Source organism: Theropithecus gelada, chromosome 15 (genome assembly GCF_003255815.1).
Source record: "Theropithecus gelada isolate Dixy chromosome 15, Tgel_1.0, whole genome shotgun sequence".
NCBI lineage: Eukaryota > Metazoa > Chordata > Mammalia > Primates > Cercopithecidae > Theropithecus > Theropithecus gelada.
The window spans coordinates 109,055,033-109,167,985 of NC_037683.1; the positions used below are offsets into that span (position 1 = coordinate 109,055,033).

The following is a 112,953-nucleotide window of genomic DNA, read 5'->3' on the forward strand; positions in this document are numbered from 1 at the left end:
AAAAAAAAAAAAAAAAAAAAAAAAAAAAAGACTTTTCAATGACACTGGTTCGAGGATGGTAAGGCTGACTTTTTCAAGATCATCAGAATAGATAGAGGGACCACCGCAATAGCATTTTACAGTGAGGGAGAGATACTGGGCTCAACTCTGAATGCAGCTTGGTAAGTGGGAACTCATTGCCAAGGAGTAGGGTGGGGGTCAGTGGATTGAAAATTACTAAGAGGAAACTTCAAGGGTAAGGAAAGATTCTGGCTTAACTGACCTAACAGGATTCTTGCTGAAAACAGACTGGGGTGTTGAGACACCACCTGTGCACAACGTGCAGGTTTGTTACATAGGTATACATGTGCCATGTTGGTGTGCTGCACCCATTAACTCATCATTTACATTAAGTATATCTCCTAATGCTATCCCTCACCCATCCCCCCACCCCACGACAGGCCCCAGTGTGTGATGTTCCCTGCCCTGTGTCCAAGTGTTCTCATTGTTCAGTTTCCACCTGTGAGTGAGAACATGTGGTGTTTGGTTTTCTGTCCTTGCAATAGTTTGCTCAGAATGATGGTTTCCAGCTTCATCCATGTCCCTACAAAGGACATGAACTCATCCTTTTTTAATGGCTGCATAGTGTTCCATGGTGTATATGTGCCACAGTTTCTTAACCCAGTCTGTCACTGATGGACATTTGGGTTGGTTCCAAGTCTTTATTATTGTGAATAGTGCCACAATAAACATACGTGTGCATGTGTCTTTATAGCAGCATGATTTATAATCCTTTGGGTATATACCCAGTAATGGGATCGCTGGGTCAAATAGTATTTCTAGTTCTAGATACTTGAGGAATCACCACACTGTCTTCCACAATGGTTGAGCTAGTTTACAGTCCCACCAACAGTGTAAAAGTGTTCCTATTTCTCCACATCCTCTCCAGCACCTGTTGTTTCCTGACTTTTTAATGATCGCCATTCTAACTGGTGTGAGATGGTACCTCATTGCGGTTTTGATTTGCATTTCTCTGATGGCCAGTGATGATGAGCATTTTTTCATGTGTCTGTTGGCTGCATAAATGTCTTCTTTTGAGAAATGTTTGTTCATATCCTTTGCCCACTTTTTGATGGAATTGTTTGATTTTTTTCTTGTAAATTTGTTTAAGTTCTTTGTAGATTCTAGATATTAGCCCTTTGTCAGATGGGTAGATTGCAAAAATTTTCTCCCATTCTCTAGGTTGCCTGTTCACTCTGATGGTAGTTTCTTTTGCTGTGCAGAAGCTCTTTAGTTTAATTAGATCCCATTTGTCAATTTTGCCTTTTGTTGCCATTGCTTTTGGTATTTTAGTCATGAAGTCCTTGCCCAAGAGCATAGGGATTCTTTCTAAACTGACTTAGCAGGGTTCTTTTCTTTTCTTTCTTTTTTTTTTTTTTTTTTTTTTTTGGAGAAGGAGTTTTGCTCTTGTCACCCAGGCTGGAGTGCAATGGCGCAATCTCAGCTCTCTGCAACCTCCACCTCCTGGGTTCAAGCGATTCTCCTGCCTCAGCCTCCTGAGTAGCTGGGATTACAGGCATACACCACCATGACTGGCTAATTTTTGTATTTTTAGTAGAGATGGGGTTTCACCATGTTGGCCAGGCTGGTCTCAAACTCTTGACCTCAGATGATCCACCTGCCTCGGCTTCCCAAAGTGCTGGGATTACATGCATGAGCCACTGTGCCCAGCCCAGCAGGGTTCTTTTCTAAAACTGAATTTTCCAAGGAAGTGTACAGATGGTCCTAGGTGAAGTTTCAGAAGCCTGACTAAAGTTTGGTCGAGCAGAGGATCTTTGTTCCCTGTACCCTCATTGGGTGAGTGAGCAAGTCTTACCTTATAAATTCACTCTCACATATCAATCTCCCAAAGCCTTTGGATACCTTCTATGGTATACCAAAGGCAGTTCCAGCATCTCAGCTAATTTAGTGTAGGCCACTTTTGGGTCTGTGGTTCAACCTACTAACCAAATTGCCAGAGCCCTTTCTAATTCCTCAAGCTACAATACTGAATAAATAATCTCTGCTTAATGAGCCCATAGCAATAAATTTAGTCAGATCCAACATTGTCTTCCTTCCACCATCTCACACCTTAATATCCATTTTTATTCTTATTCCTCATATTTATGATGTGTAAGTTAGAAAAATTTTGCAGTTCTTTTGGCATCTGGTTCACGTCTTCATGGGGCACACTTCCTACTTCGCCTTTAAGAACATGCTGGGATTTTAATCTAGTAATGAGTCTGGAAACAAAGAGGGGTCTGGAAGGCACTGAAGAGAATCAGCAGTGTCTTGCAGGGCAGCTCAAAAGGAGGCCATTACAGATTCTCATTAAAAGCAGGTTAACCTCCTCAGACAGAAGTGGAAAGGCTACTTCTGGAAAAGAAGATGCAGGAGAGTTTAGGGATTCAATGTCCCCAGCTTCATCGGAATATGCCCATAAATCCCCATTCCAAATTCCAGCATGCCACTGCTTCCCAAACACCTTAACAACCCACACCCTGTGAGATTAGGGATTCAGTTTGTGTTGTAATTCATCCACTCACAGGACAAGACTTTGGGTTTGGTTTTCAGAAATCTTGGCTCTGTGGCTACAAGTGTTAATGATTTTTTCAGAGCATATGTAGAAATGTTCAGGTCATTCTGTATGGCACTTGAGCCAAGTCCTGAGCTGATTCTTTTCTTTCCCTACTTTGTCCACTGCAGTTACAAGCAACCAGCTACTCTCATACTGGTTAGTTTAACAAAAGTGTTCTAAGGTATCAAATACTGGTCACCCTGAAATGTGCCTCTCCTAAGTATTTGATTAGGAATATCCAATGGTAATATTTGGCATCACATCACACCATGAACTATCTGTGCTCCCTTTACCACTGGAAATAGAGTCATTGTTGCCTTTAGATTTAATCAGATTAGATAATCCATTTCAGAAACTCCAGAACCAATTCAGAAAACTCAGTCTTCAGTTTCTTTTCCTCTAGAACCACTGTCAGTAGGAAAATCTGTGTTTTAAAACATTGGCTCATAGGATTGCGGGTGCTGACAAATCCAAAATTTGTAGGGCAGACCAACACTCTAGCAACTCTAGGTTGTAGTCTTGAAGCAGTTTCCTTCTTCTCCAGGAAACCTCAGTTTTCACTCTATACCTTCAACTGATTGGTGAGGCCCACATACATTATGGCATGAAATCTGCTTTATCCAAAGTCAACTGATTGTAGATGCTAATCACATCTACATAATACTTCACGGTGACATATGGACTGGTGTTTGACCAAATCACTGAGGACCACGGCCTAGTGAAGTTTGACACATAAAATGTAATCATCTTAGGAGCATTCTCCTTGATGTATCCCCTCCCCAGTGGTCCCTTCCCCACCTTCCCACTTGTTCCTTCTCTTGCTGTCATTCCCACCTTATGTCCCTCAACACACATACACACTCTGAAAACAGTTTTTGTTCTTTTTATTTTCTATCCTTTTTAGATAGCTCAGGTAGGCACTTTAGATAGCTCGAGTCTAATTAATACAGTCTGGGGGAAGGTGTTCTTTTCCTCAATGCCTTTTATGGAATACCTTTTATAGAGTGTAGTTCTCCTCACCCTGCGATTTTTAACAAGAAGTGTCTTCAGGGTTTCAAGTCTCAGGTTTAAGGCCTCTTCGTCACCAAGCCTTCCATAATCTAGGGTTTATTTCCCCAATCTAAGACGGCTTCCCAAAATAATAATTAAAGCAATAATACAATACCTAGCATTCATGGAGGATGACAAAGCACTTTATGTTAATAATTTTATTTGATAACAGACTCCAGAAAAAGTCAGGATTAGGGCCTCCTATTTTTTTTTTTTTCTTTGAGACAGAGTTTTGCTCTTGTCGCCCAGGCTGGAGCGCAATGGCATGATCTCAGCTCACTGCAACCTCCGCCTCCTGGGTTCAAGCGATCCTCCTGCCTCAGCCTCCCAAGTAGCTGGGATTACAGGCATACGCCACTACGCCTGGCTAATTTTTTATTGTTTTCGTTAATGGCCTCCTATTTTTTAACTATGAGTTGGAATTTGCTGCTTCTGATATGATAAGAAAGTTCAAAGTTTCTCTTCTTTGCTTTGTTGTGTGTTCTAATTCTTTTTTGCCCATCCCTCAGTAAAGAAAAGGCTCGGTATGATTTCTTGAATAGATTGTTTAAGCGATTTTCAAAACAGGACTTGCTCAGCAGCAGCGAGTCTGCTTAAAAATGTTCAAAAGTCACTGGGTGGAAAATTGTGAGCACATAAGTGTTTTTCTTGGTCAACCATGTCATTTTATGACCAAAGTTTGACTTGACATGCTGGAATTAATCCACACGACTTTGAAAAGAATAAACTCTTTAAAAAGAGAGAACTCCGCGGGTGTTATGAGAGTCATTGTCTCAAACCCAATTGATCGTATTGTGGCAGAAGAAACAGAGTCCTGCCATGAATTATAATTTTCAGGTTAAAACAAAAACAATTTATAGGGAAGTCTGAATAATTTAGTACAATTTTTAAAAATACAGACATGCACAATTCCTATATGTGCATTTTAAAATGTTCACGAATGATATAAACTAGATGTATTTCTTAGAGGTGTTTGAAAAAAGGTATTTCTTTTTGTGCTGTATTATCTCGATTTAAAAAAATAATTAAGATGCATAATTCTCATGAGAGAACAGATTCAGAAGAATATAGTTCAAGAAAAAAATTTAAAGAACTGGTAAAGGAGAAGGAGGAGGAGGAAGAGAGTGTGAAACATGGTAAAGGCGTGTCTCCCATTTGGGAACTGGTATTCCTAAGATCCACACTGACACTGCTCATCCGGTCCATCACACAGCACATGCGTGACGAAGGGCCACTGCCCAGCTGGACTCCAGCGTGGTCCACACATGACAGTCACAACAAACCTTCATGAGGATGTGAACTATTGGCTCCAACTTACCATTCCCAGGCAAAGAAATAGGAAGACGGTTTTGCTAAGAACTAAAAAAGGGATGGACAGCAAGGGCATATACCCAGGGGCAATGTTCTACCATGACTGCTTTACTGAGAGCACAGAGTGCTTCTGCTAGGAATCCGAACACTTGTTCCCTATAGCTCCCCTGATTGCCCCACAACCACCACCACATACTCCCCTTATCCCAGTCATGGGCAGCAGATTGAGCTATTAACAGAAGTGTCCTTTCGCTGGATTTCTCAACCCTTTCCTCATCCTCCACACTGAGAAACAGTAACAGATTGCTGCTCACGCAATACCCAGGGGAAGTCCATTGCAGGTAGGGGTAACAGCAAATCCTTCAATTTCTTGATTCTGTTCTTAAAAATCTTAGCAGAGGCCACTGCAGTGGTTCATGCCTATAATCCCAGCACTTTGGGAGGCTGAGGCAGGTGGATCACCAAGACCAGGCTGGCCAAGATGGTGAAACCCCGTCTCTACTAAAAATACAAAAATTAGCCAGGTGTGGTGGCGGGCACCTGTAATCCCAGGTGCTCAGGAGGCTGAGGCAGAGAATTTTTTGAACCCAGGAGGCAGAGATTGCAGTAAGCTGAGATCGTGCCACTGCACTCCAGCCCGGGTGACACAGCAAGACTCCATCTCAAAAAAAAAAAAAAAAAAAAAGCTTAACAGAGCATTTCACGGGGAAAGGCCATGAGGGAACATCACCTGGGTGATGGTAACATTCTGTATCTTGATAAGGACTTGAGTTATACAGGTACATGCATCTGTCAAAATTCAAAGCATGTACACTCAAGATGTGTGCGTTTCATTATATGTAAATTTTACATAAAAATAAAAATGTAAACAAATTTTGAGCAAATATATGCATGCTAAAGTATTTAAGAGGAAGTACTAGTGTCTGCAAAACGAAAGAATTTTTTTTTCATTTTCTGTGGTAAAATATACATAATATAAATGTATTATTTTAAGTGTACAATTCAGTGGCATTAAATACACTCAGAATGTTGTGCAACCATCACATTTATTCATATCTACAGATTTTTTTATTCTCATTCCAAATAGAAGCTCTGTACCCAAAGAGCAATAACTCCGCATCCTCCTCTCCCCCACCCTCTGGTAACTTCTACTCGACTTTCTCCCTCCATGAATTTGCCTATTCTAGGTACCTCATATAAGTGGAATATACACTATTTATCCTCTTGTGTCTAGCTTCTTTCACTTAGCATAATATTTTCAAGGTTCATTCATGTTTTACATGTATCAGAATTTGATTTTTTCTGGTGCAGTAATGTTCCATTGTGTGCGTAGGCCACATTTTGTTGATCCACTCATCTGTTGATGAGCATTTCGGTTGTTCCCACCTTTGGGCTATTATTAATAACCCTGCTGTGAACACTGATACACAAATACCTGAGTGGAATTGCTGGATCATATGGTAAGTCTGCATTTAACTTTTTAAGGAACTGCAAACTGTTTTCCACAGAGCTGTAACATTTTACATCCAAACAAGCAGTAGGACCTGGATAAAAGGTGGCTAAGACCCAGTTAAATAAAATACTGTTAGTTACTGCCCAGTTGCATCTGGTTTCTAGTGGCAAATAATCTAGCCATGTCCTTGACTGGCTCTCCCAATGATTCTTCTCAGTCATTTGAACGAGTATGATGGTGGTGACACTGGCAGGAGGCTGGAGGACACTTTAACACATGAACACACACAAATCCAGTGCACCCCACTAAGCCACCCAAACACACATGAAACACAAAAACTATCCTTGCTAGGAAACAGCCCTGGAACAAACCCCCTGGACCCCTTGTCACCACCAGCCCATCCTGTAAGATGACAGTCGAAGCCGCAGTGACAGAATTGGAGAGATGCTGTTAGACAAGTCTGTCAGCTGAAAGGGGCAGAAACCACTGTTGAACTGCGTATACGAGAGGAGGACCTGGGTGGCGCAGGCCTGGCTGGATTCTGGGCTCACAGAGCATCATCAGCACTCTGTCTCTTTCCCCTGCGGGACCTGCTGTCCTCTGCCTTGCACACCCCCCCAGCCAGGCTCATCCCTATCCTCCTTGGAGGAAAGTAGCAGGCTGGTGCTGCTTGGCCCTGCCTGGGTCACACACCTGCCTCAGGATGTGGAGGACGGTCAGCCCAGCCACAGCACATGGATTGCTACGTGAAGGATGATGTTCCACAAGAAAACCAGGATGGCTTCACCAGAGAGGCGAGAGCAGCAGATGCCCATGACAGAGGGTGTGTACTCTGAATAAAAGAATTTGGATTTTTAAAAAGAGACAGGAAGAAAAGGACTTCCAAACTCTAGAAAGTTTAAAACTAATAGAATGAAACGTATTGTGTATAAATGTAAAGCTCTTTGTTGAGATTAAATATATGTATCAGTTAAATTTTATTTAAACATATATATTTATTTATACACACACACATACATATATATGACACAAGTACAGGATGAAGAAGAAATTAATAGTACTCTTTAAAAATCTTAGTTTTGGGGCTGGGCACGGTGGCTCACGCCTATAATCCCAGCACTTTGGGAGGCCGAGGCGGGTGGATCACCTGAGGTCGATAGTTTGAGACAGGCCTGTCCAACGTGGAGAAACCCCATCTCTACTAAAAATCCAAAACATCAGCCAGACATGGTGGCTCATGCCTGGAATTCCAGCTACTCGGGAGGCTGAGGCAGGAGAATCTCTTGAACCCAGGAGGCAGAGGTGGCAGTGAGCCAAGATCGTGCCATGTCACTCCAGCCTGGGCAGCAAGAGCAAAACTCTGTCTCAAAAAAAAAAAAAAAATGAGTTTTGGGATACCAATAATTTCAGTATTATTAACAACCTGACTTGGGCACCCCAAAAGTTGGCAATAATGGCATTAAATGGCTGGATAGAGAAAGAGATAGTGGCGTGAATGCAGCTTCCTGGTATCATGCCTGGAATTTCTTGTCCAGGCCTGAAAGCTGCATTTCAGGAAGGGTGCTACTGAGCATCCGGAGAAGACAGCATTTCGCTTGGTGAAGGGAGTGAGCTTACCGGTGCATGGCAGGAGGAGTAACCTAGAAAGAAGTAAGCTTGGCCGGGCGCGGTGGCTCAAGCCTGTAATCCCAGCACTTTGGGAGGCCGAGACGGGCGGATCACGAGGTCAGGAGATCGAGACCATGCTGGCTAACACGGTGAAACCCCGTTTCTACTAAAAAATACAAAAAAATTAGCCGGGCGAGGTGGCGGACGCCTGTAGTCCCAGTTACTCGGGAGGCTGAGGCAGGAGAATGGCGTGAACCCAGGAGGCGGAGCTTGCAGTGAGCTGAGATCCGGCCACTGCACTCCAGCCTGGGCGACAGAGTGAGACTCCGTCTCAAAAAAAAAAAAAAAAAAAAAAAAAAGAAGTAAGCTTTGCGGTGCACAGTGTAGAGAAATTCCTGCTTTGCATCAAACAGACTGACCGGGCAGGCCTCACAGTTGTGCAAAGCCCTGAAAGCACAGGCTTGGCTGCAGATGTTGGATGACTTCCCAGACCAGTTTTGGAAAAAGCTCTTGAGGATCAGAAGCTCCTGGGATTTCTGGTATCACCTGATTTCATGGAGAGAGACAGTCCAGGGCTGGGAATTATGTGGCATCTATGTGTTCCCCAGTTGCGGGATCCATCTGGCCGATGGTTACGGTGGTCAGTGACTTTCAGAGGCCTGGAATTCATGACAGATGCTGTCGCTAATGTGCTTGGTGCCCCACTGAGGCTGCTGAGCAGTGCTTCCCATGCGCCCGATGGCTCTTCTGTGTGCCTCTGAGAGCACAAGTGGCCTCGGAGTCTGAAGGAGGGTAAAGTGGCCACAGCTGCAGACACAAAGTCCAGACTTTAGCTCCGGACCACATCCAAGCGCATCCTGCATTAAGTTCAGGCACATCACACTGCCCAGTCAAGGTCTGCCAAAGGAAGGAGTCTGCAAATGACACAATCAAACACACTCTTAATTTGTGTTTATATTATTCACTCCATTTTTGATAAATTACTACAATTTTTAAAATTACGTCTAGTAGTTTTATCAGTTGCTGAGAAGAGTGTTAAAGTCCAAACTTACAATTGTGGATTTGTTGATTCTCCTTTCAACTTTGTTGGTTTTCACTTTATGCATTTTAAGGCTCTGTTCTTGGTGTGAACACATGTAAGACCATTTTGTCTTCATGGTAAATTAATTTTTAAAAATCATTATGTAATGTCCCTCTTTGTCTCTAGTAATTCTTTGCTCTGAGTTCTACTATATTAGTATTAATGTAGTGACTTCCAGTTTTAAGTTAATGTTTGCATGGTACACTTATTTTAGTGCTTTTCATTTTCAATCTACCTATGTCATTGTATTTCAAGTGAGTTTTTTGTAGATCCAGCATAATGTTGAATCATGTTTGGTTTTTTGTTTTTTAATCCACTCTGCCAATCTCTGTCTTTTAATTACTGTATGTAGACCACTTCAAGAATTGCCTTGTAGCAATTCTGATACATGAGGGCTGAAGTCTGCCATTTTGTTATTTGCTTTCTGTTTGTTTCCTATCTTCCTTCCTTCCTTCCTCCCTGCCTCCCCCCCTCCCTCCCTCCCTCCCTCCCTCTCTTTCTTTCTTTCTCTCTCTGTCTCTATTTTCTTTCGGCGATGGAGTCTTGCTCTTGTTGCCCAGGCTGGAGCACAGTGGCGCAATCTTGGCTCACTGCAACCTCCACCTCTTGGGTTCAAGCAGTTCTCCTGCCTCAGCCTCCTGAGTAGCTGGGATTACAGGCATGCACCACCACACCCAGCTAATTTTTGTATTTTTAGTAGAGATAGGGTTTCACCATGTTATCCAAGGCTGATCTCCAACTCCTGACCTCAGGTGATCCGCCCGCCTCGGCCCCCCAAAGTGCTGGGATTATAGGTGTGAGCCACTGCATCCAACCAGTTTCCTATGTTTCTTGTTCCTGTTTCTCATTTCTTGCCTCTCTGTGGGTTATTTGAATACTTATTAGGATTCCATTTTGATTTATTTATAGTTTTTTGGTTTTAAGAGGGAGTTTTGCTCTTGTTGCCCAGGCTGGAGTGCAGTAGCGCATCTTGGCTCACTGCAACCTCCACCTCCCAGGTTCAAGTGATTCTCCTGCCTCAGCCTCCTGAATAGCTGGGACTACAGGCACATGTCACCACACCCAGCTAATTTTTGTATTTTTAATAGAGACGAGGTTTCACCATGTTGGCCAAGCTAGTCTCGAACTCCTGACCTCAGGTGATCCACCTGCCTCGGCCCCCCAAAGTCCTGGGATTACAGGCATGCACCACCACACCCAGGCTTATAGTGTTTTTGATCATACAGCTTTGGATAGTTTTCTTAGTGGTTGCTCTAGGTATAACAATATACATATGTAACTAATCACAGTCTACTAATATTGATGTTTAACCAATTCTAGTGTGGTTTAACAACCTTTCCTACATTTACACCCCTTTACTCTCTCCACTTTTAAAATAAAATTTCTGTCGTGTTTCCTCCTTATACATTGAACACCACATTAGGTGTAGAGTTTTTGCTTTAACAGTCAAATATTATTTAAGAAACTCATAAGAGATTGGATAGTCTTTCATATTTGCCCTTATTTTTACTCATTTTGATGCTCTTTCCTGTCTTAAGCTTCAAGCTGTGAGCTATTGTGTCCGGCCTCACTCTTAAAGGATATTTTCAGTGGATGTAGAATTTTGGGGTGACAGTTGTTTTTTGTTTTTTGGTGTTTTTTTTTTTCTGTACTCGAAAATTGCTTTCTACTTTCTTCCAGTTCCAGGATTTTAGATTGAAAATGTTGGGCCAGACATGATAGCTGATGCCTATAATCCCAGCACTTTGGGAGGCTGAAGCAAGAGGATCACTTGAGCCCAGGAGTTCAAGACCAGCCTGGGCAACATAGGGAGATCCTGTCCCTACAAAAAATACAAAAATTAGTTGGACATGGTGGCGTGTACCTGTGGTCCCAGCTGCTTGGGAGGCTGAGGCTAGAAGATCACTTGAGCCTGGGAGGTTGAGGCTGAAGTGAGCCATGATTGCACCACTGCTCTCCAGACTAGGCCACAGAGTGAGACTCTATCTCTCTCTAAGGAAAAAAAAAAAGAAAAAGAAAGAAAGAGAGAGAGAGAGAGAGAGAGAGAGAGAAAGAAAGAAAGAAAGAGAAAGAAAGAAAGAAAGAAAGAAAGAAAGAAAGAAAGAAAGAAAGAAAGAAAGAAAGAAAGAAAGAAAGAAAGAAAAAGAGAGAGAAAGAAAGAAAGGAAGAAAGAAAGAGGAGAAAGAAAGTTATTTAAATTGGGGCTCTGCAAGTAATGTGTTGTTTCTCTCTGATGCTTTCAAGATTTTTTTCTTTGTTTTTGTTTGTTTGTTTTCAGAAACTTAATTATGATGTGTCTTGGCATCACTTTATTTGGGCTTATTATGTTTGGGAATCACTCAGATTCTTCAGTCTGTAGACTTATGTCTTTTCCCAAATTTGAGACATTTCAGCCTTTATTTTTTCAAACACTTTTTCAGTCCCCCCACCCCCGCTGGATCTCTGTTAACACAAATGTTAGCACTGTAGTTATTGTCTTATAGATCCCTGATATGCTGTAATTGTTCTCTTTTCTTAACCTCCTTTTTTCTGCTGCTCACATTGGGTTAATTTTATTGATCTGTCTTCAGGTTCATTGATTCTATCCTCTTTTATGTCCACTCTACTATTGAGCATATCCAGCAAGCTTTTTATTGTGGTTGTCATATTTTTCAGTTCTCTAACTTCCATTTGGTTTCTTTTTGTAATTTTTGTTTCTTTGGTGAAATTTTCTAATTTTTTACTCCAAAAAATTGCAATTGCTTTTTGAGGCATTTGATAGTCACCTGAAAATGCTTGTTAGATAACACTCTATCTGATTTATCTTGGTGTTAGTGTCTGTTATTTTTTTTTCTCATTTCTGTAGGATTTTTCTGATTCTTGGCATGTCAAGCATTTTTAAAATCGTATTCCAGATATTTTCTATATTACGAGTCCGTGAATCCTATTTAATTTTTCTTTAAATGTAATCCTATTTAATCTTTTTTAAAATTGCAATTGCTTGTTGAGGCATTTGATAGTTGCCTGAAAGCCCTTGTTAGATAACACTCTATCTGATTTATCTTGGTGTTAGTGTCTGCTTTTTTTTTTTTTTTTTTCTCATTCTGTGAGCTTTTTCTGATTCTTGGTACGTCAAGCATTTTTTTAAATTGTATCCCAGATATTTTGTATATTGTGAGACCATGAATCCTATTTAACCTTCTTTTAAGTGGGTATAGTGCCAGGGCCAGGTGGGTGTGTTTGGTCAGCTTCCTAATAGACTCCTCCAAACCCTCCTGGTAAAAATGGGGCACTGACTCACACTGCATTGTTGCAGATGGGTGGGATGAAAGTTCAAGTCCTTCCTCATCCCACATTCATCTTCCTGGTCAAAGTGGGACGCTGACTCACACCACCTTGTTGCCTCTGAGTGTGATTGTGTGACCAGCTCCCTGACTGGCTCCACTGCCTTCAAGGTTGTGGGGTGGGAGGGAAGGGAGGAAAGGTAGAAGGCTGACTCACACCACCTTGTTGCTACAAGTAGGGGTGGAGGGTCAGCTCCCCTCTGCATATTATTCATATCAGGAAAGGGGGGAAGCAGAGCATCAGCTACCCTTCCTTATGACACCCTATTCTGCCTTGTTGATGCCAAGTGGAGGTGAAGGGTCAGCACCCAAAGGAGCTTGATGACAGGGCCTGGAGGGGTGAAGCCTCGTTGTAACCAGCTCTGCCTTTTACTCCATCATCAAATGTCATTGCTGCTGGGTGGGAGTGAAGGCTCCGCTCACTGTTTGACCCCACTGACACCACCCCTGTGCGGGAATCAGAGCACTGTCTGCTTCCAGGCAGAGGATGGAATCTCAGCTCCTCCTGCCACCCACTTCTGCCAGGCAGGGGATGCAAGATTATCTCTGTGCTCAGCCCCGCCAATACCACCAGACTGGGAAATCAGAGTTCCCCTGCTTGCTTCTACAGGGCAGAGGGTAGTACAGTTTTTCTGTTGATGTTTGGCTGGTATAGGGCTGATATTGCTAAAAGGTTTTCTATTCGTAGTCCATCCATTCCAAGACCTTTGGCTAAAAGAGAACAGACTTTTGTTAAAGTTTTTGTTTCATTGTCTGTGCCTGTTGGTAGTTCTGGGATGGAGGTTTCTGTGGTGCCCTGTCTATGGCATACGAGAAGCAGAAGAAAACAGAGAACTCATCACCCCGCAGTTCATCAACCCTTGATGTCTCTGGACAGCCCATCTTCTTCCACGTATCTTTTCAGAGTTTTGCTCTGCTTGTTTATTGTTTTGTTTCCAAAGATTTCTTTGTGTAGAAGGAAGGACTTTTATTTTTTATGTCGTTAGTTTCTCTGAACTTTCAGAAAGAGATGTGGTTTCTGACTTTTCTGAAAGAGATGTGAAAAGCCTTTCAAACTTCACAGAGCTCCCTTCTATTGGTTGTGTCTAGGACTCAAAAATATGGCAACTTGGCTTTCTGAGATGTTCTGCCTTTATTCTCCTCCCTCCCTTTAGTCTAAACCTTCTCTCTCTGTCATCTTTGTTGTCCCTATCCTGCTTGATTTTCATTCCACTAGGAGTCTCTCTTCAGTGTAGGGCCTGCCCTAAAAGGGATCCCTAGCAGGTGATTTCGGAGGAGCTACACTGCTCCTTCCCTTTCAGCTCCCCTTGAGCCCTACTGGTATTGGAGAAAGCAAACCCCTCCTTTTAGAGCTGCTGTTCTGGAATCATCCCACCCCAATGCTTTCCTTGCTTCCTCCTACACAAGATGTCACTTGTAGTCAGGTGGCTTTTATCAACACCCCATATTTTGGGATTCATGAGAACATCCTGTCACCATGTTTTTAAAAATACATTGTCCCTGGTGTTTGGTGTTTTGTTTCGATATCTAGCTGCTTTGTCTTTCTTTTTTTTAATGTGGCAATGCAAAGAAACTAAACAACTTCACGGCCACTGTTGTCTTCCAGAATTCCGTCTTTTCATTCTTCGTCTCCTGTTGTCCGTTCTTCTCACGACAGCCAGAGTGGTGTCTTCTCTGCATTGTTCCTTCACGGATAAAGTAACATCACTGGTGTTCACAGGTTATCCAAATCAAGGAGAGAATTCTCGTTTTAAGTCCCTGACAGATTTAAACCACCCCTCCTACAAGTTCAGCAATGATAATTAAGGTCAAGGAAAACTTCAGCTAGTCTTTTGAGGCCACAGTGTCCAAGGACGAGATGTACTTTTAAATTTAAAATTTCTATAATGGCATTGACATTTTACAATGAGACATAACTAAAATATATAAGCATGCAGTTAAAACAATCATAGAATGCTCTTGCTACATGACTGAGACCAAGAGATTGATTCTTTCCCACTGATGCTTTTGGGAATTTTTTTCAATTAGAGGCTTGATGTTTCCATAGTTTACAGTGAGTAGAGATTAAAATGTGTAATACTATCACCTTTTTAAATAAAATGGGAGTACATTTATAAGAAATTAATATAATGTCAGTAATTTACTAAGTTACGGTGGAAAAGAGAATCAAAAGATAATTCAAAATCCCTGATTAAAGGAAGCCTACTATTTTTTAAAAGAAATGCCTAATTTTTTTATTGGTGCTCAAACTTAAAATGAATTTTTCATATTAAATATGCAAAAGGAAATAATGTGAAATGTACTGGCTGATGGCTGCTAATACGATTTTATTGTGAATCACACTAGACATGTATGCCCGACCTCCAAATAAATAAGGCTGCTTCTCTCCAATATCTCAGAAAGTCATTTTTATTTTAAAAATGCAGATCTAGTAACTGTTCTTATAACCTTTAACACCCCTTTTTCACAGAGACTATCTTAATGAATTTAGGCCTTTTTTGGTGAACACATTCTTTAGTCACCTCAATCTATATAAATATTAAATAGTTAACTATTGAAAGCCTGAACACTTTTATTTAAAATATGATTTTCTAATATTATTTTTTAGATTTCTGATAATATGTTGTTACAATGAGTACACACACACACACACACACACACTCATACTTCCAAAATAGTTCATTTTATACAATACAAGCTCTTTTGTATAAATTAACAAGGAAGCCTTAACATTTATGTGGAAATGCAAAAGACCTAAATGACCAAAACAACTTTATGAAATAAAACAAAGCTAGAGAAGTTACATTTTATTCAAATAATTAATATAAAACGACAGTATTTACAATAGTGTGATATTGGCATAAGAATGGACATGTAAATAAATGGAGGAGAATATGAAGTCCAGAAACAGAAAATGAACATTTATGGTCTGAACAATTGATTTTCTATAGAGGTGCCAAGATACCTCAACAAGGGAAGGAGAGTCTTTTCCATAAATAGTGATGGAACAATTAGATATTTGTAGAGGGAAAAAAAAGCTCAAGCCTTACTACATGTTCCATATCATACACAAAAATTAACACAAAATGGATTATGGTCTAATTTTTTTCCATTGGTTTATGCAACTTTATTGAAGAAAAGTAAATCAATTACCAGCAGAGCTATTGGTTGATCACTCATCCATTCACAATTTGCATCATTTATAACATAGTATCTATTGGATACACCGAAAGCTGTGCTTATAAGAAATTTAGAACATTAAATGTTTATGTTAGAAAAGTCTCAAATTAACAATGTAAGTTTGTACCACAAGACAGAAAAAGGGAAGCAAAATAAACTAAAAGCTAGAAGAAGAAAGGAAATGACAAAGATATGAGGAATCAAGAAAATTGAAAACATTAAAACAAAAGAGAAAATCAACCCAAAAGTTGTGGGAGGTTTTGGAAGAGATAAATAAAATTGATAAACACCTAGCAAGATTGACAAAGATGAAGAGAAGATGTAAATGACCAACATTAGGCAGAAAAGAGGGGTTCTAACTATAGAACCTACAGACATTAAAAGCTTAATAAGGGAATAATATGAACAAGTCTATCCAAAATTCAATAACTTAAATGTTCTAATTCCTTGAAAAACACAAAGAAGACTCGCCCACTATAAAATAGATGATTTAAGTAGTTTTATATTAAAGAAATGGAATTCATAGTTTAAAACATGCTGAAAAGGAAATCTCCAGGCATAGATGTCTTCCTTGGGTAATTATACCAAACTTTTAAAGATGAAATAACGTGAACTATTTTACATAAACTATTCCAGAAGACAAAAGTGGAGAGAACACGTCCCAGCTCATTTTACAAAGCCAGCATTATGCTGATATCAAAGCCAAAGACAGTACAAAGAAGGAAAACTACAAACCAATTCTCCTTCTGAAGACAAAGTTTACAACAAATATCAGTAAATCATAGCTATTAACACATAAAAAGAAAGATACATTACAACTAGGTGTGGTTTATTCAGCAAATGCAAGCCTGGTTCAATATTTGAAAATCAACCAATGTTATCTGGAATTTTGACAGACTGAAGAAAAAATAAAAACACCACAGGATCATACCAGTTGATGCAGCAAAAGCATTTGACCAGATCAAACATCCATTTGTAATCATAACTCTCAGAAAACTGGAGCTAGAAGAAAACTTTCTCAACCTAAAAAACGAGGGACTACAAATTAAAGCTAACATCACACTTAATGACTAAAGTCTCAATGCTTTTTCCCTAAAATCAAGACCAAGGTAAGGGTGTCTGATCTTCCCACTGCTATTCAACGTAGTACTGGGAATCCTGGCCATTACAATAATGTAAGAAAAGAAAAGCCATGCAAATTAGAAAGGAAAAAATAAGTCTATCCTTATTTGCAGATTGCATGGTTGTCTACATAGAAAATCCCAAGGAATCTAAAAAAAAAACAAAAAAATCCTAAAACTAGTAAGTGAGTAAAGCAAGATCACTGAATGCAAAGTCAACACATAAATATCAACCATATTACGTATTAGCCAAAAACAGTTGGAAACTGAAATAAAAAACATAAGCTTATTTACAACAGCTCCAAAAAAGCGAAACAAATCTAACAATGTTCCTCTTTTTAAGGCCATAGCTCCTGTTGGGGTGGTCTTTTTTGCCAGGTTCTGGTAACATTTCCTTCCCCTGACATCAACCCCGGCAGTGATAATGACTCCACTGTCACCAGTCACAGGGCGCCTCACCAACTCTGCCCAGGCTTTGTAAAAGTCCCTTTTATTAGATGTCTTTAAGTGTCCCATATGTTTCTTTTTTTTTTCTTTTTCTTTTTTTTTTTTTTTTTTTTTTGAGACGGAGTCTCGCTCTGTTGCCCAGGCTGGAGTGCAGTGGTGCGATCTGGGCTCACTCCAAGCTCCACCTCCCGGGTTCCCGCCATTCTCCTGCCTCAGCCTCAGCTGCCTCCTGCCTCTGCCTCAGCTGGGACTACAGGTGCCGCCTCCACGCCCGGCTAATTCTTGTTTTTGTTTTTTTAGTGGAGACGGGGTTTCACCGTATTAGCCAGGATGGTCTCGATCTCTTGACCTCGTGATCTGCCCACCTCGGCCTCCCAAAGTGCTGGGATTATAGGCGTGAGCCACCGCGCCCGGCCTAGGTATCCCGTTGTTTCTTGACAATTAACTATGCCAGAGTGAGGATTTTTATCTTTTATTCCTTGTTATTATGCCAGCATCTACAATTATGCCCATCACACAGCAGGTTTTCAATAAGTGTCTGTAGAATGAATATATATTTGGACCACTTTCTCTCCATTAAAACATGAATAGTAATTCTTTAAGCATTTTTTAAAGAAATTTATGGTGCACCATCTGATGTTTAACCTTAAGCATTTCTATTAATCGGTTACCAAAAATGCATGCTATCTGGTGTTGGAGTGGATGTGAAGAAACAGCATAAACTGGTACAGCCTCTTTGAGGACTATTTGTTAGCATCTGTAACATGTTCATTTGTACACATTTTAACCGCACAATTCTATCATTTTGGCGCTTGTGCAAAGAAATAATCTCACAGATATCAAAAGATGCATGAACAATGCTATTTACCACATATTATTTATAATAGTGAAAACTGGAAACAAACTAAACATTCATCACAAAGAATTGATTAAATAAACATGATATACCCTTAACAATGCAGTTAAGGAACAGAATGATTTCATTCTCTATAGCCTGACCAGATAACTCTGACTAGGAGACAACTTCACATGTTAAAAGCAAGTTGTAAAGAAGCTGTAACCACGTTTTTAAAAATGCATTGTTTGCTGTAGCCTGAAGTCTAGAGTTAGGCATCAGTGGACATTGGTTGTACTTGGGAGGTGGGCTGGAGATTAGGAGGCGGAGTTACATTATAGCTTTATGCACTGCTATGTTTTAATCAAATTTACAGTGTCTAATTTTTTTTTAAAGAAACGTTTAAATATATTTACGTTAAATAATAAACAGGGGAGTCCGGACGCGGTGGTTCACGCCTGTAATCCCAGCACTTTGGGAGGCAGAGATGGGCGGATCACCTGAGGTCAGGAGTTCGAGACCAGCCTGGCCAACACGGTGAAACCCCGTCTCTACTAAAAATACAAAAAATTAGCAGGGCGTGGTGGCGCGTGCCTGTAATCCCAGCTACTCGGGGGAGGCTGAGGCAGGAAAATCTCTTGAACCTGGGAGGCGGAGGTCGCAGTGAGCAGAGATCGCGGCATTGCACTCCAGCTTGGGCAACAAGAGCGAAATTAGGCTTATTAACAACCTTGCTCAGTACAGAACTTAAGGAGGATAAAATAACAAGTTGCCAAGTTGCCAAGCTTATTACAAAGCGAGCAAATATGGTTGGGTTGACTGTTTATTATACTGTTACCTTTAGCCTTCACATTACAAGTTCAAGGATTTTTATATGGAAAACTGCATTTAATAAAACAGAAGCAAGGGATTTGAGTATTAATAAGACAATTACGTTGTTTATAAAAAATAAGTCTTTTTTAAATTATTATTTTGTCCTTCCCCCAAAAAAGGCACACATGATACCGAGTAAGCTTCATTTTTCCACAGACGGAAAATTCCGTCTGATGAAGGGGCACTTCCGCCGGAAACGACCCCAGGCAGGGAGACCAGTTCCTTTCCCGCTGTCCCGGGACTTTGCCTGGAAATTGCCTGAAGACTTCGGACCGCAAGGAAGGGACCCCGCCCGAACCCCAGCCCACCGGGCTCCGAGACCTCGCAGAGCGAAGCCGGGGGACACGCCCGGTCGCGGGCGTATGGCGAAGCCCTCACTCTTGGCAGAGCCAGGCGGGGGCGCGCGGAGGGAGCCGCGGGGCAGGGCGCGCGCGGCAGCCCCTCCGCGAGGTACCCCCGGGAGGCTGGAGCCACGCGGGTCCGGGAGCCGCTTTGCCCGCTAAGCACCCCGAAGCCGGGCTCCTGTGTGCCCCGCCAAGACCCAGAGGTCAGGGCCCCTGTCCTCGCGCCGCGCCACCTGGGGGTGTGCCCTCCCCCACGTCCCCCGGGAAGGTTGCTGGGAAGCAAAGCTTCACGCGTGTGTTCACCCGGATCGCACTGACTTCGTGACCAACCCTCGGGTGAATAGGTTCTACTATTTACATTTATCATCTCACGGAAGAAAGTATTGATGTTACGGAATAATATTGAGCGGATAAATGTTCAATATGTATAATTTAGTAAAAAGATGTTCCCACGATATTATGACCGGATTTCCCTGGTTTGGTTAAAAAAAATCAACAGCTGGCCGGGCGCGGTGGCTCAAGCCTGTAATCCCAGCACTTTGGGAGGCCGAGACGGGCGGATCACGAGGTCAGGAGATCGAGACCATGCTGGCTAACACAGTGAAACCCCGTCTCTACTAAAAAAATACAAAAAATTAGCCGGGCGAGGTGGCGGGCGCCTGTAGTCCCAGCTACTCGGGAGGCTGAGGCAGGAGAATGGCGTGAACCCGGGAGGCGGAGCTTGCCGTGAGCTGAGATCCGGCCACTGCACTCCAGCCTGGGCGACAGAGCGAGACTCCGTCTCAAAAAAAAAAAAAAAAAATCAACAGGTGCTCATGTAAGGTTTCAGTAGGGACATCTCTGGGAGATCCATGATTTGCTTGATAGCCATTTTTCTTTTCTTTTTCTTTTTCTTTTTTTTTTTTTTTTGAGACGGAGTTCCGGGTTCAAGCAATTCTCCTGCCTCAGACTCCCGAGTAGCTGGGACTAACAGGCGCTCGCCACCACACCCGGCTAATTTTTTTTTATTTTAGTAGAGTCGGGGTTTTACCGTGTTGCGCAGGCTGGTAGCAAACTCAGGCAATCCGCTTACACTGGCCTCCCAAAGTGCTGGGATTACAGGCGTGAGACACCGCGCCCGGCCATAGCCATTTTTTCTCGTTTTGCGTTGTGCGTATTTTCATTTATTATGTATTTTTGAAGGTGTGTGTTTTTCTTTTCTTTTGTTCCCCTTTCCTGAAACCCTGTTGGTCAGGGTCACAGGTACTGTTCTTCTCTAGTAATGCTGTGCTACGTGTGCAATCACATTTCACAGCCTTCTTCCCAAGACGGATTTGTATGTACCTTAACGTCTAGGAGCTGCTTTGAGTTGAAAAGGCAAATTGATGGAGGGAGTATCCTTGTTTTTCTTTCTGTCTTCCTTTGTATTGAAAAATGTGTAAGCACCCAGAAACGTAGGAAACGGTAAAATGAGCATCTGTCTATAGTCATGCATGTCCTTGATGTAAGAAAAGTTAACCTTTTGCCATATTCGCTTTGTTAGTTTTTGCTGAAAAATTGTAAAGTGAATTAACTATCCTGTCAATGTTAAATGCTTCCCTGTGCATGTCTTTATAAAAACTAGTATTTTCCAATATAATTCCACTTAACAGTTAAGCATAACGGCAATGTTCTTTAATATTTATAATTGCCAGTACACATCCAAATTTCTCAAATTGTTTCCAAAGTATTTGGCAGCTGTTTTTCCAATCGGGATTTGATGGAGAACCACGCACTGTATTTGCCAGCAAAGTTCAAACTTCACCGATAACTTCTAGGGGCTCTGGCTGAACCTGGGCAGGCGAGGCTGTCAGGGACATCTTCCAGTCATCCAATAGAGAAAACGCTGCAAAGTAAGTCGTGGCGTGGAGGTTTCTGGGAAACGTAGTCTTCAATCCTGATCGCTCGCGCGCCACACTAGGAACGGGTCCTCTGGATGACATCTGCGCATGCGCAAGCTGAGCTCGTTGCTTCCCGCCGGGCTCGGGCAGGGAGGTGGTCCCGGGGCCTTTGGGTGTCGCGAGTCGGGAAGGTGCGCACGTGAAGTGGGACGCCGGGAGACCGGGTCTCTCCACAGCCCGTCAACTTCTAGTGAGAATTGGGCTTGTGATTCAGAGGGTGGGAACGGGAAGCCAGGGTGGACCCCGGGGGCGACCCCCCCATGCTAGAGGTCCCGGGGACGCAGGTGCGGCTGCACCCCCTTTAGGAACAGGTGCTCAGTGCGAACCTTGAGAAAAGCCCATGCCCGCGGCGGCAGAGGAGAGCCCGTTTATAAACGTTGACCAAAGTGCCAGAACTCGTGGGCGCCAGGTCTGTGGCAAGACCCCGAGGTGTGGAGAGCGAAAGAGCTGGGTAAATTCCAGCTGTGTCACCTGTAAGCGGGGGCGAGGGCAGGAACCGGGTAAGAGGTTTCTCGCCTGAAAATGACGGTGTTAATGCCTGCTTCATGGCGTTGTTTTGAAACTTAGTTAAGTCATACCTGTAAAGCAAACAGCCAAGTGCAGTTACTAAACCCTGAGTGAGTGACAGCTGCTGTTGTATTTAGAAGACACTTTGTTCTTTTCATTGGATGACTCACCTAAACCTCACAAGCACTCTGAGGCCGGTATAACCGTCTGCATTAAAAATAACAGCCGAGGTTCAGGTTGGTGGAGCAGTGCGCCCAGGTCACAAGCTAGCAGTGAGGAAATTTAGGTTCAAGGACAGGTGTGATTTATTTCCGGTCTCAGGGGCTGTCGAATATCACACCTGCCTAAAACCAGTCCTGCAGTCTTTATGGCACTGAGCAGAGACACGACCCAAAATACAAAGGGATATAATGGGAAGTGAATGTGGGTAGAACCTTACCTTGTGTCAGATATATTTTAGGCTTTCTGGTAGGGTCTGGTCAGATCCCTTGGGTCACACGAAGGCTCCTAGCCACTCATGCACTACCAAGCCGTTTTCAGTCCAACGTATTGAATTCCAGAGGGCCAGGTTTATGTCCCTAAAATTCATTTCCCGGGCCCTTGGTTCCAGCTCCCAAGAAATAATTTCACTGGAAAGCAAAGCAGCTCTTGCGAATTAGGAAGCAGGGGGCCCCTGGGAACAGGAATCTTTCCCGGAAAGAGAGCACCCCTCTGACCTTACTACTCTCCAGAGCTTCGGAGCAGAGGCAGAAAAGCCCAGACAGCAGGAAGCACAGCCAGAAACAGTGCCAGAATGAGCCGGATCTGGTGATGTCACTATCTCCGGAAACCACAAGCGTCTGTGACAGTGGAATGCCTGAACCTGCTTTGAGAAGACCAAGGGGAGACAGGAGGCCACTTCAATGGAGAGCTTGTGGGGAGGTCTATGGGTAAGAGGTAAGCAGGCAGAGGGTGGAAATCCTGTTTCCTCCATCTCTAAAAAATCCCACTCTTGAGAGACACTGCACTGCTCTCACACCTGTCCATAACCACGTGCAACACTAGTCACACTAGTCTTGATATCTTAACCTCACAGAATTCCACAGTGATGGTTCACGAAAGGTATTTATGGTCATCTACTTGTGACTCATTTGAAACTATTAAGAGATTGGACCTGTGAGTGTCCGTGAATTATCCAGACCCACTTAGTTTGTGTCAGATCCACGAGTCAAACACAGTGCCATTTAGTCTGTCACAGGTCCAGGTCATCCATGTTTTCGTAGCTTGTTCTTTTGTATTGATGGATAGTGATCTATTGTCTTTTCCTTGTAATGAAGAGGTAAAAGTTTTAGTTCACACAATACCAGAGAAAATTTCACTGGTGTCTGTATTACAAAAGTGGAAATAACCCTAAAAATGAAAGTAAATTTGAGCTTTGGTAGTCAGATAATCTTTTTCATAGTCTTATGTTAGACAGCAAATCTTTCCCAGATATCAAACTCTAAGAAAATTGCCATAGTTACCACTCTACTAGCAACTTAGTTTTGGAGAACCTGCCCACTTTCATCACATTTATATTCTTATTCTAAATTGACCCAATTTTCCATTTATCAAAATGGTTATATTGCCTTCTAGAATTCAAGCCAAAGGGGAAAGCAATGTTAGTAGTCCTTATTCTACTGACTCTTTTTTTTTTTCTTTTTTCTTTTTTCTTTTTCTTTTTTCTTTTTTTTTTTGAGACAAGGTCTCGCTCTGTCACCCAGGCTGGAGTGCAGGCATGATCACTGCTCACTGCAACGTCTGCTTCCCAGGCTCAAGTGATTTTCGTGAATCAGCTTCCCAAGGAGTCAGGACCACAGGCAGATGCCAACATGCTTGGATAATTTTTGTATTTTTAGTAGAGATGGGGTTTTGCCACCTTGGCCAGGCTGGTGTTGAACTGCTGTTCTCAAGTAATCTGCCTGCCTCAGCCTCCCAAACTGCTGGGATTACAGGCATAAGCCACCACACCCAGCCCTGACTTACTCTTGAAGTCATGGGTTTATGTCCGGTGCCCCTCTCTCAAAATGGTTTTTAAACCTTTGACCACTCATATATATCAGGACCTCTACTTAGTTATTGCATATTATATGGTGCAAAGCATCTTGTAAACAGGGATTCATGATAGACTTTTTCTTTTAAGTCAGATCACTGATTCTAGTCTGCAATTTATCAAGATGAGGTGATGAGTTATTTAAAGATTTTTTCTTAGGTACTAAAGAATTAAAGTAGATGAAGATATACCAATATTATTAGGGTTTAGTGACAATCACTGAAGCTGAGTGGCTAGACTCTTAGTTCTAAAAAGAAAAAAACTAACAGTGATTAGATATATTTTTAACTAAAATGTAAGCTTGAAAGCGGTGTGCTAAAGTCAAATTATGTGGTCTAAGCCACCCTCTGTATAGCAACTTTAATTCTACTTTCTGTACTTCCATGCTTTTTTCTGTGTAACTGTTTGAAAACCTCAAACACCTTTGGTCTAATTCTGCACTATTCCTGGGAATCCTTTCTCTTTGGTGTATTGACCTAATTTTATATTCTAATGTACTTTTTCCTCTCAGACACAATAACCAACTATTCAAAGATGCCATCTAATGCACTATGCCACTAAGTACTGTGGCCAGAGAGTGAGTTTAAGTGTAATAAATTATCTTAAAATTGAAAAGAGCTTAAGCCAGAGAAAACAAATATTATGTCTTAAATAGAGGCATGGATTAAACCAACTTGTGAATGGTCAAGGCAACTTATAAAAATGCTTTAAGACACATCAAGACTGACTTTAATCATTTAAGGTAGGCAGAGATGTAACACTATGTGAACAGAAGAGTTATAAACACATATAAACACACTAGTCCCTTTTTTTTTTTTTTTTTTTTTTTTTGAGACAGAGTCTTGCTCTGTCGCCCAGGCTGGAGTGCACTGGCGTGATCTCAGCTCACTGCAACCTCCGCCTCCCAGGTTCAAGCCGTTCTCCTGCCTCAGCCTCCAAAGTAGCTGGGATTACAGGTGTGTGCCACCACGCCCAGCTAATTTTTGTATTTTTAGTAGAGACGAGGTTTTGCCATGTTGGTCAGGCTAGTCTCAAACTCCTGACCTCATGATCCACCCACCTTGGCCTCCCGAAGTACCAAGATTACAGGCATGAGCCACTGTGCCAGGCCCACTAGTCACATTTTAATTAAAATAGTTTATTAGGTTTTCTTTTAATGTCAGCATGAGAAATAAAAACCACCTAAATTGTAGCATTTATGTTTTGAAAATAAAACTGCAGTCAATACTTCAATCTCTAAGCTCTGCACTCCATAAATGATAATTTTTTTAGGAGGTAAGGTTCCTAAGGTTTATGAGCATAAAATATGATACCTACCTCCAGGTTAACATGCGGGATAACAAAATGTATTAGATCATCTACTACTATTAAGGTCCAATTCCTTCGAATTTGTTACATGTGCATTAAAATTGATCCTATTCTTTATCACATCTCTGGAAAATAATTTTTGGTGATCAATGCAGATAAAAGCCCTGCAAAGAACTACTTCAAAAGAGAAAAGGGCACTTTATAAAAATACAACAATTCCAAAAGGCTTAGTGTAATTTTAAGCTTTGATACTTGTAGAAGTGTCAATGCTACAAATATTTACAAAGCATCATTGAAAGGTTTGTTATATTTCTTTTTTCTTTTTTTTTTGAAACAGAGTCTCGCTCTGTTGCCCAGGCTGGAGTGCAGTGGCGCGATCTCGGCTCACTGCAAGCTCCGCCTCCCGGGTTCACGCCATTCTCCTGCCTCAGCCTCCTGAGTAGCTGGGACTACAGGCGCCCGCCACCACATCTGGATAATTTTTTTGTATTTTTATTAGAGACGGGGCTTCACCGTGTTAGCCATGATGGTCACAATCTCCTGACCTCGTGACCCGCCTGCCTCAGCCTCCCAAAGTGCTGGGATTACACGCATGAGTCACCACGCCGACCCCCTGTTTCTTTTACATGTATTTAGTTTTACCATTTTTTAAAGTGACAGGGTCTCAGTATGTTGCCAAAGCTGGAGTGTAATGGCTATTTCCAGGCACAATCACAGTGCACTGCAGCCTCCTATGCTAGGCTTTGAGTGATCCTGCCGCTTAAGCCTTATGAGTAGCTGGGACTACAGGCATGCCTAGCTCCTGAATATTAACCCTTTAATTTTTTGTTTCAATCCTTCTTGAAGATAGCAGATATTGATGAGACAAAAAGTTAAATGCTTAATATTCAAATTCTGCAAAATGAAGCCAAAGGTACACACCTATAGTCCCAGCTAGTTGGTAGGCTGACATGGGAGGATTGCTTGAGGCCAGGATTTCCAGGCTGTGGTATGCTATGACTGTGCCACTGAATAATCATTGCACTGTAGATTGGGCAACATACTGACACAACATCTATTTAAAAAAATGAATAAGAAATACAATTAAACTTTCCAATGATATTTTGTAAAGGTTTATAGCATGTATATGTATGCTGCAGTGCTCTGGAGGGCACAAGCACACTATGTTAAAGCTAAAAACTGTCCTGAAACTTTCAGGACACCTCATAGTTTATTTTTTATTACCACTGCATCACCATATTGCTTGGCACTGTGAAAATATCTTTTCGTACCTTTATTTAAAAAATAAAATTTATCAGCAAATAAGAACCATCATATTTCACAAGAAATACACCATAGACCCTAATAAAAGTAGATAATCAATAACCAGTATTTTCTCTTTTTATGACGCCAAACATGCTAACTGCTAATAAGAAGTGCCTACAGAGGATATGAATGGCAAACATTATCCAGAAGCTTTTCCTTAAAATGATTGCTGGTAACTAGTAGCTTCGATTGTAAGAGTAGGAAGGAAGAGCCCTTTCAGTACCTGGCAATGCTGTACCTGCTCCTAGTGGCTTTCTGACTTGTTGAGAGTCCTATGTTTTAATGGTAATATGCATCGATGCTAAATGCATATGCAGCAATATTGGGGGAAAGAAAAATATGAAAGAAACAGAAAAGTTATCTTTAAAATCTAAAAATTTAAACCATTGTTTTAAAACCCTTACATAGTTCACTGCTGTCAGCCTATATACTAAGCAAATATCTGTGCATGGGCTAGAAGGAGCCTTCACTTTAGAGTGGCTTTTATTGCTGAGACCAGCTCGGTTGGGAAGACCCTAACGCAGCGGCACTAGAGGAATACACACACACAGAAATATAGAGGTGTGAAGTGGGAAATCAGGGGTCTCACAACCTTCAGAGCTGAGAGCCCCAAACAGAGATTTACCCACGTATTTATTAACAGCAATCCAGTCATTAGCATTGTTTCTATAGATATGCAATTAACTAAAAGTATCCCTTATGGGAAACGAAGGGATGGGCCAAAATAAAGGGATGGGTTTGGCTAGTTATCTGCAGCAGGAGCATGTCCTTAAGGCACAGATTGCTCATGCTATTGTTTGTGGTTTAAGAATGCCTTTAAGCAGTTTTCCACCCAGGGCGGGCAAGGTGTTCCTTGCCCTCATTCCGGTAAACCCACAACCTTCCAGCGTGGGCGTTATGGCCATCACGAACATGTCACAGTGCTGCAGAGATTTTTTTTATGGCCAGTTTTGGGGCCAGTTTATGGCCAGATTTTGGGGGACCTGTTCCCAACATGTCCCCCTTATTTGATTTGCAAATTGATAAAAGCAAAGGCAGCTTTGTCGTGGTGAGCTACCTCTCGCGGAAGTCAGGATCCACATCTGCAGACTATACAAAGACAAACAACACAGATTAAAAGCACAATCAGCATTGGAATCACGGAGCTTCCAAGTGTTTTTATCCATTTTCATGGGTTACTAGCTGCCAATTTGTCTGCAGCTCCTTTAAGCACTCTAGTTCTTGGCATTAAGGTCAGGTGTGCCTGGGATGCTTTAAATATTTGTTCTTTTAATTTTGCTATATCCAAAAACAAGTTTGTAGAGTGTACTTCTAGATGCTTTTTTATTATTTCCCAAATTTTGATCTTATTAAGAGCTATTAATAGTTTCCACAAATCCTTATGTTTAGCTCCTACAAAGGGCCATATCATTTGAGGTTGAGGTGGCACTATACTGCCATGGTTCCAGATAATAGGAACTCTTGCCATACTTCTTATCATTTCTACCATCTCACCATTTTGTTCAGAGCAGCTGAACATAGTGTGGCTGTGCAACGCAGACTGAGAGGTTCAATTCAAGCTAAACATCCCCTTAGGGGACCAATTAATAATGATTCCATAGGAATTGTTGTGCAGCACCTCTGCCTGTTTTGCAATGCAATCTTCCTAAACTAGTACGTTCATTTTTTCTGGCCAGGTTCAATTTTGTTTACAAATAGGTTTTTTGGGGCGGTATGCCTCAATTATAGGAGCAGATTTATTATGGTAAATACTGAGATCAGAAAGCATGTGTAACTGTGTCATGGAGTGATTACATGTAGGCATTATTACCAGCTAAGATTGATAAATATGCCCAACAAGTATAATTGCTCTCTGTGTCAGCCGTTGTTGAAGGAATACTCACGGCAGTGGTGATCACCGCTATCATAGCTACCATTCAATTACTCATTGTGACTGGTTGTCCCGCTTTCCTCAGGTTTTCTTCTGCTGACATCTGTGACAGCTTCTTGATCTGTCCCCAGGTGGGTTCGATGGGTGTTGCTTGTGACAGTTGGGGTCCTCCTCAGCGTCACTCTCAACATGGTTGCCACTGGGGGGTCCTCAGGATCCTCCCAGAATCTCTTCCTCAGCATCTGGCTCATGATAAGGTTTCAGGTGGTATCCAGATCTGCTGTTGATTTTGGCCTGGAGAAACACAAGCATAACCTCTACTGCAAGTTATTATTTTACCTATTTCCCAAGTTTTTGTTATCAGATCTCTCCACCAAATCCATTTTTCTGCTTCTGTCTTTGCAGCTGATTTCTGTAGATGCTGTTCAGCTGCTGATAGCATCTGGTCTTTAGGCAGGCTCAAAAAATTTAAAGTTAATAATGCTATATTCAGTTGCATCTGTAGGGTTCCATATTTCTTATTTCCCCCCTTTTTGCTTTTGCAACTGCTGTTTTAGGGAGAGATTCATTCTTTCCACTATGGCTTGTCCTTGATAATTGTATGGGATACCAGTAATGTTTTTAATATTCCACATAGATAAATATGTAGCTAGAGCTTGGCTAGTGATGTTTAACACAGGCGGAAGACTCTCCTGATTGGCATGTAGCCCAGACAAAGTGAGAAAAGGTGTCCACACATACATGTACATAAGCTAGTCTCCCAAATGAGGGAATATGTGTTACATCCATTTGCCAAAGAGAGGTAGGTTCCAATCTTTGAGGATTAACTCCTCCTGAAAAAGATGAGGAATGTACCATTTGGCAAGTTGGGCATTGTCGAATAATAGCTTTAGCTTCTCTCTAGGTAATGCTGTATCTGCGTTTGAGACCAGAGGCATTAACATGGGTTAAATTGTGAAAGTGTCTAGCATTAGGTATTGCATTAGCTACCAGGTGATCAGCCATTTGATTCCCTTCAGTCAAAGGTCCTGGAAGAGGTATATGAGCCCTAATGTGAGTGATGTAAAAAGGGTGCATTCTACTTCTAACTGCTGTTTGCAGTTGGGTAAATAAAGTCATCAGTTGTTCATCTGTATGAAATTGTAACTGAGCATTTTCAATTAACTGTGTGGAATGAACCACATATGAAGAATCAGAAATCACATTAGTAGGCATATCAAAAGCAGTCAATACCTCAATTACAGCAACAAGTGCTGCTTTTTGAGCCGAAGTATAGGGCGTCTGGAAAACTTTACTTTTCGAGCCAGAATAAGAAGCTTTACCATTACTAGACCCATCTGTAAAAACATTGTCAGCACCTTCAATTGGTTTAAATTTAGTTATTTTAGGGAGAATCCAATTAGTTAATTTTAAAAACGGAAACAGTGTCATTTTAGGGAAATGGTTATCAAGAATACCCACAAAGTCAGCTAAATGGGTTTGCCAAGTATGACTATTTATAAAAGCTTGCTGTATTTGTGCCTTCGTGAGAGGGACAATAATTTTTCCAGGATCATATCCATATAATTTAACAATCCGAGTTCTCCCAATCCCTATCATAGTAGCAATTTGATCTAAATGAGGAGTTAGAGTCCATGAATTACTATGTGGAAGAAAAAGCCACTCTACTAAGGCCTGTTCTTGGGCAATAACACCAGTAGGTGAATGCTGAGTTGAAAAAATTAGCAAATCTAGAGTCTTCTCTGGATCTATTCTATTTATTTGAGCTTTATAGACTTGCTTCTCAATTAGTTTTAACTTTGCCTCCGCCTCCTTTGTTAATTGCCGAGGGCTAGTGCGACTAGGATTTCCTCTAAGGATAGAAAACAGATTACTCATGGCATAGGTAGGAATGCCTAAGCAGGTCGTATCCAATTAATATCCCCTAGTAATTTCTGAAAGTCATTTAATGTTTTCAATTGATCTCTATATGTGGTTACTTTCTGTGGCACAATGGTAGTGTCATTTACTAAGGTCCCCAAGTAGAAGCAGGGAGTAGTAGTTTGAATTTTGTCAGGAGCTATAATTAAACCAGCATGAGAAACTGGATTTTGCAAGTGATCATAACATTGGAGTAATATTTCTCAAGTGGGGGCAGCACAGAGTATATCATCCGTATAATGAATAATGTAACACTGTGAAAATTTTTTACTAGTAGGTTCAATTGCTTGCCCTACATAAGTCTGGAAAATTGTTGGACTGTTTAAAATGACTTGTGGCAACATTTTCCAATGAAAATGCTTAGCAGGCTGTAAGTTGTTTACTGCAGGAATTGTAAATGCAAACCATTCACAGTCTTGCTCACCTAAAGGGATAGTAAAGAAACAGTGTTTTAAATCTATGACTATTAAAGGCCAATTTTTTGGAATTATAGCAGGAGAAGGCAATCCTGGCTGTAATGCTCCCACACGTTGTATAACTGAATTGATTGGTCTTAAGTCAGTTAACATTCTCCATTTACCTGATTTTTTCTTAATTATGAAAACAGGAGAATTCCAAGGGGAAAATGTTGGAGCTATGTGCCCATTTTCTAATTGTTCAGTAACTAATTTTTCTAAAGCCTCCAGTTTTTCTTTACTTAGCAGACATTGTTCTATCCAAATTGGCTTATCTGCTAATCATTTTAAAGGTATAGGTTCTGAAGGCTTAGTAATGGCCACCATCAAAAATGATATCCTAATCTTTGGCAGGAACTTTGTCTTTCCACTTGAAGTGGTTCTTTCAAATCTTGCAAATTTTTTCTAGTCCCATCAGGGACATACCCCATTTCATCCATCATATGTTGACTTTGAGGGCTATACAATTCTTCTGGAATTAGAACTTGTGCTCCCCATTGTTGTAATAAACCTCTCCCCCATAAATTTATAGGTACAGAAGTTATAATTGGTTGAATAGTCCCAGGTTGTCCGCTGGGCCCGTGATGCAAAATATAACTACTTTGATATACTTCAGCGGCTTTACTAACTCCAACTATGTTAAATTGAGTGGGTTGAATTGGCCACACGAATGGCCAGTGCTGTAGAGAAATGATTGAAATGTCCGCTCCTGTATCTACCAAACCTTTAAATTTATTTCCCTGAATAGTTATTTTACAGGTAGGACGTTTATCAGTAATTTGATTTACCCAATAAGCTGCTTTGCCTTGTTTATTTGTGCTTCTAAATCTTCCTGTTCATTTAATTTCACTTTTCCCATTCCCACATAGTGGCACAATCAGGAGCTGTGCTATGTGCTCTCCTGGCTCTGCTTTCCAGGGAACAGAAGTAGATACAACAATTTGAATTTCCCCTTTGTAATCTGAATCAATGACTCCTGTATGTATTTGTACCGCTTTTAAACTTACACTAGACCTTCCTAAAAGTAAACCTATTGTCCCCACTGGGAAGGGTCCACATACTCCTGTTGGGACCTTTTGCGGGTGTTCCCCAGGCAGAAGGCTCACAGCTTTTGTGCAGCATAAATCTACTGCGGCACTACCCGCTGTGGTGGGGGACAGAAAATGGCCTGAGCTGGAAATGCCCCTGTTTAGAACGGGGCCCAGGACGGGCCCCTCATGGTATTTCCCCAAATTGGGTTCCCATCTTTATCAAACTTAGAGTGACACTGATTATCCCGATGTTTTCCTTTTTTACATTTTGGACATATTTTGGGCTCAGCAGTTTTCTTTTTTCCTCTATCCGGCGGCCTGACTCACTGATTATTTCTACATTCTTTTTTAGTATGAATAGCTTGTTTAAATTCTTTGAGTAATTTAAAAGGAAAAGGCTCAAATGTAGGTATATTTCCCTGTTGATCTGGGGGGTGTATTCTAACAGGGAACGGCCAACCCTCTAAATCACCTTCTCCTCTACCTTGCTGAATTCCTGCCTGAATAGAACTAAGGGCGGTCGCTCAAGGCACTGCTCAAACATTCACTGGGGCAACTACTTTTCGCCCAGTGTCCTCCAGAAAAGAAAGATCTGGAGGGTCATTTTCTTCAAAATAATAAGGAGCGGGTGCAGAAGGGTAGGGATGAACCTCTCCCTCCTTTGCTGCTTTAGCTTTAGCTGGCAAATAAATCTGCTCTGTAACCTCTTCTGTTACTTCATTATACTCTCCTTCCTCCTCCTCATCAGTGTGAAGAAGTTCCAGGGTGGAATGAACGAGACCCCACACTTGTTCCATTGATACCCTGATGCTTCTGAGCTCCCCTTCTTACTCACCACGGGGGTTGCTTTAAGGGTACTCAGGTGTCCTCCCGCTAGTTCCACATTCTCCAGCAGTCACTCCGGCAACCCTTCGACCTGGATTCGAGCCCCTACAAGTGGGCACCACTTGCTGAGACCAGCTCAGTTGGGGAGACCCTAACCCAGTGGTGCTAGAGGAATTAAAGACACACACACAGAAATATAGAGGTGTGAAGTGGGAAATCAGGGGTCTCACAGCCTTCAGAGCTGAGAACCCATAACACAGATTTACCCATGTATTTATTAACAGCAAGCCAGTCATTAGCATTGTTTCTATAGATATTTGATTAACTAAAAGTATCCCTTATGGGAAACGAAGGAATGGACTGAAATAAAGGGATGGGTCTGGCTAGTTATCTGCAGCAGGAGCATGTCCTTAAGGCACAGATCGCTCATGCTATTGTTTGTGGTTTAAGAATGTCTTTAAATGGTTTTCTGCCCCGGGCAGGCCAGGTTTCCCTTGCCCTCATTCTGGTAAACCCACAACCTTCCAGCGTGGGCATCATGGCCATCACGAACATGTCACAGTGCTGCAGGGATTTTGTTTATGGCCAGTTTTGGGGCCAGTTTATGGCCAGATTTTGGGGGGCCTGTTCCCAACATTTTATAACTCTTTTTTACATTAAGAGGGACAGAAGAGTGGAAGAGTGTGTTGCTGCACTGACAAGGTCCCATGCTTTTCTATGAAGTGCAATCCTAGTTGTCCTTGAGTTAACTTGAATTTTAGGTGTTTCTTCTTTTGAATGTACTTTTCCAGTTCTTCAGCAGGAAAGGTGATATTTTCCTGTCTTTTTTGATGAGGGGTTCAGATGTTACATAACCCCTCACTTCTTCCTTCAGGAGTGGATGGCCTTAAGGCACTGAAGATCCATTAAATCATCAGCACTCAAAGACCTTTTCCTTTTGTTGGCAGTACCATAAAAGTCTTTGTCTTCCAACCTTGAAACAACCTAAGAAAGACAATTGAATAGAAAAGAGGTACAATTTCAAAAGGGGTTCCAACCTATAACAATCACCATCGATGATAAGCCGCACATGCAGACTCCTTTAGATAGTTCAGTAACAGCTACTTTGGCTGAGGTTTACACTGCCAAGTTCTGTCAACTCACTGAGGTGGTCTCCTTTAAGAGCTATAATTGGCCGGGCGCGGTGGCTCAAGCCTGTAATCCCAGCACTTTGGGAGGCCGAGACGGGCGGATCACGAGGTCAGGAGATCGAGACCATCCTGGCTGACACGGTGAAACCCCGTCTCTACTAAAAAAAATACAGAAAACTAGCCGGGCGAGGTGGCGGGCGCCTGTAGTCCCAGCTACTCGGGAAGCTGAGGCAGGAGAATGGCATGAACCCGGGAGGTGGAGCTTGCAGTGAGCTGAGATCTGGCCACTGCACTCCAGCCTGGGCGGCAGAGCAAGACTCCGTCTCAAAAAAAAAAAAAAAAAAGAGCTATAATTAGATTGCTAGAGCAAAGGGGGAACTTGTTTTATTAAGTTATTTAAAAATTGGGCTCCCAAAGATGTCACAGTGTTGTGACAGGCTTCTAACAACAGTATCATCTGTTACCTGTGCACTTGTTCCTTAAACAAAATGAACGTATACTTTTGCAAAAGTTAGTTTATGAATGTATTCAAATTCTACCCAATCTGTAGTAGTTATTATATATTCAAAGCAAATTTTAATGAGGCAGGTATGTGCCGGACTGCATTGGAACGTCAAATAAGTCTAATGACTAAAGCATCAAAAGGTGTTACTTCACTTGCACATTAATCATGGTAGAAAATGTATTATTTTAAAATACTTCCCAGGTACCACCAAAAATGCCTATTTTAAATGTTCATCCATGTCAGTTGTGAGTAATTTTGCTGTGTACTTACCAAAAGTCACAAACCATGAATATTACTTTGCCCCATAAAAGTTATTTCCGGTAGAATCCCATGAACTTACTGCATCCAGTGCTTGAGACCCGCATACTTTGTACAGTCTAAGTGCAGGTCTTTTGGCTTAGGCACTAATGCTTTGTCTAACAAACTCATGGGACTCACTGCACTGTGGTATATACAGTAGAAAATGACATAAATTTGCAAACTAAATGATAAAAAATAGTCAAGAATGTTAGGTTCATTATATATGTAGATATCAGGAATACAACTGCCAGAAATCACTTATGTATGACTATTTGAAAGGGTAGCGGTTCAAAAGGAAAACAATTAAGAATGAATTAAATTTGATTAAAATAATCTGAATTATGGTTTCAGAAGAGATAGCTATAACTTTTAAATAATGTGAATCCTTGTATAAACCATAAATATATAGAAAATAGAATGCAGAAAGGTTAATAAGCTCTTCAATATGTTAATTTTGAAGCTTTTCATTTTTATAATCACTTCTTAATATGATCTAGTCACAGATGTTGGCATTGGTGTTGACTGAAAGCCCACTTAGTACCTTCATAGTCTTACCTCCAGCTCCCATGCTCTTACTATGTCAAGACAAAATGGCAAATAATAGGCTACTGTCGTATGCCAATGCGCAAAGGTCAAAGTAGCATTTGGTATAAACACTGCCAGAAACATCAACATCATTATTAATTAAATGGGAGAATTGGTTTCCCAACTCAAGCCTGGGGAAGGAGAAACACAACAAAACCAACACAGGAGAATGTTAGTCAACTGGGCTATCTTCAAAAACATTATTCTCATGTAAGAAATGTGGTAAAGTCATCACACGCTCTAGTTTATTAGAACACATAAAAGAACTCATGCTGTAAAGAACCCTATCGATGGAAGAAACACAAAAAAGCATTCAACTTTCCCAGTTCTCTTTGAAAACTTAGAAAAACTTGTATTGGAAAAAAACATGAATGTAAAAAAAAGTGTTAATAAATTTGATTTTCCCACATCCTTTCAAAGGCATATTTGAATTTTAATATGTAGAAAAACTACATAATCTTAAGAAACATGGTCAAGGCTTCAGCTTTTTTATTTCTTTGAAAACATGAAAGGATTCAAGGGAGAAAACCCTTATAAATACACCCATGTGGTAGGGTCGTCAGTTGTTCCAGTTCCATATGAAGACAAGAACTCATTTCTGAAATAAAACCTATGAACGTATAGAATGCAGAAATGCCTTCATTTATGTGATATTTGCTCCAAGACCTATGATAATACACATTGTAGTTGGGCCTTATAAATATAAGAAAGCACACTGGATTGGAACCCCAGTAGATTACAAAATACAGGAACATTTTCAGTTTTAACAATGTCTTCAAAATTTATGTGAAAACTCCCCCTGGAGGGAAATCCTATCCGTATTCCTAAACTGGAAGGGCTGATGCAAACTGATTATTGTATAATCTTCAAAAATGCACCTATGTAAAACTTATACTACTTATGAATATTTTGTGTTTCTCAGCGATTCTTTGAGAGAGTCTATCTACTTATTTCCACTTCTTTTGCAAGAAAACATTGAGGTTAGAATTTTGTAGATACTCTTTAAACAATACTATGTGAGTTTAATAGGCAGTATTTCTTTGTTAAGTCAGTTAATAAAATTTTTCTCCATTTATTTAAAAATATCATGCTGAGCTACTAGAATGGCTCTAAATTCTGCTTTGAAACAAATGAAGGCTATGCAGTTGGATTCCTACACTACTGTCCAAACAGGGCACAGCTGCTTGCAGTCCATTCTGCATCCAGCACCCCAAGTTTGGGATGAGCAGAAAGGTGACAGCCTCTAATGCACTTGTGCTGCTGATATAGGGCTCATTCTTCAGAGTTCCCTTAGTGCAGCTGCACAACTCAGACCATGCTCACTCACAAGGCCCCACAATAGTGATCAGATGACAGAAATGGTGGATGCCATTTACTAGCTGTCACTATTACAGGGCAGGAATACTCTTTAAACTTAGGAAGGCAGAAAGATCAAAGAGAGACATCTTGGCCAGACTACGCCCATTTTATAATATGCCTTTTGGTAGAGTGCTGGACTTGCACTGTGTATTAGTCTGTTTTCACGCTGCTGATGAACACATACCCGAGACAGGACGGTTTACAAAAGAAAGAGGTTTGTTGGACTCACAGTTCCACATGGCTGGGGAGGCCTCACAATCATGGCAGAAGGCAAGAAGGAGCAAGTCACATCTTATGTGGATGGCAGCAGGCAAAGAGAGAAGCTTGTGTAGGGAAACTCTTCCTTATAATACTATCAGATCTCATGAGACTCACTCGCTATCACAAGAATAGCACGGGAAAGACCCGCCTCCATCATTCAATTACTTCCCACTGGGTCCCTCCCACAACACGTGGAAATTCAAGATGAGATTTGGGTGGGACACAGCCAAACTGTATCACACAATGTTTCTCCTGAGTTGGAAATGAAACTCTAAGGTGGTCAGCATCTCTCACCCCGGTCAGAAGAGAATGTCGGGATGAGTTGAATGCACTGAGAGAACAGGCTGGGAGCAGCCTTCTGCCACATGATTATTCAGCTGCCCTGGCCAAAGGTGTTTGCTCATTTTTTTTTTTTTAATTTTAAGAGACAGGGTCTTGCTCTGTCACCCAGGCTAAAGTGCAGTGGCGTGATCCTAGCTCACAGCAGACTCAAACTTGCAGGCTCAAGTGATCCATTCACCTAAGCCTTTCAAGTAGCTGGGACTACAGGCTCATGCCACTGAGCTGGGCTGTTTTGTTGTTGTTGTTGTTTAATTCTTTTTGCAGAGACGGGGTCTCACTTTTTGCCCAGGCTGGCCTTAAACTCCTGTGATCAAGTGATACTCCCACCTTGGTGTCCCAAAGTGCTGTTATTATTACAGATGGGAGCCACTGTATCCAGCACTTTGTCCAATGTTTAAATAAATATAAACTAGAGTAATCTTACCACTTGCACAGTAATTCCTGTAAAGACTTAATTATATAAAAATAATTAATACCTGAACAACACATTTGGTTTCTTGGTTTTAAAGTTTTAATGTTTTATCCACTGGCTAAGTCAACAAATGCTTGATGTTCTCTGGTAATGAAGAGCAGTTAAGACATAAGCAGATATGTGGTTTTCTCATTTAACTGAAAACCTGACTGAATCTCCTTCCAGCATTAATTTCCTATTCATATAACCATAAGGCTATAGAAATGTAAATCAGATAATGTTTTCATAATCAGCTAATCAGGACTTAATTTACTATAGGAATATATGCACTTCATAATCTCTTTTATGTTTTTCCAAAAACATATTTTAATTGTGTAAAATACAGTATTTTATAGAATCATCATGTTTATTAATAGAGGCTTAGTTATCAAAGAAAACCATTATGCCTACAGGATATACATCTTCTCAGTTTTCTGTTGTTTTTTACATGGCTGAATAGCATACCCTTTACAGGCACAGCAAATTTTCTGAATAGGAGCTGCTCGGTTTAAATTAAATACATTTTATATATTTATGTATAAACAAATATGTATGTGTGTATGTATGTGTATATGTATGTATGCGCATATATATATATATTTCTTTACCAATAATGGTTTTTAATTTTATTTCAATAGTTTTTGAGGTACAGGTGGTTTTTGGTTCATGGATAAGTTCTTTAGGGATGGTTTTGGAGCTTCTGGTGCACCTACCACCTGAGCAGTGTACACTGTACCCAATATGTAATCTTATCCTTCACCACCCTCCCAACCTTCCTCCTCACGTCCCCAAAGTCCATTATATCATTCTTATGCCTTTGCATCCTCATAGCTTAGCTCCCACCTATAAGTGAGAACATATGATATTTGGTTTTCCATTCCTGAGTTACTTCACTTTGAATAATGACCGCCAGCTCCATCCAAGTTGCTGCAAAGGCCATTATTTCATTCTATTTTATGGCTCAGCAGTATTCCATGGTGTATATATTCTGTATTTTCTTTAGCTCCCCATTCATTGATAGGTACTTAGACTGGCTCCATATTTTTGCAATTGGAAATTGTGCTGCTATCAACATGCATGTGCATGTGTTTTTTCATGACTTATTTTCCTTTGGGTAGATGCCCAGTAGTGAGAGATTGCTGGGTTGAACAGCAGTTCTACTTTTAGTTCTTTAAAGAATCCCCACACTGTTTTCCATAGTGGTTGCACCAGTTCACATTCCCATCAGCAGTGTCAAAGTGTTCCCTTTTCACCAAATCCATGCCAACATGTATTTTTTTTTTTTTTTAAACTATGGCCATTCCTGCAGGAGCAAGGTCATATCACATTGTGGTTTTCAGTTGCATGTCCCTGATAATTAGTAACGTTCCTGAAAGAAAATATATTCTAACAAGACAAATACATGTCAAAAAGTTTTAAGAAAAATCTGATAGACACTAATTTTTAAATGGTTCAATTTACAGTCAAAAAGAGACCATTATAAATAATCAACAGCAGAGAGACAAGATAAATGTACATTAAGTACTTTGTTGTATTGCTTTTCAATTTCCAAAGATCATGAACATTGCTCCTGTTCGGAGCATAGCTCCTGGTGCTTCTGCGTTCACAAACAGCATTGTCTAGAACTGGCTGTCTTGGAGCTGGCCTCTGCCACCACTGCTTCTGGAGCTCACATCTATGGAAACCTGCACATTTCCCTGTGTATTTTCTGACCTTGTAACTAGATCTAGAGTCACCCCCTGCTGCCAGATTAGTTGCAAGTTTTGAGAACAATTTAGCTGCCATTATAGCAAGCTACGTGTTCATAATTATGAATTTTGCTTCCTTCAAGCAACCAGTTTATAGACTGATGACAACTGTAGTGATTAAAGGCATGTTAGCTTCTGCAACTTTCAAAGTACTTCTATTTGTTTCAAATTCATTTGCTGTTATGTTCTTTGCTAAAATGGCTGTTAGCAATATCACCATGACAACTCACTTTATATACTATTAGCAAAGTGGTAATTTAGCAGCCATTTCAACAGCAACCAACCGTCACTAGTCTCTTCTTAGTCACAAGAAGCCGCACTTCAGTTGTAAACACACAGTGTGGTAATTCTGAATGACAGTCTTCTAAAAAATTTTTGGGTACATTGTAGGCATATATATTTATGGGGTATATAAAGTATTTTGATACAGGCCTACAATGTGTCACTGTAGGGTAAATAAAGTATCCATCACACCTCAAGCATTTATCCTTTGTTTTACAAATAGTTCAATTATACTATTTTAGGTACTGTAAAATGTACAATTAAATAAATATTGACAGTAGTCACCCTGTTGTGCTATCAAATACTAGATCTTGTTTATTCTTTCTATGTGTGTGTGCCTATTAACCATTACTCCTTACCCCCCCATCACCCATACTATCTTTACTAGCTTCTGCTAACAATTCTTCTACTTTAGCTCCCACAAGTAAGTGAGAACATGTGAAGTTTGTCTTTCTTGCTTCACTTATTTCCCTTAACATTTCCATCCATGTTGCTGCAAATAACAGGATCTCATTCTCTTTTACGGTTGAATAGTAAGTACTCCATTGTGTATATGTACATTTTCTTTGACTACTCATCTGTTGATGGACACTTGGGATGTTCCAAATCTTGGCTGTTGTGAACACTAGTGCAATATCCATGAGAATGTAAGTATCTCTTTGATAATACTGATTTCCTTTCTCTTACGTATATGCCCAGCAGTGGGATTGCTGGATCATATGGTAGCTCTATTTTTAGTTTTGAGGACCTCCAAACTGTTCTCTACAGTGGTTGTACTAAATTACGTTCCCACTAACAGTGTACGAGGGTTACCTTTTCTCTACATCCTCACTTGCATTTGCTATTGCCTGTCTTTTGAATAAAAGCCATTTTAAGTGGGGTGAGATGATCCCTCATTGTAATTTTGATTTGCATTTCTCTGACAATCAATACTGTTGATGTTGAGTATCTGTTCATATACCTATTTGCCATTTGTATGCTTTTTTATTTTTGAAACAGGGTCTCACTTTGTCACTCAGGTTGGAGTGCAATGGCACAAGCACAGCTCACTGCAGCCTCAACCTCCTGGGATCAGGTAATGTTTGCACGTAATTCTCACAAACAGCCGAAACTACAGGCACGTGCCCCCATGCCTTCTTTTGAGAACTGTGTCTTCTTTTGAGAAGTGTATATTCAGATATTTTGCCCATTTTAAAAATCAGATGATTAGATTTTTTTCTGTTGAGTTATTTAAGCTTCTTAAATATTCTGGTAATTAATCCCTTGCAGATAGTTTTCAAATATCTTCCCCCATTCTGTGGGTTGTCTCTTCACTTTGCTGATTGTTTCCTTTGCTGTGCAGAAGTTTTTTAACTTGATGTGACCAAATTTGCCCATTTTTGCTTTGGTTGCCTGTGCTTAAAAAATATTATTCAAGAAATATTTGCCCAGTCTAATATCCTGGTGAGTTTTCCCAATGTTTCATTTTAGTTTTATATTTGAGGTCTTTTATTTAAATATTTTTAAAAAAAATTTTTTAAGAACCATATGACCCAGCCATCCCATTACTGGGTATATACCCAAAGGATTATAAATCATGCTGCTATAAAGACACATGCACACATATGTTTATTGCGGCACTATTCACAATAGCAAAGACTTGGAATCAACCCAAATGTCCATCAGTGACAGACTGGATTAAGAAAATGTGGCACATATATACCTTGGAATACTATGCAGCCATAAAAAAGGATGAGTTTGTGTACTTTGTAGGGACATGGATGCAGCTGGAAACCATCATTTTCAGCAAACTATCACAAGAACAGAAAACCAAACACCGCATGTTCTCACTCATAGGTGGGAACTGAACAATGAGATCACTTGGACTCAGGAAGGGGAACATAACACACCGGGGCCTATCATGGGGAGGGGGGAGCGGGGAGGGATGGCATTGGGAGTTATATCTGATGTAAATGACGAGTTGATGGGTGCTGACGAGTTGATGGGTGCAGCACACCAACATGGCACAAGTATACATATGTAACAAACCTGCACGTTATGCACATAGAACTTAAAGTATAATAAATAAATAAATAAATTTTTAAGAAATAGAGGCAAAATCTCATTGTATTGCCCAGGCTGGTCTTGAACTTCTGGGCTCAAGCAATCCTCCTTTCTCAGCCTCCCAAAGTGCTTGGATTACAGGCGTGAGCCTCTGCACCCAGCCGAGATTTAAATATTTAATCCACTTTGATTTTATTTTTGCATAAGATGAGAAATAGAGGCCCAGTTTCATTCTTCTGCATATGGATATCCAGTTTTCCCAGCACCACTTATTGACAAGACTGTCATTTCCCCATTGTATGTTCTCAGCACCTTTGTTGAAAATGAGTTCACTGCAGATGTATGAATTGGTTTCTGGGTTTTCTATTCTGTTCCATTGGTCTATGTGTCTATTTTTAATGCCATTGCCATACTGTTCTGGTTACTATAGCTGTACAGTATAATTTGAAATAAGATAATGTGATTCCTCCAGTTTTGTTTGTTTTTTGCACATTGGCGGTCTTGGATCAGACCTGGAGGAATTGTCTGGATTAGCAGACAGAGACTCACTTCTTCCCTTCCTTTCCAGCACATGAAGTCTCTCTCTCTTTGTGCTAGGCTGCCTGGAGTTGGGAGAGGAGCAATACAAGCACCCCCGTGGGCACTGGGACAGCACTGGGTCAGACCTGAAGCCGGCACAGCACTGTGGCTGCCCAAGACCCCCACTGTAACAACAACCCAGCTGCCACCTATTTCACTCAAGGCCCCAGGGCTCTCCAATTAGCAGGTAGTGAAGCCAGCCAGGCTTCTGTCCTTCCCTTCAGTGCAGTACACTCTCCTGGTCCCTAGATGGCGTTCAAAGATGCTGCCTAGAAGCTAGGGCTGGAGTCATAAACCTTAGAAATCTACCTGGTGTTCTGTTCTATCCTGGCTGAGCTAGCACTGAATCCACCCAGCAAATCACTGCCCACTCTCCCCTCCCCTTTCCCCAGGCAGGACAGTCTTTTCCCACGTACGACGTCATCACAGTCCTGTGTGGATTACCGCCAGCTCACCACTGATGTTCACTTAATGCCTGAGGGCTCTCAGTCAGCTTGTGGCGAATACTGCCTGGCCTGGAACTCACTCTTCACGACAGTGGGCTCCCCTCTGGCCCAGGCTAAGTCCAGAGATGCCATCTAAGAGCCAAGGCCTGAATCAGGGACTCCAACAGCCCACGGGGTGCTCTTCTCCACTGTAGTTGAGCTGGTGTCTAAGCTCCAGAAAAATCCTCTTTAGTCTGCCTTTGGCTTTTCTCAAGCAGGGGAGTCTCTCCTCACAGCCACCACAGCTGGGAATGTGCCAGGTGACACCTGATGCCAGCACATCTGAGTCTCACTTGAGGCCCATGGCATGTACTACCTGATTACCTCTGCTGATTATTCAAGGCCCAAGGGCTCTTTAGTCAGATAGTGACGAATCCTGCCATTACTGAGTCCTTCCCTTCAAGGCAGCAGGTTCCCTTCTGGCCCAGAGTTTGTCTAGAGATGTTATCCCAAAGCTGGGACCTGAAATGGGGATCTCATGACTCTGACCAGTGCCCGCTTCTACTGTGAGCTAGTATCCAAGATGCAAGACAAAATCCTCTTTCCGCCTTCCTCTCCTCAAGCAGAAGGAGGAGGTCACTGTCAGACCTGCGAGCTGCACTGTCTAGGATTGGAGGAGGGGTGGGCAAGCACTCCATAGCTGCCCCAGCTGCTGTCTCTCTAGGTCACATGCCCCCAAATACACTGGCTCCAAGCGCGGCACAGCACTAGGACTTGCCTAAGAGTTGCAGTCCTTGTGGCCTAGACAGCCTTTCAGGTTTATTAAGGACCAAGAGTACTTTATCCTGCAGTAGCCAGGCTTTCCACAACTTTATCAACTTTATCAAGTTCCAACGACTGGGATAAACAACTCCCTTCTGGCTAGCACTAGTCTAAATGTTTCCTCCGTGGGTGAGCACTGGATGAGTCCTTGCTTTGCTTTCTGCTACAACAAAGCAGCACTGTGTTCAGGGCAAAGTCCCACAGCTGTTGTGCTCTCCCTCCACCAAACATGCAGACTCTCTCCTCGCCACAGGTCCTCTGCCGAGGCTATTCCTGTGACGAGCACAACTGGCAGAGATGTCTACTCAGCCATCAGGCTCCACTTCTGTGGCTACATACATTCTCAACGACAGTTTTACCTACAGGCAAATGTACAACAAACAAACAAAACCTCGTGCCACTGCCTGTCATTATCTTGATCTTCATACGAGATGTTCCTTCATATTTTCCTCAGCGGCATCCACAAAGCCATTCTCACTGTCCAGTGGGCACTCTGAGAGCCTTTGCTAAAAATGCCTCCCTGGCTCACCCTGCCTGCCAGCTCCAAGGCCCTTCCCTTTACGGCAGTCATGAGGCCAGACTGGAAGAAAGACCCCATGAAGCTCACGCTTCTGTGTCCAGTTGGTGATATCTGTGAGCAACCCCATGACTCAGCAAGATTTCCTGCACTCTCATAGGTAACTCAAGGACCTCAAAGGGCTGTCGTGGTCGTATGAGTGCCCTAGGAAGCTCTTGAGTGAGGTGAGCATTGAGTGATGTCCAGCAATGCAATGTTTCTCAGACTGCCTGTGGAGAGCTTCTAACTCATCAGCCTGATCTCTAAACACAGGCAACACTCCTGGGGGAGGGGACAGGGGCACAGGGATCTGTGGCTATTCTGTATGTCAAGGTTTCTATAAAGCAGATCTCCAGATAAAGGCAGGGGGAACACTGGCAAGAGCAAATACACAATGTATGACTCAGGGTGAAGCTATACATTTTTCACAGTCTAGAGGCCCTAGACCTGTCAGTGGCCAATTATTTCAAAGGCCAGACACGTGCTCCTTAAAGAGAGACCAGAACTTGCAGACAGCCCCTAGAAAGCCGTAAAGATATTTACTGTACTATGATGTTCTGGTAGTATACTTGGAAGATAATTGCCAAAAATCACCAGAAAAATACTTTTCAATTTATGAGCAGATTATTATAAGAGCAATTTACCAAGACCTACCAAAGAACGATGAAAAATATGAACTGTTACTCTAAAGCTGATAGAAAGATGTGGTTTTTATGTCCATTTCCATCATCTGCACAATGTAACCTTTAAAACTATTTCTTAAAGTGTTAAGTTTAGTGGAGCAAAAGAAGTATTGAAAAATGATCAGAAAGTTCACAGAAACCTTACAAACTCACGTGTCATCAGATGAAATGTTCTCAGAGAGCCTGCGGTTTTTCACACTCCCAGCAACCTCCTGGTCATCGCTCCACAGCAAGAGACATGGCTGACGAGATGATCCTCTTCCAGTTGGCTGGACAAATGTCAGTATCAGCATAACTTAAAGTCTTTCTATGTAAATCTGCAAAATAGAGCACTGGCCTTTGATTCAGCTTAGTTTGAGTGCTGTAGTAAGAACTCTCAGGAATGACAAGTTTCTTCTGGTTTTGACCAGAAAGTACCTGCCTTTTATTCTTATGTTCTCCAGAGACTTTGCTTGATCAGGCAGAGCAAGAAGCCGAATCACAATCATAGGTCAGATACTTCTGCTACCTACTCTGCCCATAGAAATGTACAGGCCAATTTTGGTCACAAGAATGACGGTACCTCTCAGCCAAGGGCATCATGAAAAGAGGCAGTGTTGTCACCCTCACGCTCATAAAGGGGAGCACACACACGGGCCCAGTGTGGATTAAAGTCATTCAGTAAATCCTCAAGTACCTACCACATGTAATGTCTCAGCCTGGCGGGTAGGCAGATGGGAACTTTACAAGTACATGAAGCTTGAATATGTTCAACCCATGTGACAGTGAGCAAATGTTGATCTTTTCACAAAAACACCCTTCTATATAGGGCACGAGCTTAAAAAACTGCTGGTCAAGAGAGCCTCCCAGTGGCTGCTGTGCAGAGCAGCACGGCAGGCGCAGGTCTCTGGGGCTGTAAAACATTCCCCATAGTCAGTTGCTGGCTTGATAAGGAACACATATATATAAAGAAAGGTCCTTCTCACAGCCCCTATTTCTCACATCTTCGTGATCACATCATAAACATTGCTCTGTCTTACATCATCTGCAACTGACACAATTCTGTTGGTTTTAAGGTGGACACAGCTGCCAGTCTCTGTACCCTGGGATCCCTCTAAACCTGCCAAGCAGTTTGTGAGACAATCTCATGAATCACTTTACATCTATCAAACATCTACCCTACAAAGAACTGGGCAAAGTGGACGGCTGAGTAAAGATTAAAGGTGAGCTGCGAGGTGTTGCTACCTCAGAGGGTGCTCTGCAGAAGCGTATATCCATGAGCTACTTGAACTGTTTAAGTCAAAACAAAAGGAAAAAAGCTTATTTTAAGCAAGTTTATTTCTTGTCTGGTGGTTATCAGATGGGAGAACATTGCCAGATCTAAGCTACCAAACTCAAATATGTTTTCAAAAACAAATGGTTATTGAACATCACATTTTACAGAGATTCTGCTCCCTTTCTCCCAAACTCTGTGCTCTCAAGTATTATTTTTTTGTTTTGCTTTGTTTCGTTGTTGTTGTTGTTGTTGTTTTGAGATGCTGTTTCACTCTTGTTGCCCAGGCTGGAGTGCAATGGCCCGATCTCAGCTCACCGCAACCTCCGCCTAGCAGGTTCAAGCGATTCTCCTGCCTCAGCCTCCTGAATAGCTGGGATTACAGGCATGTGCCACTACACCCGGCTAATTTTGTATTTTTAGTAGAGATGGGGTTTCTCCATGTTGGTCAGGCTGGTCTCAAACTCCCAACCTCAGGTGATCCGCCTGCCTTGGCCTCCCAAAGTGCTGGGATTACAGGCATGAGCCACCACATCTGGCTCAAGTATTTCAAGAATAAACCTCCCTTTCTGGGATCAATGGTACAGGAATCAGAGAGCACTGGAACAACATTAGCAAGCCCTCTGCTTCCCATCCCCTTTCCTCCTAAGCTGCTGACCTGCTGACACTCATCCATGCCATGTGCTCTTCTGAGTCAGTTTGAGACAGAATTCTTTATTCCCACTGATGCCAACTCTTCCCTCAGTGCAGTTGATCCCACCTCACTTTTGCAGAACACTGTTCCCACAATCACCCCTTTCTGAAGATTTTCTTCCTCTCTACCAGAGATTTCCCCCAAATTGTGTTTCCTTTGTTCCCATCCCACTCCCCACTACACTCTAAGTGTGTCCTCTCACTGGTGTCACAGCACCACGCCCTCATGCCAGCTCCTCAGCTTCCATCTCTCCTTCACCTCCACTGCCTGCCCTGCTGACATGACTCTCTCAAGGCTCCTCCTGCCAAGGCCTCTGGTGCCATCATGCTGACAAACTGGAGCTCTTCATACATTGCCATTTGCCTCGGTGCTGGGGCCAAATACCTGCATTTCAGTTACCCTGCTCCTATCTGTGTGCAATGCCTGTTATGTCTACCTTCATTGATTGTCGGCCTGGTCTGATCATGAGCCATAATCTGTCGCTGCTCACCTGTATTACCCTAGCTGCTTCTTTTTTTTTTTTTTGAGAGGGAGTCTCGCTCTGCTGCCCAGGCTGGAGTGCAGTGGCCAGATCTCAGCTCACTGCAAGCTCCGCCTCCCGGGTTCACGCCATTCTCCTGCCTCAGCCTCCCAAGTAGCTGGGACTACAGGCGCCCGCCATCTCGCCCGGCTAGTTTTTTTTTGTATTTTTTAGTAGAGACGGGGTTTCACCGTGTTCGCCAGGATGGTCTTGATCTCCTGACCTCGTGATCCACCCGTCTCGGCCTCCCAAAGTGCTGGGATTACAGGCTTGAGCCACCGCGCCCGGCCCCCTAGCTGCTTCTTAACCCTCTTCTCTGCCTCTCCACTATGGCCTGTAGTCCCCAAAGCAGTCAGCATAACCTCTTCATTTAAAGCATGGCACTCCCCTGCTCGAGGTCTACCATGAATTTCCCATCAAACTGAGTTTGAGTAAAACCTTAATTTCTTCCTATGGCCTGCAAGCCAAAGGGCCCTAGGAGCTATGGCACCACCTGTGGGGCCTCATCTCTGCTGTTCCCCTCATTGTTCACTCTGACCATGCTGGTCACCTTGCTGTTGGTTCCTCAGACACACATGAAATGCATTTCTGTCTTGGCAGTCATCTTTTTGCCTGTCCTGACAGCACTGTTTCCCGTCCTGGCTTCAGTCAGGTCACTGTTCAAATGTCAGCTCTCCAGAGAGGCTCTTCCTTATCATCCCACCTAAAATAGCCCCCAATCACTCTTTGTGTCCCTTTAGCCCACTATTTGATACTACTTGAAAAAATAGTTAAGTTCGTTCTTACTAGAACATAAGCTCATAAAAGCAAGAACTGTGATCCACGTGTCCTCTCCTCTACCCCGGCACTTAGAAGAGAGTCAGTATCCAGTGAGTGTCCATGAAATAAGTCACTTCTTAGCCGCATTTAGCTCTGTGACCACAGCCTCTCCTATCTTGAACTCTTTCCCCTTTTATCATCTTCTCCTGCTTTTCTTCCTCCTGCTCTCATAGCCACTCCTCTGGCAGCTGGTCCCTTCAATGACCATAGTCCTTACAGGCCCGTTTTCGGTTCACTTTATCTTTTTCTGAGATAGGGTCTCACTCTGTTGCCCAGGCTGGAGTGCAATGACATGAACACAGCTCACTGTAGCCTCCACCTCCTGGGCTCAAGTGATCTTCCTGCCTCAGCCTACAGTGTACCTGAGGCCACAGGCATGTGCCACCATGTTCAGCTAATTTCTTGATTTTTTTTTTTTTTTTTAGTAGAAATGGGGTCTCATTTTATTGCCCAGGCTGGTCTTGAACTCCTACACTCAAGTAATCCTCTCACCTTGGGCTCCCAAAGTGCTAGGTTTACAGGTATGAGACACTGTACCTAGCCTTATTTTATATTTTCTTAAGATACCGGGTCTCATCATATGGCCCAGGCTGAACTCAAACTTCTGGGCTCAAGTAATTCCTCCATCTCAGCCTCCCAGGTAGCTAGGACTAAAGGCATGTCCATGTTCACAACTCTCCCTTTTCCAATCCAGCTTTCCCTCCAGCATCATCTAGCTCTCTGCATCTGGAAGCACCACTCCTGCTTCACTCCAGCCTGTGCTTAGCGTTCCAAATGACTTGCAGCTGTTGGAAAATGGCCTGTATCTGGTCCAGTGCCCATTGAGGGCTTTGATTCTAGTGCACAGCAGGAGCCTTCTCCCCTCAACTCTAACTGGATGCTAAAGAAGTAAGTAAACCAAATCTCTTTTCACTCTTCTAACCATACATTGAAACACAAGAACATTTTATAAAGCAGTAGTGGTGGGCAATAAAGTCTTTAGAACTTTAATAGATGTGAATGTGATTCAGATTTCCTAGCTTTCTTTCTCCTTAGATCTCTGTAGCATATTCTCATGAAGTATTTATTTATTTCCAGTAGTTTGAATTAAAAACTCATCTGCCTTTTTATTGTAAAAGAAGCCAGTCTTTGGTGAGCTTTAAACTTCGTAAAACTAATGCATCATGCCTATTTGATAAACCAGTGGTTCTCCAAAGTGCTCCGTGGACCTCTGGGATCCCCAAGACCCTTTTCCAAAAGCCTAAGAGGTCAAAACTGTTCTGATAATAATATTAATTCACCCTGAGAAACCTAATAGAAAACTTTTTTAAATTGTGAAAGTAATACAAAGACATTGCCTGCTTTTTCACTGATGCTGCCATGACTGTATAAAAGCAAAAGTGTGTAAAACTGCTGGTTTCTCAGAATAAATCAAGGCAGTGGTACCAAACTACACTAGTAGTCATTCTATTCTTTTTTTTTTTTTTTGAGACGGAGTCTCTCTCTGTAGCCCAGGCTGGAGTGCAGTGGCCGGATCTCTGCTCACTGCAAGCTCCGCCTCCCGGGTTTACTCCATTCTCCTGCCTCAGCCTCCCGAGTAGCTGGGACTACAGGCGCCCGCCACCTCGCCCGGCTAGTTTTTTATGTATTTTTAGTAGAGACGGGGTTTCACCGTGTTCGCCAGGATGGTCTCGATCTCCTGACCTTGTGCTCCGCCCGTCTCGGCCTCCCAAAGTGCTGGGATTACAGGCTTGAGCCACCGCGCCCGGCCTCATTCTATTCTTTACTGTCCCTTACAGCTAAAAAAAGATAGCCTGAATTTCTTAAGAATGTCTTTGATGAAGCAGTAAAAATTAATGGTGTTACTAAATCTTAACGTTTCTTTTTAATATTCTAAACAAGTGGAAAGTTAACAAGAAGCACTTCTGCTTACTACAGTACGGTTGCATTTTAAAAAAGAATTTGTGATTTAATTGTGAACTGAATAATCACTTTTTTCATGGAACATCATTTTTATTTAAAAGTACAACTGGGCCAGCGCAGTGGCTCATGCCTGTAAAATTCCAGCACTTTGGGAGGCTAAGACAGGCAGATTGCTTGAGCTCAGGAGTTCGAGACCAGCCTAGGCAACATGATGAAACCCTGTCTCTACCAAAAATACAAAAAAAACTAGCCAGGCATGGTGCCACACGTCTGTGGTCCCAGTTACTCAGGAGGCTGAGGCAAGAGGATTGCTTGAGCCCAGGAGACAGAAGTTGCAGTGACCTGAGATCATGCCAATGCGCTCTAGCCAAGGGAGAGAGTGAGACTTGGTCTAAAAAAAAAGTACAACTATCATTCTCAAAAACAAAATGAGGCTGTCACTTCAAGGAAAGTAAGTCTTTGTTCCCAATGATAAAATTTAAGCTTTCATGAGGACTTTGAAAAACGTGTTCCTTCTACCGTAGGCATGACAGCTTCTTGATACTTAGACTTTTTAAAATAAGATTGGTGGTTATATTAACAAAAGTGAGTTTTTGACACAATAAAACATAAACCAATATTTTCCAAATAACTTATGCATACTATTATAAAAGCAAGTATGGAAGGAAAGATCCATTATCGTGCAAGAAAGATCAGTGAACATTGATGGAATACATTTATTAATATGTAAAATGCCACTCTAACAAACTAGCACTTGTAAAGTTTTTGTTTTTTTTTTTTTTTTTTTTTTGAGACGGAGTCTCGCTGTGTCTCCCAGGCTGGAGTGCAGTGGCGTGATCTCGGCTCACTGCAAGCTCCGCCTCCCGGGTTCACGCCATTCTCCCGCCTCAGCCTCCCAAGTAGCTGAGACTACAGGCGCCCGCCACCACGCCCGGCTAGTTTTTTGTATTTTTAGTAGAGACGGGGTTTCACCATGTTAGCCAGGATAGTCTCGATCTCCTGACCTCGTGATCCACCCGCCTCGGCCTCCCAAAGTGCTGGGATTACAGGCTTGAGCCACCGCGCCCGGCCCACTTGTAAAGTTTTGATTTAATATTAAAGAATACCCACAACTGTCTGACAGAATTAAAAATAACCTTTTATCAACTACATATTTGCACGAGGCCACATCATCTTATTGTTTCTTTGAAACAAATTGCCAAGAAAGAGAATCCAGCTGTCTTCTATTAAGCTCAACATTAGAGATTTTCAATAATATAAATACATGACACACTTTTTACTCAACTTTTAAAGAAAAGTATTTTTTCCTAAAAAAATTATGTTAGCAATATCATTCTCAAGGAATATTTTCTGTTGTCACAATCTGGGTTATGGGTTACTGCTGACATCTAGTTGGTAAAGGCCATCAGTGCTGTTAAACTTTCTGCAATGCAAAGGACAGTCCTCACAACAAAGCATTATCTAGCTCATAATATCAATAGTTGTAAGCTTGTGAAATCTAAACCAAAAATAGATTTTGAAAAAAGTCAATTTTATATTTCTCACACAATAAATATCAATATAATCAATATAAACACATACTCGTTGGGTTTCCCAATAATTTAAGAATTAAAAGAGTCTTAAGGACCACAGAAAACACAAATAATTTGCTTCAATATTTTAGTAGGCACAATACAGTTGATGATGTCTATAGCTGTGACTTAACACTGAGCTTGATATCATGCAAAGTAATTAGCTGGAATAACAAGACAGGTTTTTTAAAAGGTCACCTGTATCTGATGTAATAGTGTATTGCTATGGTGACACTGTGGAAAGAAAAAGTATTCATAACAATAGATGTTATCATTTGTTAGGCCTGAAGACATTTTTTTAAGTGGCGAGTTTTTTAGAACTCTCCTAGTGGCCCTGAAATTAAAATCTTCTAGTTCAGAACAGTATCATGAGGGCACTTTCCTGTTTTAGTTTTTTGGCTTTAGCAAAAATATGAGAACCAAAATGCTAGGCAATATGCTGCTAGAAGACGTGTTTTTGTTGATGATTATAATATACAAACAGTAACATAGTTGCCTGTTATATGTTCTTCTACCTACAAAACCTTTCATGCCATGCAATTTATTTTGTTTATTTATTTGTTTTTTGAGACAGAATCACTGGAGTACAGTGGCACAATCCAACTCACCGCAACCTCTGTCTCCCAGGTTCAAGCAATTCTCATGCCTTGGCCTCCCAAGTAGCTGGGACTGCAGACTTGCACCATCACACCCAGTTAATTTTTGTATTTTTAGTAGAGACAAGGTTTCGCCATGACAGCCAGGTTGGTCTCAAACTCCTGGCCTCAAGTGATCGAACTGCCTCAGTCTCCCAAAGTGCTGGGATTATAGGCATGAGCCACCATGCCCACTCATGTAATTTATATCTATGTGTACATATGCTTAAATTTAAGCCATACAGTAATGTTTTCTAAGATGTTAGGCCCTGTATTTTAGTTTAGTTCACTATCTCCTAAACACCCATTGTTTTATTATTTCCCTAAAAATACATAATAAAAGTAACTTATAACAAATAAAAGTATTTGAAATCACTTTTGCATAATAATTAGTAAATGTATTTGTAGGAGTTCGGTCAGGGTGGTGGGAGAAATTATAAGAGAAAATTATAGGAAAAATGCAAACCTTCTTGGAAGGCCAGAAGTTTTGGCAAAAGCTTTAGGAAAGGGTTATGGCTGAAGGCAGCCTGATCCTCTTACCTTGAGTTAACAGTAAAAAGCAAATAACAAGGGAATGTAGAGGAGTTTATCTAAATAGCTTGTTTTCTCATGTTGTCCTAAGACTGACCTTTGATTATTTGCATGTAGGACTGCTGTCTCCTGGAGGGTGACCATGCTAATTATCCACAAGTGTGTTGACTCAAAGCCTTTGTCATTAAATCTGTGCTGAATAAATGTCAGTAGCGCCAGCTTGTCAGGGCCATGGCTGCTGACTCTTTACAGCACCCTCCTCAGTGTCTGTGAGTGGCCTGGTCTCCTAGCCCGCTCGTTCACTGGATACCTGTGTCTGAGTGCATTCCTTCATCCATCATTCAGCCAGGGTCTGCGGGTTGGAACCGGCATGTATTAGTAAACATAAGTACACATGAGATCAACGATAGGTACAGCGATCCTACAATAAGCAGTGCTAACAAAGCAGTATAACACTACACAGTGTAATATTAATGGCAGGTACTTTCAATTAGTTGAAGTGAAATATTTCTGAACAGATACAACTCTTCAGATATGTTACTGTATCCCTAAGTTATCCACAGATGCTTTGTATCAGAAAACAAGAGGTTCTCTTACATAAGTTATGTGCTTCCATTTGCCCTCAGCATCTAGAATGAGGCTCAAAATAATTGAGGGAAGGCAAATCTGAATTTCAATAGTAGGTCTATACAATATTAGCACTTTTTTAAAAGCCTGTAACATTTAAGATGGATATGTCTATAGTACTTCAAGTAGTTTTCATCTCTGAAATAACTTTAGAAACACAGAATTTGATACATGGTGAAAAGGACCCATGACCTTACATGACATTTAATCCACACTCATTTTACAGATAATGGTAACAACCCTTAAAACTGACTTGCCCAAGGTCCCACCAAATAGGAGCAGTTTGTCATCCTAAACTCAAATTAGGCGGTGGCTCTCAAACTTTGCTGCACATTAAAATCACCTGAGGAGCTTTAGTCACTGCCTCACTTTCAACAGGAGACATTTTGATTTCATTAGCATTGGGTATGACCTTGGGCACAGGGTTAGTGTTAAAAGCTTCCCAGGTGATTTCAATGTACAGCAAAGTTTGGGAATGATTGAGTTGGGATTAAAATCAGAATCTTCTGGGACACTTTCCTCCATATAAAGATGCCTCACTGGGTGGATTGCCGGAGCTCAGGAGTTCAAGACCAGCCTGGGCAATACAGTGAAACCCCATCGCTAGTTAGCCTGGCAAGGCAGTGTGCACCTGTAGTCCCAGCTACTCAGGACACTGAGGCAGGAGAATTGCTAGAACCCAGGAGGCGGAGGTTGCAGTGAGCCAAGATCGCGCCACTGCACTCCAGCCTGGACGACAGAGTGAGACTCCGTCTCTAAAAATAAAAATAAAAATTAATAATAATAATAATAATAATAATAATAATAATAATAAAGATGCCTCACATCCATCCCTCTTTTCCTAAAAGGCTTCTCAGTGCCTAGAGATAGAGGGAAGGTGGAGGTGGAAACATACATGGGTTTGCAGACATATATTTGGAAAAAACCTGGCATAACCGATCCCAGTGAGTTCCACCTGTCCCACTGACAACAATGCACTACTAACCCGTGATAAACATTTTTCTGAATCTTTTCTTGAAGGCATTTTGCCCTATTAATTTGCTTGATAAACCTTCATTTCATCAATAGTCAATATACCAAATGATCACTTCTCAAATTTGCTGATGGCAAATTAAAACTTACTTTACTTCCAAAAGTGGACTTCTAAAAATTAGAATAATGAAGATAAAAGCATGAAATTTATTTGTTTGAGCAAGATTAATCCTTAAAACTACTTTTGAATTATATACTAACATATCAAAATATTTTGAATTCAAAAGAAGCCAGGGACTCTAGCCAAAGTAGAGTGATTTTTTTTTCCGCAAGAATTTATAGACCTGGCTGAAGACAGACATTTAGTGATCACTCAATAGGTCCCAAAGCCCTGCACTTGAGACAGAGTTTGAGTCCACTTTTTGCTGAAACACAGTTTTATCGCAACTATCGTTAAAAGTGAGAGAGGAAAGTGACATTATGAGTGTAAACTTGTCATTTTTTAATTAAAGTAAAAGTTACTGACAATCGAATTAGCTAAAACCGAGTGCATTAGGAACAAAATTGTTTATAAGCTAGTTATGTTCATAGAATGAAAAGTAAAATTAAAGACATTAATATTCTAAATTACCACTTTCCAAACTGTGTTATAAAATCAACATTCACAATCCAAGGAGATGATAATGAGATAATGATATAGTCTGGACAACCCCAATGGAGCTGGTGTTATTGTTGGTTGTTGTTCCTTTTAAAATAAACTTCATCTTAGGGTGCTCTAAAAGTGCACCTTTGATTGTGGCCCATGAGGTGCTCATGCGCAATAAGAGAAATTCAAATGCAGGTACACAATGGTGCCACCTAAGAGAAAAAGCTGTTCCTTCTTCAAAGATTAGTATCCAAAGTAGTACACATTGATTTAGGCCTGTAATTCATTTAAAAACTAATTTTTCACAAAAAAAAATTCCACAGAGGGAACCTAGCCTTCTCATTGTGTTCAACATTGTCTAAGGCAAATGGTATCAAATAAATAGCTACACTTTTTCTGGGATGGCTTATTTGCTAACCGATTTTTCCTTCTACCATGACATCTAAGATTAAAAGAGAAATTGATACTTAATATTTAGAATCTAGATATCAATATATAGTTGATTCCAATTTTTTAAACTGATGGCTGAAAAGGACAACCAAATGGCTGAAATCATTTTAGAATAAGGGGTCTGTCCCTTGACATTATAGTTGAACTCACGATTTTACTGTCATTGTTTAAGATGAGGCTGGCTGGCTGTGCTGTCATCAAGGAATATTGTGGAGCATGAACTATATTTTTCAAAAAATGCTCAGTAGATACCTGAAGGGAAAGGGAAGTATAAGTTAAACTTATCAACATGTATTTTTTTTCTTCGTTAAAATGTCAGATGACAAAGCACTAACATATTTCTTACACTCCGTGAACTGCCTGAGTGTGGTATCATGTACACTCTACAGAAAACCCATTGGAGGCTCTTAACTTCCACAGATGATGTTTGAGAAAGGGTTATTATAAAATGCTACCCTTAATGTGGTACCTATCATCAAACCTAGCAAGGATTTTATGAATTCCCTTTATAAATAATGAGAAAAGTTTAAAATTAGATTTCATTGTTTCTTAAGTAATACAAATCAGCTGAGAATTTCTATTTCTATTGATTTACTGCAATAAAATGTAATATTGTAAAATAACATTGGTACAAGAGCATTTTATTGCAATGAATATAAGACTAGTGCATTTACTAAGTTACCAATTCCAAGTGTATCATTTCAGGAGATATAGTGATAAAACAAGTGTTTTAGATTCAGAGACACTGTGTGCCAGGGCTGCTAGATCACCAAAAAGGGAGGAAGCCATCAGTTTCTCTAGTCCAGTTTTCTTACGTGGAGGATAAAAAGAGTATCACTTTAGTATTCTCTCACACACCCTAAAAACAGATGACAAAGACAACTTAAAAAATGTAACTTTCACTTCATGTTTACATAAGACTGCCATGACATACTCAAGTGAGACTCTCAGAGAATACTTTCCATTCATTTCAAACGTTGATTAATTTCATTCTATGAATCATTTGACCTGCACCTAGGCATTTTCCTGCTACACTCCTGCTGTCTGCCTAGAATACTTCTTTTCTCTTTCCTTGTTTCAGCAAGCTTGACTCCGTCTACCCTCTTGAATCTCTTTGCCAGGAGCCACACCAAAAAATGGTTTTTGTACACTATTTGGTCAAATTCACCACCTGTTACATGATACCAATTCTTGCAGAGTATTCCCCTCTTAAGAAAGTATGCCTCTCCACGGAAGGGAGGACCCTTACTCTTCCTACCTCCAGCTGCTGAGCATAGAATTTTGGATAAATCAAAAAGTTCAACAAGTGTTTGACAAATTAATTCAGTTATAATTTGGAAGATAAGTCTTACTACATTTAATTACAGCAAAAACACTACTAACAGTTTACTGTTTACAGGTATTATTTAAGGTAGTCACAAAATAGGAACAAATACTCTAACTTCATTCAGTCAGTGTAGATAACAGAGTATGAAATTTTCCAATCTTTAACAAGAAATGGAAGGAGTTACTTAGCAGTCTTAAGGTTTAATAACGAAAACTAGAAAATAATCATACCTACTAATCTAGTAAGTCAAAACCAATGCCTTACTATCAAAGGTCCAGTACCTGTTGGACACCAATGCCCACCCACTGACTTCTTCCACTGTACCTGCTGCCTCTCATTTTAACCCATTAAAAATACTAAAGTTGTTTTCCTTGTAGAGGTCTTTCACCTCCTTGGTTAGGTGTATTCCTAAGTGTTGTGTTTTATTTATTTATTTTTTTGGCAGCTATTGCAAAAGGGCTTAAGTTCTTGGTTTGATTCTCAGCTTGATCGCTGTTGCTGTATAGCTAAGCTATTGATTTGTGTACATTAATTTTGTATCCTGAAACTTTGCTGAATTCATTTATCAGTTCTAGGAGCTTTTTGGACGAGTCTATAGTGTTTTCTAGGTATACGATCATATCATCAGCAAACAGCAACAGTTTGTCTTCTTCTTTACTGATCTGGATGTCCTTTTTTGTTGTTTTTTGTTTTTTCTTGTTGTTGTTGTCGTTGTTGTTTGTTTGTTTTTTGAGACAGAGTCTTGCTCTGTCACCCAGGCTGGAATGCGGTGGCGCGATCTTGGCTCCCTGCAACCTCCACCTCCCAGGTTCACGCCATTCTCCTGCCTCAGCCTCCCAAGTAGCTGGGACTACAGGCGCCCACCACCATGCCCGGCTAATTTTTTGAATTTTTGGTAGAGACAGGTTTTCACCGTGTTAGCCAAGATGGTCTCGATCTCCTGACCTCGTGATCGTCCCGCCTTGGCTTCCCAAAATGCTGGGATTACAGGCGTGAGCCACCGCGCTCGGCCTGGATGTCCTTTATTTCTTTCTCTTATCTTACTGCTCTGGCTAGGACTTCCAGTACTATGTTGCATAGAAGTGGTGAGAGTGGGCATCCTTGTCTTATCCCAGTACTCAGGGGGAATGCTTTCAACTTTTCCCCAATTCAGTATTATGTTGGCTGTGGGTCTGTCATAGATGGCTTTTATTACATTGAGGTATGTCCCTTGTATGCAGATTTTGCTGAGGGTTCTAATCATAAAAGGATGTCAGATTTTGTCAAATGCTTTTCCTGTGTCTATTGAGACGATCACGTGATTTTTGTTTTTAATTCAGTTTATGTGGTGTATCACATTTATTGACTTGCATATGTTAAAACATCCCTGCAACCCTGGTATGAAACTCACTTGAACATGATGGATTGTCTTTTTGATATGCTGCTGGAAACCACAAAACATTCCTGAAAGGAATCATAGATGACACAAATAAATGGAAACACCCCATGCTCATGGATGCATAGAATCAATATTGTGAAAATGACCTACTGCCAAAAGCAATCTAAAGATTCAGCGCAATTCCCATCAAAATACCATCATCATTCTTCACAGAACTAGAAAAAACAATTCTAAACTTCATATGGAACCAAATAATAGCCCACATAGCCAAAGCAAGACTAAGTAAAAAGAACAAATCTAGAGGTATTGCATTATCTGATTTCAAACTATACTATAAGGCCACAGTCACCAAAACAGTATGATACTGGTATAAAAATAGGCACATAGGCCAATGGAACAGAATGGAGAACTGAGAAATAAACCCAAATACTTACAACCAACTGATCTTCAACAAAGCGAAGAAAAACATAAAGTGGAGAAAGGACACCCTTTTCAACAAATGGTGCTGGGATAATTGGCTAGCCACACGTAGGAGAATGAAACTGGATCCTTGTCTCTCACCTTATGCAAAAATTGACTCAAGATAGATTAAGGACTTAATTCTAAGACCTGAAACTATAAAAATTCTAGAAGATAACATCGGAAAAACCCTTCTAGACATTGGCTTAGGCAAGGATTTCATGACCAAGAATCCAAAAGCAAATGCAATAAAAACAAAAAATAAATAGCTGGAACTTAAACTAAATAGCTTTTGTACAGCAAATGGAACAGTCAACAGAGTAAACAGACAACCCACAGAGAGTAGGAGAAAATCTTCACAATCTATATATCTGACAAAGGACTAATATCCAGAATCTACTATGAACTCAAGCAAATCAGTTCCATCAAAGAAAAAAACAAACAATCCCATCAAAAAGTGGGCTAAGGATATGAACAGACAATTCTCAAAAAAGATACACAAATGGCCAAGAAACATGAAAAAATGCTCAACATCACTAATGACCAGGGAAACGCAAATCAAAACCACCTTACTCCTACAAGAATGGCCATAATCAAGAAAAAAAAATAGTAGATGTTGGTATGGCTGCAGTGAACAGGGAAAACTTCTACACTGCTGGTAGGAATGTAAACTACTACAACCACAGTGGAAAACAGTGTGGAGATTCTTTAAAGAACTAAAAGTAGAACTACCATTTGATCCAGCAATCCCACTACTGGGTATCTACCCAGAGGAAAAGAAGTCATTATATAAAAAAAGATACTTGCACATGCATGTTTATAGCAGCACATTTTGCAACTGCAAAAACGTGGAACCAACCCAAATACCCATCAGTCAACAAGTGCATAAAGAAACTGTGGTATATATATGATGGTATACTACTTAGCCATAAAAAGGAATGAATTAATGGCATTTGCAGCCACCTGGATGAGACTAGAGACTATTATCCTAAGTGAAGTAACTAAGGAGTGGAAAACCAAACATCATGTTCTCACTTGTAAGTGGAAGCTAAGTTATGAGGATGCAGAGGCATAAGAATAACACAATGGACTTTGGGGACTTGGGGGGAATGGTGGGGGGGGCGCAAGGGATAAAAGACTACAAATAGGGTGCAGTGTATACAGCTCAGATGATGGGTGCACCAAAATCTCACAAATCCCCACTAAAGAACTTACTCATGTGACCAAACACCATCTGTTCCCCAATAACCAATGGAGATTTTTTTTTAAAAATCAGCAAAAAGCAAGAAAACTCATTATGAGCATGGAAACCTAAGATAATTAACATTAAATTTAAATATATTGAAACAATAAGAGAATTCGGCAAGAAGCAATGTTAGGGGATAAAAACCAAAAGCTTTTCTCTAACACCTGCAGCAATGGGCTTGACCCGCCTTAGAACCCTCACGCCTGGGGGCGCCAGGACAGGGTCCGGTGGGCTGTGAAGAGACAAGGTGGAGGTTCCAGGTTGAAAATGTATAAAATTGTAAAGTAAATTAAAAGTTATATCATTTCAATGCTAAATACTTCGGTAGTGATTCCTTTTTTTAAAAAATCAATTTTTCTGCAAAATTCTTAATCTTTTTTCACAGTTCACAAAAGTAATGGTACTTTTTTTCAATATTTGCAATTCCCAATCCGTATTCAGCTTCCCAATTGTCTCCGAAAGTCTTATGCAAAAAAAAAATGCTGGTTCAACCGGGAACCAACGGAGAGCTACTCTTTATATTTGTCAGTAACGTTCAAGTTTTAACCTTTAACTTCTCCCTGTTCTTAGAGAGCCTGAGAGGAGACTCTTCATAAAAACTCCACCCCGCCAGTTCTGAATCGCCGAAACGTGAGGAGTCACGTCGAAAGCGGACGCAAGAGCTTATGGGAAATGTAGTCCTGAACGAGTCTGGTTCGCCGCGCAGCACTCTGGGATGGGGCTACTGGGCTCCTTCTGCGCCTGTGCAGCCGAAGCCCCGCCGCCTCATTTGAGTTCTCGGGACTCCGGGGTAGCGGTTTGGGGAGCTCTGGGGTCGGCTCGCAAAGTAGAGGGGGCGGAGCTGGGGCGGCAGGGCCGCGTTTGTGCCGGGAGTGGGAGAGGAAGCGGGAAGTTCGTGGAATCCCCGCACCCAGTGTCAGTGGATGCGACCGGGTGGGCCCTCGGCCTTCCCGGCCGGTAGAGAGGGACCCCGGCTACTGGCTCCTGGGGTGGCTGGGGCTGAGCGCGGGTCGGGAGCAGGTGCTGGGTGCGGGCCGCGGTGTGCGGGACGGGAGCCTGTTGCGAGCGGCGGCGGGAGGGGAAAGCGCTTTTGTAACGCGGGCGACAACGTGCCCGAAATCCCCGGACGGTGGGTCTGCATCGAGACCCCGAGCTCTGGAGCTGGAAAAACCCGGGTAAGTTCAGCTCTGTCAACTGCAAGCCTAGGCGAATGCAGGGACCTGGATGAGAGTCAGGTTTCTCATCTGAAAGTGAGGGTATTAATAATGACTGCTTCATGGCGTTGTTTTAAAACTTTATGTCACCACCTGTAAAGCGAACAGCCGACTGTAGACTGCTAAGCCATGAGCGACTGCTGCTGTTATATTTAGAAGACACTTTGTTCTGTTCATTGGGTGCCTTATGTAAACCTCACAACCACATCTGCATTAAATATAACAACTGAGGCTCAGGTCACAAGCTAGCAGTGAGGGAGCTGGGGTTCAAGGGCACTTGTGATTTATTTCCCGTTTCAGACGCTAATATCACACCTGCCTATAACCAGCATTGCAGCCTTCACAGCACTTAGCAGAATGGCATGTCCCCAAATAGGGAGTGGATGTAGATGGAATCTTACCATGTGTCAAATGTCGTCTGGATTTCTGGTGTGTCTTCAGATCTCTTGGGTCAGACAGGTTCTTGGCCCCTTCTGCGTCGTCAGGGTGTCTCTCGTTTAAGTCTGATATGATGAATTCTAAGAGTCAGATTTTTGGCACTAACATGGTTTCTCAGGTCAGGTCGCAGGCTCCTTGAACGGAGCAGCCCTTGCGACTTGGGAAGCAGGGGCCTCTGTGAACAGTTTTACCTGGAAGAGAACCCCTCTCAGACGTAGACCTCCCTCCCGAGCTTCAGAGCAGAGGCAGAAGAGGCCACAGAGGAGCAGATCCTGGATGTGTATGGTCAGAAGCAGTTCTTGATCCTACTTCCCAGATAGAGCCAGACTTGTTGGTGAAGCCTCCAGAAGCCACCACAGAATGGGTGACAGTGGGTGGTTTGGGCCAGCTTTGAGAAGAGCAGAATGAGCTGGGTGGGGGCCAGGGACAGGCTGCTCAGGAAAGGCCACATCATTGCAGAAGTCTGGGGGTAGGGGTAACCAAAGAGTCTGTCCCCAGATCCCAAAGTAGCCGCCAGTCCCTTTGTTCTCCACTCTTTACAGATGCCATACTGCTGTTAACACATGTGACACTGGAGAATCCCAGCATGATGATACATGAAGGGTTTTCTGTGGTTATCTACTTCTGATTCTTTTGAAAGCTTTAAAGACATTGGGCATGAAAGGTTCAGTGCGTTTCCAGGGACCCCTCGTTTGTGGCAGGGCCAGGAGGAAAACAGTTCCGTTCATTCTTTCACAGGTGAGTCACCAAAAACATCTTATCCAAAGGGCCTTTTGAGAAATACATCCCAGTTAAAACATCTACAACTCTTTGCCTTAAAGTATCTCATCTCTTTTACAAGACTTTCTGTGGATTGTCTATACCAAGGGTAAACAGTATTACTAAGAAAAATAATTAAATGATGCACACTGAATATTTTTCTGTTAATTTAGTGTTTCAGAGACAGAGTCTTATCCTGTTGTCCAGGCAGGAGTGCAGTGGCACAAACACGGCTGACTGCAGCCTCTACCTCCTGGGCTCAAGTGATCCTCCTGCCTTAGCCTCCCAAGCAGCAGGGACCACAGGCACATGCTACCACACCTGGCTAATTTTTTAAGTTTTTATTTTCTGTAGAGACAGGGTCATACCATGTTGCCCAGGTTGGTCTTGAACTCCTGAGCTCAAGCCATCCTCCCTCTTTGGCCTCCTGAAGTGCTGGGGTTACAGGCATGAACTATGGTGCCTGCTAAGTTAATTTTAGTGAAAGAATAGTGTCTTATCCTGTGGTGTACTTTAGTTCAACTAATCCTCTATTGTCTTTATTTTTTTGTGTGAGTTAAAAGCACATGTGCATTATTGTTAAATCAACTGGGCAAAGTTTATGTTCACTCAATAAAAAATAGCAGTTTAAGCCCCAAAACTATTTCAGAGTTGTCGTAGAGACAGTACCACCTCTACGTGGTGCTTCTCATGCTTTTTCAAGGCCTGAAGGGCCCTGTTACCTTAGGAAGGCTGCTCCCCAACTGGGTTGCTGAGATTTGGGGAGGTGAATCTAGGAGCTGTGAGGTAGGCCAGACCGTGTGACCTCCTCTTTCTGTCCCCCCAGCTGAGGCTTCACAGTTCTCTACACTCTCCCAAGAGCCACAGAAAATGAACACATTTCAGGTAAGCTCTTTATTCATTCCCCACTTTGTATTGTAATGTATTTATGAGGTCCTTGCATTAAATGGAAAAGGAGAAATAGATCGAGTAAATCTTGAGGGAAAATATATACCGTTTTACCATGAACTCTTTTGTTTGCTGTCAGCTTTTGGTAAATAATCTTTGTCAGGGTTAGTAGGTTCCCTCCAGTTACCAGTTTGCCAAGATCTCGTGTTAGTTATAAATGCACATTGAATTATATTAAATACTTTTTGTATATCTATTAGAATAAATCTATAGCTGTGTCCTTTAATGAATCTATAAATATTGTGAATAATATAATGGATTTTCTAAAAGTAACTTGAATTCCTGTATAGACCCTAGTTGCTAATGAGTGTAGTAACTTGCTTCTTACATGTTTTCCTAGCACTTTTTGGTAATAATGTAGGATTTTTTTTTCTGTGTTCACAAATTGGATTAAACTGTATTTTCCTGTTTCCCTGTTCAGTTAGGGTACCATGGTTGTCTCATGAAAGGAAATGGGGCACTTTTTCTTGTTTCTTCTTTTCTAATAATTTAGAAAAATGAGAAAATTGTGTTATATGTAGATTTTGTGAAACTCACCTATGAATTTGGACCTTGTGAAGACTCTGTGTGAAGATTTTGATTATTGAATAAATTTATTAATCAATTCATTACTCAACTTCTTATAAGCTTATACTGGATTTATACTTTCTCAATATAATTTTTGTCATTACATTTTCATAGAAAATTGTAATCATTTATATTTGTGTTTTATTTGCTTATTTTTTTTTAGATTTTTAGTTTATTGTTGGTTGACCATTATCAAACAAGATTTGTCTTTGTCAGTATGCCTTCACTTATAAATGTACAGAGACAAGGTATAAACCTAAAGGAAAATGAAATGAGATACTAAGATATTTTATTTTAAAAACCACCTTGCATACACAAATTATAAAAATTTATTATAATTTTCACACCACCTTGTCATCCTCGTGCTAATACACTTTGACACTGAAGATGCAACCTGCCTTCTTACTTAGCACTGTACTTAGATATATTTATTAAGATGAGAAAGTTTTCATAATGTATGTTTACTAAAACTGGAAAAATTTTCAATTTTAACATAAAATGTATTTGAAATTTTCAACTAAGATTCTGAACATTTTACTTTTACATTTTGTTTTATGTATTTTACTATCCCAGAGTATAAAAGAAGTCAAGACAGGCCTTAACTAAAATGAAAGAGCAAGACTAAAATAATCATAATGAATGCTGTCTTTTCTTTATACTTAAAAACATTTCTTTAAAATGTTTTATTTCAATAGCTTTTGGGGTACAAGTGGTTTCTTGTTACATGGATTCATCTAGTTACATGGATGAATTTTATAGTGGTGAATTCTGAGATTTTAGTGCACCCATGGCCTGACAAGTGGTGTATGTTGTGCCTTATAGGTAGTTTTTTATCCCTAGCACCTTTCCCTAGCCTCCCACCCTCCCGCTTCTTGGTCTCTAAAGTCCATTATGTCACTCTGTATGCCTCTGCATACTCATAACTTAACTCCCAATTATAAGTGAGAACATATGGTTTGGTTTTCTACTCCTGTGTTACTTAGAATTGCAGCTCCACCCAAGTTGCTGCAAAAGACATTACTTCATTCCTTTTTATGGCTAAGTAGTATTCCATAGTGTATAGGTACCACATTTTCTTTATCCACTCAGTTGATGGGCACTTAGGTTGGTTCCACATCTTTGCAATTGTGAATTGTGCTGCCACAAACGTGTGCTGGTTTCTTTTTCATTGATGGTGACTTCTTTTCCTTTGGATAGATACCCAGTAGTGGGATTGCTAAATGGAATGGTAGATCTACTCTTAGTTCCTTAAGGAATCTCCATATTTTTTACGTAGAGGTTGTCCTAATTTACATTCCTACCACCATTGTATAAGCATTCCCGTTTCTTCACATCCATGCAAATGTCCATTGTGTTTTGACTTTTTAATAAGGGCCATTCTTGCAGGAGTAAAGTGGTACCTCATTGTGGTTTTAATTTGCGTTTCCCTGATGATTAGCGATGTTGAGCATTTTTTTCATATGTTTATTGGAAATTTGTATATCTTCTTTTGAGAAATGACAGTTCATGGCCTTTGCCCATTTTTTCTTGGGATTATTTTTTTTCCTGCTGGTTTATTTGAGTTCCTTGTAAATTCTGGATACTTTGTCAGATGTCTAGTTTGTAAATACTTTCTCCCATTCTGTGGGTTGGCTGTTTACTCTGGTAATTATTTCTTTTGCTGTGTAGAAGCTTTTTAGTTTAATTAGGTCCAGTTAATTTATTTTTGTTTTTGTTTTATTTGTTTTTGGGGTATTAGTCATGAGTTCTTTGCCTAGGCTGATGTCTAGAAGAGTTTTTCAAATGTTGTCTTCTAGAATTTCTATGGTTTCAGGTCACAGATTTAAGTCTTTGATCCATCTTGAGTTGATATTTGTATAAAGTGAGAGATAGGGATCCAGTTTCATTATTCTACATGTGGCTTGCCACTTTCACCAGCACCATTAAACAGGTCAGGGGTCCCCAATCCACGGGGCCACTGACTGGTACTGGTCTGTTAGCAATGGAACGGCACAGCAGGAGGTGGGCAGCAGGCCAGTAAGCATTACTACCTGAGCTCCACCTCCTGTCAGATCAGCAGCATCAGATTCTTATAGGAGAGCGAACCCTATTGTGAACTGTACATGCAAAGAATCTAGGTTGCGTGCTCCTTATGAGAATCTAACTAATGCCTGATGATCTGAAGTGGATCAGTTTAATCTTGAAACCATCCCCACCCTTCCACCGCTGGTCCATGGAAAAATCGTCTTCCTAGTTTCTTGAGAGTTTTTATTATATAGGTATGCTGGATTTTGTCAGATGCTTTTTCTACATCTATTGAGATGATTATGTGATTTTTGTTTTTTGTTATGTTATGTCATGTATCACATTTATTTACTTGCATGTGTTAAACCATCCCTGCATCCCTCAGGTGAAACCCACCTAATCATGATATGCTTTTTGATGTGCTATTGTATTCAGTTAGCTAGTGTTTTGTTGAGGATTTTTGTATCTATGTTCATCAGGGATATTGGTCTTTGTTTCTTTAGTTGTATCTTTTCCTGGTTTTGCTAGCAGGGTGATACTGGCTTCATAGAATGATTTAGGGAGGATTCCCTCTTTTGCAGTCTTTTGGAATAGTTTCTGCAGGATTGGGATCAGTTCTTTGAATATCTGGTAGAATTCAACTGTGAATCCTTCTGGTCCCAGGCTTTTTGTTGTTGTTGGCAATTTTCAAATTTTTAAATTACTGATTCAATCTCTCTACTTGTTGTCTATTCAGGGTTTCAATTTCTTCCTGATTTAATTTCAGAGTGTTGTATGTTTACAGGAATTTATTCACTTCCTCTAGGTTTTTAGCATTTCTCATGGTGCTGGTTTGGTAACGACAAATTCCCTCAGCATGTGTTTGTCTGAAATGACTTTATTTCTCCTTTATTTATGGAACTTAGTTTTGCTGGATACAGAATTCTTGGCTGACAGGTACTCTGTTTAAAGAGGTTGAAGATAGGACCCCCAATCCCTTCTTGCTTATAAGGTTTCTGCTTAGAGGTCTGCTGTTAGTCTGATAAATTTTCCTTTATAGGTTACCTGATGGTTTTATCTTAGTGCTCTTAGAATTCTTTCCTTCATATTGGCTTTAGACAGCCTGATGACTATATGCTTTGGTGAAGATCTTTTTGCCGTGAATTTTCCAAGAGTTCTTTGACCTTCTTACATTGGAATATGTAAATATCTAGCCAGGTCAGTGAAGTTTTCCTCAGTTATTTCCTCAAATAATTTTTCTAGACTTTTTTCTCTTCTCCCTCAAAAATATCAGTTATTCTTAGGTTTGGCCATTTTATATAATTTCATATTTCTTGGAGACTTTGTTCATTTCTTTTAATTATTTTTTCTTAGCTTTTTGAGCTTTTTTGTGTTATGTATCATGCCACATCTCTGTGTATAGCTGCATGAGATAATAATGAACAGATTTTCATTCCTGTGAAGATTCACTTGCCGGCCGGTTGCTGTGGCCCACACCTGTAATCCCAGCACTTTGGGAGGCTGAGGCAGGCGGATCATGAGGTCAGGAGATCGAGACCATCCTGACCAACATGGTGAAAGCCCATCTCTACTGAAATACAAAAAGCTAGCTCAGTGTGGTGGCATATACCAGTAGTCCCAGCTACTTGGGAGGCTGAGGCAGGGGAATTGCTTGAACCTAGGAATGTGGAGGTTGCAGTCAGCCAAGATTGCACCATGGGAAACGTATGCAGGAATCATATATATAATAATTTTACCTAAAAGGGCACTAAGCTTCCTCAGTATATTAAATAAAAATGTATGTGTATAATTTTAAAATAAATACAAATGAGAGCATGAGAACAAATATTTGTGCTAATTATGCATTTCAAAAGAATAAGGCAGAATTAGGGTCATAATAATAATCCCTTGTAGCATTTTGTTTTAAATTCTCAACAGTAAACATAGTGAGTTAGTTTCCGAAAACATTTTCCTTTCCCTGATTCTGAACACTCAGATTAATCAGAAATGCACTGTTACAGGCATCAGTGTCATTCAAGGACGTGACTGTGGAATTCACCCAGGAGGAGTGGCAGCACATGGGCCCTGTTGAGAGGACCCTGTACAGAGATGTGATGCTGGAGAACTACAGCCACCTCGTCTCAGTGGGTGAGCACAGCTTTTACCATGAGGTTCCCTCCAGAGGGCAGTTCTGTTTCTCCTCTCTTTCTCTCTCTCCGTACCGTACCGTGTGACTCCCTCTACAGTGCAATTCTGGTTTTCCTTTTTTATATTAGTTCCTTTTATTGAGGTGTATTTAACAGAAAATAAAATTCAGCACCTTTCAGTGTACAAATCAATGAGTTTTAAAAAATGTATACAGTTGATTACCACAATCCAAATCATGGTTTGGAATCTTTTTATCACCCCCAAAAGATTCTTTGTAGCCCTTTGCAGTGAGTCCCCTCCCTCCATGCCTTCCCCCACAACCCCTGGCAACTATTTGTCTGCTTTCGACTGTAATAATTTTGCCTTTTCTCCAATTTCATATAAATGGAATCATAAATTATATACTCCCTTTTGTCTGGTTTTCTTTAGCACAATGCTTTTGAAACTCATGCACATGTGTGTATAAGTGGTTTATTATTTTATCCTAAGTAGTGTCCCTTTGTGGGCATATACTGCAATTTGTTATCCTTTATCAGTTGGTCAGCATACGGAACTTTTTCCCAGTTGGTGCTTTTATGAATAAAGCTGCTGTGAACTTTCACATACAAGTCTTTGTGTCAACATATGTTTTCATTTCTCTTGTGTAAGTACCTAGGAGTGGGCTTGCCAGGTCTTCTGATAAGTTTATCTGTCTATAACTTTATAAGAAACTACCAAATGTTTTCAAACTGGCTCCACAGTTTTTCATTTTCATGAACAATGTCTGTGAGTTCTCATTACTCTTTGGTTACCATTATTTGGAAAATTTTACTGTTTTTAACAATTCTAGTTGGGTTTTAATTTGCATTTTCCTGATGACTAACAACATTGAACCTCTTTTTATATGCTTTTCAGCCATTCATAAATCTTCTTTAAGTGACCAGTCAAATCTTCAGCTCATTTTTGTTTCATTCAGTTTTTAGTATTTTTGCTTGTTTAGTCGAAGAAGTTCAGACCTTTATTAGATATATGTTTTACAGACGTTTTCTTGCTATCTCTCGCTTCTCTTTTTAAAGAGAAAATGTTTTCAGTTTTTAATTTTTTGCATATATTTTAAGAAACCTTTTTTTATATTGAAATAATTATAGATTTATGGGAATTAGCAAAAACTGTGTCCTCACCTTCATTTCCCCCAAAGGTTACATGTTATATAACTGTACTACAGTATCAACACCAGGAAGTAGACACTGGCATAATGTGTGTGAATAGCTGTGTGCCATTTTATCACATGTGGACATTGGTGTAACCACCACAGTTGCAATACAGAACTGTTCTATCAGCGCAAAGATCTCTTTGGTGCTACTCATTCATAGTCACACCCATGCCGTCTCTCACATTGTCCCTAATCTCTGCTAACTGCTAATCTGCTAGCTGTATAATTTTGTCATTTTGAGACTGTTATATAAATGGAATCATACAGTATTTGATGTGTTGAGATTGCCTTTTTCACTCAGCAAAATGCTCTTGAGATCCAAGTTGTTGCATACCCATAGTTCATTCCTTTTATTGCTGTGTAGTAGTTCACTATATGAATGTCATTGTTTAGCCGTTCACCTATTCAAGGACATTTTGTTTGTTTCCAGTTTGGGGCTATTATAAAGTTGATGTGAACATTCATGTTCAGAATTTTTGTGAACATAAGTTTTTCCGGGATAAGTACCAAAGAGTGTGATTGTTGGATTGTATGGTAAGTTATGTTTTATTCTTTAAGAAAGTGCCAAACTATTTCCCAGAGTTGCTGTACCATTTTGCATTTCTACCAGCAATGTATGAGGGATCCGGTTATTCCCTATCCTTTCTAGTTCTTGGCATTGTTGCTATTTTATATATTAGTGGTTGAATAGGTGTATAGTGATATCTCATAGTGATCCTAATTTGCATTTCCCTAATGGCCACTGATAATCAATATCTTTTCATGTGTTCACACGCCATCTGTGTATCCTTAGTAAAATGTCTGTTCATGGCTTTTGTCCATTTTTTAATTGGAAGTTCGTGTGTTTTACCATTGACTTTTGAGAAATTAGATAGTCTAGATATGAGTTCTTTATCAGATGTGTGGTTTGCACATTTTTGTACCAATCTGTAACTTGTCTTTTCGTCGTCTTCATGGGATGTTTTGAAGAGCATAAGTTTTTAATTTTGGTGAAGTCCAGTTTATCAGTTTTGTAAAAATTTTGTATCTAAGAACTCTTCACTAAGTCTTTGGACCAAAGATTTCCTCCTATTTTTAAAAATTGTGTAATATATTTTGCATTTTAATGATAGTGCATTTTGAGTTAATTATTGTATAGGGCATGAAGTGTAAGTTGAGATTTTTTTTTTTTTTTTTTTTTGCCTATGGATATCCATTTGCTCCATGCAGCACCATTACCCTTCCTAGCTTTTTCACCTGTGTCAAAAATCAGTTGACTGTACTTGTATGAGACTATTATATTCCCACATTATATTTCTTTTTCAATATTGTTTTAGCTATTCTAGTTACTTTGCCTTTGCATATACATATTGTAATAATTTCATTATGTTAAAATCTTATTGAGTGACAGGAATTAAAGCTATAAATTTTCAATTTTGTGACAGTTAACATCTTCACTGCTTTGAGTCTTATTTTAAGTCTTATAATCCATAAGCACAAGATATTTCTCCATTTACTTAGATCTTGATTTCTTGCTTCAGTGTTTTGTAGTTTTCAATGTAAAAGTCCTGTACATGTTATATGTATACCTCAGTATTTCATTTGGTTGGATAATTGTTAATGGCATTGTGTTTTAAATTTCTGTTTGCATGCAAAGATTGCTAGTTTATAGAAATGTAATTGATTTTTGTATGTTTGTTCTTTTATGCTGAGATCTTGCTGAACTTTCTAGGAAGGCTTTTTGTAGATTCCTTCTGATTTTTTAACATAAGCTATCATGTGATCTATGTATAGGGTCATTTTACTATCTTCCTTTCTAATCTGTATGCCTTTTATTTCCTTTTCTTGCCATATTACACTGGCTAGGACTTCTAGTACTGTGTAGAATAAGAGTGGTGAGAGTAGTCATCCTTGCCTTGTTCCCAACCTTCAGGGGAAAACATCTCTTTCACCAAATGATCCTAGCAGGTCCTTTGTGGATATTCTTCATCAAATGGTGGAACTTCTACTGTATTCCTAGTTTTCTGAGAATATTGACTATGAATGGATATTGAATCTTGTCGAATATTTTTTATGTATATACTGCTGTGATTACATGATTTTTCTTCATTACTCCATTAATATAGTAGACTTTGTTGACTAGTTTTCAAATATTGAACCAGCCTTACATACTTGGAATAAACCTTACTTGGTAATGTCATATAATTCTTTTTATTTATCATTTGATTCTATTTGAAATATTTTGTTAAGTAGTTTTGCATTTAGGAAAGAAACTGGTCCGTAGTTTTGTACTACCTTTGTCTGGTTTTCATATCAGCATAAGTCTGGCCTCATAAAATTAGTTGGAAAGTGTTCCTTCCAATTTTCTGGAAGAGGTTGTATAGAAGTGGTATTTATTCTTCATTAAATGTTTGGTAGAGTTATCTAGTGAAACCATCTGGGCCTAGGGACTTCTTTTTGGGGAGTTTTACAAATCAATTTCTTTAAGTCATATATATGGATATTCAAATTAATTCTATTAGGTGAATTGTGGTATTTTTGCTTTTCTAACAATTAGTCCATTTTATATAAGTTGTCACGTTTATATGTGCAAAAATGTTCAGATCATTCCATTATTATCATTTTGATGTCTTTAGGATCTGTATTTATAGACCTGTTTTATTCTTTATATTGGTCATTTCTGTCTTCTTACTCTCTCTTTTATTTTTTTATTCACTCTTCCTAGAGGTTTTACAATGTTACTGCTCTTTTCAGTCAACCAGCTTTTTCTCTCATTGATTTTTCTCTTTTGTTTTTTTGGTTTTAATTTAATTGATTTCTACTTTTTACTTTTGCTTCTGTTAGGATTATTGTGCTGTTTGTCTAGTTTTTTATTTTTTATTTTTTATTTATTTTTTTTGTTGTTGAGACAGAGTCTCGCTCTGTCGCCCAGGCTGGAGTGCAGTGACCGGATCTCAGCTCACTGCAACCTCTGCCTCCCGGGTTCACGCCATTCTCCTGCCTCAGCCTCCCAAGTAGCTGGGACCACAGGCGCCCACCACCTCGCCCGGCTAGTTTTTTGTATTTTTTTAGTAGAGACGGGGTTTCACTGTGTTAGCCAGGATGGTCTCGATCTCCTGACCTTGTGATCCGCCCGTCTCGGCCTCCCAAAGTGCAGGGATTACAGGCTTGAGCCACCGCGCCCGGCCTGTCTAGTTTTTTAATGTGAGACCATGGACTATTAATTTGAGACTTTTCCTCTTTTCTGATGTACACATTTAGTGCCATAAAAAGCTCAGCATTGCTTTAGCTGCATCACACAAATTGCATATTGGGTTACTAAGACATGTCTCTTATTTATGTCTAGAAGACATATTTCTTCTTCTTTGATTGAACACTCAATCATACAGTATGAGATCAAATAAATGCAATTAAAACTTAACAACTGTTTACTTAATATCCACTCTTTGATAGACACCAGTGCAGTTCTCAAGTTACTTAATAGCACAGCCTTAATTTTCATAGGGTGATTTGAAGAGTTTCTGAGGCCAAGAAAACCTTTCTATTAAAAAAATTGTGATATTTTTTGAAGCTGGGTAAAGGATCTGTGAGGGGAAGGGTTCACTGAACTCTTTTTACTTTTTTAAAGAAACTTTTCAAATTCAAAGAAAAAGATAAGCAGTGCTTGAGAATAGCTCTAAGGAAGTCTAGGAATAAGCTAAATAAGGAAATATAAACATTCCAAGCAGATAAAAGTACAAGCACAAAGACCCCTGGTAGAAGAGAAGATAGTGAGTACAGAGTCCTGAAAAAGAACCAGTACACCTGCAACAAAGAAAGCAAGAAGGCATATGGTACAGATGTGAAAGTGGACCAAGTGAATATATATTATTGAGGCTATATTCTGGTTTTTAAGCAATAAGTAATCATTGAGAGTTTTAAGTAAAATAGTAATCAACCATATCTGCTAAGAAATGTAATTTTTTGGCACTAAAAAAATTACAGGTGCATTAGTTTTTACTCAGCAACATATACAATACTCAGCAACAATATCTGCATAAACACAAAATGATACATACACAAGGTTATTCATTGCAGCATTGTTTGTAATAGCAATAGAATATCAACAACCCAAATGTACGTCATTGACTAATTGGCTAAAAGTATGTTACTTCTACACACAAATGAAGACTATGCAACCATACAATGGGCGAGAGCCTATATACAAATAAGGAGTGATATTCCATAAATATTAAGTCAAAAGAAGCAGTAGAATGGTGTCCATAGAAAGCCATCTTTGAGTAAGAAAAGAAGAGAGAGGAATATATGTGATTGTTGATACTTGCAAAAATGAAACACTGGGAGAAAAATCAGAAAGTAATAAAATATAGCAGGTGGGAAGTGAGTGATTGGAACAGGAATGGAAGTGGGACTTTTAATATACCTTTTTATACAGTTTGGATTTTTGAACTACATACGTGTTTTTCATATTGAAAGATTACAGTAAATTTAAAAGGCAGTTCTTAAATATGAACGTTTTAGAGACTGATGGTTCCAAATAAGATTGATTAGAGATACTTCCTCCTGTTCCTCTCCTTAAGTACAGCTAAAACCGCTAGGCATTATATGCAAAAACATAAGAAGACTTGAACAGTGAGAGAAGGAAACAGACAGGCTAGGGACATTGGAACCCAAGAAATGACACCTCTTTCTCAGTTTTATTTTTGCGTAATGTATCAGCCTGAAACACCAATTGGCACAGACAAAAAAAAAGTCCCAAGTAAAGTCTGCTTCCTCTAGACAAAACAGGAATGCAACCACCCAGAAAGAGAAAATTTTAGACAACTGCCCTACTCTAACTAACCACTATGGAAAAAACCTGCAACTCTTTCCTATCACCAAAAACTGACTTCCACCCTGGTCCTAGGGTATCAGAGTACTCCTTCCACTTTGCTCCCTTTTTAGTTATAAATTCCATCTTTACATTATCCCTTTGCTACTATAACTCCAGCATAAGCTGTTAAAAGTAACCATGCAGCTTCTCCAGCACTTTGCTGCCTAGAAAGTTCTTCCACCAGTTATATCAGTTCACCACTCTTTAAGTTTTGCCTTCCATAAAGCCTTGAGGCATGGATACAATGCAGCCACCTTCTTTGCTACTGTGTAAAAAGGATGGCCTTTTTTCCAGCTCGTAATACATGCTTCCTCATTTCCATCTGAGGTCTTAGTAGAATGGTCTCTACTGTTTATATTTCTATCAGCATTTTCTTCACAACCATTTAACCAATTTGTAAGAAGTTTGAAACTTTCCTTTGTTTTCCTGTCTTCATTTGAGCCACCCTTAAGGTAGAATCGCCCTTAATGCTCCATTCATGGCAGTATAGACATTTTCTGGCCTGCCCCTCCAAATTTTTCCAGCCACTACCCATTACCCAGTTCCAAAGCTACTTCTGCATTTTCAGGTGTTTGTAAAGCAACAACCCACTCCTCAGTACCAGTTTTCTGTCTTAGTCTGTTTTGTGTTGTCATAACACAACACGGGAGACTGAGTGATTTCAAAAGAAAAAACATTTATTTAGCTCACAGTTCTGGTGGCTGGGAAGTCCCAAATTGGACAGCTTCATCTGGTGAGGACGTCATGCTGCTTCAACTCATGGCAGAAAGTGGAAGGGGAGCAAGCATGTGCAAAGAAATTGCATGGAAGCAAGAGTGTGAAACTGAGGAAGCCAGTCTCTCTAAACAACTCACTGTCACAGGAACTAATCCATTTCTGTGAGAGCAAGAACTCACCCCCATGGGATGGTGTATTAGTCCGTTCTCATGCTGCTGTGAAGAAACACCTGAGATTGGGTAATTTTCCCCATGGGATGGTGTATTAGTCCGTTCTCATGCTGCTGTGAAGAAACACCTGAGATTGGGTAATTATAAAGGAAAGAGGTTTAATTGACTCACAGTTCCACATGGTTGGGGAGGCCTCAGGAAACTTGCAATTATGGTGGAAGGTACCTCTTCACAGGGCAGCAGGAGAGAGAATGAGTGCCCAGTGAAGGGGGAAGCCCATTATAAAACGGTCAGCTTGCGTGAGAACTAACTCCCTATCACGAGAATATGATGGGGGAAACCGTCCCTATGACTCAATTGTCTCTTCCTGGTCCCTCCCATGACACATGGGGATTATGGGAACTACAATTCAAGATGAGATTTGGGTGGGGACACAGCCAAACCATGTCAGAGGGCATTAATCTTATCATGAGGTATCCAGCCCCATGACCAAAACACTTCCCACTAAGCCCCACCTCCCAACACTGCATTAAGGATCAAATTTTAACATGTGTTTTGATGGGGACAAACCATACCCAAACCATAGCAGGGGATACGTCAAAGAACAGGGGAGCCAACTGAAAGATCTCCCAGTAGCCAAAATTGCAACAGTTTGAGCAATAAAATAAACAACATAGTATTGGTTTATAACCCAAAGTATGAAAAACTCGTGAGTCCATATTGATACAAATAATTGAATAAATAAGAGAGAATAGAAAATCTCCCAAATAGAAGAATTCCTAATAATTTGTGTAGTTACTCCTCTTCGAGGAAGTGGAGCATAATTCTCCACTGCTGTAGTGAGCTGTGCCTGGTGACAGTCTTCTAAAAAGTATAATATGCATACTGGAGAAAAGGAATAACTATAATGGAGAACCCTGGCATCTATTACCTCCACTGGTGATCAAAGTTATCATCAGTGATAAGTCTGTTGATGGCCTATTCCCTTGATGAGATGTGATGAGAATGGTAGACACTTTACCTCTGTGGTCTTTCTCCCAGGAATACATAACCCCACTTCAGTTATGAGGAAAACATCAGAAAAACCAAAACTGAAGAACATTCTACAATGTCCTTTAAACTGTCAAGGTGATCCAAAATACCTCAAAACACTTAGTTTACTAAGGAAACAGGGTGACTAAATGTAATGTAGAATCTTGGATGAAGCTGTAAAACAGGAAAAAGACATTAGGTAAAAAGGAGCTCTGAATAAAGTGTAGACTGTATTTCATAATGTTATGTTATGAAAAAACTGCCATTGGAATTTCTGATATTACGTGAGACAACTGCTGTGGTAATTTCAGGCGGTAACAGTGAAGGAAGTTTGGAGCAAGGTATACAAGAATTCTTTCCATCCTTTTAACTTTTCTGTAAATCTAAGTTATTCTAAAGTAAAACTTTTTTAAAAAGTACTTACATATGCACAGCTGCAGAGTAGACAGAGAAAAGAATTGCTGAACTTTATGACAGAACGATAGAAATGAGTCAGTCTTTACAAAGAAAAAACTAGACTGAATAAAAATGAACAGAGCCCCAGAAACTGAAAGAAAATCTCTAATGTTTGTGTAATTTGAATCCCATAAGAAAAGGCTAAAAAAAATTCAAAGAAATAATGGCTAAAATTTTCCCAAGTGTGGCAAAGGTCATAAACCTAGAGATTCAACAAGCTGAGTAAATTCTATACAGGATAAACCCAAAGGAATTCATGCTAAGAAGCATAATTATGAAACTTCTGACAACTAAAGATAAAGAAAAAATCTGACAAGCAACAAAAAGGAAACAATATATTGCTTTTGGGGTAAAAGAATTGGAATGCCAGTGGATTTCTTATTAGAAACCACAGAGAACACATGTTTCAAGTGCTGAAAGAAAAGAATTGTTAACACAACTCTATATCCAGTGTAAGTATCTCTTGGAAATGAAGGGAAAATTGAGACATTCTCAGATGAAGGGAAACTAAGAGTTTATTGCCAGCATACCTACCCTGAAAGAATGGAAGGAAGGAAGTTCTTGGAACAGAAAAGAAATCATAAAAGGAAGCTTTCAAGCATTAGGAAGGAAGAAAGAACCATGGAAAGACTAAAAATGCTGGGAGATACAATATACTTGCCTTCCCTCTTGGGTTTTCTAATTTCGTTTGATGGTTGAAGGGAAAAATGTAACATTCTCTGATGTGGTTCTCAGTGTATACAGAGGAAATATTTAATTTCCTCTGTCACAGTGGACTGTGATAAGTAATATGTATATAATTTAACATATAGAGTAACCACTAAAAAAAAACTTAAGTTGTATACTCAAAAATATTATAGAAACATAGATAAGTAAAAAATTGAATTCTAAAAAAAAAAAAAGTTCAGGAGAGGAGATCAGGAAAAAATGAATAAAAATTCAAGGGAAGAAACAGAAAACAAATAAAATGGCAGATTAAAGCCCTAGCATATCAATAATTACATTAAATGGTCTAAATACACTAATTAAAAGACAGATTGAAAGAGTTGGTTTTTAAAATTCACCTAAATATATGCCATCTACAAGAAATTCACTTCAAAAATAATAGGTAGATTGAAAGTAAAAGACTCAGCCCCCCAAGTAGCTGGGATTACGGGTACTCGCTACCACACCTGGCTAATTTTCTTTTCTTTTCTTTTCTTTTTTTTTTTGTATTTTTAGTAGAGACGGGGTTTTACCGTGTTAGCCAGGATGGTCTCAATCTCCTGACCTCGTGATCCACCCGTCTCGGCCTCCCAAATTGCTGGGATTACAAACATGAGCCACCGCACCTGGCCTAAGACAGCAGTTTTTAAATCCTAAATGCTTCAGTATTCCAAGAGATTACATCTTATGCAACTGTAGTACAATGTCAGTATCAGGAAGTTGACATTGGCACAACAGGTGTATAGTTCTGTGTTATTTATCACATGTATAGATTGGTATAACCACCACTACAGTCAAGTCAGCAGAACTATTCAGTCACCACAAAGAGCTTTGTCCTACCCCTTTATATAAAGTCAGCCCAACTCCTTTTACAATCCCTTAACTCATGGTAGTCACTAAGTTGGTAAGCTATCATTTCTTCTAATGCTTTTCAGCCCCGCCCTCTTCTCCCCTCCTGAAACTTGTGTGACACAATTGTTAGATATTACGTTATAGTCTTACAGGTCCCTGTGGCTTTAGTCTGTTTGCTGTCTGTTGTTCAGATTGGGTAATTTCTACTCTTCTATATTAAAATTCATGGATTCTTTCCTCTGTCTTCTTTATTCTGCTGTTGAACCCATCCACTGAGTATTTTTTAACTCTAAAATATCTACTTCATAGATCTTCTATTTCTTTGCTGAGACTTTCTATTTTTGCTTCATGTTTCTTACTATTTGTTTAAACATTTATATGATGGCTTATTTAAAGACTTTATCAGATATTTTTAACTTACGTGCCATCTCAGTGTTGGCATCTATTGATTGTCTTTGCTTAATCAAGTTGAAGTTGTCTTAGATCTTAGTATGACAAGTGATTTTAGATTGAACCTATTTGGAAATTATAAGATCTGTGTCTTATTTAATTAAATCTTCTCATGTAGCAGGCATTCTCTGACACCACTGTGGCAGGGGAGGTGGGGGGTGCTGCCTCATTATTGAAAGGTGGGCTGAAAGTCCAGGTTTCCTGCTCAGCCTCTGTCGGCACCTGGAGGAGGGGTTGTCATTACTGCTGAATGGTAGTGGCAGTTCAAGATCCCCATTTTGCCTTCACTGATAATACCCTGCATGGGAGGATCCAGAGTGCCTCATTACTGCTCCCCATGGGGCTTCGACTGACACTGGGGGGCAGGGGACCTTGTCACTGCCTGGCTTGGAGACATGTCTCAGCCCCCAGTCAGCCCTCTCTGACATGTCCCTGGTGGAGCAGTAAGGGAGCCTTCCTCCAGCCTGGTGAGCACAGACATTTGAGTTCCCCACATGGCCTTTCATGGCAGCAGTAGAGGTGGAGAATGTATTTTTTATTTTGTGTTTGGCTGAAATAAGAACAGTCGTTGTCTAAAAGTTTTCAGTCTTGCTAGGCTGCCTCTTTCCTGAACCTCTGGTTTGAGAGTACAAGTTTTGGGTTTTATGTTTTGTTTTGTTTTTTCTGTCTCCACATTCATGTTGCTTGTTGCCAGCTTCTCCAGCTTCTAATTGGGAATATATCATTGTCATTCCTTAAGTCCTGAGGTCCCTGAACAATCTGCTGTCTTCTCTCCACCTTTCAGCATCTTATGTTTTTAAATATATAATATCCATAGTTTGTAGCTATACTTACCAGAAAAGGAGGAAATACCTCTACTCCATATTTCCAATAGAACATGGCTTTTTTATTTTAAATTTTTGAGTCTTTGAAAATTTTTTTTTACTATTACTGTTTTCTCACTTAATTCCTATTTGGAGAGCAAGATTTTTTTAAATCCTTTTAAAGTTTATTTAAACTCGTTTCAGGGCCCATGATATGATTTTTCCTGGTTAAATGTTTCATATGTATTTGAAAATATGTGTTTTCCTTTTGGATCGGTGTTCTATAAATGGAGGTCATGTTGGTTGATAATATTCTTGAAGTCTTCTGTACTCCTTCTTATTTATTTGTAATCTACTTCTATAAATTATTGAGAAAGGAGTTTTACTGTGCAGCTACAATTGTGGATTTGGTTATTCTTCCAGTTTCATCAGGATTTGCTTTATGTATTTTGAAGTAGTGTTATAAGATGGAAAAACATTTGTGATTGCTATATCCTCTTGATTAATTATTCCCTTTGTCATTATGCAGAATTTCTCTTTATGTATGCTGTTTATATATTATGAAACCCATAATAAATAATATTGTCTAAAAAGATAACTTGAAAGATAATATTCTATTTAAAGAAAAGAATTCCAAGAATGAGAAAAGTGTATTTTATTTTCATCCTCTTTTTTCCAGTTTATGGTGCTCTTTATCTCTATAAATTTTTTTATATAAATCAAAAATTTTCATAGTACCGTTTTTCTTCTGTCGGGAAAATTTAACATTTCTTGTAATACACATCAGTTGCTGATAAATTGTTTCAGTTTTTTTTTTTTTTTTTTGGCTGAAACATCTTTGCTAAGTATAGAATTTTAGGTTGATTTTTTTTCTTTCAGTACTTTAAGAGTGTCACTTCATTGTCTTCCAGACTGTAAAATTTCTAACAAGAAGTCAGCTTTAATTTTCTTTGTTCTTCTGCACATATTATGTCTTTTTCTGTCTGCATAAAATTTACTTTTTTTCAGCAGGTTTTAGCAATTTGATTACAATGTATATGGGTGTGATTTTATGTTTCCTCTTGGCATTTATTTAGCTTCTTGGATCTGCAGGTTTATATAGGTCATTAAAATTGGCAAATTTTGGCCACTGTTGCTTCAAAATTTTCTCTCCCTTTCCTTTTTTTCTTCTGGAATGCTGATTACATATATGTTAGACTACAAATTTATTTAACCACAGATCACAGATAACTCTGTTTATTATTTTCCAGTCTCTCTATGTGTTGCCCAGGCTGGTCTTGAACTCCCAGCTTCAGGCAATCCTCCTGCCCCGCCCTCCCAAATAACTGGGATTACAGATGTCACTGTGCCTGGCCATATGGGCCATTTCTTGTTTGGTTGTTACTGATTGATTTTTTTCCTTGATAAGAGTCTTGTATACCTAGTAATTTTTTATTGGGTGCTAGATATTGTGAATTTTACATTGTGAGTTGCTAGATTTTGTTGTATTCTTTTACGTATTTCTGAGCCTTTTCTGGGATGTAGTTAAGTTACCTGGAATTAGTTCGATCATTTCAAGATACACTTTAAGCTTTGTTGTGTTGGATTCAGAGCTCACTTTAGTCTAGAATTAATTTGGTCCCTCTTCTAAAGCAGTACCCTTCTGGTTATTCTACCCTGTTGGTCATTAATTAGGAGGTTTTTCTACCCTAGTTGGTGATGATCGTTGTCTATCATCAACAAAATCTAGCAACTCACAATGTAAAATTCACAATATCTAGCACCCAATAAAAAATTACTAGGTATGAATGATCATTCCTACCTTTGTGTCCGCTGTAGTGATTTTTCAGCCTATTCTTTTTCACTGGTCTTTTCCTAACCTTGAGTGATTTTCTTATATGCTTGTACAAGTCAGTACTCAGGAGACCCTTCTGCAGATCTCCAGCATTTTATATCAGTATAGCTCTTTCTTCACTGGCATTTACTCCCACAAATTCTAGTTGCCAGGGATTCCTTAAACATCCAATTTTGTCACATCAGCTTACCAAGTCTGCCAGCCTCTGCTTTGGTGTTCTCTTTTTCTACTCTGGGTTGGCAACTCTCTCACAAGTAGCCTGTGATAATCATAGGGCTCACCTCATTGTTTCTCTACTTTCAAGGATCCCTGTCTGCACTGCCTCTTGGCTAAAACCTAATTACCATTTTTTATATTTTGTTTGGTTTTTTAGTTGTCTGTTATGGAGCAGCAAGTCAGTTTCTTTTACCCTGTTACAGCCAGATATGGAAGTCCTCATGAAATATCTTCCTTGACACCCAAGACATTGGCCATTTTAGAATTGTATGTTATTTAGGTGTGCAGTTTAGGGGTTCAAGGAGATTGACCATTTATGAGAATAAGAGAATGTTTTCTGGCCAGGTGTGGTGGCTCACGCCGCTGTACTTTGGGAGGCCAGGGTGAGATAATTGCTTGGGGCCAGGAGTTTGAGACTAGCCTAGGTAACATAGTAAGACTCTGTCTTTACAAAAAAACTTTTAAAAATTAGCCGGGTATGGTGGTGCACACCTGTAGTCCCAGCTACTCAGGAGGCTGAGGCAGGAGGATTACTTGAACCCAGGAGTTTGAGGCTGCAGTGAGCCATGGTCGCACCACTGCACTTCAGCCTGAGTGACAAAGGGACCCTGTTGCTAAAAAAAAAAAGTAAGAAAGAAAATGGTTTTTTTTGGTTACTTCCTCAAAGAAGGTCCAGTGAGCACCCTGAATATGCCCCTTCTGAAACTGTACCTTTTTCACATTCAGAAACAGTAGAACCTATACAACTAATGCAAATGCTAAATTATTTCCCATTTATAGGGTACTGCTTTACAAAACCAGAACTGATCTTCACACTGGAACAAGGAGAAGATCCATGGTTATTAGAGAAAGAGAAAGGATTTCTAAGCAGGAACTCCCCAGGTGAGTTACTGAATTCAATGAGCAGAAGGTTCACTGATTCACTAGGAGGACTCACACAACTCAGCATATAGTCATAATAATGGTTAAATTATATACAGTGAAAAGATACAAAGAGAAATCAGCAAAGATTAAAGGTGCATGGGGCAAAGTTCATAGGAAACAAACCGTAAGCTTCTGAGAGTTCATACAGTTCCCCAAGCACAGTTCCCTAAGCAAGGAATTGCGAAAACCCATGTAAATGTTGTCTACCCAGAATTGGTGCCCAGGATTTTTATTGCGGGATAACTATGTAGACACCCTCTGTCTAGCATGCACCAAAAATCCAGACTTTGAGATGGAAAACTGGTGTTCTCTATCATGTTGTTTGTACAGGGCTGGCACAGTGAGCTCCTCAGCAGTTATGGGAATCTTGTTTCTAGATGCCAGCCAAGGGCAAACCTAATAAGAAAGTCTTTCTAAGAGTAGCAGTCTCAGGCCTGCTGTATCAACTCTTGTCTCTACAAAACCTATGCAAATCCCTGGCATAACATAGATTAAGACAAACTATTTACCATATCAACGAATGTAAGTGGATTAAATGCGCCTATTAGGAGAAAATTCTATTAGATTTTGTTAAAGAAGTATATTTTAAAAATAATTGGAGAAGTTCAAAATACAGTTAGGAATTGCTAAGGCAATAAAATACAATAATTCAGGTTTTATTTGCTTTAAATTCCTACTTCTATCGCATAATCTTGGAATACTTTATCCTATACTTTATCTCTTCTTTTTGTGAACTCAGTAACTAACACTAAAGTTAAATTCAGGTCAAAAAATAGAGAAAAGAAAGGGCATTTTGATAATGCTAAAGTAGACAGTTTTGAAAGGATATGTTAAAAGTAGACAACTTTAAAATATATTTAAGAGTTTTGAATATTTGTGTACTAAATTACCGGGTTTCATAAAACAAAAAAACACAAGTGTTCCGAGGAAATACGGAAACATATAGGTAGCGTAGCCTTTAATTTACCTTTTTGATTTCATACCGGAACCAGAGGATCGCAACTGAGATCCTAGACTAGTGCTCAGCAAATGAGGACACAGGGGAAATTCTACCTGCTCCCTATTTCGGTCAGGAAAGATTTTTCTAGAACACAGCCATAGCTGTTCATTTATGTGCTAATGCTGCAAGGTAGAAATGAGTAGCTGCAACAGAGACCACATGATCAGCCCAGCGGAGGACATTTACTCTCTGGCCTTTTCAGAAAAAGTTTACTGACTCCTGCTCTAGAAGTTATAAATAACATGTTTTATAAAACTGAATCTGCTGTGTCTTTCAAAACTCTACTCTTTTAACAAAGAATGAATCCATTTTAAAATGACCATGGGACACTGACAAAATATAAAAGTATTTTGTGCAAACATCAATAAATTCCACAAAGTAAAGATAGTATTGTCCAGTAAAACTATAAATTGCAAACAATGTGAGAAGAATTAAAGTCTCTCTGTCTTAAAATCAATAAGGACTATATAAACATATTTAATCAAAGAGTAAATGAAAATCAAAATTGTCCAATATCCAGAAAATTTCAAAGGTAAAAAACATGCATACTAGAACCTTTGGGATATAGATAAAGCAGTGCTTAGAAAAAACTTTTAGTCTTATATTAGTCTTATATAGTTGTTTTTTAAAGTGAGAAAGTTTTCAAAGAAAACTAAGCAAAGCAAAAGATGTAATAAAAATAAAACTATATTAGTATAAATTTTAAAGCCAAAAGTGGTTCTTGCAATAAAAATAACTGAATAAAATAGATAATCTCAATTAGAAAAAGGGGGAAAGCACTATTACTCACTTAAAGTTTTGATTTAAATTCCTACTTCTGTGGTATAGTTTGAAATCCTTTAGTGTATGCCTTATCTCTTCTTTTTGTTAACTCACAATCTACTTGATAGAAAAAAAAAAAAGAAATGAAACACTGTGCCGGAGAGCACATAGTTATTGAATGAGCTCCATTCCTACCTGGATTATAATCCACTAAAAAGAATGGTCTCTGCTTTACTCTTCTATATATTGAGTCCATGCAATATAACACATAAGTATTTTTAATAATATTGTGTATTAACTTCAAAGCCACTTGGGAGAGGTGTTTCTTATTGATTCATTCAAAAAACATTATCCCTAAATGCAAACACCCAAGTCAAATTTCTGAGACTTTTGAATAATCAGGTGTAGGTTAGCATTGGGTCTGAGCACTTGTGTAGGAAAGAGGAGGTAATTTTGAGGCACATTGCTTTTTAAGAGTCACTGTCTTCATTTATATTACAGAGAGGTATAAAGTATATCAGAATGAAGGTTATATTTTGTAAAGGAGAACAAAGCTGCATAAAATAATGCTATTGATTAAAAAGTGAACTATTATTTTACGTACAACTAAGAAAGAGAAAATGCCATTTAACTTGCACGTGAGGTAAGTTTTAAAATACTCCCTAATTTGAATGATGGTAACTTTCTTAAAAAATCATGAGTGTCAGATATATGAGTACTATCCATATATCCCTTGTTAAAATGAATAATATAGACAGTAACTACTTTTAGATTGTAAATAAATGTTCCTTACATTTGTGGGAAGACACAAGAAGCCTTTTGTGTGTATGTAATTTGGGAAATGCTTTGCATTGCCTGAAGGGCATCTAGAATCTACATAGGTCTAAGACTAAAAAGCAGAGTGACTCAGAGAAAGAATATAAGACTGTTACTGTCAATATACTATTTACTGGTGATATACTGTCAAGACTAGAGCAGAAAAGACTTTGGGCTATTGCAGTGACAGCTAGAACATGTAATGAGCCTGCAGTTAGTGTAAAACCTTCTTTTCCTGAATATCTCTTAGGGCACTAAGGCAGTGTATTTAAAGCCTTGGGGCTGACATTTTTGCATGGAATGTGGGTAGCAGTAGGGCAATAGCAGTCAAACATACACAAGAAATTTATGATAAATAAATATAAAGGATACATGTAAAGTTTTTAAGTCCAGGTTAAAATATGATCTTTAAGGTACTCACAGTCGATAAAAACTAGCAATGTTAAAAAGTAGATTGAAAACAGAATTAAGGATTGGACAAAGACAAGGCTGGTTTTAGGGAAAAGAGTGAGCAAACTGAAGAGACAAAAGTTAAGATTTGATGATCTAAAAAGATTCACTATTGACCAGGTGCAGTGGCTCATGCCTGTAATCCTAGCACTTAGGGAGGCCGAGACAGGTGGATCACCTGAGATCAAGAGTTTGAGACCAGCCTGGCCAGCATGGCAAAACCTTATATCTACTAAAAATACAAAAATTACAGGCACATGCCTGTAATCCCAGCTGCTCAGGAGGCTGAGACAGGAGAACCACTTGAACCCAGGAGGCAGAAGTTGCAGTGAGCCAAGATCACACCACTATACTCCAACCTGGGCGACAGTGAGACTCCATCTCAAAAAAAAAAAAAAAAAAAAAAAAGATTCACTGTTGAACAACCCTGATACAATAAACCAAGTCACCAGAGCTAGGGCAGAGCAGTGAATCCAATCGAGGTGGAAAAATGACTTTAACTCCCATCAATTTTATACTTCCACTTACACATTTGTGTTCCTTTGATGATAATACAGACAGAATTAAAATGTGGTCTACAGTAGTGTTTCTTCTAACATGAGGAAATTGGTGCCATTATAAATTTATTTTGTGATACGTAGAAAGGAAATGGAGCTTCAACTGGACTATTGTAGGCTAATGATTATCCTACCATTGTAATTTATATTTGTATAAGAATCTAGACTAGCGTTATTCCCTAAGGCAAACCCTGTCTCAGATAAAACCACTAATCCATTGATTTTTGTTGTTAGCTACTTCATTTTGGTAATCTTTTTTTATTCATCCCATTCTCTGATTTTCCTGTTCCCAGGATCCAGTGCTCTTACATATACACCATTTTCAGTCATTTTGTTGATTTATATCCTCTTCTCTATTCAGTTTTGAAATTTTTATTTTAAGATGCCAAATACAGATGTATATTCATTTCCCATTTCTTTTTCTACTACAAAAAAAAATTAAGCTAAAAAGGGAATATAGAGAATATACTTGAAATTACTTTATTGTTGAGAAACTGAGCCAGAAACTCAGGAATCAAATACATAATAGGGCATATATATACATATATGTCCCATTCCATAAGAAATGTGTTAAATATCATAAAGTTTGTTTAATTTTATCATTTTTAGAAGACTCCCAACCTGATGAAATCTCAGAGAAGAGCCCAGAAAATCAAGGCAAACATTTGTGGCAAGTTTTATTCAGCAATAAATTATTGACTACAGAGCAAGAAATTTCAGGAAAACCACATAATCGGGACATAAACATTTTTCCTGCAAGAATGATGCCTTGTAAATGTGACACTGTGGGGTCTGCTTACCTGGGTCTCAGCCCAACGGCCCCACACTGTCAGTATTCAAAAGAAAAGGCTCATGAGCATAATGTATGTGACAAATGGCTCATCAGTATTAAGGATGGCAGAACTAACACTCAAGAGAAATCTTTTGCTTATAATAAAAGTGTAAAAACCCTCAGTCATAAGGAGGAAGTTATTCAGTATCAGACAATTCAGACTTCGGGGCAAGATTTTGAATATAATGAAAGTAGAAAAGCTTTTCTTGAAAAGGCTGCCCTTGTTACATCTGACAGTACCTACCCAAAAGGACAATCTTACAATTTCAATAAATTTGGGGAAAACAAATATGATAAATCAACCTTTATTTTTCCTCAGAACATTCATACAGAGAAGAGTCACTATGAGTTTAATGATACTGGAAATTGTTTCTGTAGGATCACTCACAAAACTCCAACAGGAGGGAAATCTTTCAGCCAAAAGTCACACATTAGAGAATGTCGTAGAGTTCACATAGAGATGAAACCCTTTGAATATGGAAAAAGTTTCAAGCATAATTCAACCCTCCCAGTGCATCAGAGAACTCATGCAACAGATAAATACTCTGATTATAACCCATGTACAGAGACGTTCAGCTACCAGTCAACTTTCAGTGTACATCCGAAGGTTCACATAAGGGAAAAACCCTGTGAGTATAATGAATGTGGAAAATCCTGCTCTGTTAATTCACGCTTGATTTGGCCTCAGAAAAGTCACACAGGGGAGAAACCCTATGAATGTCGTGAATGCGGGAAAGCCTTCAGTGAGAAGTCACGCCTAAGAAAACATCAGAGAACTCACACAGGAGAGAAACCATATCAATGTGATGGATGTGAGAAAGCTTTCAGTGCAAAGTCAGGCCTAAGAATACACCAGAGAACCCACACAGGGGAGAAACCATTCGAATGTCATGAATGTGGGAAATCTTTTAACTATAAATCAATCCTCATAGTGCATCAGAGAACTCACACAGGGGAGAAACCTTTTGAATGTAATGAATGTGGGAAATCTTTCAGCCATATGTCAGGCCTAAGGAATCATCGAAGAACTCACACAGGGGAAAGACCATACAAATGTGATGAATGTGGGAAAGCTTTCAAACTGAAGTCAGGCCTGAGGAAACATCATAGAACACACACAGGGGAGAAGCCCTACAAATGTAATCAGTGTGGAAAAGCTTTCGGTCAGAAATCACAACTCAGAGGACATCATAGAATTCACACAGGGGAAAAACCCTATACATGTAATCATTGTGGGGAAGCTTTCAGTCAGAAATCAAACCTCAGAGTACATCACAGAACTCATACTGGGGAGAAACCCTATAAATGTGAGGAGTGTGGAAAAACTTTCAGGCAGAAATCAAATCTCAGAGGGCATCAGAGAACTCACACTGGGGAGAAGCCCTATGAATGTAATGAATGTGGAAAAGCTTTCAGTGAGAAGTCGGTCCTAAGAAAACATCAGCGAACTCATACTGGGGAGAAACCATATAATTGTAATCAGTGTGGGGAAGCTTTCAGTCAGAAATCCAATCTCAGAGTACATCAGAGAACTCACACAGGGGAGAAACCCTATAAATGTGATAAATGTGGAAAAACTTTCAGTCAAAAATCAAGCCTTAGAGAACATCAGAAAGCCCACCCAGGGGATTAAACATATGCATATAAAGAATATGAAAAAACTCTGAGCTGGAGATCAAACCACAATACATAATGAACACACAGGAGAAAACTGTTAACATAGCACTGGAATTTCCTCTACAATTTCAGCCCCCACCAAATGTCAAAGAATAGAAGATGAATTGTTGAAATGTATTTTATATGGGCATTCTTTCAGCCAGAGCACAGTCTTCCATGGATATTACAGAACTCACCCAGCAAAGAAACCCTATAAAGATAATGAATATAGAAAATACTCATGTGAACTCTCTCCTCAGAAAACTCATGCTGCAGAAGAGCTCTGAGAAAGTAATAAAAATGTGAAAACTTTGTGCCAACAATCAAAACTCTTTCATCATCAATCACACAATGACAAAAGCTAGAATATAATAAGTGTGTGATAAACTTTAATGAAAAGTCAGTACAGCAGAAAATACATTCAAGGTGGAGACCTCATAGTATATTAAACAAGAAATGAAGTTAATGGATGTGGGAAATTCTTCTGCCATGTCAACCCTCATTTTAACTTACATAGAGGTAATCCCTATATGTCACATAGTAACTATTGAAATGTTCACTAGTAATCATTTTCACTTCTCTCTCATGCCACACCTGGCCTAAATTTCTCAACCGCTCTGTCATATAAATGGGTCATATTGTTACTCTCTAGCTAGTGGAATATGGAGGTCAATGACAGGTCTTAAATACATCAGCAAAATTCTCAATATTTTCTTCTATCCCTCATTAGAGTGGAATGGAGGAAAATCTTGGGACTCAGGCTCTGATGATAGAAAGTACAAGATGGTAGGAACCAAGGTCAGAGAAGGACCCTGTGGCATGGAGTTTTCTCCTCCATGTACACAGTTGGACTTTTTGCAGTGAGGAAATAAATGTGTTCTCTGCTGAACTTCTAAAGGTTTGGGTATACTTGATACTGACAGAAACTCAACAACCCTCACCTAATAAAACTCACGAGTATGATTTTTCAGGACATCTGAAATCAGTGTATGTCAGAAAAGTCACATATGACAAACCTCAGACAGCATCCTGAATGACCATGGCTTTTATTCCCAAGTCTTCCTCATCGGACAGGTAATATCATCAGAAATCTGACATTCTAACAAATGTAGGAAATTCTTCACACACACAGACATGCACACACACACACACACACACACACCCAGAATCTCATTAAATATTTGATAATTTAATTTTGAATGTGTAAAGTTTTCAACAAATGATCATATTTTATATCAGAGCTTGTTACAAGGGGAAAATCTATCAATTTAAGAAAGGTAAGTAATAGCCTTTATCTAGATATTGCTATATCAGAACTGTTGTTTCATATATAATATCAAAACTTTTAATGAAATGTAACATTGATTAATAGACATTCAGTATAATAAAAAGCTTAAAAAGAACAAGAAATAAATTGCATAAACTGAAAAGCAGTGTTGCAAATATGTGAGTGTTTTGTGAGTTATTGATTGTTTATGTATGTATAGGTGCATGGTACTTACCAGGTATTTGTTTTATATATTTCTTAGACCTCAACATTGCTATAAGAGAATTGTGTTCCCCTTGCTTTATAACTACTTTGACATCAGCTACAATTTGCCACATGAATATTAATAACAAACCTTTTATGGAAAATATCTGATACCACATTCCCTTTCTCCTACTGCCTTCTAACATGTCTGTCTAGTAAAGGCCATTGTTACTAAACTGCCTCCTTTCAAAGAAGCCAGTGTCAACCAATAAATTTCTCTCTCTCTTTTCTGTGTGTGTCTCTCACACACAAATACACAAGCAAATATATATATATATATATATATATCTTCAACATTACTGATTCTTTCCTAGCAGTGTTGAGTACAATAATGGACACTTGGAAGGCAATCTTTATTTATGGTACTGTGTTTTTCATTTTTAGCATTTTAATTTTGTTATAGTTTTTATCTCTCTGCCACAGTTACCTACCTGATACTTCATGTTGTCTAGTTTTCCCGCTGGAGTCACTTTCTATGGCATTTGGCATTCTTTCTCTCAGTTAAACAACTGCTTGGATCTTTGTTTCTCTCTACAACCACCTAGTTTTCCAGATAGCTTTTTTGCTCTGTGGCCTCAGACATCTGGTGCGTTGAAGAAAAGTTAAAGCCTTCCCAACTGTTTTCTTGTTTCATGGATAGAGAGCAGTGCTCTTGCCTGCTCTCTATTTCTCTGAGTTGTAACTGAATGTCATCAGTTTTTTGACAAATGTTTCAGGGTAATTTGATGGAAAAATGATAATTGTTTTCAAAAATGATGCTAAGATAATTGTATTACTCCATTCTCAGGCTAGAAAGAAGAAAACCCCAAGACTGGGTAATTTGTAAAGGAAAGAGGTTTAATTGACGCACAGTTCTGCATTGCTGGGGAGGCCTCAGGAAACATAAGATCATGGCAGAAGGCAAAGAAGCAGGCACCTTTTTTACAGGACAGCATCGTGAGTGCAGCAGGGCAAATGCCAGATGCTATAAAACCAGTAGATCTCATGAGAGTCAGTCACTATCGCAAGAACAGCATGGGGAAAACTGTCCCCCATGATCCACTTACCTCCAGCTGGTCCCACGCATAACACGTGGGGATTATGGGAATTAAAATTCAAGATGAGGTTTTGGGTGGAGACACAGGCAAACTGTATCAATAATGATACTTATATATTGTAAATGCAACTTGATCTTTACACCATAATTTAAAACTTACTCAAAATAAATCACAGAACCAAACAAAATCACTAAAAGTACAAAATTTATGATAGAAAACAAAAGAAACTGACTGGATATGGTGGCTCGCCTGTGTAATCCCAGCACTTTGGGAGGCCAAGGCAGGAGGATTGCTTGAAGCCAGGAGTTTGAGACCACCCTGCACAACATGAGACCCTATCTCTACAAAAAATGAAATTAACCAAGCATAATGGCATGTGCCTGTAGTCCTAGTCCTAACTACTTGGGAGGCTGAGGTGGGAGGATTGCTTGTGCCCAGGAGTTTGAGGCTGTGGTGGGTTGTGATCATGCCACTGTACTCCAGCCTGGGTAACCGAGCAAGACTCTGTCTCTTAAAAGAAAAAAAAAAAAAACAATGTTTATAATACAGAAAATGCAGTTATAATGGACCAAAAAAAAGGAAAACATTAAAATAGATATTTCACTGAAGATATATAGTTGGCCAATAAATACTAGAAACAGTGTCCAAAGCTTTGGTCAGCAAGAAGGTGTGTGTTCATGTGATAGCAATACAAATCCATATTGTAGTTCCTTATAAAGATAACAGTACCTTACCTACAACCAGCAATTTTCATTCTAGGCATTTACCCCAGAGAAACACATAGGGGTGCACCCAAGATGGCTGAATAGGAACAGCTCCTGCCTCCAGCTCCCAGCGTGAGTAACACAGAAGACGGGTGATTTCTGCATTTTCAACTGAGGTACAGGTTCATCTCACTGGGGCGTGTCAGAAACTTGGCGCTGGTCTGTGGGTGCAGCCCAACCAGCGAGAGCTGAAGCAGGGTGAGGCATCGCCTCACCTGGGAAGCACAAGGGGGAAGGAAATTCCTTTTCCTAGCCAAAGGAAATTGAGACACACAAGACCTGGAAAATCAGGTAACTCCCATCCTAATACTGCGCTTTACCAAGGGTCTTAGCAAACGGCACACTAGGAGATTATATCCCACACCTGACCCAGAGGGTCCCACACCCACGGAGCCTCCCTCATTGCTAGCACAGCAGTCTGAGATCTAACTGCAAGGTGACAGCGAGGCTGGGGGAGGGGCACCTGCCAACGCTGAGGCTTAAGTAGGTGACAAAAAGCCACCAGGAAGCTCAAATTGGGTGGAGCCCACCACAGCTCAAGGAAGCCGGCCTGCCTCTGTAGTCTTCTCCTCTGGGGACAGGGCATAGCTAAACAAAAAGCAGCAGAAACCTTGGCAGAGGTAAATGCCCCTGTCTGACAGCTTTGAAGAGAGCAGTGGATCTCCCAGCACAGAGGTTGAGATCTGAGAACGGACAGACTGCCTGCTCAAGTGGGTCCCTGACCCCTGAGTAGCCTAACTGGGAGACATCCCCCACTAGGTGTAGACTCACACCTCACACCTTACATGGCAGGGTACACCCCTGAGACAAAGCTTCCAGAGCAAGAATCAGCAGCACACGCTGTTCAGCAATATTCTATCTTCTGCAGCTTCTGCTGCTGATACCCAGGCAAATAGGGTCTGGAGTGAACCTCAAGCAAACTCCAACAGACCTACAGCTGAGGGTCCTGACTGTTAGAAGGAAAACTAACAAACAGGACACCCACACCAAAACCCCATCAGTGTGTCACTATCATCAAAGACCAAAGGAAAAACCACAAAGATGGGGAAAAAGCAGGGCAGAAAAGCTGGAAATTCAAAAAATCAGAGCGCATCTCCCCCTCCAAAGGAAAGCAGCTCATCACCAGCAACAGAACAAAGCTGGATGAAGAAAGACTTTGACGAATTGAGAGAAGAAAGCTTCAGTTGATCAAACTTCTCAGAGCTAAAGGAGGAACTGCGTAACCAGTGCAAAGTAAAAACCTTGAAAAAAGAATGGATGCATGGATAACTAGAATAATCAATGCAGAGATCTTAAAAAAACTGATAGAGGTGAAAACCATAACACGAGAACTACGTGACAAATGCACAAGCTTCAGTAACCAACTCGATCAACTGGAAGAAAGAGTATCAGCGATTGAAGATCAAATGAATGAAATGAAGCCAGAAGAGAAGTGTAGAGAAAAAAGAGTATAAAGAAATGAAAAAAGCCTCCAAGAAATATGGGATTATGTGAAAAGACCAAATCTACGTCTGATTGGTGTGCCTGAAAGTGACAGGGAAAATGGAACCAAGTTGGAAAACACTCTGCAGGATATCATCCAGGAGAACTTCCCCAACCTAGTAAGGCAGGCCAACATTCAAATTCAGGAAATATGGAGAACGCCAAGATGCTCCTCGAGAAGAGCAACTCCAAGACACATAATTGCCAGATTCACCAAAGTTGAAATGAAGGAAAAAATGTTAAGGGCAGCCAGAGAGAAAGGTCGGGTTACCCACAAAGGGAAGCCCATCAGACTAACAGCAGATCTCTCAGCGGAAACTCTCCAAGCCAGAAGAGAGTGGGGGCCAATATTCAACATTCTTAAAGAAAAGAATTTTCAACCCAGAATTTCACATCCAGCCAAACTAAGTTTCATAAGTGAAGGAGAAATAAAATCCTTTACAGACAAGCAAATGCTTAGAGATTTTGTCACCACCAGGCCTGCCCTACAAGAGATCCTGAAGGAAGCACTAAACATGGAAAGGAACAACAGGTACCAGCCATTGCAAAAACATGTCAAAATGTAAAGTCCATTGATGCTAGGAAGAAACTGCATCAACTAGCGAGCAAAATAACCAGCTAATATCATAATGACAGGATCAAGTTCACACGTAACAATATGAACCTTAAATGTAAATGGACTAAATGGTCCAATTAGACACAAACTGGCAAATTGGATGAAGAGTCAAGACCCATCAGTTTGCTGTATTCAGGAGACCTATCTCACATGCAGAGACACACATAGGCTCAAAATAAAGGGATGGAGGAAGATCTACCAAGCAAATGGAAAACAAAAAAAAACAGGGTTGCAATCCCAGTCTCTGATAAAACAGACTTTAAACCATCAAAGATCAAAAGAGACAAGACCATTGCATAATGGTAAAGGGATCAATTCATCAGGAAGAGCTAACTATCTAAATATATGCACCCAATACAGGACCACCCAGATTCATAAAGCAAGTCCTTAGAGACTTACAAAGAGACTTAGACTCCCATACAATAATAATGGGAGACTTTAACACCCCACTGTCAACATGAGACAGATCAATGAGACAGTTAACAAGGATATTCAGGAATTGAACTCAACTCTGCACCAAGCAGACCTAATAGACATCTACAGAACTCTCCACCCCAAATCAACAGAATATACATTCTTCTCAGCACCACATTGCATTTATTCCAAAATTGACCACATAGTTGGAAGTAAAGCACTCCTCAGCAAATGTAAAAGAACAGAAATTATAACAAACTGTTTCTCAGACCACAGTGCAATCAAACTAGAACTCAGAACTAAGAAACTCAATCAAAACCACTCAACTACTTGGAAACTGAGCAACCTGCTCCTGAATGACTACTGGGTACATAACAAAATGAAGGCAGAAATAAAGATGTTCTTTGAAACCAATGAGAACAAAGATACAACATACAAGACTGTCTGGGACACATTTAAAGCGGTGTGTGGAGGGAAATTTATAGCACTAAATTACCACAAGAGAAAGCAGGAAAGATCTAAAATTGATCTAGCATCAATTTTAGCATCAAAATTAAAAGAACTAGAGAAACAAGAGCAAACACATTCAAAAGCTAGCAGAAGGCAAAAAATAACTTAAGATCAGAGCAGAACTGAAGGAGATAGAGACACAAAAAGCCCTCCAAAAAATCAATGAATCCAGGAGATGGTTTTTTGAAAAGATCAACAAAATTGATAGACTGCTAGCAAGACTAATAAAGAAGAAAAGAGAGAAGAATCAAATAGACACAATACAAAATGATAAAGGGGATATCACCATCGACCCCACAGAAATACAAACTACCATCAGAGAATACTATAAACACCTCTACACAAATGAACTAGAAAACCTAGAAGAAATGGATAATTTCCTGGACACTTACACTCTCCCAAGACTAAACCAGGAAGAAGTTGAATCCCTGAATAGACCAATAGCAGGCTCTGAAATTGAGGCAATAATTAATAGCCTACCAACCAAAAAAAGTCCAGGACCAGACAGATTCACAGCTGAATTCTACCAGAGGTACAAGGAGGAGCTGGTACCATTCCTTCTGAAATTATTGCAATCAGTAGAAAAAGAGGGTATCCTCCCTAACTCATTTTACGAGGCCAACATAATCCTGATACCAAAGCCTGACAGAGATACAACAAAAAAAGAGAATTTTAGACCAATATCCCTGATGAGCATCAATGCAAAAATCCTCAATAAAATACTGGCAAACCAAATCCAGCAGCACATCAAAAAGCTTATCCACCATGATCAAGTGGGCTTCATCTCTGGGATTCAAGGCTGGTTCAACATATGCAAATCAATAAATGTAATCCAGCATATTTAAACAGAACAAAGACAAAAACCACATGATTATCTCAATAGATGCAGAAAAGGCCTTTGACAAAATTCAACAGCCCTTCATGCTAAAACTCTCAATACAGTATTGATGGAATGTATGTCAAAATAATAAGATCTATTTATGACAAACCCACAGCCAATATCATATTGAATGGGCAAAAACTGGAAGCATTCCCTTTGAAAACTGGCACAAGACAGGGACGCCCTCTCTCACCACTCCTATTCAACGTAGTGTTGGAAGTTCTGGCTAGGGCAATCGGGCAAGAGAGAGAAATCAAGGGTATTCAGTTAGGAAAAGAAGAAGTCAAATTGTCCCTGTTTGCAGATGACATGATTGTATATTTAGAAAACCCCATTGTCTCAGCCCAAAATCTCCTTAAGCTGATAAACAACTTCAGCAAAGTCTCAGGATACAAAATCAATGTGCAAAAATCAAAAGCATTCTTACACACTAGTAACAGACAAAAAGAGAGCCAAATCATGAATGAACTCCCATTCAAAATAGCTTCAAAGAGAATAAAATACCTAGGAATCCAACTTACAAGGGATGTAAAGAACCTCTTCAAGGAGAACTACAAACCACTGCTCAGTGAAATAAAAGAGGACACAAACAAATGGAAGAACATTCCATGCTCATGGATAGGAAGAATCGATATGGTGAAAATGGCCATACTGCCCAAGGTAATTTATAGATTCAATGCCATCCCCATTAAGCTACCAATGACTTTCTTCACAGAATTGGAAAAAACTGCTTTAAAGTTCATATGGAACCAAAAAAGACCCCGCATTGCCAAGACAATCCTAAGGCAAAAGAACAAAGCTGGAGGCATCATGCTACCTGACTTCAAAGTATACTACAAGGCTACAGTAACCAAAAGAGCATGGTACTGGTACCAAAACAGAGATATAGACCAATGGAACAGAACAGAGCCCTCAGAAATAATACCACATATCTACAGCCATCTGATCTTTGACAAACCTGACAAAAACAAGAAATGGGGAAAGGATTCCCTATTTAATAAATGGTGCTGGGATAATTGGCTAGCCATAAGTAGAAAGCTGAAACTGGATCCTTTCCTTACTCCTTATATGAAAATTAATTCAAGATGAATTAGAGACTTAAATGTTAGACTTAAAACCATAAAAACCCTAGAAGAAAACCTAGGTTATACCATTCAAGACATAGGCATGGGCAAGGACTTCATGTCTAAAACAGCAAAAGCAACAGCAATAAAAGCCAAAATTGACAAATGGGATCTAATTAAATTAAAGAGCTTCTGCACAGCAAAAGAAACTGCCATCAATGTGAACAGGCAACCTACAGAATGGGAGAAAATTTTTGCAATCTACTCATCTGACAAAGGGCTAATATCCAGAACCTATAAAGAACTCAATCAAATTTACAAGAAAGAAACAACCCCATCGAAAAATGGGCAAAGGATATGAACAGACGCTTCTCAAAAGAAGACATTCATACAGCCAACAGACACATGAAAAAATGCTCATCATCACTCGCCATCAGAGAAATGCAAATCAAAACCACAATGAGATACCATCTCACACCAGTTAGAATGGCAATCATTAAAAAATCAGGAAACAACAGGTGCTGGAGAGGATGTGGAGAAATAGGAACAGTTCTACACTGTTGGTGGAACTGTTAACTAGTTCAACCATTGTGGAAAACAGTGTGGCGATTCCTCAAGGAGCTAGAACTAGAAATACCATTTGAGCCAGCCATCCCATTACTGGGGATATACCCGTCCTTTGTAGGGACATGGATGCAGCTGGAAACCATCATTCTCAGCAAACCATCGCAAGAACAGAAAACCAAATACCGCATGTTCTCACTCATAGGTGGGAATTGAACAGTGAGATCACTTGGACACAGCCAGGGGAACATCACACACTGGGGCCTATTGTGGGGAGTGGGGAGGGATAGCATTAGGAGATATACCTAATGTAAATGACGAGTTAATGGGTGCATTATATGTATATATATAATGGGTGCATTACATGTATGTATACATGTCACATGTATACATATGTAACCAGCACATTGTGCACATTTACCCTAGAACTTAAAGTATAATAATAAAAAAAAAGAATTACGTACAAATGTTCATAGAATCTTTACTCATAGTAACCCCAAATTGTAAATAATTGGATTTATTAACAGAAAAATATATAAACAGTACTATTACCATATAATGGAATACAGCTGTACAAGGAAGGAACCGCTAGTGCATGCAGCAACATTGATAAATCTTAAGATTGTGCTGAGCAAAAGAAGCCAGGCACAAGAGGTTAGAGCTGTATTTTATCCTATTTATATAAAATTCTAGGAAAGACATCTAGTCTAGAGGGATAGAAAGAAAGTAGACCATTCATTGCATAAGGCTGGGGGCAGTGGTGTGTGAGGATCCATTGGTTAGAGGAATAAGGGAATTTTTTTATTATGATGGAATGTTCCATATATAAATGGTGGTGATCTTTACAGAACTGTACAAGTTTTTAGAACCCATCAAAATATACTAAAAATTTGTCTACTTTGCATAAAGTATACCTCTATACAGTTAACTTTTAAAATAATAAAGGTGAGTTTAGGGTCCCCTGTACGTTATGAGACCCAGCAGATTCTCAATTTACTAAATGGCTTATTGACGTCACTAGAGTGTTCATTCCCTTTCTTCCCATATGGCTGTGACCTTGGAAAGTCAGTTCTCCTTTAATATGTCTCAGTCTCCTCATCACCATAATGATGGTAATTACCTACAATCCTTTCTGAAAGAATTTTCTGAGTTAATCTGTGTCTGTTCTTTAATACGTGGCACAGAGTAAGTGAGCAATAGGTAATAATTATCACCATTATATATTTTACGAGTATTAAAAATCAAAATAAAGGCCTGTGTTCCTTACAAGAGCCTCAAAAAAAGATTGTAACTCATAAAAAGATACATTAGGCCTAAAGGAGATACAGCCATCATGTGATGGCGGTGTGTGAGTTCCTCATAGTATAGTAGCATCAATTTTTCTTTAACTCTCTAATGAGACCGTTTCCAAAAAGTTTTAAAGCTGAGTCTTTTATTCTCCTGTCGACTGGCTGACATGACTTAACCCAGTTTGTAAGTGTTGAGTTCCCAATAAATTGCTTTTCCACAAAAAGCTACTGCATGACTTCATGCACCCCCAGCCTTTCTCTCCTGGAAGTTTTAAGAATCCAGAACTAAGCTGGAGTACTGTCAACCTTGGGTATTTTTTGTTATACTCCAGGATAGAAGTTACACACCAGATGTATAAATACTCTAGAGAAAAAGCATTTCAGGTATTGAAGGATAGCACACACCCACCCGTTTGCTTTTTTCAGCATATAATGGCCACTCTTGCCCTGAGTTCTGTTTCCCTGCTACACTGGAGGTGATTTCAGTTGTGTCCCATGATGCATTTTACACAGGAACTGCTTTCTGAGTTATCTAGGCAGTAGAATCACATCACAGCAACTTCTAAATTAAAAGAGGATTCAGAGACTGGCAATTGAGTTGGCCCTCATCAGCTGTGGTTTGAATGTGTCCCCCCCAAAGTTCATGTGTTGGAAACTTAATTCCTAATGCAACAGTGTTCAGATGTGGAACCTTTAAGGGAGGATTAGGTCATGAGTGCTCTGCCATCATGAATGGATTAATTTCTCTATCACATGAGTGGGTTCATTATCAAGACAGTGACTTTGTTATAAAAGCAGTTCAGGCCTCTCAGGCTCTCTCATGGGCACTGTCTCACATGTGATGCCTTCTGCTATGTTATGATGTAGCAAGAAGTCTCTCACCACATGTGGCCCCTTGATCTTGGATGTTCCAGTCTCTAAAAGTGTGTGTGTGTGTGTGTGTGTGTGTTTTAATAAGCTTTTATTCTTTATAAGCTACCCAGTTTCTGGTGTTCTGTTAAAACAACACAAAATGGACTAAAACAGCATTCTTCACACATGTTAGGGCCTGAAAAAATCACCACCATCATTTCAAGTAGTAAAGGGAACCCTGCCAGTGTGTAGAGTTCATGGGGGCATGACTTGGGCCAGGTCTTGAGAACTCATCTTCTGGGTTAGTGTAGAATTTTAACAAGGATTCTGAGAGGATACTGAACGCAATTCATAGAGGCCATTTCATATTCCTAAGGGGAACATTTTTATCAGTAATATGGATATGACAGTACTGGTGAGGTGAGGTGAAGTTGAGCAGAGTGATGAGACATAGGCAATATTTCATTTGGTAGTATAATTTCTTTTTATATCAAAATTACTGGAACTGGACAAGACAGACAATAGTCACAACGTATAGGAAAACAAATATTGAGGTTTATATATAAGTATGCAACAAAAACCATTAAGTTGCCAACAGTTTAAACTGTCAAACCTTTTTCCCTCACTAATACTTTATATATACATCTTTTTAATGGAGAGTGGGGGACTCAGCCTCTTATTTGTCCATTTGCATCATATGCTTTGGTAACATCCTTGGAAAAAGCAAAATTGAGTGTTCTCATCACCATAAGAGGATGAATAATGTGTGATGCTGGGACTGCAGGCCAAGTGCTTGTCTTCTAGAAGCACCATGTCAGCCACGGGTCCTGGGCAAGATGGTAACTGCTTGGCACGGAGAGCATAAAGATTGATGTCTTCAAACCAACCAACCAGGCAGCCAGCAAAGCCTCAATAGCCAGGATCTAAAGAAGTGGATCAGATTGCAGTGTTTGAGCAACTTCCTGAACCCATATCTGGAAAGGGCTCTTGAGGCTCCTGGGATTTCTGGTACCACCTGATTTCTTGGAGACAGTCCAGGACAGGGAAGGATGTGGCATCTAGGTGACCCCTCAGGGGGCTCCATCTTGCAGGTGGTTGTGGTAGTCAGGGACTTGCAGTGGCCTGAGATCATGGCAGGTGCTTCTGCAGGTGGGCTTGTTACACCACTGAAGTTGCTAAATAGTGCTTCTCAGCACTTGCCTTCCCTTCTGTGTTGTCTCCAAGAGCAAAAGTGGCCTCAGTGCCTGAAAGAGAGTAAAAGTGACTGCAGCTGCAGACACGAAGTATGACTTTAGCTCTGGACCACATCCAATTGTACCCTGCATTAAGCTCAGGCATGTCACACCTGGTCCATAGAGGTTGGTTAAACAAAGGAGTCAGCAAATGACATTTCCAGTGAACACACTAGTAATTTGTTTTTATATTATTCTATTTTTTTTCTTGAAAGAAATGAATACAAGTTTTTAAATTAAGTCCAGCTTAGCCAGACTCTTCGGCATGTTTTTCCAATCCTTTTGTATTATTTAGCTGGAAATTTCCCCCTTATTACTTTTTCTGCATCCCATGAGTGCTTATAATTTTTTTCATCTTCATTTGTTATTTTGTTTGTTTGAGACAGGGTCTCGTCTCTTGTCACCCAGGCTGGAGTGCAGTGGTACAATCACAGCTTATTGCAGCCTTAACGTCTTAGGCTCAAGTGATCCTCCCACCTCAGCCTCACGAGTAGCTGGAACTACAGATGTGTGCCACGGTGCCTGGCTCATTTTTGTATTTTTTGTAGAGACTGGGACTCTCTCTGTTTCCCAGGCTGGTATTGAACTCCTGTGCTCAAGCAATCCTCCTGCCTCAGCCTCCCAACATACTGGGATTACAGGCATGAGCTACCATACCCGGCCTATTTGTCTCCTAAGTATTTTCTATTTTCCCTTGTAATTACATCTTTGACCTGTTTCTTGCTTAAGGACATGCTGTTTTAATTTCCACAAATTTGTGAATATTTCCACTTTTCTTCTGTTACTCACTTCTAACTTGTATTAGAAGAGGTTTTGTATGATATATATATTTTTTCAATTAATTGAGGCTTAATTTGGGTACTAACACATAGTCCATCTGGGAGAATATCCCATGTGCACTTGAGATTAATATGTATTCTGTTATGGTTGGATAGTGTTCTGTATATGCCAGCTCTAATGGCTTATCATGATGTTCAGGTCCTCCTTTATTTATCTTCTGTCTGGTTGTATTATTCATTACTCACAGTAAGGTACTAAAGTCTCCAACTATTATTATACAACTGTATTTCTCCCTTCAATTCTGTCCATTTTTGCTTTATATATTTGGATGGTTTGTTATTAGGTATATAAATGTTTATAATTTTTATATCATCTTGTTCTATTGAATCTTTTTATTAATATATAATCTCCTTTGTCTCATGTAGATGTCTGATTTAAACTTTATTTTGTATGATAATATTACTTGCTATCTTTCAGTTACCACTTGCATAAAATATCTTTTTCTATCCTCTCACTTTTAACCAGTTTGTGACTTTGGAGCTAATGTGAGTTTCTCATAGGCAACATAGAGTTGGATCTTGTTTAATCCATTCTGTGAGTCTCTTGATTGGAGGGTTTGATACATTTATATTTAAAGTAGCTACAAATAGGCGGGTGCAGTGGCTCACACCTGTAATCCTAACACTTTGGGAGGCCAAGGCAGGGACTTGAGGTCAGGAGTTCGAGACTAGTCTGGCCAACATGGTGAAACCCCATCTCTACTCAAAGTACAAAAATTAGGCAGGCATGGTGGTGGGCACCTATAATCCCAGCTACTCAGGCTGAGGCAGGAGAATTGCTTGAAGCCAGGAGGCAGAGGTTGCGGTGAGCTGAGATTGCACCATTGCATTCCAGCCTGAGCGACAGAGTGAGACTTTATCTCAAAAATAATAATAATAAATAATAAAGTAATTACTAATGAAGAGAAACTTCTATTATTTTGGTATTTGTTCTCTATATACCTTAGAGCTTTTTGTTCCTCATTTTCTGCATTAGTCATCTTTTGGGTTAATTTTTTTGTAGTGAGACATTTAAATTCCCTTCTCATTCCCTTTGTGGACATTCTCTACCTACTTTCTGGTTACCATGGGCATTACAATTACCTTCCTAAACTTATAACAGTCTAATTTATAGAATGTTATAAATTAACATACATACAAAACAGCTTAACAACATACAAAAAAACCTTCTCCTATAAAGCTTTATTTCCACGACTTTTCAGTAGTTGATATCACAAAATTACATATTTATGCATTTTGTATCTAAAAACACTAGTAATTTTTTTTAACATTAGTCTCATAAAAGTCATGTAGAAAACAAAAAGTTACAAACCAAAGTTATAGTAACACTTTTATGATTGTCTGTATATTTCCCTTTTTCAGAGATCTTTATTTCTTCATATGGCTTTGAGTTAACTATGTTTCATTTAAGCCTGAAAGACTCCTTTTAGCATTTCTTGCAGGGAGGCCTATTTGTAATAAATGCTTCTAGCTTTTCTATATACAGTGAAATGTGTACTACAGTCAAGCAAATTAAAAGACCCATCATCTTACATACTCTCTTTTTGTGGGAATAGCACCTAAAATATACTCTGTTAGCAAAAATTCCAAATACATATTATTGACTGTATTCCTCATGCTGTATATTAAATGTCTAGACTTATTCTACATATCTGCAAACTTGATATCCTTTGACTCACCTCCTCTCATTTGCTCCTCACTCCTATTAACCCCCTGGTAACCACCATTTTATTCTCTGTCTCTATTCAACTTTTCTTTTTACATTCTACATATAAGTAAGTGAGATCATGCTGTATTTTTCTTTCTGTATGTGGCTGATATCACTTAGCATAATGTTCTCCAGGTTCGTTCATGTGTGGCAATTGACAGCATCATTTTTAAGGCTAATATTCCATTGTATGTATGTGTATACACATCCCATAGTTTATCCATTTACCCATTGACATTTGGATTGTTTATATTGTGGCTATTGTGAATAATGCTGCATTGAGCATTGGTGTGCAGATATCTCTACGAAGTGCTGATTTAGTGTTCTTGCAGGTATATACCAAGCAGAGGGATTTCTGGGTCAAATGGTAATTCTATTTTTAATTTTTAATGAAACTTCCATACTGTTTTCTGTAATGGCTATCCTAGTTTTCATTCCCACTAACAGTACACAAAAGTTCCCTTTTTTCTATACCCTCACCAACACTAGCTATCTCTTGTCTTTTTTTATTTTAACCATTCTAAGAGGTGTGAGGTGATATTGGGGTTTTGATTTGCATTTCTCTGATGATTACAGATGTGGAGCACATTTTTGTATCCTTGTTAGCCATTTGTATGTCTTTGGAGAAATGTCTATTCAGGTCCTTTGCCCCGTTTTTAATTGGGTTCTTTATCTTTTCGAGTTTGCAAGTTCTTTATATATTTTGAATACTAACCCCTTATGAAATGTATGGTTTGCAATTTTTTTTTTTTAAGTCGGTAGGTTACCTTTTTATTTTGCTGGAGTTTTTTTGTTTTTTGTTTTTTGTTTTCTGTTTTTGTTTGTTTGTTTGTTTTGGCTATGCAGAAGCTTGAGCTTATTTTTGCTTTTATAGACTGAGCTTTTGGTGTGATGTCCAAAGAAAAATTTCCAAGGCCATTATCAAGAATCTTTCCCCCATTGTTTTCTTCTGGGACTTTTATGGTTTCTCAGGTATCCCATTTAGGTCTTTTATCCATTTTGCGTTGAGTTTGTGTATGGTATATGATAAGGGTTTGATTTAATTCTTTTGCATGTGGATATCCAGGTTTCCTGTTACCATTTATTAAGGAGACTATCCTTTCCCCATTGTTCATTTCTTGGGGACTTTGTTGAAAATTAGTTGACCACATATATTTGGATTTCTTTCTGGGCTCTGTATTTTGTTCCATTGGTCAATGTTTCTGTTTTCATGTGGTTTTGATTGCAATACTTTTGTACAGAATTTGAAATCAGGAAGTATGATGCCTCCAACTTTTTCTTTCTTTGCCAGAATTTTTTTGACCATTCAGGGTCTTTCTAGCTTGCAATCATGTTCAACATATGTAAATCAATCAATGTGATACATCACAATAACAGAATGAAAGATAAAAACCACATAGTCATCTCCATTGATACAGAAAATGTATCTGACAGAGTCCAACTTACTTTCTTAGTAAAAACTCTCAACAGTTTAGGTATAGAAGAAAAGTTGCTCAACATAATGAAGGCCATTCATGAAAAACCCAGAGCTAACATAATAATCCATGGGAAAAACCTAAAATCTTTTCCACTAAGATCTGGTACAAGGATCTGTTTTTCTTCTCAATTGCTGTGGGTGTCTTTTGTGGTTCCAAATGAATTTTAGAATAGTTTTTACTATGTCTCTGAAAAATTACATTGGAATTTTGGTAAGGATTATGTCAAAACTGTATATTGCTTTGAGTAGTATGGACACTTTAACAGTATTAATTGCTCCAACTTGGTACCCTTTGACTTGCCTCCTCTTATTTGCTCCTCACCCCTCAAAACCACCTGGTAACCACCATTTTATTCTCTGACTCTATGTATTCAATTGTTTTTTTGGTTTTTTGTTTGTTTGTTTGTTTTGTTTTTTACATTCCACATATAAGCGAGATCATGCTGTATTTTTCTTTCTGTGTGTGGCTTATTTCACTTAGCATAATGTCTTCCAGGTTTATTCATGTATGGCTAATGACAAGATCCTTTTTAAGCCTGAATAACATTCTATTGTATGTATGTGTACCAGGAACATAATACATCTTTCCATTTATTTGGGTGTTCAATTTCTTTTATTAATGTTTTATAGTTTTCAGTGTACAAATCTTTCGCTTTTTGGTTAAATTTATTCCTAAGTATTTTTTTTTCTTTTTTATGTGATTGTGTGTTCTCAAATTTTTTTTGGATAGGTCATTAGTGGTATACAAAAATGCAACCCATTTTTGTATGTTGATTTTATATTCTGCAACTTTGCTGAATTTGTTTATTCTAACAGTTTTCTGGTGGAATCTTTGGAGTTTTCTTCATATAGGATCATGTTAACTGCAAATAGAAATAATTTTACTTCTGCCTTTCTGACTTATATGCGTTTTATTTATTTTTCTTGCCTGGTTGCTCTTGCTGTTACTTCTAGTACTACTTGAATACAAGTGTTGAGAGTGGGCATCTTTGCCTCATCTTAGAGGAAATCTTTCTTAAATCTTAGAGGAAAGCTATCTGTTTTCCCCCAAAGATTATGATGTTGGCTATGGGCTTTTCCTAAATTTCCCTTACCATATTGAGGAAATTTCCTTTTATACTTATGTTGTTGAGAGCTTATAATCAAGAAATTATATTGAATTTTGTCACATGCTTTTTCTGCATCAATCGAGATCAAGTGGTTTTTATTTTTTATTGTTTTAATGTGATGTATCACATCGATTGATTTGCATGTCTTCAATCAGCCTTGCATGCCACAGATAAATCCCACTTGGTCATGCTGTATAATCATTTTGATCTATTATTGAATTCAGTGTGTGAGTATTTTATTGAGAATTTTTGCATCTATGCTCATCAGAGATACAGGCCTATAGTTTTCTTGCACTGTCTTTGGTTTCATTATCAAGGTAATGCTGGCACCATAAACATGTCTTTTGTAGTATTGCTTCTAGTTATATTTTTGGAAGAGTTTAAAAAGGATTCGTATTAATTCTTCTTTGAATGTTTGGTAGAATTCAGCCACAATGGCATCTGGTCCTGGGCTTTTCTTTGTCAGGAGGTTTTAATGTCTCCTTCAGTCTCTGTATTTGTTATCAGTCTGTTCAGGGTTTTCATTTCTTTCTGATTCAATATTGGTAGGCTGTAATTTTTTAGGATTAATCCATTTTCCCTTGTTTATCCAGTTTGGTGGCATGTAATTGCTCATAATAATACCCTGTGATCCTTTTTATTTCTGAGGCATTCATTGTAATATTTTCATTTTATTTGAGTCTTTTTTTTCCTTATGCTATGAATTTATTGGTTTTATTTTTTAGAGAAACCAGCTATTAGGTTTTTTTTTTTTTCTATACTTTCTCTGTTTCCTATTTGATTTATTTCTGCTCTGGTCTTTATTATTTCTTTCCTTCTGCTAACTTTGGTTTTAGTTATTCTTATTCTAGCTCCTCAAGGTGTAATGTTAGGCTATCTCCATCTTTCTTTTTAAATGTAGCCATTTATGGCTATAAACTTCCTGCTTAGAACTGCTTTTGTGGTATCCTGTAAGTTTTAACATGTTGTATTTCCATTTCTGTTTGTCTGAAGATATATTTAACTTCTCTTTTGATTTCTTCTTTGACCCATTGATTTTTGGGAGTGTGTTGTTTAATTTCCACATATTTATTAATTTTCCAGTTTTCTTCCTGTTATTTCTAGTTTCATACCATGGTGGTTAGAAATGATACTTGATATAATTTCAGTCTTCTTAAATTTTTTGAGACATGTTTTGTGTCCTAACATATGATCTATCATGGAGAATGTTTTAGTTCATTTGAGTGTGTGTTCTGCTACTGTTGGATGGAATGTTCTGTGTATGTCCATTCAGTCTGTTTGGTCTAATATGTAGTTCAGGTTCAATATTACCTTGTTAATCATCTGTCTGGTTGATCTCTCCAGTTTTGAAAGTAGGGTATTCAAGTCCCTACTATCATTATATTGTTGTCTATTTCTCTATTTATGTCCATTAATATTTGATTTACATATTTTGGTGTTCCAATGTTAGGTACATATATATTTACAATTATTATGTCCTCTTGATGCCTTTATCATTATGTTATGAACTTCTTTGTCTCTTGTGACAGTTTTTGACTTGAAGTCTATTTTGTCTGATGTTAGTATAGCAACTCTTGCTCTTTTTTGGTTGTTATTTGCATGGAATATCTTTTTCCATCCCTTCATTTTCAGCCTATGTATGTCTTTCTAGTGAATTCTTATAATTTTATGTTTCTTTGGCATTTATTCTAAATCTAGGTTGGACTTCCTCATACTAGAAGCAGGCATCAGTCACCCCTGCAACAATTTCTAGTTCCCTACCTCTTTATTGTTCCTCATCATGGTTGATACAGGTATCTTCCTTATACAACCACCTCCTGGTGACCACCTCCCTACGGGACAGTAGATACAATGTTCTTGCTTCGTACCACTGACCCCTACCCCCCACATGGATCATACAGATATGCAGTGACCACCTCTAAGTCATAACTTTCCTCCATGGAACTCATGCCTGATTGCTCTATACTTCCAGTTAGAAGTCTCTGTGAGAAAACTTCTTGGGTAACACCCTGGGCCCCAATAAATGACTCAAACCACAGGTCCATATGTCTCTCTTTTGCTCCCCACCTACTGGTTGTATATGCATGTCCCAGATGGCTCCCCAGTTTGCACTGGTCCTATGAGGCATGCTTCCCTCTTCTCTCTGGGGTCAGGAAGTAATAAACTACTTCTGTTACTTCCTGTGTTTTGTTGAGTTGCCTCCTCTGTGTCTCACCTAACCAACACACAGTAAAATAAATTCTTTCCTGGTCAGGGCTCTCCTAGAGAGTGGCTGTCTTGGCAGGAATAAGCTGAACACAGGACAGACAAGAGCATTTGCCAGTATAAACAAGTTTCCTGTGAGAGGGACACCTGACCACAGGTCAAACACTTAGGCATTAGACTGTCTGCCAGAATAAAGAAGTATCCTAAGAAAAGTACAATGTAAACATCCATCACCAAATCCTTTGAAGTCCCATCATAAAAGAGCTAAAGTCTCTATAAACTCTCTTGAGAGAGACCTCAAGAGCAAATTAGAAAGAAGAAACACACACACACAATAGTCCTTAAAGCTAAAGTGAGCTTCTTACAGGCAGCATATAGTTTGATCTCATTTCATTATCCATTCAGCTACTTTATGTCCTTCGATTGGTGAATTTAGTCCATTTACATTCAAGGTTATTATGGACAGGTGAAGATACATTGCTGCCATTTTGTATTTTGTTTTCTAATTGTTTATGAGCTCTGACTTTGACTTTGGGTGGCAGAGTGCAGTAATGACATGGCTCAGGGAATGAACAGGTGCTTTAGAGGCTCAGGCCCCAGAGTGTGGGGCAGAAAATCAATTTAGGTCATAGGAGCATCAGAGTGCAGCAGCAAGTCAGGCCCCAGGGAACAGGACACCACACAATGGTGACTCCAAATCTTGGGATGGTGGAACATCATAGTAGCCCAGGCTCTGGTAGACAGGCTACAGTGGCGGCAAGTACCCAGGACACAGCTATAGTTCATGCCCCAAGAGGCAGATGCCACAAAGATGACTCCATTCCCCATGTGGAGCACCTCAGCAGCTTAGATTGCAAGAAGTGATTCTAGTTCCTAGGGAGCCATCACACAACACAACTGCAGTTTTGGTTCCTGGGGAGCAGGGGCTGCACAGCTCATCTGAGGTTCTGGTTTCTGGGTAGTCACGGGGTACCATGACACTTCAGCCTCAGGAGGTGGGGCTGCACAGCATAGCCACAGCTACAGTTTCCAAAGAGGTGGGGCACTGTGTCAGCTCAGCCCCAGGAAGTGGAGCTGCATCACTTAGCCACAGTTCTGATTCCCAGCAAGGCATTGACTCCACTCAGGCCCAGAAAGGCCAGACACAGCAGCAACTGGGACCCAGGAGGACGGAGCAGCTCCTGTAGTAGTCTGGCCCCAGGGAGTGGGGTACAGCAGCAACTCAGCTTAAAAATGGTGCATCACTGTGCAACCCAGGCTCTGGGGGTATGGGGTGCAGTGGCAGCAAGCCCCGGGAATGAAGGGCACAATGTCTTCTAAGGTCCCTGAAGTAGAACACAGAGCAGCAGTGGCTCCAGTTCTAAGATGTCATGGCACCATAACGGCTCAGGCCATGGAGAAAGGGTGCAGCTGCAGCTCCCTCTTTGGGAAAAGCACCAGGAACATCCAGTCATTCATCTTTCTGTCATATCTCCATCCAGATATAGGATTCTTGGTTGAGTTTTTTTTTTTTTTTTCTTCAGCATTTTGAACATATCAACTCACTGCCTTCTGGCCTCCAAAATTTCTGCTGATGATGTTATTGGCATACCTTGTGATATGGTCAAGATGTCTGTCTCCTCTAAGTCTCATGTTGTAAAAAGAATAATAAGCAAGAAAAAAATAAATCTCATGTTGTGACGTGATTCCCCATGTTGGAGGTGGGGCCTGGAGGGGGTGGTGATTGGATCATATGGGTACATTACTCATGAATGCTGTAGCACCATCCCCTTGGTGATAAGTGAGTTCTTACTCTGAGTTCACACAAGATCTAGTTGTTTAAAAGCATGTGGCTCCTCCTCCTTCTGTGTCATGGGAGGGACCGAGTTGGAGGAAACTGAATAATGGAGGCAGTTATCCCCATGCTGTTCCTGTGATAGTGAATGAGTTCTCATGATATCTGATAGTTTTATAAGGGGCTTTTCCCCCTTTGCTTGGCACTTCTCCTTCCTGCTGTCATGTAAAGAAGAACGTGTTTGCTTCCCCTTCCATCATAACTGTAAGTTTCCTGAGGCCTCCCAAGCCATGCTGAACTGTGAGTCAGTTAAACCTCTTTCCAGCCGGGCGCAGTGGCTCAAGCCTGTAATTCCAGCACTTTGGGAGGCCGAGACGGGCGGATCACGAGGTCAGGAGATCGAGGCCATCCTGGCTAACACGGTGAAACCCCGTCTCTACTAAAAAATACAAAAAAACTAGCTGGGCGAGGTGGCGGGCGCCTGTAGTCCCAGCTACTCGGGAGGCTGAGGCAGGAGAATGGCGTAAACCCGGGAGGCGGAGCTTGTAGTGAGCCGAGGTCCGGCCACTGCACTCCAGCCTCGGCGACAGAGCGAGACTCCGTCTCAAAAAAGAAAAAAAAAAAAACAAACCTCTTTCCAGTATTCAGGCAGTTCTTTATAGCAGCATGAGAACAGACTAATACAGCCACCTTGAGTGGCCATCACCACCAGCATGAATATACACAGAGGGCGCACACAGTCCTGTGCTCATCAGCATCCCACCCCTGTGCTAACACCACAACTGGCATGAATGTGCACACAATTGCTGGCAGGGGCCTCCACCCTACCCCCACACCATACTACCATGACCACTTCTGTGAATGTCCACAGAGACGCTCGCAAACTGGCACCCGCTGGCACCATGCTGCAGCTGATGAGGATGGACCACACTGTGCTGTCACTGCCACTGCTGCTAGCACATGCAAATGAGGATGGATCCTGCTGCCACCACCCTACGAAGTGCTTTGGCTGGGACCTTCCATCAGAGTATTGTGACCTGTGGTCTGGGAGTACCTCAGCCCCTCCAGCGCAGCAGGTTCCAAATGTCAAGGAGCCACAGAACAAAGCTAGGGCCTGATATAAGTCCCCCAGAGTTAGAGCATGCAGTCCAGGAGTCCTGAGGTGAGTCTTGTCCCCTAAAATTTTCCAGTAACAAAGCCAGTCAACTCAACCCACCTTATGCCAAAATCAAACCCCTAAGGTCATCAAATAGGCATGTTCTCACTCATAGGTGGGAATTGAACAATGAGAACACTTGGACACAGGGTGGGGAACATCACACACTGGGGCCTGTGGTGGGGTAGGGGGCTGGGGGAGGGATAGTATTAAGATAAATACCTAATGTAAATAACGAATTAATGGGTACAGCAAACCAACATGGCGCATGTATACATATGTAACAAACCTGCACGTTGTGCACATGTACCCTAGAACTTAAAGTATAATATAAAAAAGAAAAAAAATCTAAAAGACAACAACTTAGAAGACTGAAAGAACATCAGCCCACGAAGATGAGAAGGAACTAGTGCAAGAACTCTGACAACTCAAAAAGCCAGAGAGTATCTTCTTTCCTCCTAACGACTGCATTAGTTCTCGATCATGGTTTTTAACCAGGCTTAAATGACTGAAATGACAGAAATAGAATTTGGAATATGGATAGGAATGAAGATCATTCAAGAGAACGATGAAACTCCATCTCAGGAAGCCGAAGCTAAGATTCACAACAGTGCAGGAGTTGACAGGCAAAATGGCCATTATAGAAAAGAACATAACTGACTTGATAGAGCTGGCAAACACACTACAAGAATTTCATAATTCAATGCACGAAGGCTGCAGAAGATAGAATATTGCTAAACAGCGAGTGTTGCTGTCTGATTCTTGCTCTGGAAGCTTCGTCTCAGGGGTGTACCCTGCTGTGTGAGGTGTGAGGTGTTGGTCTGCACCTAGTGGGGGATGTCTCCCAGTTTGGCGGATCACGAGGTCAGCAGATCAAGACCATCCTGGTTAACACGGTGAAACCCTGTCTATACTAAAAATACAAAAAAATTAGCCGGGCATGGTGGCTGGTGCCTGTAGTCCCAGCTACTCAGGAGGCTGAGGCAGGAGAATGGCGTGAACCCGGGAGGCGCAGCTTGCAGTGAGCCTAGATCTCGCCACTGTACTCCAGCCTGGGCCACAGAGCGAGACTGTCTCAAAAAAAAATGAAATAAAATAAAAATGAAAAAGATATACTTAGAAAACCTGGATAATTAGAATTTTTAAAAACAAATGTTACTCTTTTCCTCCAGTATCTATTAAAGTGTTTTTCACTGTCAACAGTAAAGTTTTATACCTTGATTCATATATACTGCACTAGTTTACTGTTACCATTAATCTTTTTTCTTGCTAATCAGAACTTATTCTTATCATTGCTATATAAAATAACCTGTTAGTATCAACCGTGCGAGTGTATGTGTGTTACTAAAAAGAATGTCATAAAATACTGTTCTGAGAGGTTTCTAATTTTGTTCCTGATTTCAGAAGCATACTACATAAAGTTTAAGCAAACTCATCTCTAAGAGATGCATAATTTGTGGATAATGGTTTTCTTATTTGGGATTGTGTGTACTTCAGGCATTATGTAATACTGAACAGCTTACTTGCTTTTTCTTTTTTTTCCCCCAGAGATAAACTCTGAGGATCACAAATATTATTCTTTTATGTTAATAATGGATTCCATTTTCTAGTATTTGTTACATTTTACAGCTTTATTCACCAAACTGTTTATATATTTTTGTGGCAGCTCTGAAAGGCACACTTGTAACATGACAGTCCAAATTTTTCCCTTTATAAACTTTATATTACAAAATTTTCCAACACATAATGAGCAAGTAGTCAATAAGCATGTCCATAATCTAGAAGTAGATGTTCTTAACATTTTGCCATACTTGCCATTTCTAATGTCTTTTTTTTTTGAGACGGAGTCTCACTCTGTTGCCCAGGCTGGAGTGTAGTGGCCGGATCTCAGCTCACTGCAAGCTCTGCCTCCCGGGTTTTCACGCCATTTTCCTGCCTCAGCCTCCCGAGCAGCCAGGACTACAGGCGCCGCCACCTCACCTGGCTAGTTTTTTGTATTTTTTTAGTAGAGACGGGGTTTCACCGTGTTAGCCAGGATGGTCTTGATTCTTTTTTTTTAAAAGAACTTACAAACGGGCTGGGTGGGTAGGTCACGCCTGTATACCCAGCACTTTGGGAGGCCGAGGCAGGCGGATCACTTGAGGTCTGTTGTTCGAGACCAGCCTGGCTAACATGGTGAAACCCCGTCTCTACTAAAAATACAAAAATCAGCTGGGCATGGTGGCGGGCACCTGTAGTCCCAGCTACTTGGGAGGCTGAGGCAGGGGAATCGCTCGAACCCGGGAGGCGGAGCTTGCAGTGAGCCGAGATCGCGCCACTGCACTCCAGCCTGGCGACAGACCGAGACTCCGTCTCAAAAAAAAATAAAAACCAAAAACTTACAAGCATAATACAATCCTAAACACTTAAATATACATCTCTTTATGAATAAGCAAGATTACCTACATAATCCTAATGTTGCCACAATTAATTCTAATTTCCAGTTCGTATACAAATTTTCCAATTGTTTTCTTTTTTTTTTTTTTTTTTTTTTTTTTTTTTACGGGGTTTCGCCGGGCTCCCAGGTTGGGGGGGGGGGGGGGGG

The 112,953-nt window shown here is 39.9% G+C and overlaps 1 protein-coding gene across 5 annotated transcripts; it reads left to right on the forward strand.

Annotated features, from left to right (window-relative positions):
• Positions 1–21,513: 21,513 nt before the first annotated feature.
• On the forward strand, positions 21,514–89,501 carry ZNF782 (zinc finger protein 782). Of its 5 annotated transcripts, XM_025359809.1 has the most exons (6): positions 60,311–60,708; positions 61,728–61,923; positions 62,771–62,829; positions 67,464–67,590; positions 81,650–81,751; positions 85,988–89,501. In XM_025359809.1, the coding sequence occupies exons 2-6, from the start codon at positions 61,782–61,784 to the stop codon at positions 87,841–87,843; spliced, it is 2,286 nt and encodes a 761-aa protein (XP_025215594.1). In that variant the 5' UTR covers positions 60,311–60,708; positions 61,728–61,781; the 3' UTR covers positions 87,844–89,501. The 5 variants fall into 5 exon arrangements, with proteins under 5 accessions (XP_025215598.1, XP_025215594.1, XP_025215595.1 ...); XM_025359810.1 differs by lacking the exon at positions 61,728–61,923; XM_025359811.1 differs by lacking the exons at positions 61,728–61,923; positions 67,464–67,590.
• Positions 89,502–112,953: the final 23,452 nt, after the last annotated feature.

Coding starts and splice junctions, on each gene's coding strand:
- ZNF782 (XM_025359808.1), top strand. CDS start 60,457: ATGCGACCGGGTGGGCCCTCGGCCTTCCCGGCCGGTAGAGAGGGACCC. Junction 60,709..67,463: donor CTGGAGCTGGAAAAACCCGG/GTAAGTTCAGCT, acceptor GCACTGTTACAG/GCATCAGTGTCATTCAAGGA. Junction 81,752..85,987: donor TCTAAGCAGGAACTCCCCAG/GTGAGTTACTGA, acceptor TATCATTTTTAG/AAGACTCCCAACCTGATGAA.